This window comes from Xyrauchen texanus, chromosome 39 (assembly GCF_025860055.1).
Source record: "Xyrauchen texanus isolate HMW12.3.18 chromosome 39, RBS_HiC_50CHRs, whole genome shotgun sequence".
In the NCBI taxonomy this organism is placed as follows: domain Eukaryota; kingdom Metazoa; phylum Chordata; class Actinopteri; order Cypriniformes; family Catostomidae; genus Xyrauchen; species Xyrauchen texanus.
Genome location: NC_068314.1, coordinates 20,989,831 through 21,102,332, shown reverse-complemented (window position 1 = coordinate 21,102,332; position 112,502 = coordinate 20,989,831). Strand labels below are relative to the sequence as shown.

Genomic DNA, 112,502 nt, shown 5'->3' with positions numbered 1-112,502 from the left:
GTATATATTTTTTAAAAGATAAACAAGATCAATGAATATAGGTTTAAAACTTGACATTCCAAGTAATTTTTAAGACATCTTGATATTTCCAGTAATGACAACTTCAGGGTTTACAGTGGATTGTCCAGGATTTTCTGAGACCATCATGTGTTTTGTTCATCTGTCATGGAAATGTTTTCATTTCATTTTCAGACAGCTCTCATTACTCAAAAGGTGTAAAAATATGGCACACAAACCTTTTGTTTGAGCTGTGACATGCCAGGTTTGAAAGGGTAAACAAGACTTGAGAGCTATGGAAATATCTCCAACTTTCCAATTGGTACCTTAGACAATGCTATCATGGTTTATGAAGACTTGGAATACAGTACAATTAATTTGAACCCCATTATTAAAAATGTGATTCTTTAAAGATTCAGGCATTGGCTTTCCAAGGATAGCTTAAAAGTAAACAAATTAGTTAGCTGATTTTCTAGTCATCAAAAAAAGATCAGCTATTTGTCTGCACATGAACCTTCCCAATCGAAAGTATTTGAGGTGCATAATAAGGTGCCATAAATTCTCAACCGTGCTTTTGCCTGTTTTGACCATGCTGCCACTCTTATGAGCTGAATTACTCCATGTTTTAGTGGTCACCACCTCTGAGTGGCTAATTTGTCATTAATGTTCTTTGGGATGATCATCCTGAGCTTTAAAACCTAAGGCAAGCTGCTCTGACTAATTAGGCTTGTTTGCTCATTTTCCCAGAAACCAAATCCGATGTTAACTCTTCTTAACCATCTGTCCTCACGTGCATACAAACTATCATACACCACAGTGCAAACACACATTTTTTTCTCAATAATGATTATTTTATTACAAACATTTATTAGAAGTTCATGACACAAAAGTACAATCGTTTAGATGTAAAAAATAAATAGTTTACAATTATTCACCCTGTTTTCATTACACGTGACTATAGATAATTGGCTTTTGAATGAGCATTTTAAACTGTCTCTCAGTAAACATTTCCCTCCCCCTTTAAGATCATGTTCTAGTGATGTGATCTGGTTCATGTTCTGACTGTTAACCCCAGTCTGTACAATCACCGAACAACAAAATCCCTAAATGCATGCCGGCATGCATTCACTTATGGACTTCCAGCTGAAGAGGCTACAAAATTGGGCACAAATCAGAGCCTATCCTTGTAGATAGAAGTATGTCCCTTGTAGAGTGAAAATGACAAATGTACTCAGCTGTACAAAACAGCTAATATTGAAGATAATATAATCAAAAGCCTAGAGATTGATCAACCAAAGTGTTCATTCAGTACTTCTTAATGGCACAATAGTAGAAATGTAGCTCCAAAGGAGGGGCTTGGATATCTGTAAGGCCACTGTCTGATGACTCAGACTTGACATATATTGTAGTAGACTGTGGGTCGTTCAAAAACAGTGTCCCCAACCACCTCGAATATGCAGTCTTTGCCGGCCAGCAGTGGTACTTCAGCCAAAGGCACATTCTCCATATTACGAGCAGTCTGAGCATCCTGGAAAGATTCATTCCCTTTGGCCTAAAGAAAGGAAAGTTACGTTGGATTCATAATCTTGTAGTATTTCAACATTTTGGGTTAATCACACAGTTGTTTCTGTACATCTGCGTAAGACCAGATGATCAAACATGAGCTCGAAAATGTAATTTACCCATATAGCATGGCTATGTAAATAATACTGTAAAAAATTATAATTTAAAATGGAGGAAACTCACTGTTCTGTCAGGTGGGAAGTCTTTCCGACACATGTGGCCAATGATTCCAGCCGCCAGAGCATCTCCTAGTACGTTGATCATTGTTCGAAAACGATCTCTTTAAAACAGAGATGTTGGAAGATTTAACATTTTATCCTATCATCTTTCAAAGCACTATGTTTGCCTCGTGCTTTGTGTATTACAGAATGGCTAATTACAACATATATTACTAGCATCTGTTGCCTTCTGTCAATGACCACAAAAAATAGCTTTGTACAATACTGAGTTGAAATTATTTTCTGTGGTAATCATGGTAAATATTTTTTGATAGTAACTTGAGCCCAGAATATTTATTTACTACAGTATTTACTCTTATTTTATCAAGACTCTTTTGATTCAATTAACAATTGTAATACAAGATTCCATTATGTCAGTGACTAGAGGTTATCACAAACTATATAGATACAGTATTTGGCAGTCATCTCAAACTTACAATATCCAATCAATGGCCACAATCAGCGTGATGTCATCTGGTGGCAGCCCTACCGATGTCAATACTATCACCATGGTTACAAGACCTGCCTGAGGGATTCCAGCAGCACCTATGCTGGCAGCGGTGGCTGTTATACTGGAGGAAACCAAAATGGTAACATTACAATGATCGTCCTTTCTTTCCCATAACTGATATGATCAGACAGAGCTGCCAACGTCAGAGATCATAAATCTGTAAATGTAGATTTCTGTGACTATTACAATCAACTGAATATTTAGAGTAGCTTTAGATCACTAGCTACTAGCTTTAGAAAGTTTCTGCTAATCTTGTTTCAATTAATTATTAAATCAGGCAGACTTGGCCTAAAGAGTTTTTCTGTAAGTACCTGATGGTGACCAGTTGTCCAAAATCCAGCTCGTACTCATTGACCTGGGCGATGAAAATAGCAGCCACTGCTTCATAAAGGGCAGTTCCATCCATATTAATGGTGGCACCCACCGGAAGTACAAACCGGGCAATCTGCCTGTCCACGTGGCAGTTCTCCAGCAAACATTTCATTGTAATGGGCAGCGTTGCTGAACTGTGACAGTGAGGTCATGGGGTCAATGCATGATTTTACTTTAACTATGTTTGGAAAAGGCATTTGCAAATTTTTTGAGTTTGATGAGAAGCTGCTCATACCTAGACGATGTGGCCAGAGCGATGACCATGGCTTGCAGAAGCCCTCTGATGAATGTGAAAGGATTTTTGCGTGTCAGAATGAAATAAAAAAAGGGAAGCAAAATGAGGCCATGTACAAACAAGCCTGCCAGAACCGTTATCCCGTACCAGCCCAGCTTCTTCCCAAGTGTGGATGGATCACTCATGTCCAGGATTTTACCAGCCACAAGAAAAATTATCCCAAAAGGAAAATACCTGGAGGAAAGGAAGAGATTTGTAATTTAAAGAGTCTTTCTGGAAGGTGAAGAAATTAGTAGTAGTATTTTTTTAAGAATGTGCTTCTTAAAAGGTCAATATTATTGATAGTAAAATGGAGATTTTCTGAAATCTTAACTGAGCAAAGACTTTTGAGTTTTGCCATATTTGGTCATGAGGAATAGAGCATCTGGTTCCAGAAATAAAAATTGTGTTCATTTTCTTCATTGATTTTGATTACATTTTTAACATTAATTATGAACCTTTAAATATAGACCTACCGTGAGCTTTTAAGGTTGTTAATTGATGGTGTATACTTCTGCTAAAGCCATCAGTCTGCATTAGGCCTAATTCAACTCTTTTTATTATTTATTTTTTATTGTGTTTAATAGAGAATTTTCTGGCTAAAAACTACACTACCCATGGTCCTGAAGAAATATAGCCACCAAAATCAGTGAATTGCAAACAAACCACAGCAAAAGAGCTATGCAGTGACAGCCCACACCCATGACGCACTATGAATGACACAATCAAGTCTCCCTTGACTCTCAAATTACTTCTATACAGTTCCTTGCAAAAGTATTCAGACCCCTGACCAATTATCTCATATTACTGAATTACAAATGGTGCATTGAAATTTCATACTGTTTTATATTTTATTTTAAAACACTGGAAATCAAGATAATTTATTGTTAGGTGACATGAAAAACCACTAGCTTTAAATCAAAGTTTGTAATGTTGTGATTCACCCCTGAGCTGGTTGGTTAGGTTCTTGGCTTAGAAATCTTTTATGGAGGATGAAAGAACTTCCGGAACTAAGATGTAAGACTGAAAATGTAAGTGGCCACTGTTGTGTCTGTTGTTGTCATTTTTGTTTTATATAATTATATATTCAGTACATATATAAGCTTTAGAGACAACATGAAATAGCATTCACAACCCATTTTATTTCAGTAATGTAATGTATTTCTGAGTAAAAATCTGGACATTTGACACAATTCATGCAGGGCTGAAGTGTGTGTGAGCTCTTGAGTACAGGTGATCTATAATCCCTGCACGTATCGCATGACTGCATGGCTTTAACACACCTCCATGCTGAAAGCTGTGTCTTACGTGCCGTCTGCATGCTTGAAACTTCCTCTCAGATCCTCAAGCTAATGGTATCTGAGCCCTCGAGCTTCTCAATGGCCAATCCTGATCATGTATTTAGTAAATACAACTTTTTTACCACAATTTCAATGGAATTGGTTCTGTGACCCTTTTAAAAGCCAAATGAATTGTTAAAAGATCACAGCTCTGACTGATGTATTTTCCCCAAAACATAATGAAACATCAAAGATGACTTTGCATATTTTTTAATGAGTTTATACCAGCATTGTTCTCTTACCATACAGCTGCATTAATGATCTTCATCACACACTCATTGATGCACTGGCAAACATTCACCAGGGGAGCTCCCCGTTCACCCATTTTACCTAGGAGGAGACCTAAAGAAAAAATCCTTTATTACACTCAAATGAAAATCTTTCATTAGGTGGAGGCCTAATGGAGTTTGAAGTGAGCAGATGCGTTACCCATTGTGGCTGAGAAAATGACAATGCCGAGTACGTTCATCTGCTGGCTGCTGCCCGGACGAGTCTTATGCTCAATGTCTGGAGGTGGCGTGAGCTCCAACAGCACATTTCGACCCTTTGGATTGTCGTCATCTGGCATCAGGTACACAACATTTGGGCGTCCCGTGTTCACTGGAGGTTTTAAAATAGGAATAACGTCGGTCTTATACTGAAAAGAGATAAAAATACAAAAATATCACTGAAGGAGATGAGAGAAGATGATAGTTTTTAGATAAGATAAGAATTGATATGTTAAAGTGTCCATTTACTCACCTGCTGAAATGTGGCTTCGATGAGATTGGAAGGGATCATATTTCTGTGAATGGAAATGGTTGGGAATAAATGGCCATGTGTCTTAAGTATTTGAAGCACAATTGTATCTTTATAAATATACTGTAAAGCACAATCCATCTATACCCTGTCATCCATGCTGTGGACCCATTAATTAACCCAATTAATTAATAAATTAAGTATTAAGCATAGTAGCACGAGTCTGACAGCAGGTCGCTGTGACCTGCACAAGCAAAAGGGGGTTGGGAGAGTCCTACATTCCTTACATGGCCCTTTGTATGGATTACTAAAAATATCCTAATCACCCCTCTGCTTTAATAGGATTGCACTGTAACAGCCTAAACTCCACAGCATGGCCAACCCATGAATGACGGTGGCAGGGTGTTTCTGAGATATATTGTCACTCCTTTTTTTGGAAAGTTTGGAAAGATGGAGAGGATGGATTAAGATGGCTTCCCCAGATTAAAAGAATGAGGTGAAATTTATCCCAAAAGCCTTAATATTTTGTAGCAGGGAAGGTTGATATTAAGGTGACCACGAGTTTGCAGAGTAGGACACGTTCCCAGACCGACATCTTTTGTTGGTCCTGTAACAACATTACTGAAACAAACATAGCCCTAACCCTAAACCTATCCAAACACTTACCATTAACTACCCTTAAAGTCAATGGGACATTATTGGTTGATTATGATGTTGTTCAAACTCCTAATTCCAGCTCTAAGCCAAATCCTAAACCATACCTTTAAATCTGATTTAGTTTATTGGAATATTGCTCTAGGACTAACAAGGATGTTGATCCAGGAACATGTCCTATCAGTTTCACAGAGTTCATTCTCGACAGTCATACCTGACCAGATCCAGCAGTGCATCTGCAGATGTGATGACCTGTCCACCCCCTAGCCTATGGCTCTCCATGTCTGTTCCATAGCCAGGCTTGATGATCAGAACAAGTATAATGCCGACCACTACAGCGATGAACGTGGTCCAAAGGTAGTAGGTGACAGTCAGTACCCCCATCCTGCAGCAGGCCTTTGACTCCATTGAAGACAGTCCAGACATCAAACTACAGGTAAACAGTAAGAGCTGATATGAGAAAATGTCTTCAGAGTATTTATTTAGAAGGGAAAAAAAGCTTTTTGTATGCTATTGAATTTAGAAAATATGCAGAGTGAGTAAAAGTGTCACCTGGAGGTGATTAGAGGGAGAATCAGCATTTTAAGTATTCTCATGAGCAACTCTCCAGGGAAGGAGAAATAGATTTTTGCCTGGTTTGAAAAAAAAAAAAACATCTTTATTTTAGAGGTTTCAAATACTTGATTAAATCTGCTTTATCTGTATATAGATTAAAAGGAATGAAGGTTAAGGATGTAACAGGTTGAAGAGGTACAATATTAACAATATTAATATAGTTATTAATATATTAATATATTAATAAAAAACCCTGCCAGAGATGTTATATTGTCATTTCTTTTTGATAAAATGTCTACCTGTGTTATTGTAACTACAATATGTACGGTTAATGATTCATTTTTCATATTAAATGGCTTTCTGGAATACTTGATTCTAATTGGTTGAATGAAATATTCTGCTGTCAAATGCTTTTGTATAATAACCCTAAACCGCATTTGACTGTTGTCCCAGTTCACTGATTTCCTACGAAGCTTGCTAGTTTCATGTCATCATTCCCCTGTCTGTTTCTACTCATATACAAACCCCAAATCAATATTTAATGTCCATTTATTTATTTATTTTCTATGTAGATATGTTATGTAATAAGTAAGATATTGTACACTTTTTTTCCTGCTAAATAAACCCTCTTAAGGATGATAGAGTATAAGACACTTTTGTTTCAGAGTTTATTTTGTGATAATGACTGGCTGTCAATACAATTTTCTTTCATATGCCTTCACTATTTTAAAAGCTATTTAGTTTCTTGGTACACTGGACCAAGTAGGGGCTCATAAGCTGATAGCTTTCAATGTCCTAGTCCCCCCACCCCACCCCCCACCCCACACACACACACACACACACACACACACACACACACACACACAGCCCCTCTGTGCTAATTCCCTATTAGCATGTTTCTCCTGACTGTTGACATTAACAGGTTCATGCGTCATGCTCGGTGTGACTGTCTCTCACACGACATCCTCTGTTTGTCTTGGCACTTGGCAGACTGCTCTCTGTCTGGGATTAGGTTACTTGAGCATAGAATTGCCTTAAGTACTTCCTAACATTCACCCCCACATGCCTCCACCCAAAACAACTAAGATCAATAATATCGTTATAATTTCATATTTGAAGTTATGTCATATATAGTGAAAATTGACAAACAAAACCGATACATGATGACTGAATTCAAAGTATGTCTCTTAAAATCTGATTAAGTGAATGATTGCTGGTCTCAAATCACTATAATAGACATTACTATGGTTTTTAAAGATCTATAAGATTGAGTAGGATATAGAAACTAAATATTCCCTTGTTAAAGACACATATAGACTGTTTGAGCAATCCCTTCCACTATAAATTCCCACTATGACATTTGTTTGAAGCATGATAACAGTTTAAGGTTGGAGAGGTAGGCTGCAACAAATGGGAGAAATGCAATACTTATTAAATTATTTCAAGTATTATAACTTCATCATTATAAATTTACTTAATTCAAATCTGAGTGAAATACCTGTGTGGAGAGGGCCAAACTCCTCAGCATGAAGCCCAGGATGCATCCTGTGATCACAGCCAGCACTGAGAGCGTCAGCAGCCCGTTTCGTCTGATGTACTCCTTCACATACTCCCTGACATTGACTGTGAAGGTGCTTTTCATGCAGTCCTTCATTCTCTCCAGCGGACTTTTAGCTGGTCCAGCTGGAGAGAAGTTGGCAGGCTCGGGGGGCGCCTCCTCTGCATCTGTGGGTATCAGTAGCTCCTCCATGGCGAGACGTTGTGAGTAACGCAGGAAGCCAAAGCAGTGGTAACCTTTTCTAACGAGGGATTAAGCCATCATGCATCCATCAAGCAACTCAAGACCATGGTCAAGAGGAATTAGGAGGATAATAGGATTACGACACAGTAATAAAATCTATCACTTCTCTGTTGACAGTGGCCCGGTGCCCTACTGTTGGATTTCTGGCATGAAGCGAACTGATGTCAAATAACCCCGGTTTCTGCGTATTTACTACCATTGGCAGAGGGTCAAATGGAAGGGACAGGCATTGCGTTGTATATGAGCCTAATCCATAGTGAGGAAAGGTATATGACCTGTGTGTCCCTAAAGCCACAGGGAAAGTCAGCACGTGCCTTAACGTGATCTTGTTACGACTGGTGCCCATTATGCTCAAATCTCATGGAAATAAATTCAACATGAAGTTAAACTTTGCTCTTGATATAGCACATGTCCTGTCATGGTTTTAAAGAGATTTCCACACAGTAAAAAAAAATCCATAAAATGTACGGTAAATTACTGGAAGCTGTGGTTGCCAGAGATTTACAGTTAAAAATACAGTTACTACATTTCAGGCTTTACAAGATGTAATTTTGATGCCCGTATATTTTACAGTGCATTACCGTTTATATTATTCATCCATCCATCCATCGTCAACCGCTTATCCTGTGTACAGGGTCGCGGGGGGCTGGAGCCTATCCCAGCTAACATTGGGCGAAAGGCGGGGGACACCCTCCGTTTATATTATTAAATGATAAATGTGGTATATTAACCTTCTGAAACTGTAAAAATCTGCTTTTCACTTATAATGTATTTTTATTCACCATAGAAATTACAGAAGGGCACATAATGACATGAAGTTAAATAGTGGCCCTTCCAAGAGCAATAATCAATAAACATGTAGAGACCGTGCACAGTTTCACTCACACAAACACTAAACACCGTCAGGGTAACACATGTGAAATAAAAATAATGAAATAAACAAACTAAATTACATCAAATATAACACAGAACACCCTAAAGTACATAACTGACATTAAATATAAGAAACTTAACTATTCCCATAAAATATAATGAAATGTAAATGGGTCATGCATGGAATTCTGGGAACACCTGATTATAGGTTTTTTTTTACCATAATTGTAACTATAATTTACTGAAAAAAATTGCATGTACTCTTTTATTAATATAATATCAAATTTTACAGTTAATTATATGGGAAAATCATACTTTTTACAGCTAAACAATTTAACTACCCAATAACCAATTACTCTCTTTTACTGTTAAAATTACGGATATTTTGAACAGTGCACAGTATAACTCCAGCCTAACTAACAATTTCTATGATCACCTTTCTGATCTAAACTAAAATTTACAGTAAAATATTTTACAGCGCACAATGCACACAAACACTGCACATAAAAAGTGCTATCAGGAGAACACATGTAACACTAAAATAATGCAATAGACATTTACTAAACTACATAAAATAACATAGAACACCCTAATGGATATTGCTGATATCAAAAAATAATGAAATGTGTTTTTTTTTTTTACTGAAACATTTTCACATTCTTTTTCCATTAAAAATATGTAAATGTTTTACAGTGACCCCAAAAGATATTTGAGCTGCTGAGAGAGTGACAGTAAATTTGGCACCTTACTCCATTTTACTGTCGTAATCCACTGCTCTCTATTTTTTTCCTCTTCTGGAAAGTCATTCAAACATAATAGGGGATTTTTTTCTTTTGGTCTTGGAGCAAATGGGTAAGTGAAAATAATAAAAAAAATCTCCCATTCACTGCTGTTGAAGTTTACCCTGCAAACGTTTACTTCCACGTTCCAAACCCCGGAGTGTGAAAAAGGTCTAAATTTAAATGAATCAGGCTAAATGGGAAAATGTATTATTTTGTAAATGCATAAACAGCAGAAGTGTTTATTTGGCCCATTAGAAGGCCCAAATGAAACCAGTTGACTTTTACATTTAAACATTGTAAAATGTGTTTAATGGAGCTAGGCGTACTATTCTCTCATTGGCAGCTGAAAGCATACCCAAATAAGCCAACATATTTAATAAATTAACATTTAGTGGTGGGGGATGTGGGGGACTTTTGTGAACAACAAATGTTGCAATCTGCAGTTCTGTGCATGCAGATTCTGTCTGGGCCTTAAGCATATTACCAAGTGACAGATGAACTTGAGCCAAAAAACATAATTGTTTGATTGGAAGCACAGCCTATAACGACAACTATATGGGAAGCATTTTCTCCTCCCTTGTAAAAGATAAGCCTGTCGTACACAGTCCTTCACACAATCACACGGTTAGTAGCATTTTATAGTATTGTTTTTTCCCTCCTTTCCATTACCCACCCTGTCATCACAGACCAGCAACCAATTTTGGGTCATGACACCAGTTAAGAACCACTGATCTAGATCAAATAAAAAGACAACAAATAAATCTTAGTATTCTGATTGCTGAAATACAAACACAATAAATAGAATCATATATATATAATATATATATATAACAATGGGAACCTATAGACAAACTATTTCTCTTATATCTAATATATCTCTTTTACTACCTGTGGCTTGATTTATTACAGGAAAACTTGGAAGACTCTTACATGGCTTTTAAAAATGTTTTCATTAAGGTTTATAAAGCTGTAAAGGAAACAAAAATTACAAAGAAAAAGATTAATATTAATATAACAGTCAAAAGTTGTTTAAACACATGGGGAACAAAGGTAGTTCAATTTCCCTGAAAGTTACTTTGGGGAATGTATTTGGAGTCATTTTCAAAACAATGTTTTCATGAACTCACTGCTGATATACTTCCTGCCATACAGCACAATTTAAACCTCTAAAGTCTAAAAGTATGGAGGCTAGTAACTTAAAAAAAAAAATAAAATAGATCAAATACAGCCTTAATGAGACTATCAACAAAGTGAATTGAGACTGAAAGGTGTCCTTAAAGAGAAAATCAAAATACTATAATGGCCTAATCAATTCAGCATTTGGGTAATGCATTTACAAATAAAAGCTCAGTGTATTTACACATTTCTATTTCATCTAAATAGCATTTGCCCTTATGAAAATTGTTATGTGTTTATTTTTACAGTTTTAACTGTGGTACTTTTACAACAAGACCAAAGCACATGGAATGTATCTTCTTCACTATGGTGGTTAAATGTAACATGATTTCTATCAAACAACTTATGGCATTTTTTTTTATTACAAACAGTAAACCTACTCTAAAAACACATGTAAAAGCAATAAATACAAAATGTAAACATTTAAAAGTTGTACGAAAATGTATTATATTCCCTTACTACCCTTATGTAGCCTATGACAAATAGAGCTGAAGTAGTGATATGATAATAAAGTATGTATTATGGATATATTTCTGCCTAAAGTACAGTTAATATTACTTTAATAAATTCAAGGGTGGTCATGCAGAATTATGAGCCAAATTAAAATGGTTTCCGCATCTCACACCTTGCTTCTCACAAAGCTGCAATGATCAGGTGCGCACGTTAAAGACAAAAACACACCTGCTCTGTCCATTGAGCCGTATCACCTACAGAGCAATACAGATGCAATAGTGGAAGTTGTCTATTTGACACTGTTAAACCAGACAGTTCAGATGTGTGGTCATGTCAGTTTCCTGTGTTCAGCGTGGAAATCAGGTGAAGATGGATGCTGAGCAGACAGACACTGAACTGGTGGTCAGAAAAATAACACAGAAACACAGATCACAGCTTGGCGATATATCTTTATTTCATCAATAATTAAAGTTAATATAATACGGGAGCGTGCCATGTAAATAAACTCGATGCAGTCAGAGCCCGCATCAACCAGTCGCGGAAGAGACCCAATCTGAATGAGTCGAAACCGGGAGAGATTTAAAGTTCCGCCGGCTGATGCGCACTCTAACACGAGACACTCGTCTCTCAATCTCACAATGTGTGTATGTATATATACACACAACAACAACAACAACAACAGTTTTAGTGGTTTGAGTGAACCACACTTTATATTCAGTTTCCTTTTCAAAAGAGTTTATACAAAGTACATGTTCATCCTGCTTAAATGTCCCTGTTTGTTTGGACAATCTTATTTTCGTGAAAATTTGTATGTTCTTATTTATTGATCTTTTTTATTTAGGTGTAATATTTAGAAAATAACAAGTGTGCAGTAATGCAAAGATATTATTTAATTTTGTAAAAATATTTTAATTTGAAAACACTGCATTTATAGTTGTTGTTGTTGATGCTAGTTTGTATGTTTGAGTTGAGAAATACACATTTCAGCATTATCAGTTATCTATTTGTGCATTTTCCTTGATAACCAAGCAAGTTGACTCATGTTACCATATCGCAATCGAGTATCGCAATATTAACCTCAATAATCGCATTATGACATTTTCTCCAAATCGTGCAGCCCTACTTTGTAGCATAATGATGATTACCAAAAAATTATTCTTTAAAGCAAAAATTGCTGTTAGACTGAGGCACTTACAATGGAAGTAAATGGGGAAAATGAAAGTGAATGTGGCCAATTTTTGGAGGGTTTAAACAGAAATGAGAAGCTTATAATTTTATAAAAGCAATTACATTAATTCTTCTGTTAAAACTCATGTAATATGAGTTATGTTGTTTAAATTATAATTTTTCAAGTGGTTTTAGGGTTGTTGACGTTACATTGTCAAGATAACGAAGTTGTAATATTGGCTATAACTTTACACAGAAAAGGTCTGTGATTTTATCAACATGCATATCATTCATGACTTGTGTCTATACTTTTGAAATGGTGAGTACTTTAAGGTTAAAAAATTGGCCACATTCACTTCCATTGTACAGTGGTGCCTCACAGTCAACTTTTTATAAAAGGAGGAATGAGCTGAAATGTATTCTTTTGGTAATCAATATTATGCCACAAATGCTGTCGCTTGAGCTTAACTTGTATTGAACCAGGAATATTCCTTTAAAAAGTTAGCCATTTCAAATTTCATTAAAAAATTTTTTCCCCCACAGTACACTATTGTGTCAGGTAACTCCAATCTCTGGCAGTTGGACTGAATTCTGAGGACTTATCAAAACTGAACTCAATGCAAATCTAGCCAACTTCAACACAAAGTTCTCAACAACATTTATCCAATCTGGCTGCATGATATTTTTTTAGATTCTTGCTTACTCATAATACATTTACATTCAGTTAACAGTATCTAAAAGAAAATCATTAAAAATAAAACATTTACATAAAAGATGGGTAACAAAAAATTACCGGAGTGGAAACAAGTTCTGGGTACATCTGGGTCTCATACCATCAAGTTCATAAGACACGCAGATGACGTTTATACAGTGGTTATCCATAAATAATGTGCGCCATTTCTGTTAAATGTAATTAAAAAAAAAATAATGTTTATCAAAATGTTCAATCTGTTAAAATACAACAGCAGTTATATCTAATGTAAAACAGAGTTTTGCCATAGAGAATATTAGTAATTTTACAGTAGACTTACCGAACCTGTTGTTTATAATGGTTGGCATGTTTAATGAAATTCTGAACACCTTCACCATTTGATAAAGATGAGACCTGCTAGAATACCGTAGCCCACAATAAGAAACAGCACCTTCAGTAGTCTATCATGTTTATCCTCCAGCTCTCGTGAAAGGATCTCAAAGAACGTTATGAAGAGGAATGTGCCGGCTGCCAGACCCTGGAGCACAACAGAGATAATACTTCCTGCCAAGTTCTGGGCCGTCTCAATACCCATGCCAATACCGATGCCCAGAGGGATCATTAGGCTTACTGTTATGCCCAGCTTACTGGCATCCCGTAGGGGCACTCCTGCCTTTGCTACACTAACCCCTAGTGCCACAGCAGCCAGCGTCTCATGGATGGCCACTCCAATGAAGAGGCTTCCGAGCTTAGCACCATCTTCCTGAAGGCCCAGAGCGAGACCCTCAAAAACAGAATGAGCGGAAAGCGCCAGCACCAGACTACCCAACCTCAATGGCCCAGCGCGTGTCAGTTCTGTAGGGCTTAAGTGCCCATGGTTATGTGAATGGTGCTGGTGGGCTCCAGCTGTACCACGAGGGGCAGCAATGAAAGGAGTATCGTACTCTGAGTCGCTCCCTGCCTCCGAGCCACCAGCGTTAAATGTCTCCAAGTCAATAAATGAGGGCTTCTCTTTGCGTAAAGTCAGTACGGCCTGTTCGACGAATACTGTTAGGAAAAACCCAAGCATCATCATTGTCTCTGCCAGTGGGTAGTCTGTGGAGACGTTTACCATTTTCAGGACTTCCTCAACCTGAAAGCAAATGAAGAATAAACTTGAGTCAGAGAAGGCCACATGCATAGAAAGTAATGTAACTCCTTAAGAGCCCAGGTAACTTCCTGAAAGTAATTAAAAAAAAAGGAGTGGTGGTGGCATAGTCGGCTAAAGAACTGCACTGCTAAGCAGAAGGTTGTTGGTTCGAGCACCACAGCCACCACCATTGTGTCCTTGAGCAAGGCACTTAACTCCAGGTTGCTCCAGGGGGATTGTCCCTGTAGTAACCGTGCGTTCACACCAGAAGCGGCGAGAGCGTCAAAATTCGCTCTTGCTGCCCTGCCTGCAACACTCAAGGACGCTAGTGGACGCTCTGACGTAGTTGAAATAGGTGGCAACGTTTGTTCTGAATGCTTTGTTTTGTGAAATATATTTAAAGGGGAAGCAATTTAAACATCCAGACATGTCGACCATTTACTTTTTGCCGACCTATCACAAGAATTCTTTAAAATGTGAAAATAAGAAATCGATCGATGGCATAGTTGTTTGTTATCAAAATAAAATACATTTGTAATAATAAAGGTGGTCTTGGTTGTTTTATATCCCTGTAAGCAAAAAGGGACAGATCATATATTAATGGGAAACCCGCCACAGCAATAATTCGTTTCTCCTCCATTTTATCTTCGGAACTAATGTTTGGTGTGAACCAAAGTTTACACTGTCGTGTTCTCTAGACTTCGCTAAAGCGCAGCACTTCTATACTCCGAACCGCGTCACAGCTCATTACCATAATGTTGACTGCACTTGAACTTTCATCTGACGCCCACCCAGCCAAAGACTCGACGCGCCGCTTCTCGTTGCCGAGAGACACTGGCTGTCATTGAAAATGAATGACTTCCGGTCGATTTGACGCTCTCGCCCCCTCTGGTGTGAACGCATGGTAAGGGCACTGTAAGTCGCTTTGGATAAAAGTGTCTGCCAAATGCATAAATGTAAAAGTAATTCTTGTTGTACAACTGATCTCCATTTTATATATATATACATATATATATATATATATATATATATATAAAATACAAATACCTTTCCTGCACAGTGGTAATCTAATTATGTAATATAAAGGATTCGGTATAAATAAACACAATTTTTAATACTGTTTGTAAGAACCAAATTCGAGATTCATAGCGTACCTTATCTCTAACCGCTGGTAGAAGGGCATTGAAGCAGGTAGCTAGGAATACACCTCCTCCAAAAGAATTGCTGAGTGCAACCACTTTTCTGTACCTTGTGACTTTATCAAACGCTGTCTGCATCATCCGTACAGGAATAAGGATCCCCCCCAACATGAGGGCAAAGACCCCCAGCAGGCAGAAGATTTTGGCTACAGCTAGCCCCATGCTGAGAAGATGGGCTGTGATCCCAGATCAGTTCAGCACACCATGTACAGCACACCTGTATATCTGAAATAATCAGTGAAGCATGGCTTGAATCCAGACCTCCTTCCTTTTTACTGAAGCACAGGCAGTCTGAGATAACGTTATGTACAGCATCCCTAGAACAGCCTGTAAGAATTTTACAAATATAAGTCCATTCATGGTTTAAACCTACAGTGCCACATTGCAATAATTTATATCTAGGAAGTTATGTTTATGCTAGGTAACCAAAAAGGGCATTGAACATTAGGAAATACAAGAAAACTTCCAAAGAGCAAGAAAACAAACACTAACATGGCAACTGTTGTCATGCATGTAAATTAATTTGCTAACCATTTAACTTCTATGGCGTTATATTGCTCATATTTTGTTTATCTAAACAAATGGTGTCACTGGATTGATCCGCATTGACATTAGCATGCTAACTCTGATAAGCAGTAGATAAAACCCCTTGTATGGTGCATTGATAAAAAAACAACACCATATTTATCAACCACAAAACGTCAAATTTAACAAAAATACGTTAAGACTGAAATATGACTACTGGCGTCGTTTGCTAAAAAACATATTTCTTGGCTCAAATGCCAAGCTATCAAACACTTCACTCGCATTATACACGCGTTCACAAATGACTCAAAAGCGCGTTTTGGAAGCTTAAACAAATACCGAAATGTAAGCGTATAGTAATTTGGACAGGTTTTGCATGAAAAGAAGTGTTTTACCGAGATTTTATGTCGAGACTTCCTTCAGCTGAAGGTTGAAGCACCCAGTGTTGACAAATCGCTAAAGGCTCGCTTATATGTCACTAAAAGTAGCCAAAATCACGTGATGACGTCATTTATTACGTAAGTCGTCAAATGTACATATGTAAATGAATTGGCGTGAGGCGCTATGGCAATTCTTTAAAACGTGTAGAACGTCTCGGTTACGTACATAACCTCGATTCCCTGAGACAAAGGGAACGAGACATTGCGTTTATTAACGCATATGGGGAGTGCCTTCATACAAGACCTATTTGGAACCTCTCTACAATAATGCTAATATTCTAATATTGGCTATGGTGTTTGAGCCCCCCTCCCTGTTTTGGAGCGAAACTGACCACTATAAAAACAGGTGCATATAGACACAATTTCCTCAGAATTTCTGACTGAGAACAAGGAGTGCATCGCTCATGCCTCAAGAACTCTGAGTCTTGTAGTACAGCTAGCATTCGCAATGTCTCGTTCTCTTCGAAGGTTATGTATGTACCCGAGACGTTCCCTTATGACTCAGTCCACCTGACATTGCTTTATTAACTCATATGGAGAACAGAATCCCATCACGCTGCACTACACGACTTAAAGGGAGGGTATAAGTATCTATTTGTCCAATTAATAGCAAGTGCTCTAAACAGAGAGGACTTGTGAAGAAAGAGACGTTACGTCTAGGTTGTAAAACCTTGCAAATATGTTTTGAGAGGATCATCCTGCTGCAAAACATATGTCTTGTAAGGACACACCATTCATCCATGCCCATGAGGAGGCCATGCATCTAGTTGAGTGTGCTTTAACACCAATTGGGCAAGTCTGACCCTGCAACTCATAAGCCAGGTAATTGCATTGGCAATCCAGTGAGAAAGTCTTTGCTTGGAGATGGACATTTCTTTTGTGCATCCTCCATAGCATACAAAGAGCTGATCAGACAGTCTAAACTGGTGTCTACACTCATCATATGTGTGTAGCGCCCGCACAGGGCATAACAAATGCAATGATTGTTCCTAATCAAGCATTCTTTGGAGCACCAGAGGGAATCACGGGCTCCGTTTTCCAATTCAAAGCGTTGTGCCCGTCAGCAGCGCTGCCGCTGCATGGGAGAGTTCCTTCCGTCGGCGTGAGGTGGTCGCTGGTACGGTTGCTTCCATCTGGACCACAACTTGCGTGGCCTCACCGATGGCTCGGCGGGGGCAGGTGCTGGCAAAGAGTTAGCTGGCATGGGTCTTTTAGCCGGGCGCTGGCATGAGACAGAGCAGGGGCGATCCGTCTGCACTATGCTCCGTGTCTTATAGCTTGTGACTGCTGCTGAGTTTCGACGTAACGCTCAGCAAACTTACTCACTGCGCCGCAAAGAGGCCGGCTGGAGACACTGGAGCATTCAACAGAGATGTTTTCTCTCTGTCACTCATCTCCATGAGGGTCAGCCATATATGGCGCTCCAGAATAACCAGGTTGCCCATGGAGTTGCCGATGGCATGTGCCGTGACTTTCGTGGCACGTAGCGCTAGGTCTGTAGTGTTTCCGTAGCTTTTTGAAAGTGTCTGGATCTAAGTCTTGCTTGCCATTTGTAACCAAAGTGCTGTACAATTTTTACAAACATTAATAACAGAATTAAATAGAACTTAAAAATGTTAAAAAGAACAAATTAATAAAACGTTATACAATCTACACAAAAAACTGTTATAATTCTCAACTAACATTACAGGCTAATAGAGAAAAAATTTGTCTTCAGTCTAGATTTAAATATAGGCTAGGCAATGAGGAAGAAGACCCAACGACAAATGGGAGTGCATTCCACAACCTGGGGGCCGCAACCACAAATGCCCGATCACCTTTGGTTTTCAAACAGGATCGAGGAACAGAGAGGAGTAACTGATTTGATGATCGAAGAGACCTAGGTGTCGAATGTAGATGAAGTGGCATTGCCATTGCGCGGAGTGCTGATCCAGCTTGTCCTGCCACCGAGTAGGCTTTTCCCACCAGTATGGACATCCGTCTACACAGCTTAGAAGGATGTACAGGGCTAATTTCCACGCTCTGTTACTCGTAAGACAGAGATGTGGCGCTACCGACTCCTCCACAGGGGGTAGCTGGGCATAGCCATTCTTTTCCCCGTAGTCCATGTTCGTGAGAACAGCATCACTGCGCATGTGCACTGAGAAGGGCACGTGACAGGTCTTAGATAGTTCGCTATGCGCTTCGGGGGAAAATGGGGCAGATCTGCGGGTAATGGCCGTTTGACGGCGTACGGACAGCAAGACCCACTCATCAAGGCGAGACTGCCCAGGTTCCTTTGGGGGAGACCACTCGAGGTTGAGTTCTTCGACCGCCCTTGCAAGGACGCAAAGCATTTCCCTGTCAGTGGCACATACATGGTCCTCCCCCTCTCCTCGCTATTGCCGTTATTGTAGAGAGGTTTCAAATGCGTATGAAGGCATTCCCCGTATGCGTTAATAAACGCAATGTCAAGTGGACTGAGTCATAAGGGAACCATTTTTTTTTTTATTGAACTAATGATTTAACAATTTATATTTTCCTACTAATCCTTTAGCTATCACTGATTGAACTTGTCAAAGCACTCAGACAGTGGTGGAATTCTATGTATTTTATTTTTTAATTAAACTGCATTATTGAACAATGTCAGAGTCCAAAAATTACCCTAGCAATAACAATCATGAGTAGGCAACGTTGTAGTGTAGTGTTTTTTAATATTACGAGGATCTATATGCCTTTTACAGTGCCTCACGTGGAGCTGTTTTGGAGATATATCTTTTTTTATTATATATATATATATATAATATCTGTTGTGTGATGCTGAATCATCAGTGTGTATTACTAGTAACAGTGTTACTGTATCACAATTACTTTTTGACAGTGACACCTTATCTGTTCATATCACTTTATTAAAGATCAGGGGTTCATATCCATTCTCTCTCCCGCCCAGCTAGATCATTTCTCAAAGCTCTTCTTTACCTGTAGGCTGACTTTTCTTTTCTAAACTGCACATGAATTTATGGAATGATATTCCGGACATTATTCAAAAGGAATTGCAAATTGTATTTGCATTTGCGTTTTCAATTTGTGGACGCATAAAATGTGACATAATCCAAACGCAATTGCAAATTGCGCATTACGGTTTGCATTTTCGTTTAAGCGAACGCACAGTGACTGCCAAATTTCACATGGAAAAGCAAAGTCCGTTTGCAACTGTGTTTCCCATATCTTACGAGTTTTGGTCCTGTCATATTTAAATAGCAATTTCAATTACCACGTCTGCTTTTTCACTTTCTCAGCGTCGCGTATGTAGCCAGCCAAAACTCAAATGGAATACTAATTCCCTTTGTATTTCCATTTCCGATGCCTTACACAGAAACCTGTCAATCAGGGTCAAGGGTGGGATTATGCTATGGGGCGTGTTTGTCTTGGGAAGTGACATCACTCACAGTCTATCAGGATCAATAATTAGCACTGCACTTTATTCATCTATAATCTCACACTGGCTGTCAACATATTCTCCTCAATATACTACTTCATATATATATATATATATATATATATATATATATATATATATATATATATATATATATATTTTTTTTTTTCATATACTCCTACTTATTGTATTGTATATTGTGTGTATTGTTTACTGTACATTGTATATAATTATTGTGTTGTGTAAGTATGTGCACATTTGATTTGTAAATTGTTTTGTGTAAGTATGTTGTTTACTGTAATTGGTATATGTCTCGTCACTGTCATGACTGCTATGTTGCTCAGAACTGCACACAAGAATTTCACCTGTTGCACTTGCGTACATGGTAGTGTGACAATAAAGTGATTTGATTTGATTTGATAAACCGGCATCTGTTCAGGGCATCACCTCTTGACCGTCGACTGTGAGTGACGTCACTTCTCAAGACAAACACGCCCCATAGCATAATCCCACCCTTGACCCTGATTGACAGGTTTCTGTGTAAGGCATCGGAAATGGAAATACTAAGGGAATTAGTATTCCATTTGAGTATTAGAAAATCAGTTATTTTGAATTCTTATAATAAAGGTGGCTTAAATTTCATTGATTTTGATTCTCTTAACAATACCTTAAAAATTAATTGGCTTAAACGTTTCCTTCACAGTCAATCTTCTATTTGGAGTATAATCCCAAGATATATTTTTTCTCAATTAGGAGGTATACATTTTCTTTTAATGTGCAATTATTCAATTAGTAAACTTCCTGTCAAACTTTCCAATTATCATCAGCAGATGCTTATGGCTTGGAAACTTATTTACAAGCATAATTTCTCACCACACAATTTTTTAATTTGGAACATGTAGTATCTTCAGAAATGTAGGATACCACAGAACAACTGTAATATTCTTCATAAGAGGAAATCTTTATTTCTTGAAAACTGGTTCAATAATGGGGTGATATTAGTAAACCAGCTATTTGATAGTGAAGGTAATTTATTTAATTATTCGATTTTGTTTCAGGATACCAATTCCCAGTATCTAGTAAAGAATTTAATATAGTTTTCAAGGCCATCTCTTTGGAAATCTGTATGCTGTTTAGAAACAATAATAGTGCAACAGTGACTTCTGTTTCTCCCCTAGCCCTGAATCTACTGTGGTTGGTTCTATTTGTTTTTCAATACATAAATCCAATTATAAAATTAAGTCATTATTTTTGGACCCTGTTACTTCAATTCCTTCCTCCATTTCTTATTGGAATAACCTTTTTGATGATATTAAATGGTCATATGTTTGGTTACTTCCTCAGAAATTCTTTCTAACTAATAAAGTTAAAGAAATATCCTATAAAATTATTCATAGATTTTATCCAGTTAAATACTTTTTTAAGAAATTTAGAAATGATATTGATACTTCCTGCTCTTTTTGTGAAGCCTCCTCTGAAACGGTTGATCATTTGTTTTGGGAATGTCTTTTTCCTCGGTCTTTCTGGAACTATATTGATGCTCTGATTGTCCAAAAGGTTTTATGTAACTTTTCTTTATCATATAGACACATTCTTTTTGGATTTTATGTTAAAGATAAGAATCTAATTAATGCATGTTTTTGTATAAACCTTCTTTTATATATTGGAAAGTTTCATATCCATAAATGTAAATATATAAAAAGTAAACCCCACTTTAGCTTTTTCAAAGAAGACTTGAAGATGTATTTAAATACAATTTCAACTTCTGTTAACAAGAAAGCAATGAAAACATCCAGAATTAGTGCCATGTTTAATATTCTCTCTTATGTTTTTTTCTTTTTCTTTCTTCTCTTACTCTCTTTTCTTTTTAGACTGTTGTTGAATATATTTAAATTTCTTTCACATTTCCTCTCTTAATGTATTCTGAACCATAATTTCTCTTTTGTTTTGAAAGATTGTTTATATTTCTTGTATGTATCGTCTTGTTCTGTTTGTTAATATTGCAAAAAAAAAAAAAAAAGTAGTATTCCATTTGAGTTTTGGCTGGCTACATACGCGACGCTAAGAAAGTGAAAAAGCAGACGTGGTAATTGAAATTGCTATTTAAATATGACAGGGCCAAAACTCGTAAGATATGGGAAACACAGTTGCAAACGGACTTTGCTTTTCCATGTGAAATCTGGCAGTCACTGTGCGTTCGCTTAAACGAAAATGCAAACCGTAATGCGCGATTTGAAATTGCGTTTGGATTATGTCACATTTTATGCGTCCACAAATTGAAAACGCAAATACAATTTGCAATTCCTTTTGAATAATGTCCGGAATATCATTCCATATGAATTGAGGTTGAGAGTGTCGCAACAAATACCAACAGCACGTCAGCTCGATTTATAGAACATCTTTATGCATATATCCAACTACGAGAAAACACGAGACACGAGAAAAATTAGACCTCATTCACGATAGAGCTGATGTTTTTTATATCACCAAATGTCGGGAAATGTCGCTAAAGCGGAGTAAAAAAAGTTTCTAAAATTGTCGCTAGATGGCTCTTTTATAATAGTGTGAGCGGCAGGGGCGTCGGACTGGGGGGGTAAAGGGTACCGAGTACCCAGGGCCCGAGGCAGGGGGGGCCCCTTAGAAGTCAGTTTTCTATACATACATATTTGGTACGGGGGCCCAGCAAGATGGTTTGTACCCAGGGCCCAAAATTTGGTGCTACGCCCCTGGTGAGCGGCCTAACTAGACAGTGCCGTCTGCACTATTTTTAAACGTTGTTATACGTAAATATCAATAATTGGAATTTACAGTGTGGCGCGAATGTGAGTGTTAAGTTTTCAAGACGACTTTCTCGACATCCCAGTGTTGTTCCCTTCCGTCAAGCCGATGCCAACAATGCTGACTCGGTAGAGAGTTTGGGACAACTCTTGTGTCCGATGGTCTGTCAGAATACAATCCCTCTGATATACCTCGACAAACATAACAACACAGTCCTCCAAACCAACACTATATAATGGAAAAACATTCTCTTCATTTAATCCAATTCATCACAACATAATACGAATCAGTTATGAACAAGTTATACGTGACAATTTTAACACATTTGATTGGTTTTACAGCTGAAAGCATGACAGGGGAGCAGTTCTAAAACTTGAGATGCAAAGAAAATAATAACATAAATCCTATTTGAAATCTGATATTAAATGTTCATGTTGAGATTGCACGTTCATTTGTCAACCCCAATCAGTTCTGACAAAAAGTTGTTGGACAGGTGAATCACTGAGGTGTTAACACAGCAAATCTGCATTATGTCCATGTGGCAGTGATTTGTTTACAATCCCAATCCAGTAAAGTGGATTATTACAAGGGAATATAATGTTAATCCAGTTTGATGTTTTAGTACATTTTAACAGTTTTTTTGAGTCCAGTGCCCATTTATGTTGTGTACATTTGAACTGACAACCTTTCCCAACAGGTAGAACAATGTGGGGCAGTGGGCACACATACAGTTTTTATTGTGATGAAAAAACCTGGTCTCATCCCTGGAATTGTAGGAACGAGATGTATCTTAAATTAAAACATAGCCCATCTTCCATAGGTCCACAAGGTAATGGTTAAATTCTACAGCAAAAGAGAGAAGGAAGACGAAATACAAGTTCAAAACATAGTATGCATTTGTAATTGGGTAAACTAACAGTCCCTGCCAACCTAAACCACTTATTTTAAGTGCATTTCAAAAGTAAAAACAATACTTCTCCTTAAATTAAATCTTTTAGATATGTACCAGATATTCAAATTCAGACAAATAATTTCCTCAGGGTTCCTCGTTGCCAGCACTACTTGGAGGTCGACTGCGCATTTGACTCCTTAGCTGCTCAATAAGCTCTGGGTTCTGCTGCTGCATTTGCTGTGCAAACTGTTGACCACTGTCACAGAAAATCACAAGATAAACACTGATAATCCCCCTCTCGCAAATATACTTGAAAGTCTGAGTTAGCGACTAGTTAGAGGATAGTTGTGTTGAAAGTGTGTGAACTTACGCCTGTATGAGGCCAGAAAGGTCATTGGCACCTCCACCCGCTCCAGCTGGTGCTCCTGGGGAGGTGGCAGCCCCCATAGGACTATATGCTCCAGACATCATACCTGACATCCTACAGGGACACAGACACATTTAATCAATGTCTGCTGCTGCTAAGTATAACCTGCTTTAACCTTTCATTTCAAAACTGTTTGGTCATTTGTGACCAAAATAATATTCAGATGTAATAAAAATTGTTTTGTTTATCTGAGCCATACAAGATTAGAGACTTTTCCTCCACTTGCCATTTGGACACACAAAAAAATCTGGACTTGATTCAAAAGTCTAAATGCTCATTTAAAAAAATTTAAATAAAAATATAAAAAATAACAAAAACACCCCTTTGCTGTTCAGTGGTCAAAACTGACCGTCCATGTGAAATTAATAGGAAGGACTAAAAAAAAACTGAGCTTTATTATTATTATTATTATAAAACATGCAGAGTGCAAAACATACACACACAAATTACACTGTAACAGAGAGCATTTTTATTTGTTTTGTAAAATAAAATCTATAAATCAGCCAAAATGCAGAACACACAAATGAGGGGGTAAGACCATGACACACCCACAATGCAGCACACACACAAAAAGAAATAAATGGGTGAGACTAACACAGACATAAGGTAGAACATATCACACACAAACACACGCACGCACGCACACACACACACACACACACACACACACACACACACGCAAAACAGAACAAAGTCTGAGTCTCCTGTTTTATACACTAATTTAATTTTCAGTCTATTGATGTTCATTTCGGGTGATTACTGTTCATTTTCTTGACATAATTATTTATTTACTTTAAGCTATTACATTTTTATGTTTAAAAATTAAATGATTGGTAATAAATTGTTACGTCTTCTCTTTGTAACACCAGGTCAGGTTTCACTGTAAGCATAATGTGACATAATTAAAAACTAAAACTTTAAATCTAACTAAACTGCTAAACTTCAAATAATAGTTAGATAATGTATAAATATATATCTAAGTGCATAACATGTGATAACATTTAGAACTACTACACAGCCATCTACTGGCTATTTTGAGAAGGGTATAGCTGCAAGCATTGTTCCAAAAAGGGGTGGTTGCTCCAAATCACCATTGAAGATATAGGGAGCCCCTTACCTAACATTAACCATGAGTGAAAGTGAAACCCCCGTTTGGAGCTTGCGCAACCCCCTTTTGGAGTAACACACCCATTTGGAGGTCTCCGGCCTGCAGCTATACCTACTTGGCTTTTTTGTCATAACAATTTTCACATCATGTTATTTTTCTTTTTTCACCAAATGGCACCAATCTGCCCCCAATACATGACACATCTTTATGTTTCAATTTATAGTAGGTTCTTACTGTTTTGAAGAGGTCAACTGATATACCAGTTTTGCCAATTAATTGGCACCGATAACAGATTTCTAAAGCTATTGGCAAAAATCTATACCCCATTGCGTCCGGTGATGGAGCGGCCTCTAGTATCACTTAACTGATGCTTTGTGGTGTTGTTTTGACATGTGAGACTACAATCTGCATGGAGCGGAACACAACAGAAGCGGATGTAAAACATCAACAATGAAAAGGTATGTACACTACAGTACACTTTGTCATATCATTATAAAAATAATACATTTGTTGACTAGATGCTGCATTAGTAGAAAACAGCATTTGTTTGTCAACAAGGCTGAGAGGACACTAACATTAAAGCTAACCTCAAGCTGTTCGAACAATGTGACAAAAATACATGCAAGTCCTACTCAAATGTTTAAATGTCATGATTGTTATTAGCATTAGTTTATATCCAGCTGGTCATGTTTATGCATTCATTAGCCACCTAAGTTGCATATTTAATGCTAGTGAAGTGAGAAAGCAAATTAATACCTTCATGCAGCCGAGAGACACGTATAAACAATTCAGAAACGCATCTGATTTCAATACAAAAAAAGGTATCCTCACTTTAATACGATGACTTCCGATCTATCACATTCTTGCACTAAAAAAGGCTAGACACAACGCAACAAATACAGTTTAACAGAAAGCAGGTGTTTCAATATGCTTTTAAAGTTCTTTTTAATTACACACATCATCTAAAAAACAGCGCTCCTGCATGAGACGCTGAATAAACAAAAGAAAACAAACACATTCGTCTAGCACGTGTTTACACAGAAAAACATATGCATGGTGTGAACAGCCCCTAATAGCATGAGCCGCTTCACCACAGAGTTCTGATAAATACCACTGCTATCTGTGAATATTGTTACTCTACATACAACTTTATTATTTTATGTATTTTGCTGTTATTATGAAGCTTGAGTCTGGAGTAGTAGGAATCAGTGCAAGTGCAACACCATGTGGACTGTTTATTGAAGCGTTTCCCCCCCATTTTACTTTTGACTAAACATTTGAGAAAATGGACCAACTAAATCTTATTTATTTATTTTATGCACATTAGTTGAAAATGAAATGCAAATTTTTAACATAGGATAGGAATGTTCTATGCAATGATATAATGGTGCTGAATGGTTTATGTATTTATTTCGCCCTCTCGTGGACTAAGGAAACAATGTCAATTTAAAATTAGCTGACTTCAAAATTCTAATATATTTGATTTTACATATTTTTATAGTACATTTTTTATGGTTCAGTCAGTACTATTTTGTAATAAAGTTCAGCACTATTTTACTTTGAGTGTTATCGTCATTCAGAACCTGAAACTATCTGTTGATTAATCCGTTATCGGTAGGTACTGCCCAACTTAGTTATTGGTATCAGAAAAAATACACTATCGGCCACCCTCTAATTTTGAAGTTACATACATTTGCATATGTAAATAAATGGAGAAATGTATATGTAAATTAGATACAACAAAAAATCCCCAAAAGTGCATCACTTTATTGTTTTTACTTCAGGGAAGAAAAAATTAAGTTGCACCAGTACTGTGTCCGGTCAAAAATGACCACTAACAGCAAAGTAAGCAGCCCAACATGATCAGAATAGGAGGGTTAAACAGCTACATGTCTACAGAGATTACGCAGTGATCCATTAAAAGGGTTTTATGGCAAAAATAAATATATTAAAACTGTGCTTTATTAAAGTAAATTGAGCAATTACACCTCAAAACATACATAACAAACAAATAGGTTTATTATATGTATAGGTGTGCAAAAAATGATGTGTTTAAACCACGTCTACTCACAGTTGCTGCACTTGTGGGTTGTTCATTAAATTAGATGCCTAAAGAGAGTGACAGTGAGTTGGCACTGTTGATATACGTTATGACTGAATGTATGAAGAGGATCTTTGGTTTATTTCTTGCTCTCTCACTCACCATATTCATGAAACCAGGATTACTCAGCAAACCGGCCAAGTCAACTCCACCCATACCTCCTGCCTTAAAAGATAAACAGAAGAGCCTCAACACTAGAACTTTTTATTTTTATTTTCATAATGACAATAAAAAATACAAAAACTGACTGTTATCAGGGGGGTGCTGTGCACTCACTGGGCTGGACTGCGTTTCCTTCATCTTCAGTTCTGCTATTTGCAAGTTGGTTTTGTAAGTGTCGTTGTCGGGGTCCAACTCCAATGCTTTGTTGTAGTAGCTCACAGCCTCAGTGTATTTGTTCAAACTTGAAAGAGCAAGCCTTGTTTGAAAAAATTGTAAAAAGTCAAGGTGAAGTCAGCACCACTTTTAAATGACAGGAAGATCATCAATGAGGTGGAAAGGTCTCTGAATTTCCACTGACATGCCCTTGACTTAAAAGTTAATTTAGTGAGAGTTGAGTCAACTGGCTTTAAAGAAATATTCCAGGTTCAATACAAGTTAAGCTCAATCAACAGCATTTTTGCCATAATGTTGATAACCACAAAAAAATAATTTTGACTTGTCCCTCCTTTTCTTTAAAAAAAAAGAAATAATCGAGGTTTGTTAGTTTGGTGTTTATTGCTAAATCAGCTACAATGGCCATTTTATGGCAAATACAGATGGCAATCAAACAATTATTACAACACACCTCGCAAAAACAATACATAGAAAAAGGAAGATTACAGTACAGTAAATCAATTCTATAAAAGGTCCTTTAGTTCAAAATCGAGGTTACAGTGAAACACGAAATGGTAGTGAAAGCAGAAATGTTAATCATTTTATAAAAGCATTTGCATTAATTCTTCTGTTAAAACTCATGTATTATTTGAGCTGTAAAGTTGTTTCAATTGCCATTTACGGTCGTTTTAGAGTTTTCTGACATTAAATCGTCATGGCAACATAGCTGTAAAATTGGCTATAACGTTAGCAGAAATGTAAGCAAGCAATTTTATTGCACTAATCAATCATACTAAATCATGTTTACATACATATTGTTTGTCTTTTGAAAAAGTATTTCAACATTCAAAAATTGTTGCCTCACTTTTTTTTTTAAGCGACAAGTCAAAAAAATGTTTGTGGTAATCAATATAATGCTGCAAATGCTGTCGATTGAGCTTAACTTATATTGAACCCCAAAATATTCCTTTAAACAATTTTGTAAAAACTACAGTGACATTGTAACAGATAAATCCTTTATTATGTATTTTAATAGATTTACCAGGGTAAAAATATAGCATGAGATTCACCTGAATAACATTATGCTTAACTTGCACTCAGGACACATTATTATCATGGTTGGTGTTAAATTTACCCCATCCGTCCATATGCTTTACTGTAGTTTGGATCAATTCCAATGGCACATTCACAGTCTTGAACAGCTCCAGCATAGTTACCAAGTTTGCTGTAAGCTGCAGCTCTAAGAGCAATAAAGCAATATGATTTTTAACCATGAAATAAAACAGAGCCTTCAGCCATTAATGATTCTGATAACAACTCTAAAAGAATAGTGCTTTCCATACTTGGCTGGGTTTAAGATGTTTTCAAGTCAGTGAGATCGTGTAATTACCTGTTGCAATAGTAGACTGCATTTTGAGGATTAAGTTGGATTGCTTTAGAGTAGAACTCCACAGCTGCACTAAAGTTCTCTACCTTCATATGATCATTGCCTGTGGAAACACATATGCACATCTATGATCAAGAGGATCATGTGAACACTGAATGTCAAATGTGCTGAGGTGCCATAGTCATACCATCGGTTTTAAGACGTTCTGCCTCCGCCAGCTGCTCCTCTGTCGGTGAACCACTACATGATTTGGTCTTATCTTGTGCTGCACCTTCCTGTTTCACATAACAATGCCATAATTAACACTTACTCAAAACTGTGAAACATTTTTTAAAGACAACATTAAATACAGGTTGACGAAAGAAATGAGGACAAACATGGTTTGTGCAACCATAATGTGTTTTATCCTGTGTATAACTGGTTGCAGAGAGCATGAAAACATAGAAATTCAAGACACATTTAGAAACCAAACATTAAAAACAAAGCAAAACTGTGAAGTAAATGTTCCTAATCAGCTTATGTCATGTTAATCGTTTTTTATACTGTTGCCTTAGCAGTTCTTGGTAATATTAATTGATTTTAAAGATTTTTTTATTTTTATTTTTTTTACTTATATATGACACACAATCTTAGTACTGTGTTGTGTCACCAACACAGTCCTGGGGCCAGTTGCACCAACTACTAACCAAGTTAAAACTTAGCCTAGTTGTGCAGACAAGGTTTGAACATCAACTGTAACAAGATCAAATTGAAGTTCATGGCTTTTTAACACTTCTGTGTATAAATTTGAAGGCTGCTAATTGGATCAATCTTATCATGATGATCTCATCAATGATGCAACTTGTTGCGATCGGCAGACAGCAGGGGTGAGAGAAGAGCGTCTCCATGTTAGAGTGTGCATCAGACAGCAGAGCTTTAAATCTCTCCCAGTCTCGACTCCCACTAAGATCGGGTCACTCAGTGCCTCAGACCGCACAGGGAATGACAGTTTTGGAGTTTGTGCTTATTTACATGTCATGCTCCCGTATTATATGAACTTCAAGTAAGGATGAAATAAAGATAAATCGCCAAGCTGTAACCTGTGTTTCTATCAGACACTCGAGCTGCAGCGCTCCTCTCGTCTCGTGTTTTATATGATCTCATGTTACGTTAAATGACATCAAGCAACTTTTTTTATTATTATTGCTGAGATTTGCAGTTACATATGACAATCCACGAGAGTAATGCTTGTTAGAGTTTTCCATGAAGACACCCACCAGATTTTTGTAGACAGCCGGAGGCAGAACGAAATTTGATGGAGGCGGCTGCCTAGTAATTCTCTATGCAGGTAAAAACCCTGTCTTATGACCTACTAGTTAAGTCTTGCCTTAAGAACAGGTGGTGCAACCAAATTAAGCACTGACTTAGTTACAAACTAACTAGTAGTTACTAAACCCTTAGTGTGAACTTTACGTCCCAACTTCCGTGAGAACTTATGCACAGCTGGTGCAACCATACCCTGAAGAGAAACAAACAAACACTTGAACCACTGATTTAGGGGTCCAATCTGGACAAAAAGACACCTGAAAAAAAAGAAACTGTATTTACCAGCTTTGTTGCAGATGCAAATATTTCTGGCAGAGTTTGACTGACTGCTAAGCTCTTGTTACCCATAGACACGCCAAATGCTGTCTCCAGACACTGGATGGCAACTAGAAAAGGGTTAGGTTATGACCTGTTATTAACTACAAATCAATAATGCAATAGTGCCAAACAATGATTCTAGCACAACGGAATTACCTTCTAAACTTTCTTGAGCGTCTGTTGACAGACCCCCAGAGGAGAGCTGGTCATGGAGAAACTGGACGATGGAGAACGCAAGACGCTTTGTGTCTGCCATTTTGACTTGAGGCTTAAACCTCACCAAATTAATATGTCAAGGAAACCTAAGAGACAGACATGTTATTATTATCCAATCCAGCATTATTATAGCTATTAGCATAACAATAGTTTGCAAATCAAAAAATGGAAACCTCACTTTGACACGTTAGAGCATTAGATTCCTTAAGCTATTTTTTTTATACTGTACAAAACACATTTCCCATATGTTTTCTGCAAAACGTTCTCTATTTATTTACCAACTATTGACACAGAAGAGCTTTAAGAGCTGCATTGTTAGACACTTAAACATATATTTTTAATACAGCAATGTAAGCAGTGTTGTGGGTTAGTCAGAAAATCGTGTGAAAGAAATGTGCTTACAGTTGTATATGTTAAAAGAGTCAAAAGAAAGTTACTCAAGAGTGACGGAATATTCTAGCACGAACTAGCTGTTAGCTCATGCTAACAGTCTCCATTGGTTTACAGTGTGCTAATTCAGTTAGCACTAGGTTCAGTTCGCTCATCTGATTTAACATCAAAACAACAAAAACGACTGAAAGCGTATTCAGTAATGTTATTTGGATTTCCCTTCACACTCACCAGTTGTCTTCCTCAGTGATCTCCAGCCAGCATAGTGTGGCGACTCGTGCGCGTTCACGCGCGTGACGTAAAGGGCTTGACGTCACGAGTTGAGTAAACTCGGTCAAAATGACATTGGGCACTTTTTTTTGAATCTTCAATAAAAAAAAAAAAAAAAATATATATATATATATATATATATATATATATATATATATATATATATATATATATATATATATGAAAAAACTATTCCTTAAATAAAGAGAGCAATTTGAACGTAAAAAATAAAATAAAAATGACATTGGGCACTGGGTCTGGGCCTTGTTTCTCAATAGCATCGTTAGCCAGTAGTCAAGTATAATCAATCTTACGAAACGTCTTTGTTTTGCGGCCCGTTTTCCAAAAGCATCGTAACATGCAGGGGCAATATGTAACATTGTATCAAATGTGTTAAATGGGTACTGCAGGATATTGGATTACCAATATTGGAGAGCGTTGTCTACCCCGCCCCCTCCTACCCAGACTAGAAGCTCACGCGGGTTGCCAGGTTGAGGACACGCAACAGGAATTAGCAAACTGACAATTGTAAGCGACCAGCCTTACTTACACTGTAAAGCAAGGGTCTTCAACCTGAGGTCCATGGCGGTACTGCAGGGGGTTCGCCAATTAATGTTTGATCACAAATATATGTAGTTAAAAAATGTAAATATGGGTACAAAAAACAACCCAAAGTTATACCAGGCCAGTGGTGGCTCAGCGGTTAATAATAATAATAATAATAAGTTTTATTTATATAGCGCCTTTCCAGAGCTCAAGGACGCTTTACAATAGACAAGCAACAATAAAGGCAGAGGACAAAGACAGCAGACAAAACAACAGCAGGTAGATAACAGTGAAGGTACAGAAAATGAGAAGGTTAGGTAGATGGGACAGCACCCAGCGGAGGAAAAAAAAAAAAAAAACAGTACAACTTAAGAGTTATAACATTCAGCAAATAAGTGAGTTTTGAGCATGGATTTGAATTCAGAGATAGTGTTAACAGAACAGAGTGATCGGGGTAGAGAGTTCCATATTTTGGGTGCTACAACACTGAATGATCTGCCCCCATCGAAACAAGGCGATGCCGAGGGACGACGAGAAGGCTAGAGTCGGAGGATCGTAGAGAGCGAAGTTGGTGCGTAGGGGTGAAGCAGATTACAGAGATAGGAGGGAGCCAAGCCGTGCAGAGATTTAAAAGTGAGAAGGAGAATTTTGAATTTGATACGGTAAACCACAGGAAGCCAGTGAAGATCATGCAAAATTGGGGTGATATGTGCAGAACGCTTGGTGTGGGTGAGTATTCTGGCAGCAGAGTTTTGAATGTATTGCAATTTGGAAATGGAGCTAGCAGGAAGGCCAATAAAAAGTGCATTGCAATAATCGAGACGTGATGTGATAAATGCATGGATGACAGTTTCAGCGTCTGAGATACTGATGAAGGGACGGAGCTGAGCGATGCGACGTAGATGAAAGAATGCTGATTTAGTGATAGAATTAATGTGAGAATGGAAAGATAGAGAGGAGTCAAAGATTACACCAAGACTTTTAACAGTACTAGATGGTTTGATGTGAGAGCCAGCAAACTCGCAGGTGAAGTTAGTAGGAATTTTGTTAGTGAGTGACGGAGGTCCGGTAAAATAATCTCAGTTTTGTCCATGTTAAGTTTTAAAAAATTTGAATGAAGCCAATCTTTTATTTCATGCACACAAGCAGAGATTTTGTCAGTTGTGATAGATAGAGTCGATGTACAGGTAGTATATAATTGAATGTCGTCAGCGTAAAAATGATAATTAAAACCATGACGGCGAAGGATCTGACCAAGAGGTATTATATAAATTATGAATAGTAATGGCCCTAAAACGGATCCCTGTGGGACACCTTGCTTCAGGGGGACAGTAGGTGAGTGAAAATCTTGAACTGAAATGTAGAACTGTCTATCAGAGAGATAGGAAGAAAACCAAGAAAGAGCAGCACCAGAAATACCCACATCCAAAAGACGAGAAATGAGTAGTTGATGGGAGACAGTATCGAAGGCAGAGCTGAGGTCCATCAGCAGGAGCATAGACAGAGAACCAGAGTCACCAGAGAGAAGCAAATCATTGAGTACCTTAACTAGTGCAGTTTCAGTACTATGTAGAGGGCGAAAACCAGATTGAAGAGGATCAAAAAGATTATTTTCGACTAGAAAAGACTGAAGCTGGAAGGCAACAGTACTTTCTAGTAATTTAGCTATGAAGGGTAGATGCTCTGGGTTACTGACCAGGCAGGGGTTCAAGCCCCAGCTCCACCAAGATACCACTGTTGGGCCCTTGAGCAAGGCCCTTGACCCTATCTGCTCCAAGGGTGCTTGTGAAGCTTTTCCACTAAGGAAGACACGAAACAGCGTTGACTTCAAAGGTAGGATTCTTTTTAATTTTACTTGGTATCAACCAGTAACTATATACAGTGTAACTTTTCTCTTGTGTTGGCGTCGGGTTCTCTCTCCCTGAGGCTCGGTTGCTGCTGCTTTTTATCCAGCTCTCCTCACACTACTGCAATTAGACACAGGTGTTAGACATAATTTAGCTCAGGTGTGAGCGCCCTTACCGCTTTTCTCTCCCGGACGGGCGCTTGACCACGCCCCCGCTGCCACAGTGCTGTTTCATGGCTGACCCTGCACAGCACCCTTAGTTGGGATATGCAAAATTTCATTGGCTCTGTACTCTGCACAATGACAATAAAGTTTAATCTTATCTTATTTAAATATAATATTTGATTAAAAAGATAATTACATTGACAGTTACATAAAAAAATATTTTGATTACTGTAGGGATTACTTTGTATTTTATTGTCATTTGTTTCATTTAATATTTAGTCCTTTCAAATGGAAAATATTTGTACATATAAATGATGCTATCCAAAGTGCATTTGAGCAGCGGTGAAACACTTTCTTATGATGTGTTACATTCATACGAGCAGACAGAGAAGTACGTTTGAAGAAAGTTTGGAGCAGAAGAAATAGAACAGGGGTGCCCACACATTTTTGTGTGATGATCTACTTTTAAATGACCAACTCAATAAGATCTACCAACTAAAAAAACACAGTTTCATTTAAAATAAGAAAATACTTGTTGGGACTACTGCATGTATCCCTAAATGGAATTCATCTTCTAATTAATACAAAAATATATAATAATGTTCAGTGTTGATATCATTCAGTTTTAAAACTAAACCCAAAACACCTACAGCACAATACAGTATATTACAATAGCCAGGGCATTTACCTTATTCTGATGACTTGCACTGAATGGAATCAGACAGTTTTGCCTAATCCGGGCAGTAGCATAGCAATTTCGCGCTCTGTTCTCAGAAGTCCTTAGAAGGCGCGTATGCGCAAACCTAGTTGTCATGGCAACTGAATAAGCAAAACCTGGCCTGGTCAATATTTCTGGTCAACTGCAAGTCAGACAGAAACTAAAAGAAGGAAAGACATTATATTTATTTGTATTAAAATTTAACGAAAGTACATTTACATTTTGTGCGATCTACCAGCATTGCCTTTGCGATCGACTGGTAGATCACGATCTACGTATTGGGCACCCCTGAAATAGAAATTGTCAGCTTTACGCTAAGCTAAAATGCTATTTCTAGGCATTATCATATTTTTTTTTTAAAGAAAATTCAAGTTGGATCATAATTAATTTTTTTTCTAGTAAGAACTTTGATATTAGGGCAAAAAAAAATTGTATAGTTTTCCTGTAAAAATATTTCAAAATAATTAAAACAGATAGAAAGATAGATTTGATTTATCTTGTTTTGGAATCAACACTGCATAAGATATTTAGTTTTTTCAGAGAATGTATTTTTAATAGGGCTGTCAATCGATTACAAATTTTAATCAAATTAATTATATGGTGTCCCGATTAATTAATCGCGATTAATCGCATATACAAATATTTGCTGAGAAAGCCCCTCATATAACAATAATTAAAAATATAAAGATTACACATATTAATATCAATTATATAATTATACATAGTTATCTTTAAATATTTAAAATGTATAATATATATATATATATATATATATATATATATATATATATATATATATATATATATATATATATATATATAATAAAAATTATTCAGATAATTAAAATGCATCACATTCTTGTGGCAGAAGAGTTAATCATTGATAAGACGTTACAAAAAGCGGCTTAAGAATACAATGTATTGTTTACTACCATATTATTGATATTGGGGGCGCGAGTAGGCTACGATGGAAGGGGAAACAAAATGGAAAAAAAAAATTTTTGGCCACATTTTTTTTTATCACTAAACTACTGTCATAAAAAGTTATAGTTTTGTATATACATAACTCCTGAATAAAAATTAAAATGTGTTTGGACTGATTTAAAAAAAAAATGTTTTGAACAAATTTGATTGGTTTGTCGATAGTGAGAGCAAATGCAGGTGATAAGCATAAGCGGTTTCATTAAGCGAGTCGTTCAAACGGCCGATTCAGCAAGAATGAGACAGATGTTTGTGAATGGGTCATTGAATCTTTGACTCAACCGATTCGTTCACAACACTGAATCATTCAAAACACGATTGAGTATTGCTGTGAGATGCGCTATGGCTCTGCTGTGATCTTTGTTTGGATTCATCGGATCTATTTTCGCTGCTAAAATAGACCAAAACAGTCATTATTTCGTCTAAAATGTAAGTGACTTAATATTATTAACTTGTTTGTTGAACTGTCATATGAAATCAGTGTCACATTTTCAATCGTGAGGTGATGGTAAATTAAGTGATGGTCAATTGTCAGCTCTCTTGGTCGGCAGGTCGTGTGATGTATGTTGCTGAACTGTATTCAAATGTTATAAATATAAAAACACCACATTTTGAAATTTAACTGCAGTATGTCAATTTAATTTATTTGTGTGTGCTGCGCTCATAGACTTTAGAAAACGGCGCTCATTTGTTTGATTTCAACCTGTCTTTGCAAGGCCGCGAAACTCATATTTTGCTCCTTGCAGACAAAGTGCACGCCTTCACACAAAAACTAGACCTCTGGCATGGCCGCATCAGTCGAGGGAACTGCGACATGTTCCCCAGCCTTGCAGACTTTAGGCTTGTTCGACTTAATGCAGCTCTGCGCAGACCGATCGGCGGCTGACTTGAAGCAGTGCATGCCGTTTAGAAATTTTGTCCGACTTGTTCCAGCGCCGACGCCATGTGACTGTGACGTATGCCATCAAAGTACCGCGAGAGCGATTCGAGAGTAGCCGGAGGACTCAGCCAGCGCAGCTTCTCAAGAGCAGCTGCACAGGTTCTGATGACGACACAACTGATCCACGATTGGCCGGATTCACTGACAACACCGATGACGTGCGTTTCAAGTTTATTGCGACTTTTAAAACAGTTCAATACCTTTTTATGTCGTCTTTATCTTAAAAATCATATTTATTAGATATTGTTTTACTGTATTTACTTTATTGTTAATAAAGGGTTTGTGTATGTTTATTTTGCATGACTTTCTTTTTCATACAGACCTTTTACAGTATTCAGCTGCATAACCTATTCAAATGAGCATTTTTAATAACTCAAATGTTAATCTTAAAAACATACAATCTAATGTGGTCATAAATGTATGCTCCTGTACAAATGATGCATAATACATTGTTCTTCCATTTGTTCATAGTTTATTTTGCTGTGGTCATAATTCACCTGCATGTGGTTAACAAACTGCTAACAACTTGCTATGCTAACAACTTGCTATATCTTCAACTTAACAACAGTACAACATTCTGTTCACTTTCAAAGAGTTGGTCTAAATCACAATATAAATCCAACAGAATTGTGCTTTTCTGTATATGAAAATGAATGGTGTTTTGTCTCAAATGTTAAAAAGAGCTCATCTGGAGGGTACTGTAAATCCTGTTGCTGAAACCTTTTTTTTATAGGTTACTTATGATTTTGTATTAGCAGAAACACCAATGTCAAACTGCTAAAGTATATATCCAATATGTTATCTTGTTTTGGAAGACCCCCTTCCAAAACACCACTTATACACACACACACACACACACATCTCAAAAGTGTGTTAATACCATGGTCCATGGTTAATACATAAAGTTACTTAATCACTAAATCATGAAAACAATGGAAATCACTGCTAATTAATGTTGAGCCAAAACTGAAAGTTGACTTAAAAGGGTAATTGCATTTGTTGCCAACTATTAGTAATAATGAATGGAACTGGTGTTGGCTATGGTCCCATGGTTCCTTAGGATATATAAAGAACCTGCACTACCCTGTGTAACACACAACAACATGGACAACGTAACCATTAATGTGTTAGACAGCAAAGGTAATGTTGTCATGCTAACAGTTTCCAATGACATCGCTGAAAGGATGAAGAATGGTAAGGAAACCGCATAACTGTGAAATAATTACAAGGCACCAATGATTTGTGCAAGTGTTTTATTTATCATTTATTCCCCCAGATCAAATGTTCCTTTCTTCTGTCATGGAGCAAGTATCAGCTGTTGAAACAAAAGGTACACATTTACTTAATGACCAAGAATATACTGGAAATATTTCTTGAGTGACACTGACCACATCTACAATCTTCTCTCCAACCAGCTCTCCTCAGTTGCCCAGCTTGTGCTGCAAACTCCTCCAACCTCCTATTCCATGTCTCACTACCTCCACTAGGTCGCCGGTACCCCTAAACCTCAGTTTTGTGAAACCACCATCAACCAGCCAGTGCCCCAATACTACAACTAGGCCCTCTGTACCACCTCCACCATCAACCAGCCAGTACCCGATTACTACCACTAGGCCCCCTGTACCACCTCCACCATCAACCAGCCAGTACCCGATTACTACCACTAGGCCCCCTGTACTACTTACCTCCACTGTCAAGGACCCACTGCCTGCCACTCTGCAACCTGGTGCAGTGTGTGGAAACCCTTCAGCTGTGTGGAAACCCTTCAGCATCCATTCAACCTTCATCCCCCTCCTTCCAGTCAGACAGGCATGAATCTCAAGGTATTATATCAAATACTGTAAGGAAGATAAATGTCAATACTGTGGTTAAATTACATTTTCTTTGTTTTGTAGTGTTAATCTATTTCTCTCCTTATCCCCTCCATTTTACAGAAATAACACATCAAATGACACTATTTCTACTGGACCTTACAAAAACTCACCAGCAACTTTATTTTAGGAACAAAATGGCGTTCTATAAAAAAATACAAAACTCATTCTCACAAAAGGGCTACAACTTGTCAAGTGAAAAAATTTGAAAAAAACTAGCAAAAATGTTAACCACTTATAAGAGAGTAAAAGACAGGCGCCGTGCAACTGGGGAGGGGAAGATCACCTGGGAGTACTATACAGTAAGTTGAAGACTGCTTTACTTTATGTTTCTGAAATAACATTGTCATGTCTTACATTGGCCATTTTCATTTTACATTTGAAATCCACCCCTACCAGCTAATGGATGAGTTATTTGGGTCGTCGGGGATCGGTACTGCACCACTTGGCACCATTCACTCCACACCTCTAGGTTTGGAAGAGACCTCCACCCAAAGCATGCCCACAACGTCTTCTCTTCAAGACCAGCCAGCAGGTGCTAGTATGGATGAACAGCCAGGAACCTCTACCATACCAAATACAAACGTCACAAGCAGGCAAAGACGACCACATCCCTTACAATTTCTGGAGGCTTACGAAGAGCATGCAGAGAGAAGGACTGCTGTGCTTGAGTCCCTGGTAAGGCCAGATCTGGAGAGATGGTGGCGACTTAATCTCTTTGATTTACACCTTTCCCCAAAATGTCTACTATGTATTTTTTTTTTTTATGTTCCCAAAGAACACAATTTCTAATGACAAACTAATTTTGTTCAATAAACTAAATTTCTTTATTTCAACACAAAATCTGTTTTTTATCATTTGTTGAATATTTCTGTACATTCAAATCTTTACTTTTGTATGTTTAGTATACACATACAAGTTAGATCTGGCCACAAATCTGGTCTCTATAATGACATGCATTAATGTTGTGGGGTTGCTGGGGGTGTGGATCATCATCAACACCATCATCTACCACAACAACTTGATCACTGGGCTCTAAACAAAGATTATGCAAAATGCAGCAGGCTGAGACTGCTGAACTGATATTGGAAATGCTTCTCATTTGCAGGCAATGGAGCCTCCTAAACTTAGATTTTAGAATGCCAAATGCATGCTCAATGACCACGCGAGCTGCATTGAGCTTTCTGTTAAAGTATCTTTGCCTAGCAGACAAGTGGCCATTGTCTCTATAAGGCCTCATAAGTTGAGGCAACAAAGGGTAGGCAGAATCCCCATTTATGTGCATTCCTTGTGGAACAAGGGAATGAGGATCTTCTTCAAGAACACGACAAACTTCTGTGAAGCGAAATGCTCTGGCATCATGCCAACTCCCAGGGTAACCCACACTGGTGTGACAGAAGCGCCGCTGACTGTCACAAAACCCAGTTAAATTTACAGAATAAAACTGTTTCCTATTCATGTATGCTAGGGGATTATCACAGTGGGGTCTCAGTATAGGAATGTGACACCCATCCACTGCACATACAGTGTTGGGGAAACCTGCTGCGTCAAACCCTAACCTTGACATCTCCAGTCTTTGACCTCTGGGCCAGGAAATGTGGTGGGCCATGTATGTGTTCACATTGCAACAAAACTCAAGAGTGGATTTTGACATGTTGAATCTATCTGCCACCCCACGATATGTCTCCTGATTCGCCAATGTCCAAAGGCAGGCAAGAACACTGTTTGTGAGTGGAAGTTTGGTCTGTTGTAAATTCATATAAACAGGACCAAGGGTAGTAATGACATCCTGCAAAGGTAGAAAAATAGGTTATCAAGACAACATGCTAACACTTGTAATAGTTCAATTAATTTTATATTAACCAGTACAAACCTCCACTTGTTCTTTGGAAAGCCTGAAATGACCTCTAAATTCTGAGAGACTGTAGAGAGGGACAACATCCTCCACAAAATTGTCTATTTTTGGAACCATTCTAAATTAGAACAAGAGGAATTGTACTCACTATATACATGTAGCCTAACTGAACACACATGTAGTCAAACATTTATTTTCAGTGTTTTATGTTGAATTGGATTTTTAATCAAATAATTAGTGTATACAGAAGTGTTGAAATTGGAGTAAAACTCCATTATTTCTTTGTCAGAATGAGTAATTCTCTATTTAAACCAAAATAATAATAATTATTATTAAAAGGCAAGCAACAGTAGCTATTGATTACAAAAGCCACCCATTACATCAGTAGTACATTGCAAAGACTTTACACTTTCGATACAGTATTTTTATTCAACATATAATTTGCAGATTCTAGGTATATTAACTTTAAAACTAAATTGATAATGTGTAATTTGTTTAAATAGATACTTCTTACATTTAACCATTTAACTCACCTTCGTTGCTCATTGTGCCCAATGTCATGCAAAAATAATGGAATTTCTATCGCTTCCAGCTAGTCTGCGATAAAGCAAGCAAACACCACGTGATCTGCCATGACTGACGTAATTGCAGCAAACTTCGAGAGCCACAACGTGTCCGGCTTCATATCTCCGTTTGTAGATCCTCCCCGCCTGTACGCGGCAACTCTCGCAGATCGGTTACATCCAGCAGCAGCCGATGTCGAACACACCTTTTATCACTGATGCAGGCACGTCACACGATTTCTCCTCCCTATTTCAATCAGCGTCTGAGCACCTGTCAGCAATGAGAAAACAATTTGCGACATACGTCAAAGAGGATTATCGCTCTTTTGCGTGGGTTCGAGATCCGTTTGTGTGCACAGCAAACGAGCTATCAGTTGATATGCAGGAACAGCTTATTGAGCTGAAGAGTGACAGTAGACTGAAGGAACTCTTTAGCTCCTGACCTCTTTCGTCATTCTGGGCAGCATTGATGCAGGAATACCCTGAACTCTGTGACATCGCCTTGAAGATTCTCCTTCCTTTCACGTCGACATATTTGTGTGAGGCAGGATTCTCAAAAATGACTGCACTCAAAACGAAATACCGCAATCGTGCACAAATCGAGGATGATTTGAGGCTATGTTTATCAAACATTGAGCCAAGAATTGAGGATCTTTGCAAGGCAAAGCAGGCTCAGGTCTCACATTAACATCACCTACCAGCAAGCTTCTGTAAAAAATGCAGATGATGCCTACTATTAGGCCTAGTAATAATAACAATAATAAAGCATAAATTAATATCAGAGGTCTGGTGCCAATTCCCAATTATAGCAATAGCCTAGTAATGATAATAGGCCTACTGATGATGATAATAATTATAATAACAACAATAAAGCATGTAACCTCATATAATTATATAGCAATAGCCTAGTAATGATGATGGGCCTACTACTACTCATAATAATAATAATAATAATAATAATAATGCCTGCAAGCTCACATTAGAAGTCTGGTGCTACTGCCAATAATAATAATAATAATAATAATAACAACAATAAAGCATGGGGCGGGGGGCACTGGGGCCCCAACTGCAATGAACCAGATTTGGGGGGGCCCAGCTTGCAAAAGGTTGAGAACCCCTGCATTAGCAGGACCATACACAGTGTCTCCACTGTCTTAACTGATACTAGTAGCTTTAATTTCGACCCACAGAGCAAATTTTAAAAACGAAATATTAAAATGCACACCTGATGAACAAAGCTGTGATTGTGTAAAATAATTAGATTGTTCTGCACTAAACGATTGCAAAACAAAATGCAATTATCTAGTGAATTAAGTAACACATTTAAGAAAATAAGTGCAGCTTTGGGAAACGCACATAAAAAAAATTATTTGTTAGTACTTTCTTGCAAATAATAAATGATGCAAGTCACAGTTGCAATAGAATGTGTTGATCATTTGGACAGACATACAGTGAATTATGAGTTCTGGGGTGAAGTTTAACATTCAAACAGAAGAGATTGAAAACTTCATTGCCCAAAACAATCATTATGGATTTGTCAGCCCCTAAAGCAATGGACTTAAAAAACGAAACACACTCATACTTTGTTAAAGCAAAAATGGCGGTGAATGTGAATCATCTCATCTCCAAATACTCCATCCAAAACATTACCCCCACCAAGAAGCTGAAATGGAAGATATAAGGTTAAGTCAGGTACAGCAAAGCATCATCCAAATTATAAGACAGTCATCTGATGAGATGAAACGTATGGCGAAAGAAAATTTGACCAGCATCAACCTGTTGTAAGAAGCTCTTGAAGTGGTACATACTGAAACATTTGACATTCGGAAAGAGATTGAAGTTTTTAAAATAAAAAATAAAAATGAAGCGATGGTGAAGCGAGTTTCTGAATTGGAGGACAGAATATTCTATCAAGATCAATACTGACGCAGATGGAATCTTCACTTGGAGGGGCTGTCCGAGTGTACCTAAGATAATGTGAAGACACGGGTGATGGGGATCTGTAAAGCGGTGGTTACCAAGAAAGAACATTATTTCGTGACACACAATGTGGACACTGCTCATCTCCTTGGAAGACCCAGAACAGAAAGCAGCGAAGGAAAGAAACCGAGACCAGTGATAATAAGATTCACCTAGAACAGTACGGGATCTTACATGGAAAAGAGCCAAGGGAAATTACTTCCTCAAGAAAAACAAGATGTACTTCAAAGAAGACCACTCAGTGAAAGACAGAGCTACACCTAATCTTTTGTGGCCAGCGGTTGACAAAGCAAGAAGAGAGGGAAAAATATGGAGTTAGAATTGATATGTCCCAAGTCCAGATAAATGAAAGAACTAATAAGAAGATAAAAAAATTTAAAAAACCCTGACCTGCAGGCAGTAGTTTGCCCTGGTCTGCAATTGAGGGTGCTCTAAAGTTCGTTTGAGGGTGCTTAGTACCTCCTAAAACATTCACACAAAATCTCCATCACCCGAGTCTTCACATTATCCTCCGTACACACGGACAGCCCCTCCAAGTGAACATTCCATCTGCGACAGTACCGATCTTGATAGTTTATTCTGTCCACCAATTCAGAAACTTGCTTCACCATAGCTTCATTCTTCATTTTACCTTCCGAATGTCAAATATTTCAGTATGTACCACTTCAAGAGCTTCTTACAACAGGTTGATGCTGGTTGAATTTTCTATCACCATATGATTCATCTCATCAGATGACTGTCTTATAATTTGGATGATGCTTTGCTGTACCTGACTTAATGGTATATCTTCCGTTTCAGCTTCTTGGTGGGGGTAATGTTTTGGATGGAGTATTTGGAGATGAGATGATTCACTTTCACCTCCCTTTTTGCTTTGACAAGAGTAGGAGTGTGTTTTGTCTGATAAGTCTTTTTTGTTTTTTGGGTCCATCACTTTAGGGGCTGACAAATCCAAAAATACAATGTCCTGAACAAAAGGGACTTTTTTTTTTTGCAGAGTTCACTTTCATGTTGGATGCCCAGACCATGGAATTGTGTTAAGATTAATGCTAGTCTGAATGGATTTCAAAACCGATGGCTCCATTTAAGAGCTGTATAATGCTGGCCAATCAGAACAGTGGACTTTTACATTGAGGTCTTAAGGGAGGAGACAAAAACCCTAGTATAGTTCAAGGGCCAGACACAGGGTTTAAGAATATAATTTAAAGACTTGACACTTATAGACCCCTTTAAGACAGACTACCAATAAACAAGTCAAGTGGTGCTCCGCGATTGCAAGTCAACAGAAGACACAAATGCCGTAATGAAGTCTCATGAAGCTTTATTAGGCTTACACAAGTCTCCTCAGGGATCAATGAAGTAATTTTTTGTACAGTCACACCTGCTCCTTTATATTTAAGCCAACATCTGGGAGACCTGTAGGACCAAGCAAAGACTTTGGGCTGCGAGGAGCAAACTGGGACATAAAGGGGTATTTAATAAAAGGCATAAATGGTTTAGGGGGTTTAAGGCCATGAAACATGGGCAACTGGAATATTTGGGGATAACCGGAGTACAACTCCAGCAGAGTAGCCATGGTGACAGGGGTATTTGTGGGTGCAGTAGTAGTTGGGCTCAATATAAAAGGAAACATTGGGTGCCAGCCTGGCTGTTGTGCACCACCATGATAACCATGATGGAAGTAATATTGATCAAACATTGGCATGGGATAAAGAGTAGTTGTAGTGGTAGTTGTGGGAGGTGCTTGGGTAGTAGGCACAGATTCGGGAATGTAAGGTGGAAAATGCCACCATGGTTTTCCATGTGGGAAAGGGTAATATGGATATTCAGGGGTGTCAACTGGGTCTTGGATGGTTACTGGGGCTGTAGGGGCAGCAGTTGCAGGTTCTGGATGGTAAGGTGGAAAATCCCACCATGGTTTTCCATTTGGGAAAGGGTAATATGGAGATTCAGGGGTGCCAACTGGGTCTTGGACAGTTACTGGGGCTGTAGGGGCAGCAGTTGCAGGTTCTGGATGGTAAGGTGGAAAATCCCACCATGGTTTTCCATGTGGGAAAGGGTAATATGGAGATTCAGGGGTGCCAACTGGGTCTTGGACAGTTACTGGGGCTGTAGGGGCAGCAGTTGCAGGTTCTGGATGGTAAGGTGGAAAATCCCACCATGGTTTTCCATGTGGGAAAGGGTAATATGGAGATTCAGGGGTGCCAACTGGGTCTTGGACAGTTACTGGGGCTGTAGGGGCAGCAGTTGCAGGTTCTGGATGGTAAGGTGGAAAATCCCACCATGGTTTTCCATGTGGGAAAGGGTAATATGGAGATTTAGGGGTGCCAACTGGGTATGTAGGAGCAACATCAGTTGTGGTGGGAAGAGGTGCAGGAATAGGAGCAGTTGTTGGTGGTGTCAAAGGACAAGAAAGAGTTGATTCCCGGTCACCATACCGTATAGGGAGTTGCCAGTCAACATCCTGGAGGAAGACATGAAAATTGAAATGAGGCTTGCATAATGTAGCTTTAAAGCATAGTATTGCATGACAATTATATTCAGGAAGGTTGACAGGAGGGCTCTCAATTGAGTGAGGGTACCTTAATTTCCCAACAGCTTCCTGTGAACGGTGCGGTGACAACCAGTGCGCCACCAGTAGTGTCCAAAGTGAACCCACATTTAGAGTATGTCAGAAGCAGAGGCTGCCATGATCCATCAACTAAATTGGAAAAAAAGAGGTTGACTATGGACTTTAGTAAACTACAATGAACTCACTCAAGATCCAAGTGGCTTACCTTTAATTTGAACAGTATCTGGCCTTGCGCCAAGTGAGATAACCATGCCAGTGGGAAAGCAAGAAACTGTAGGGAGGGGAGGAGTCACAGGGCAAGCGATCTGAACTGGTACCCCCATAATAATCAGTGGCAGAACAAAACTTCCACCCTGTCAGAGATTGGGAGGTGTTCTTGAGAACTTAATGCAAGGCCAATTTGCAAAACATAGTTGGAGGCAAGCTACAGTGTGATTTAGCCACCTACACACTCACCTGTTGTTGGACATTACAGCCACGGTATGGAGCAACAAATGAAACATCTCTGCGTACCCGCTTCACTGAGAAACCACAACCAGCTGGCATCTCAGACAATGGCACAGGAGGCCCCGCTCCTGAGCAGAAGGCACAAGTTAAAGCAATGTCACATTTAAAAATATTGCTTGGTTGTCTGAGGAAGATCAGCATTAATAAGCTGAATGTTTTCTCACCTCTAGAAACCATCAAGGGTGGTGTTCTTGGTCCCGGAACAAGCAAGGTCATAGCATCATCACCACAGTGCACAGAGGGAGCCATTTGTCTCAACTTGGTCTCAGCAAGGTGGAATCGTGCTTTAAACAAAATCACCCATTTAGTAAACATTAAGATAGCATCTCAATGCAAGCAGTTTAATAAGACCAATATCCAAATGATACTTTTCTTGGGTCTCATCCCAACTGTCTTTGTATTAAACATTGTACCTTGGGAACCATTGCCAATTGTAAGCCTGCCAAATCTGACTGTTTTATTCAAGATGACTCCAGAAAGAACGCCTTCGTTTGAAAAAGTGTCAAGACCAGTCATCAAAGGAAAGCTCAAAGTTGTCAACACCATTGTGAAGAGTATGATGTCTTTCTCCCACCACATGGCAAGTGGAGTTATTATAGTCACACAAGCATAAAATCACAACTATAATGAAAACCTAAACCACACAGGTCTATGAACTTGTTGATGCATGTGCTGCATTACTTATTCTCACTTTTGATTTGGTTAAATATATTGTTTGACCAATCGAATGTAAGTTCATCATTCAGCTTGTTGTTTTCACCTGTGTATCATTAGGCTAGGAGTCTACAGGAGTGGTGCCAAATGGCATAAACTTTTGTGAATTATGGGTAAGCATCAATATTGGTTGCTTGATTAGTGTCTTTTTCCAGAACTGTAGAGCATGCTTTTTGTTTGTAGTAAGTATAATGTACATCAAAGTAGTTTGTTTAGTAGTAGTTGTATAAAAAGTAGACTAGTTAGGGCTGTGGATATTTGGGGAAATGGTGTGAGGTATACACATTTATATAGGGAACGATTACATTTTTACATGATACAGTATTAGGGTGTAGAATATGATGTGAGTTGGATGTGATGCTTTGCCCTAAAAGGGGGAGTGGTGGACTATGGCGTCCTAGCAAAAATCATTGCAGATGCATTACCCATGCAGGATGTATATTGTACAGTAGGTGGCAGTATTACTCCCTAGGAGTGAATGGCTATTTAAGAAGAAGAATTTTTGTGTCTTTATGATAGAAATCAACCTTGTATATTATCTCTTTTTAGCCTGTTGGCTGGTTTTAGGGGGCACTTTTTAGTTGAAGTTTTACAATAAATTTAAACATGAAATCATGACAACTCGCACATGAGTCCATTATAGTTACCTAATAAAATCAGTTTTATTCTACTTGGGGAGTCCCCTCCTGGTGGCTGCCATATTAGGAGCACAGACCAGCCACATACTAAATTTCAGCAACCACCCAATTATTGGACACTTTTACACATGGATTAAAACCATGACTGACTTAATTTAATTTCAACAATGTCATCCATAATTGAAGACTTCTTGGAAAGAAGCAGCATGGCATCTATACCCATTGGTATCGATGTCCAAGACTACATAGAGTTTGTGTTGTTACCGAGCTCTCCTGAAATAAACCAACTCATGGATGTGTATAATGCCACTGGCCTTGCCTACAAGTTTGTCCTAATTCTGCCAGTTGAGGCATGTGTGACAAGTTTTTCAACTCTTAATTTAAACAAATTTGTAACTATTGGATTTTAAATGGATAAAATTTCCACATACAATCATCTCCGCAAATTCCGAGGGATGGTACTCCCGGAGATGGTGCTTAAGGTTTGAAGTGTTTCCCGCCTGAGCCGATAATGTTTGCAGCAAACTTTACAGACTGGGTAGCCATCAACATTGATGGTGCTTCGTGGGTATTTTACATCACAGACAGTGGAAATAAAGGTTCAGGCTTGCCCGGACATGTCTGTATATGTTGCGCTCGTGCTGGACTTCTGATGTGCTCGTGATGCGCAGCGCTCGCGACACCTGCATGTCACCTTTAAAATTGAGTGACAGTCAAATGTAACATGAGGAAGGCGCAATTTAAAGATTTATTTTATCTAGCCAAGTTTATATGATAATGTGTAAATGTCGCTGATTCTGTCTTAATTAAACTGATTAGGATTTAAAAACTGTCTTTATCTTCATGCAATACCGTCAATGAGAAGATTTCAACGGTATAATAACCATCCATTTTAAAACCGAGGTATATTGTGGAACCTTGAAACAGTTACATCCCTACTGCCTACAAAATTGCGATGTTTATTTTTGTAATTAGGTAGCTAGTGAGTTATTTTGACTCTCTAATCAGTCCCTGCTGCACAATGCACATCGTGTGTGTTCCACACATCTGATTGGCCAGGTGTTTCGACCCACACCATTTACACTATAACAGCAGCGGGATGGGGATCAGAATCAGATGACAAGGTGAAATGTGTTTTAATGTTAACAATTAATGTATTTATCATGTAAATACATATACACTCTATTTTCGGTGATATAAGTCAGTAAGTAAATTATTGTACTTGATCCCATTAAGGGTCAACCATAGACATTTGCATGGGCCCCCCTGGGCATTGGGCCCGGGGTCATCTGTACCCTTTGGCCCCCCTGAAGGCAGGCCTGCCCTGACCAGGATTATCATCCCAGACAACTGATACGACACCATGACACGGCAATGAGGATGTTCATGTACAACAAACTCGATCAAAATTTTAGCACTCCAGTTGTAATGTTCAGTTCCAGTGTTTGTGTGTAAAATACTTGTACTCAAATCTATTGTATTTTGCAGTTACATGTATGACAACAAGTTAAAGTGTTAAAACTCAAAAGTAGATGTCAGGAATTATGATAGGGACTGACAGCCTCGCTTTTATTTCAGCCTCATTAGCATCAACATTTTACAATATATTCTAATTTTCCACAGAAGAAACTAAATGGTAAAAAGGTTTTAAAAAACATGAGGGTCAGTAAATGACAGAATATTCCTTTTTAAGTAAGTCAACCCAAAGACAATGTTACGGTTTATTTATTTATGCATTTCACTTTCATTTCAAGACATGACATTATAACTTAAAAGAAATCTGACATAACAGAAAGATAAAGAATCTCATATTACACATTTTAAAAGGTGTCTTGTATTGGAGCTGGGACCACTGGGTTTTGGAGCAGGTGAGTCAAGTGCTCAAAGTTGATGGACAGGGGAAATATCTGAAAAAGATGGCAATAACCAATGAGTCAATTATCACTGTCAGAACATGATGCTGTATTTTATGATGAGACAAATTAATAGCGCCTGCTAAAACATTCACACAAAAATGGAAAATTATAATAAATATTACCTTACATCTGCTTTTAGTAAATACATTAACATAATGTGAAACCAAATTATTGCCATAGAAGATCTTGTGCACTGTGTAATATAGGGTATACATTTGTGGTTTGTGCTCCTAAGATCATCTAATATGATTCATGTTTTATAAAGGCACTATCTGTACTACTGATCTTTTGTAGTGTCCAGTTGTGTGTCTGTTTTAATCTGCCATGTAGCATTTAGAGTAAAGGATTTGATGACACATTTCAGTCAAGAAACTTGGTTAAAATTAAACAAGCAGACTCATACAATCAGCCAGGTTAGCTATAAAGCTAATGATCCAGATAATCTGCAAATGGGCAATTTTCGACATTTAACAAGACACTATACATTTATAACAGAGAAAATGATACAAACCTTAAGTCACAGTGTTCCTCTGATAGCATCCGTTTCATTAAATGTTTGCAGCCTTGGAGCTTATCTGTAAATGCTTGATTCCATGCTCATGAGAGCTGTGACTCTGGTCCCGCCCTGATAGTAAAACGAAACGTGATTGGTTGAAGATAGAACGTGCTATGATTGTATTGTGACAGTTATCTGATTAGTTTGAGTAGATGATGGATGGAGTCCACCTTCTTGTGGATTGCCTACATCTCTGTCAAAAGAAATGTTTCAGAATTCACAAACGTGAAAATGTTTTTTTATTATTATTTATCATTTCACTACATATGTGGACATACAGAAGACCCCACCGGGTACCACTCATCTCCACTACAAATAGGAAAAAGAGGCTACAATTTGTAAGAGCTCACCAAAATTGGACAGTTGAAGACTGGAAAAATGTTGCCTGGTCTTATGAGTCTCGATTTCTGTTGAGACATTCAGATGGTAGAGTCAGAATTTGGCATAAACAAAATGAGAACATGGATCCATCATGTCTTGTTACCACTGTGCAGGCTGGTGGTGGTGGTGTAATGGTGTGGGGGATGTTTTCTTGGCACACTTTAGACCCCTTAGTGCCAATTGGGCATCGTTAAAATGCCACGGCCTACCTGACCATGTCCATCCCTTTATGGCCACCATGTACCCATCCTCTGATGGCTACTTCCAGCAGGATAATGCACCATGTCACAAAGCTCAAATCATTTCAAATTGGTTTCTTGAACATGACAATGAGTTCACTGTACTAAAATGGCCCCCACAGTCACCAGATCTCAACCCAATAGAGCATGTTTGGGATGTGGTGGAACGGGAGCTTCGTGCCCTGGATGTGCATCCCACAAATCTCCATCAACTGCAAGATGCTATCCTATCAATAGGGGCCAACATTTCTAAAGAATGCTTTCAGCACCTTGTTGAATCAATGCCACGTAGAATTAAAGCAGTTCTGAAGGCGAAAGGGGGTCAAACACAGTATTAGTATGGTGTTCCTAATAATCCTTTAGGTGAGTGTATATAGTACAGTTTGTTCCAGTCCTCTAATCTGATTGGACGAGAGACATTCCATGAGCACTGATGGTCTGACACCATCAGAACTCCGACGCTTCACTTTGTATGTATCACTCCGCGTGTGTTCGTGCCATTCTAAACTAAAGTGTAAGAGTCATAGCAGTGCTAATGTAGGGCCATATCACACTCTTGCTCGTGTGATATTAGAAGGAAGGAGGGAAGACAGGCAGGCAGACAGGCAGGCAGGCAGGCAGGCAGGCAGGCAGGCAGGCAGGCAGGCAGAACATTAAAACCACTTGCCTAATATTGTGTAGGCCCCCCTCATGCAGATGAGTAAATTCTAGAGACTGTTGTGTGTGAAAATCCCTAGAGATCAGCAGTTACAGAAATACTAAAATCAGCCTGTCTGGCACCAACAATCATGCCACAGTTGAAATAATTGAGATTTTTCCCCCATTCCAGCTCCTGACCCGTATCTGAATGATTTTATACACTGCACTGCTGCCACATGATTGGTTGATTAGCGCTGTTTAGGCGGCACGAGGGGAACTACACAATATTAGCATGTCGTTTTATTGTTGTGTTAAGACAAAATAAAGCTGGTAAGTGATTCATTTTGACCAAAATTTGGTGATATATTGTGCATGTTCTACAGCCAAAAAACTTAGGAAGTAAGTTACTACTGAGGGACCACACTTAAGTCCACAATTTTAAGATGAACTAAACTGAGAACTTTTTCACTTCAGCCACAAACAAATAAATAAAACAGTGAAAAAAAAAAATCACAATCTTCTTCGTATTGTACCTGTCCACTGCGTACCTGTTTTTGTACACTTTGTGACAGGGTCTCAGCCCACTTTTTATCATTATGTTTTGGAACCCATTCAACTTGAATATTAGGGATGCTCAGATTAGGATTTTAACAGCTGATAGTGATCACCGATCATCTTTTCATCTGATCGGCCAATGCAGATCATTTCACTTTTTATCAGCAGCTCTGTCAAAACTGGTTATAAAACTAGTTATACAAATTTATTCCAAGATCATCATATTAGTAAACTATAGTTTTGGCAAGTAATTTAGGACATCTACTTTGTGCATGACACAAGTAATTTTTCCAACAATTGTTTACAGACAGATTGTTTCACTTTAAATCGACTATTTCACATACACTAAGTTAACTGTACCTTTAACCAGCTTGGAAAATTCCAGAAAATTATGTCAACCCTTTAGGCAATTCTGGTAGGCTAATTAGCTAATTGGAGGTGTACCTGTGGATGTATTTTAAGGCCTAACTTCAGACTCAGTGTCTCTTTGATTGCCATCATGGGAAAATAAAACAAAATCAGCCAAGACATCCTTCATCCTTGGGAGCAATTTCCAAACACCTAAAGGTACCAGGTTCATCTGTACAAACAATAGTACGCAAGTATAAATACCATGGGACCATGCAGCCATCATACAGCTCAGGAAGAAGATGCATTCTGTCTCCTAGAAATTAATGTAGTTTGGTGTGAAAAGTGCAAATCAATCCCAGAACAACAGCAAAGGATCTTGTGAAGATGCTGGAGGAAACAGGTAGACATGTATCTATATCCACAGCAAAACGAGTCCTATATCAACATAACCTGAAAAGACTGCTCAGCAAGGAAGAAGCCACTGCTCCAAAACTGCCATAAAACATCAGACTACAGTTTGCATGTGCACATGGGGATAAAGATCTTAAGGGAGAAATATCCTCTGTTCTGATGAACAAAAATTGAACTGTTTGGCCTGTATGTTTAGAAGAAAAATGGTGAGGCTTGCAAGACGAAGAACACAATCCCATCCATGAAGGATGGGGGTGGCAGCATCATTTTGTGGGGGTGCTTTGCTGCAGGAGGGACTGGTGCACTTCACAAAATAGATGGCATCATGAGAAAGGAAAATTATGTGGATATATTGACACAACATCTCAAGACAGCAGCAAGGACGCCTTTTGGAATAGAGCAGATTGAGAGTATGTTAGTTTGACAGAAAATGCTGAGAGCTGTTGTGAAACCAATAAATAATCCACATGTATTTTCTCACCTTCAGGTTCATTGAACCACATAGTTTCATACTTTATGTTGTCATGACCCTCATACCATGAAGTGCAATGGAAATTAGGTTTTTCAACTTCAACTTTTTTTTTTTTTTATCTGAAAAGCAGAAATCCAGAGCAGGTCTTCATAATGTATTGTCTACATCAGTTTTATGCTTGGATCGTAAGTTAGTTGACAACTATGGGCCCAGGGGTTGAGGAGCCATTGGCCCTGGGGGTAATGGCCCCTATTTGGAAAGTCCCTTGCCCAATGGCCCTTTTCGCCACACACACATAGAATTCATCTGGGCCTTCTTGTCTCCCAGCTCTTGCTGCTGTCCACAGCCTCTACTTCTAGCCAATGACTTGGTTCCAAACTTCTAAATTATATACTGGACATTCCCTAGTTTCTGCTGTTTTTCAATGGCTTTCTTTTTAGCATTTGTTTTTTACTCCTATAGCCTGCGCTTCCAATCCGATACGATAACTTTACGCCCTTTTACAATTCTTGAAGTAGGCCATTAACAAAATTATGTTTTAAGACCCCTGAATTGTCTGTGCCAGCCAGAAGGCACACTCATCGACAACAGTCTTTAGATATGCATGGAATTCGTCTCCAGTCTCACCTTTCAGTTGCTATTGGTAATGGCTTTCCAGCCTGTGTGTAAAGGGTAAGCCAGTTTCACCCTCCCGCTCATCGTGTCATATGTTAGTAGCGCTTTCACTTCTACGTCATAATTTCGGGTGGTGACTGGAGTGCTGGGCCAGTTGCACCACCACAACTACTGACTTCCTCCTCCTTTCGGAGTGGGGCCAAGTACTCAAGTGCTTCCTCAAATGCTGCTGCTCAGTCTGGAGGGGGGCTTCCTCTTTTGTGTTTTCACAGCAACAAGGGCAAGCGTTGCTTCTTCACCATCCCTTTGTTCTGCTTCTCTTTCCCATTTGTTACACAGCATCCAATCGATCCATTTCTGTTTCTTTGGAGGCAGGAAATCCAGTATCTGTCTGGTTGTTTCTAGGGTTAAAACACTGAGAGAACCACATGAGTCAAAGTGCCCTTTTGTAAATTTAGACCATTAGTGTACTTGCATAATCTGTTCTCGAATTTTCTAACCATATCTTTCGAAGGCCGCCGAATCTCAGGGTATTTGATGGTTTTGTAACCACAGTTCCACATTTTAGTATAGCAAGTTCTTTGCTGCAGAAATAATTTCAGTGGTCCAATTTAATTTGCAGGATAAACATCTGTTGAATATCTCCCAAGCATTTAATAGTTTAATATCTTGAGTTGTAAAAACATATTTTAACCCCAATTCCCTGGTTTCCCTAATTACAAAGTCTCCAAGTCAATCTAGTAATAATATAATATCTGCCCTATCAATTCACCTGTGGGATTGCTGAGGTAATAATCACTGGACCTCAACCTAGATTTGCTGTATCCTATCCTTAAAAATGCTGGGTCATCAAATAATATTTATTAAACCTGGTCACCTGTTCTGACACTTTATTTAAGTTAACCTTGTTCAATCAATCCAATACACTTGTGAGTTGTAATTCTCAAAATATCCCCTGTGGATAATGGGATATACTGTTTAAATTGGCTAGCCAGTGTAATGGTTCCTAACTTCATATCTGCGTTGTGTGTAATAATAGAGACCACCAACACCATCTCACGCCTTGGGTGGATTATTTATTTCTGTTAAAACACATTCAAATGTGGTGATCAGTTTCACAGCATTCTTAAAGGTTCCACCACAAACACTCTCTTGACTGGCACGAAAATTAATCGTCTGAACATTTTCAGCGAATATATACAAAACGATATGCAAAATACAGAAGTATATAGTATAACCTGTACCTGTTAAAACACATTCAAATGTGGTGATCAGTTTCACAGCATTCTTAAAGGTTCTGTAATGAAGGGTGCACATTAACAATTACAATATGATTTGGCAGCAAGAAAGCCAAATACCTTCTCATACATGTAAAAATATAAGAACAGCAATAAAAATAAAATACATTTTCGCAGAGCACTCACCCACCACAAACACTCTCTTGACTGGCTCGAAAATTAATGACCTAACCGGAACCAGTTCTCAACAAGACACCAGCCAATGAACAGAGATAGTGCGGGTCGATTATAATTAAAGGCACATACACTTATAATAGACAAGGCAAGTGGAAACACCTTTTTAACCCTGTTACACCAGTTTTACATTTTAGACTCTTTCTCAGTATACAATTGAAATTTCCAATTTAAAATGTTACAGATTTTACAGATAAAAAAAATTAAAAAAACACAAACGCTTATTATTTCAATCTCGAAAAAGAAAATGGAGTCTGTCCTAACTTTCTTTGAGTTTCTGTGTTCCTAAATTGGGATGTTTTCCTCAGCCATGGGTCTTAAGTTGTAAAAATTATTGAAGAGTTGTGCTGGTGCGACTTCACAAAACCAGCAATGTACGTGGGAAAAACAAACAACTGATGAAAGGTAAAACCAGCAGCACTTTTGTACGTAAGTAAAATTTATTTCTAAAGCACACTCAAACACAGCAAAGCTGACCGAAGCGCTGTACAGATGAATATACAATACATTAAAATAAAACAAACGCATCAAGTACAGATGAATATACAATACATTTATAAAACAAACACGTCATAAAATAAATAAATAAAAAGACAATCTCATTTAATACTGCAAAACGCTAAAGAATAAAAATGCGTTTTAAGCCTACGTTTAAAAGTAGACAGTGATGAAGCTTGTCTAATGTCAAGCGGTAGCTGATTCCATAGCCTAGGGGCAGCAACTGCAAATGCTCTATCACCCTTGCGTATACAACGTGACCGAGGAATATGCAATAACATTTTGTCTTCAGATCTTAAAGACCTAGTTGGTAAGTATGGCTGTATGAAATCCCTAATATATGACGGGGCCTGGTTATTAAGAGCCTTAAAAACAAACAACAGTATTTTAAATTGAATCCTAAAATAAACAGGAAGCCAGTGCAGCGAGTCCAGGATTGGTGTAATATGATCCCTTTTTTTAGATGATGTCAAAAATCTGGCTGCAGCATTTTGAACCAGTTGAAGACGGAAAAGAGAGGATTGAGGAAGACCAACATAAAGAGAATTACAATAATCCAATCGAGAGGTGATAAAAGCATGAATAACAGTCTCCAGGTCTTGAAAAGATAAAACTGATTTAAAATTAGAAATCATTCGTAACTGATAAAAACTATTTTTCAATACTGAATTTATTTGTCGGACTAAGCCCAAGTCAGAATCTATAATGACACCAAGATTCCTCACATGCGAGTTCACATGGTGGAAGTGTTGGCCAAGCTTGTTAGCAAGAGCGCTTCTAGATTCAGCAGAACCAAAAATAATCATTTCAGTCTTATCACTGTTTAGCTGGAGAAAGTTACTCGATAACCACTTTATGTCTTCAATACATTCCAAGAGGTGTTGAACAGAATCACCTGATTTCAAAGGCAGATAAAGTTGTGTATCATCAGCGTAAAAATGAAACAAAATATTATGTCTCCTAATAATATTTCCAAGAGGGAGCATATACAAATTAAAAAGAATTGGCCCCAGAATGGATCCCTGAGGAACGCCAAGGCCTTCATCAGCAAAATAAAGGACAGTACTTCTACATGCCCTTCCGCAGTAAATTCAGAATGGACTTAAAAGATATCTAGTCATTTTACATTTCATTAAAAAAATAAACACTGGCCATCCACATCTACTCAATTTAATAATTTAAGCCATGGCTTGTATTAAACAAAGATAACTAATAACTCCCTTAGTGAACCTGGTTTCCCCAAGGCAATTTTCTCCATAAACTAACATCTTAAGTTGTATGTTCATTGCCACGGTCACCTCTGGCTTGCTCACTGGGGGCCAAACTATTATTTTTAAAGCATGCTTTTTCAATCTCATAATTATTTTGAACCACACAGACTTTCAGATATAACAGATACAATTCCTGTTACAGCATCATTTTCTATAAAGCTGCTTTGAAACGGTGTTGTGAAGAGCTATTCAAATAAAAATGACTTGAAAATGAAAAGACAAAACACTATGCGACAATGAGTAAATTTGTTTTTATTACTGCTAACTGTAGTTACCTCAATTACAAAATGTAATCTTGAATAAAAACCTTTTGTCATGTGACCCCTATGAACATCGAGCCTATAAAGCTGAGGTAGTGCACATTGAAAATGACCATATGCATTGAAACTTTTATTTGCCATATCAGATAAACATCAACTGTTGTCATTGTCATCATTTTAAACATTTTCAAAAACAATGTTTGTGTTTCAATGTCCTAGACCAAAACGCACATAAAACAAGCTTTAGAAAATTAACTTTGCATTGGAAGACTGTATTGGTTTTCAAAAAAAATATTTTAATATGGCCAAACAGTCGATTGAGGAATGTTTCCACATTTAAAAGTAAAAGAATAAAAAAAAAAAAAGGACATTATCAAAACCCATCTTCTATAAAGTACAATCAAGGAGTCTGAGGAACAATTCTTCAAGCCAAAAGTTCTTACAAATCCTGTTTGTTTAGCTTCAAATGAATTTCTTGTTGTAAATTAATTTAGCTTTAATTTCTAGTTATCTTCATCCTCTTCATCACTGAGCACTCTTTTATATCTGCGTTTGGCTGGAGCAGCAGGAGCCTTGCTGTCTGAATGGACACCACTTTCAGAGATAATCCTGGATGAAGAGTCTCCATCTGTAATATCTGTGAAAATTTTAATAAAAATAAAAATTGTGTAGCGTCACAAAAAAATAAATAACATTAAAATACTGATTGATTAATTTTTTGTACTTTACCCTTGTGTATCTCTACTCACATTTGTATTTGCACAAATTCATTACAAAACATGATACTCTTTGCATATGTTAAGAGGAATTTTGTATTGGATTATGTAGAGTTTAAGCTTTTTGGAGATTAGAAAATAAATAAATGTAATAACAATGAACATGTTAAACAATTGGATAGAACAACTATTAATTACCACAAATCTTCACAGATTAATTGAATTCCTCATGTGGCCAATTAAAGGTGTGGATTCCAATGGTACAGCAAAATTGTACAGAAATTGTAAGAACCATCATCTCGTTCATCTACAGTTTATTTGATTTAAATAAGTTTTGAAATAAGTTAATAAGAAAATAAATAAAATGCACCACTCATTTGAATGAGTAAAGTCGGGTCACACACCTGACGAGAAGCGCAACACTGCGTCGCGGCTAGGACATGGCACGGGTATCAATCACAGGGCACATCGATACGGTTCAGGTGTCAGACAGTACACACTAATGTTATCAAGGTTTTTCCCTTCTTCAAGAATGAACAACGCTAGAGTCAATAATCTATGTCAATCTTTGATAATGATTTGGGTCGAATTTAAAGGAAAACATGCGAATTCCGTTCCATGGCAGAAATTTTAGCAGCCTCCAGAGTCGTAGCTGGGTGCCACCGACAGACTTTGAGCAGAGGCAGTGTGCATGCCTTCATCGAAAACAGTTTTTCGAATTTTAGAATGAGCCATGTCGTCTGCCAGATGCGCCCGGTGTTCCGACCCTGCCTGCTTCGTTCAAATCATAATTTCTTACAGATCAAAACAACACTGAAATAACAACTGATCCTAAGGTTTTTTTATTGCTCTTAAAGTGCATATCAGAAAAGAGCTTTGACTAGCATTTGAGTTACTCATACACTGATGCGGAAAAAAAAAACCTTTAAACCATTCATTGCAACAGAAGAAAAATGTCTTGAGAAACTCAATTAGCTTTTGTGATGTTGTTCATTACCTCTGTGATCATCATCATCATCATCATCATCACTGTCCAATACTCTGCTTCTCTTCTTAGAGCTCTTGCCCTCAATCTGATCACTACCAAACAAAATCACATTTAGTGTAAGAAACTCTATGCAAACATGAATAAAGCAATAGTGTTCAATCAGTGCGGTCACTAACCTTTGCTCCACAGCATCAGAACTGCCCTCAAAGGATGCAGAACCTTATGAAAAGACACAATCATTCATGGGAAATAAATAACTCACAATGGCTAGTACAGTAAACCACAAGATCAAATAAAATTGCAACAGCAAAATAGTAACAAAGGGGGTATTTACACTTGGACACTCAATAAACCTTGCCTCAAAGCAAGGAGGCCATTCAGCTGCTTCATCATGACAAGGCTGCTCCCTCAAGATAATGCATGTGATATTATGGATGGAAACATGCACCGATTAGTATGAATTTTTAGAAATGTGCTTAAAAATGCTAAACATTTAGATGGAAACCCAGCTAATGTGTCTCCGCCAAACTGAGCTAATTTTATATCTAATGCCATTTTTGAACGGATTCAGAGATTTCGTCTGTGCTTTCTGCATCCCGATAATTATAGGGCTCTGCATGTGGTAACCGCAGTAAAAATAAACTCTGATCGTTGAATTATTGTAAATTGCATCCTGAGGTGTAAAGGTCGCACCACAACACTACCATCTTCATTATAAACTGTCATCATTTTTTAAAGTTTAGAAATTAAATATGTTTAATGTCATATATCAATACTTAAACTATTTTGTCGGAGCAAAGCAGAGATGACAGCAGGGGCCAGTCAATACCAGCCATGCGTAAGTTACAGCTTAGAGTAAAAGGGCACAAAGTAAAATGTACCCACTGCTAAATATTTGAACATTGGACCATTAAACTAGGGTGAAATCTAACCTAACGTCTAAACTAAATATTTACTGAAGCTGGACTAAAGGCTGGAATAAAAAAATAAAAACCTGATTGAATGAGCTAATTTTTTGCTCAACAGATTTCAATTCTTTAGATATATGCGATGTCAACATTTACACTCGTTTACATTTACAAGAGAACATTGTGTGACTTCTTGCCGGTTCTTCATAAGGAAACATCTAAGCAGTGTTTACTTATCTTAAACGTTGTCAACCATTGTTTTTCCACAATGCGCATTCACCAGCAGTGAAAAAACCCTACAAATCAGTGTAATTGACAACCATCCCAATCGCTACAATGTTTTTGTACATGTAAATCCTGGTTCACTTTGTACTATTTTCGTTATGATTCTGCCATCCGAGACAAATATCAGAAATCCTAAGGGATTCCTGTTTTTTGAAGGTCAAAATTGGCAATCTTACCTGAATCCCTAATTTGAATTGAGGTAGTAAAAAGGACGTAGAATTGCAATTTGAATTTAAGTAGAATTAAAATGGAATGACATTCACAATTTTTTCAGTGCAACATGAAACATGTTCTAATATCATATGAATAATAAATGGGGTATTTCCAGAAACATCGAAAGATTTACTTGATTATTTGTTTTTTGGGCTTAGCACCTTTAAGGATCGCAAGTAATGCGTCTCAATGCAGCTTTTCTATTACAACATACTTGGTCAAACCAACAAGCACAGCAGTGAGTTGGATTCATGTATTTATTTCAGTTCAAATTGGCCAAAATAAAATGTTTATATGGTTCAGTTCCTCTTCTCAGCATGCACTCGGCATAAATAATATGGTTGAATTGTTTGCCCGTTTGAATAGTTTTATTTACATTGTTGTTGATGATGATTTTATTGTCATGTGGGTAATTTGTTTTGCAATGTCAGGAATAGTTTATATCTCTAATAAAATTAGCAATTTACTGATTGTTAACCTTGTCATGTTTTATGTGTTGAGGTCTGTGCGTGCCATTTTTTCCCCCCTCATAAGTGTTCAAGTGATGAGTAAAAATGTGAAATGATTGGATTAAGACTGAAAGCACATTGCTCTCTATGAAATACATGTTCATAGAAATGTGCATGAGATGCAAAAAAATGTTTCTGCAAGTACAAAATAATCATAAAGGCATTCTTGGTAAAAAATGAATTTTTCAGAGTGACTGAATTTTTCAGAGTGACTGAAAGTGTCACTTTCTATCATTCCAATTCCAATACAACTTCCCGTGGGGCGTGGCCAATTCAATTGAAATTCAAACTCGTGAATGGAAAGGGAGTTCCTTCTGATATTCTGAATTTTGCACAACCCTGATACATATATGCAGCACAGCATATATGTCTTTCATGATGACTAATGCTAGGTAGTAAAATGTAAGTAAGATGTGGTTCATTATTTGATTCTAAATTACTTTGCCATACATGTGCACGCACTGTTTTTTTCTTCTCTGGGCTTGTCGCAGGCAAGATATGTTGTTGCATGTCCGGTGCATTTCAGTGTTTAAGCTATGTCTACATTAATCTGGATACATTTGAAAACTGCGTTTTTGTTTTCGAAACGCTCTCCATCCACACTGCCATTTTTAAGCATTTTCCAAAAGTTGGAATTGGTACTGCTTAAGAGTATGTTGCATATAATTGTGGTAACAATTCAATCTCGGATGGCTCCAACAAAAGCAAGCAGATGATTCTCGGCACCAGGGCTTGCGAAAATGTTGCAATCGGCAGACGCCAATTTTTTTTTAAACTACTTTAAATTTAGATTTATCGGTCAACCACTAGTGTAAATACCCCTTATCTAAACTGTATGGTGCTCACGGTTTGCATTAGCAGGGGTGTTTTTCCTGTGTCGTGACAGCAGAAGGGCTCTCAGTGCTTGAGCTCTCAGCTCTTGATTATCTTCATCCTCCAGCATCTCTACAGCTCCACTGTTCTCATTATCACATTCAGCTGATGTCTGCTCAACCAAGTCTAGAGATGCTGCTAGAGTCCTCAGCTGAGACACACTGAGACCAGACGGAATCCTCCAGAAAGACTCCTGATGAAGAGAAGACGCATCAGAGCACAATTTTACATCACTACAGATCATGCATCTTCAAACTCTTAACTTTGACTTCAGTGCTTCTGATAGATAAGAACATTTATAATATCATAAGAGTGTCTGAGAATAAGAGGCCCAAACAAACCTGCTCATCTGCTGGTGCTTGGACACCAACTTTACATAGAAGTTTTTGGAACGCCTTGTTTTCCATAGCGTCCTCGTTCTCCTCTGTCAGAGGAACCAGTGCCACAGGATGAGAAACACCTGGAGAAAGATAGATTTTATATTAAATTAGTAAGAAATTAAATATTTTATTATATTTTGGGATCTACAAGATAATGTAAGTTGTGCTTTCCAGTGCAAAACTCTGCGTGGTTGCCGTCACTATGGATTATTTTTGCAATCAAGTAATCTGATGATTATTTTGATGATTAATCTAGTAAACTTTGCATCATGTTTTCAACATGCAGTCACATTTGGCCAAGATGCATTTATTACCATACATTTTGATTGTACTCTTCATTTGTATGATAACAACAATACAAACTTCCATATAATATCTAAAGCAGATATGTGTAATATAAAATAAATCCAGCTGACAATCATTGGCTACTCGATCCATTTTAAAGCACAGCTTCAGCAGGCTCATGTTGAGTTTTGTATGCTTTCATCGACAAAAATCAAAGATCTGTGGTTCCTTATAGTAAAGTTATTTCTGGGTTCCCACATTGCGTTTTTCCTGTAATACTGACCATAAAATATAAAATGGTAATCAGCATGTGAACAAGGGTTGTTAACAGTTTAATCAGTTAACCGACATTAACAATTTGATCAATTAATGCTACCGGTAAAAAATATACGGCCAAGTTAAATACACTTGAGGGCACCATTTACCACATAAACCCATTGTGCACAGTGTTCTGCTCAGTGTAAAAGATCAGGAAACATGTAGCGTTCAAAAAGTGCAGTGTAGGACCATTTTGTCTGTGAAGACAACAATGTCCGATGCAAATTATGTTGTGTAACACTCAAATGTAGTATTAGCATGAGTACAAAGCAGTACCATCCGAACAACAAACATCTGCATGCCTTCACATATACGAGCATGTGTGTGTACAACCGCGCATTTCATCTATGTTGCAAGGGAGACAATGTGCTGTGTGTAAAATGATTGCTAAGAATAAGTTAACCATTAGTGCGGTGGAAGGCAATAGCTTCCATGAACTGCTTAAGTACATTGAACTGAATTATCAAATTACATTAAGGGGCACAATTACTAATCGCATTGAAGCACAATTTAGAAAGAAATCTGAAGAACTCAAAGTACGGCTGGCTACTGCTGTAAGCTTGCTATAAAAACAGATTACTGGACAACTCTTACTACAAAGAGCTATATAACGGTTAAGTCTCATTATATTGATGAAGAATGGCAGATAAATAAGCAGTTCTACACATAGCTTGTCTTGCAGACTCACTGCTGACAACCTCTCAGATAAACTATTCAATGCAGTAGATACTTGAGGACTGACTGTAAAAGTGATTGCATGTGTACACGATAACGCAAAGAAATATTGTGGCTGATAATGTGTCTAGTGCCATCTCTACTGGTATGTTTGTCCGGCACTTTAACCATGGCAATCCCACAAGCAAGGCATCGGAGGCCAAACAAGATCAATTGAGCTGCCCAAGCACCACCTCATACAATCATGCAAAACTAGACGGAATTCAGTAGGTGACATGTTTGAGAGACATTTGGAACAATGGTGGGTAGTCAGCTGTATTGTCTGATTGAAGAGTAACAAAACTACAAGATGCAATGACTCTTGAGATCCCAGATGAGTTTTGGCAAATTATGTAAGAAATCTTGCTTGTGCTCACTACTCTGAAATGTGCAACAACAGTCATGTCCACTGAAACGGAGGTGTTCAAATGTCTATCCAATCACATTCAGCCTTCTTCAGACAAACATTGTCAGTGCGGAGGATGACGGACAACAGACAAGTGGCAGAGTTTAATACAATGTAACAAAATTAACTTATGTAAACCCACAATATGCACTATATTTGATGGACTGAAGTATATTAGTTACAGGCTAATTTCATTTTGACAGGTTGATTGTGATTACTTGGTGTCCGTACCACCGATAGCCAGCATGCTTGACCCTCACCACAAACACCTTTGATTTCTTACTCGGACAAGATGGAAGGCAAGAATGAATCAAGGAGACATTTTAGCTGTGGCAGAGGAGATCAACCCACCTGCGGTTACAAGTGAGATTGCTAGTGTGGGCGTCATGAATATTCTGGGAGAAAACTACTCACACTGATAATTCAGAGAATGTGATTGACTGCTATTTCAACAACATTACATCAGAAATGCACACAAATCCCTTTCAGTGTTGGAAAACCAACAGTGCACGCACATTCCCACAGCTTGCAACTCTAGCAAGACGCTATGTGTGTATTCCTAGGACCTCCGTGCCTTCGGAACACATTTTCGGCTGCCAGTCTTACCGTTAACAGCCTAGTGGGATAAATTGAGTATAAAACATAAATCTTGCCTGCTTGTCTCAACCAGTAAAGAATTGTTGACAAAACCGGTTTAAACATTTGTCACATCTATTTATGAATGGGGTTTCGGTTAACGGATAATTATCTGTTAATGATGATGGTTAATCAGTTAAAGAGTTTGCCAAAATAACTATCCCTAATATGAACAACTACAAACTTAACTGTCATGAAGTTATTTACATGGAGGGTTGTATTTATATCCAAATGTTAATTATGTGCACAGAACAAAACCCAAACCAAAATTTGCAGAATAATAAGTACAACATCAATTCCAAAACATTTAGGACCGCATATGCAAAATGCCAATAAATCCAAAGTGATTTGTAAATTCTGTTCTTCCTGTGCTATATTGAAAGCACTACAGAAATTATAGTTAATGCTTATTTAATGCTTTGCCTTGTGAATTGATTTTATATATATATACACACACACACACTGGATGACACGATTAGTCGAAGTTATTGACAACAAAAAATTGTCAACAAAAATTTTCATTGTCGAATATTCGTTTGATCTCATTTAACATAACATGAGATCACATTAAACAGTAATGATGACGGGTGAGAGCAGCACTGCAGCTCACATCTGACTGAGGAGGGGGAGAATTACACAGTCAGCTCACAGTCCAGATGCACTCTAAAATTTCCAAACAGCTTCAGCTCATGTAGATCGCAAAGTACAAGGGAATTATACAAAAATACCCTAATAAGTAAATACAGAAGCACTATCGTTGTGGAATAAGTGGAGTCAGTGTTCTTTAAAGGAAACACCCTGATGTAACATCTTAAATGTAGTTTTAATGCCTTATAGCTTTATTAAATTTCAAATATTACAGAAGCAGGTCATATAATTAACTACAAACTCTGACTCTGGCATTTCTCTGTGCTGTCAGCGCCTCTTCTACGAGTTGCGCGACTGTCCAGATCTAAAGGGGAGAGACTCAAACTGCACCAGGCTGAGTCATACTATGTCGCGAGGACACTCATCACTCGAGCGCGCACTTCCTGGAGCTAGATTATAACGCGATGGCTCACAACTTATTGAATCATAATATATGTTACTGTGCATTTCTTATCCTGAAGAAAATTGGCAATATGCAGCTTTAATCATAAGAGAGAGTTTATTTTTTGTGAGTTAAAGCTGGATTGAAGTCAACAGAAAGGTGAGAGAGGTAGTCTTAGCCCCATCATACACTGCAACAAAATATATTTATGATTTGTTTTGGCTTGTTTTCCAAAAAAAAAAAAAAAAACTTTACATTTACTTTTTTCCGAGAATATTTAATATAATATTTAAAATATTTTAAAACATCTAAAAATCCTTTAAAAGATGCATTCACCTGAGCAGCAGCATATAAGATATTTATATTTGCTTTTAGAGAATAGATCTTGAATATAAGTATAGTTTGTCTTTACTGCACTCACATAAGTATAACTAGTGAAAAAATACATTTATATACAAAATACACTTACTGTATATTTAAGATACATTCTCTTAAAGCAAGTCTAAATATCTTATACTTTGCTTCTCAAGTAAAATGATCTTGGACTTTAAGACAATTTAAAAAGGAAAACAAGACAAAAACACTTGATAACGATCACTTTACAGAATTAAACTTAATAAAAAGCATTTTTTCCCTTTAATTCAGTGAATGTCATTAAGAGGTATTTTTAAATGATGATTTTGTCCTCTTTATTGTTAGTAAGCACGTTTAATACAACCCTTCAAGTCGGACACAAGCTGAATAATCGGCTAAGAGAAAATGATTAATCGTTACAATAATCGCCGAATAATCGTTAGATTAATAGGGTTTGAATATTTTTTTTTAATTAGTGTTGATCATCGTCATTGTCAAAGTTTACAACACAAATGCTTTTGTTAACACAACTGCAATGTTGGAACGAAAAAAAAAACAAAAAACTGAATTTGCATTTTATCAATACCAGTACTTCGTCAGAGCAAAGCAAAGATGACAGCAGATGTGCAGAGAATGTACCTGACAGAGCTTCATTCAAGACAATCAACTGATGATGTTGCTTCACAACACTCAGCCACCAGTAGTGACAAAGTGATACAAATTTGTGTATTTGACACCTATCCCAAATCCTGATCATTCCAATGTTTTTGCACATGTAACAAAAGGTTAGCGATACAGTAAAACTTGTTATACTAAAATATTTTCCAGGACAAATAATTATTTTCCAGGACTTTTCCATAACTGTAAAACTGCATTGCAAAATTCCAGGTTTTCCAGGACACATGGAAACCATGTGTATGGCTTCTCTTTTGCAAAAAAAAAAAAAAAAAGCCTTAAACTTGCATTTGTGGATGCAGCTGCGAATGGTGTTGACTGGCAAATGTTTACTCAAGTATTCCCGAGCCCATATCATGATATCATTACAGAAGAATTAAGGTTTTTAAGACAGTGACATCTGAGGGACAGAATTCCTTGAATATTTTAACTATATTGTGCAATGTAGAGGGTGAATTTCCCAAAATCCTTCCACTTTATCTCATTAGGGTTACATTAGGCACTTTTCCACTATTATGCCGAATGGTTCGGAGCACAATAAGGAACAGTTGCACTTTCACTTGAGCATGGTTCGGCATGGCACGATTACAAACCATTCTCGGCCAAGATTTCTCAGCATGGTTAGTAAACCATGCTCAACCGCACTGGTGGAATGGCTTTGGTGACAACCTATTGTCAATTTACCAATGCCAAGGTAACTAATTTGTTTCTAGGTAGCTGGCAAAATTTTGCTATGGTGAGGTTGATTAAATGTAATAATAAAAATAAAGTGTATGTAAGTCTCTACATACCTTTTTCGTCAGGGAGGTGATTAAGCTTGACAGCTCATTAAAAATAATTTAATATATTATTACATTACTCATATAATATTGCCAATAAATGTCCTTTTTAGCTTCTGAATACTATTACTTTGTATGTTTGTGTCAGGTGGCATGCACAATTCCACAGTAAATGATGGTAAACCTCTTTTGCCTTTTTCCCTTTGCTTTCTTTTTACTTTATGGGACATGTCTTACGCTTTCACAGAGTAAAAACCAGGGGGAAAAAACTGGAATACGCAATTATCCTCTATAGCGCACTCACTTCAATGTTTACCTCTCACGCTGTCGACAACTGATGTATATTAAGTATTTACAAGCACCACAGTGAAAAAAAAAACTGCCAACCGGCCTGGATCAGCACAGTAAAATGTTCAGCCCCAATGATGGAAAAGCAGCTATTATTCTCAAAGAGCTGGATTATTTGCTCACGTATCTTGGTAAGTATCGACCCATCCTTGCTCTTGAAGGACTCCGCTTTTGCTTCACATCAACTTATTTTAACTCATCAGATTCTTTGTAGTCTTTTTTTGGAATGTGTTACAGGCATCAATAATAATAATAATAATAATAATAATAAAACATCTTCATAAAGCAATGCTATCATGTAAACATTAAGTCCCTTGTCTCTATACTGTTTTTGTGTGAATACAAGTCAAAGTACATTTACAAATCACTCCTTTTTGATTTTATTGACATTTTGCATACTGTGCACACTTTTTTTAATTTGATTTGTACTTAAATAATCTGGATTCAGTCAGATATAATGATAGTGTTACTATGTCTACGGTGTACTGCACGTTTATCTTGCGTGAAGTATAACAGACATCTTTTTTGCAATGTTATTTTATGTTGTAAATGCAATTGCAGGATAATATGTCTTTTCATCTTAGAACAGCATATTTTAAGAATGTGGTCTAACATGTGGGCTATAGGAGTTCTATTAAATTTACTTATTACAGTTTCGTGTTATGATTATTTTACAACTCTTTTTTTTAAATCCAAGAACATGGTGTAGAAATGAGTTGTGTTAAGACTCAAGTGGTTTAATACAATAGGCTTTGACTTACCTGTTGCATTTGCTTTAAAAACAGTTTGATTTTGAGCCAGAATATTTCAAACTAGCACAAAATAATTTAAAACAGAATGAATGGCCAAATAAAGTAATTTTCTTTATGGTAACAATTATTTATTTTGATTTTCTTATCTTTATGTAACTTTTTGTGTTTTGAATGGTAAAATAATCTTTGCCGAAACTGCTATGGTTTACAATAAACAACTGTTATACTAAATTATGCTCAGGAGACATTAGGTTAAAAATGAACTTTTATGGGGACACGTATCGTGACCTCTGTATCGAGATGCATGTTGTATCGTTACGATGTTGGTGAGACCGTGCCCTAGTTATCACAACACACTACCAAGTAAACTGACAGTGTGTTGCATCCGGGTGGTCTGTGAAACCTGGGTGTCATCTTTCATGTGTGGTTGCATTGCTGAATTAAAGCTTTGGTATTGCAGGTAATTTTTTTTCAGTGTTAACAGACAACTACATAGTTTTTCAAATATAAGGTAGTGCTTCCACACAAATCAAGTAATCTTGACAGCCCTTATTGCTGGGCAGTCGCAGAGTTATTTTACTGCATTGCTAGTGAGTTCTGGGTTTTTGCATACTGGCCCAAGTCAAGAGTCAAAAAGGGATACTTTTTTTTTAGGGATACTTTATTCAGTTGTTTAATAATTGGTGATTTACTGCATGTTCCAACAAATCATAGATAATAATGATGTTCCCTAGAGCAGTTTTGGAGCTTGTAAAGGATAAATCTTATTTTTGAATGCATCTCTGCTGTGTGTGATGCTCTCATGGTGTTTACTGGTTGCCAGTATGTCACAAAGATTTTTGATTGTGATAAAAGAACCATTCTTAACAGTTTAATTCAAATAAATGTTAGCAATTCATAATTAATGTCAATGGAATATAATTTTAAAGTGTGGGGCATAAACATATAACTGCAGCATATAACTTGTAGAAGTATGGCAAGAGGCACTTTAAAAAAAGTGTCAAGTTTTTGACCAATCTATCAAATGAAAAGTCTGATCACTTTAAAAAAGTATCAGCACAACTCTCCTCAACTAACTGCATAATTTGAGGTATCATTTATGTCATTAGCACAAAAGGTGCAGGACAAATTTAAAAAGTTAGGGTTAGTGATTTGAACATCTGAATTTAAACCTCTTACACCAAGTATGAGCAATAGTACTAGTGACACTTTAATTCCTGATGTTTGTAATGATGTGCTCACCGTCCTCCTCACGATCATCAGCTGTTCTATTGAGTGAGTTCTGCAGCCACAGAACAGGTCCGGATAGACCTGTACACACACAGTTTATTAATGGTCATTTCAGTCTTTAATCAGAAACAACCTAAAAATCATGCCTGATCTCATACCCTGTTCTCGTAGAGACTGAGCCATGACACTCAGGTTGCGGTTTCTCTCTGGAGCACCAGCTCCATCTTTGCTCTTCTTTTCTTCTCTAGATAAGCCAGTGTGCACCTCACTGTCATCATCATCAGACTCATCGTCCTCTTCCTCATCTCTTTCCATGTCACCGTCCTGTGACTTTCTAGTCAGAGCAAAGAACTCATCCTCTGTCTAACATAAAAAAAGAACAGCGAACTCATATGTTGCATATTATTATCGGCTGAACAAGTTAACATCTTAGCGTTAGGTAGATTACAGACAAAAAAAACAAAACAAAACCTTGCCGCCTGTAAATTCTGTAAACGTGAGATTCCCAAGTAATGTATGATTGTGTGTATTTTTAATTGTAAATTTCTGATGAATTTATATTGCAACTGTGCCTCAGATTCAAATCCATTGCAGCTATGTTTGTTTAGATGTAACAGATTCATTGAGTATAATCTATTGGTTGGGTTATCCTCAGGAGGTTTCTGTGAGACCCCATTTGCTGAGTTCTTCTCAGGAGCATCATGTGGATGTCACCTGCTGTGTTCCTCTCAGGGGGTCCTGTGAGATATCCTGTATGTTTAGCTAGCACAACTGTGACTGGCATAAAGTATCTCTTGGGTTAAGATTCAGAAGAGCTATGCTACACAATCGTCCTCAATAAACTCTTTTCCCCACGAGCACTTGGTCTGGCTTACTCTTCTTTATGTATTAGAAGACGTCTAATACACTGGCGAGCCACCCGATATCTGGCCAGCCAAATACAAGATGATTAATTCTAAGGGATACTTTTTTTTTTTGTTCACACGACTTTCAAATTGTAAAAAGAAATTGATGTGCGCAAAACCACGCTGTGGTCAATACACGAGGTGCAAACGTACATTTAAGATGATGTCACGGCAGTAGAGGTGAGACATTTTTGACAAATAATCTCAAAGGGTTTGGAATGAAGATGACGGGTACACTCAAGTATGCTAATTGAATCCTTTCTGGTGGTTAAGGTTTATTGAATATCAGGATGTAAGTATCAGTTTAGATTATCTGATCCTCTCTCTTTTTTTTTTTTTTTTTTTGTAATTTCTTTAAAATTCATTACACCTTATTGTGTCATCTCTGATGCTATTTCATCCACATCCATATCCTACAGCTCTGTTTTGGATTACTCCTTTATTGCTATTTAGTGGTGGATGAAAATTGGCCTTAATTGGAACATTGGCCCACATATCAGCACACATCAAATTGTCAGCATGAATTTTCTCTGAACACTCCACCAGTATTTGTCCAATCTTTAGCTTCTTCACATCTTTCACTGTGCCTGCTATACCTGAAATGTTTTTCCAAATTGCAAAAGGAGACAGCTTTGTGAGCGGCATGTCCGGTATTACAGATTCTAAAAGATTGAACCTCAGCCTTTTCAATTTCTTGGGAGATGCAGAGTGGACTCAAGTGGATGCACAGAGCCGCAGATATCCTCCAGAAATGGACCAAGATGATATACTAGCACAAAGAGAACAACAGCTTCCATTTACTTAATTGACCGTAAGCCAAGCCCCTCCAGGGCATGTCTTGTTTTGGCCCTTTCAAACTCCTGTCTATGTGAAGTCAGAGCCAAAGCACTGTGTTGGACTTCAGGTAGCCGCAGCAAAACACATTCTTCAAGTACCAGAACCTCGTCCTCCACAGTTGTGGGTTGCAACTTATGGCAAACAAGTCACCCCATTTGTTGTAGGGGGTGCTGAGGACCTATCTTATCCCGGGTCCCCACAGGGGACCAATACACAATTCACAGATTCACTTGAGCCCCTGCATAAAAGTCACTGTGTCTTCTTTTTAGAATTGAAATTTTATGACCGCCAATGCACTGAAGTACAAATGTAAATGTATTTTGTGTAAAATTCCAAATTTGGCCTCATCCACAGATCCAATCGAAAGTCTAAATCTTTTTGTCAAAACCCAAAAGTTGTCAAACTTTTGGAAACGGGGTGTCACAACCCACCACACTGCAATTTGTAGTAATTTTCAGCTCAAATGAAGGGCAGCCAATAGGCCATCATGCTCACTGCTCCTAAGATTGCCAAACAGTGGCCACCACAGAAAAGTGGTCAGCACAGCCAATCCCTTCTCTATACTGCCCATTCAGCCCCACTACATTTAATTTAATCACACTCCCATAGACACTATTTCCACCTATTTTCTGTTGATATTTATTAAAATAAAGTGTCTGTCTGTCTTCGCTGACAGAAATAACCAAAGAATAGTGGAATCAAACTGAATCAAACTAGTGTCGCTCGCACTAAAAGGCAAATTTATAAATGTACTGCTCAATCATAGAATTTATATGTTGATAGACAGACCATTCCTGCACTCTTGCCAGGAGCCCTACGTCGTCTCTTCTTGTAAAGGTCCTTGCAGTCAGAAACCAGACCCATACTGAGGATCTTGTGTATTATACGAGCTCTTGATCGTTTGGCTGTGGTCCGCTTCAGAATATTCCCCAACACATCTACAGAAAGAACACAGAAACCAAAAATTAAGAATGTCTTTAAATGATTGTTCATCCAAAAATGAAAATTCAGTCATTGTTTCCTCACCACTGTGTTGTTATAATGGCATTTACATTTTTTGTTTCTTAACACAAAGACCTTTTGAAACATTTGTATGTTTGATGTCATACAATGGCAGTTTATGGTGACTGACTCTTCAAGCTTCAAAAGCAGGTAAAAGTATTAAGAAGTCTAATAAATTATTCCTTGAGACTCATGATTTTCTGAAAGCATATGTTAAGGTTTGGTAAGAAAAAAAAAAAACAGAAATCTAATGTATTATTTAGTGAAACTGATGAGACTGTTCAACTGTTCAAGCAGCCCCCTTGCGACATGGGCCGTTCAAGTGAAAACCTGTTTTGTTTATCTAAAAACAGGTCCATTGCAGCAAAACAGAACACAACACAGCTGCACACAAACCAGAGAACCGATATGTCTGATGAGTTTGTAGTCTGAGAATAGATGCATTTCTATTCCCAACCTCATTTGTTTGAAACAAATGAGGTTGGTTGAGTATTCAATCAATCAAAGAGAGATAGTGGAAGGGGGAACATCTGTCACCTCTTCTCCATTCCAAACTGATGAGTATTTGTGACAGACCTCCTACTGAAGAGAGCAACCCCTCGGCAAAAACTAGGGCTGCTAGCATCACCGCGACAACAGTGCCACCAGTGGTAATGCATGTGACGTTAACATATCAACTTACATAAGACTTAATGAAAACTTTAAATACATTCCTGAAATAATGTAATTTAATGAGTTAAATAAATTATTTGATCTTTAGTAACTGTGCTGTGGATTATTTATCATGATTATTAATCATTTTAATTTTAAATATTTTTTAGAGACTTCTTGATTTTGCGCTACAGAGTGCATTATGGTAAAGCTGTATTCAAAAGATACTTGTTTAGCATGCAACCCAAATATTAATATTAATATTTATATATATATATTAATATATATATATATATATATATATATATATATATATATATATATATATACACACACACACACACACACACACACACACACTGTTTAAAAATATAAGGCATGAAACGATACACAAATGTCACTATACGATGCAAAGCCTCAATATACGATATGGTTTAAAACACAGTGCCCACAAATGTTTTGCTCAAACATATTCAAGGATTCACCATTGGAAACAAAAAGTAGAGCTCTATAATAAATTAACTTAAACAGCACTGCATTCATTTAGTTTGTAATGTGAAAAACTGTGAACTCACAATTTTCATGATTTTCTTGAGAAAAATAATAATTGATTCAAAGCAGCTTTATAGAAAATCATGCCTTAATAGCTTAAAGCCCCCAGAGAGTGAGCTAAAGTTACTGTATCAAGGGAAAAACTCCTTTCAATGTTTTGTAGTGATGAAAACTAAAAGGAACTGGACCTCTGGTTTTACGATATACGTACATATTAAAACCAATCGGCACCTGTGTTTTTTTTACCCTCTTTTAATGGGTAACCTTTGTTCTGGAATCGATTTGCACCAAACTACATTTTCTCTAGGAGACAGAATGTGTCTCCTTCCTGAGCGGTATGATGGCTGTGTGGTTCCATGGTGTTTATACTTGCATACTATTTCTGTACAGATGATCGAGGTATCTTCAGGCATTTGGAAACTGCTAAGGATGAACCAGACTTGGAGGTCCACAATTTGTTTTCTGAGGTCTTGGCTGATTTCTTTTGATTTTCCCATGATGTCAAGCAAAAAGGCACGGAGTTTGAAGGTAAGCCTTAAAATACATCCACAGATACACCTCCAATTCAGTACACCTCCTATCAGAAGCTAATTGGCTAATAGCCTAAAGGCTTGAGATCATTTTCTGGAACTTTCCAAGCTGCTTAAAGGCAGTTAACTTTGTGTATGTACATTTCTGACCCACTGGAATTGTAGTACAAAGTGAAACAATCTGTTGTAAACAATTGTTAGAAAAATCTTGTCATGCACCAAGTAGATGTTCTAAGTGACTTGCCAAAACTAGAGTTTGCTCATATTAAATCTGTAGAGTGTTTAAAAAGTGTATGTAAACTTCTGACACACACACACACACACACATATATATATATATATATACACACACGCGTGTGTGTACATACATACATACACACACATCTATGTATATACATATTTATACAGTGTTTCCCCTATTTGTATTAAGCAGCTTGATTATGTTTGTTAAAACAATTTCAGTTAACATGTTTTTTTGCATCTAGGAGAGAATCATTATTATTTCTGTAAAAGTCCCAGGTAAACCAAAGAAATCATATTTGGGTCCTTGGCTGAGAAAATTATGAGAAGGGAGTCTGTGGTACAGTGTAAAGATGAATTAGTGTTGATAGTTATGTACATGTTCTGTTGTTAATGTCTATTTGTATTTCTGATTAACAAAAAGGTGCAAGTAATTTTCAGCATTGAGGCATTTCATTACTTGACAGTTATTACGACAGCTACCTTCTAGTGTCAAAAGCTCCCAGTAAATAATAAAAACACATTTATGATAAGATGAACATGAATACCCCATATATAAAGGTCGTTTCTCTAATTATCCATCGATGTGTGCAAAAAAAAGGTCATCCCACAACAACACTGCTGGAAAAATATTCTAGGGGAAACACTATGTATGTATGTATGTGTGTGTGTGTGTGTGTGTGTGTGTGCACGCTGATGCCATTGAAAATAGGTGATTATAAAAGCGCTTTACCAGGGATCGGCACTTTCATTTCACAACACTCAGCTCAAACGAAAAAAAATAAATAAAAAATAATAATCCTCAAAATACTAAAACTGGTTAATCTGAATAAACAAGATTTTGCTTCGAACACATTGTCAGTGCATTGGTAATATCTTGCGGTGTTTCCTATTTCTCATCATATTTTCATCAAGTAAAAGTATCTATTAACCTGTAAAATTGCTAAAATGATCCTCATAATCCCATTTTTGCAAACTGAATCAAATAACTCAAACATTTTGTGTGTAATTTGTTGATGAGATTAGCACCACATTCTGGATGTGTATTCAGTGTGGCTGGAAATATCATAACTCGCAAAAAACATGATTTTTTTAACCAGCTAGTGAGATGCTGGGATCAGTATACGGTTACGAGAAAGATTTTGGACCGGTGCCAGTTCACAGCAGACAGGATTACCCGTTTTGGTGCCGAAAAAAGAAACCAAGCGATCGACAGAACGTCCCATCGCCTTTCACGGCTGGTTAGGACAAAACATCTCATTAACATAGAAAATATAAAATGTATCACATGTCATTTGCCACCAGGAAAGTACACAGTGCGACTGTGGCTGCCTTCACTGTCTATATCTCTGTTTGAGTACACTATTTCAAATAAATAAGGCTGGGCATAGAAATTAATCTCTTCGACTACAAACTCTTCATGTTTACCAAGTTTGGATCTCGGTTTGTGTACTGCTGTGTTGTGTTCTGTTGTTTCTATCGCTGTGGTGGACCTGTTTTTACAATGGGGCAAGCGGACTTGTGCCCCATTTCACAAGCCGAGGCTGTCTGAACTTGCTCTAGTTCAGTCTCATTAATGAGCAGAGAGCAACGGTCGGTCAACAGTTTCACTAAATTATACATTAGATTTTGGTTTGTTTCTTACCAAACCTCACATGGAGATTGTCATTGTCATGGAGTTTCATGTAATAATTTATTAGATGTCTGAATTATACTTTTGTGCACTTTTAAATCTAGAAGAGGAGGTCACCATATACTGCCATTTTATGACATCACTGAGCACAATATTGTTTACACAATTTCTCCCTTTGTGTTTAGAAAGAGAGAGAAAGTCATATTGGGTTATAACACAGGGGTGAGTAAACAATGACTGAATTTCAATTTGTGGGTGAAATAAGCCTTTAAGTACAGCAATCAAAAGTCAAGACAAAAACTTATGCAAGATGTGTAGCATATTTTCCATAAGTCGCACCTGCTCAAAATCGCATTTAGAAAAAAACCCCAGATAATTTGCATTGGCAGAGGTTGCATGCAACAGGCATTAGTACCTGGGAGCAGCTGCCGATTTCCCTTTAGCCTCTCTACATGTCTCTTTGACTGATGTTTTCACCTATTTTTGTGTAAGTATATGTGTTTTGGGGTGCAGCGTGTTTGACCAGCCAACATCAGTTACGTTTACAATATTTATGTAAGTCGCTTCGGACTACAAGTTGCAGGACCTTAAAGACGATGAAAAAAAATAAAAAAAAATGACTTGTGTTCCAGAACATATGGTAATTTTTTTTTTTTATAGTAGCAGCATTTTTACTTGACTCGGGTTTGCCACACCTTTAGACCAATGAATTTCCATGACTTTTCCATTATGCTTTAGTTTACAACTTCCACAACTTTTGAGGGTTTGGTGGAAAATCACATGATATTATCAATGGTTCTATGACTGTGTTAACCTTGTTGACCAGGAAACAATCTAATAAAATATGAATACAACTAACCATCAGAATGTCTGAACTCCTCAAAGAGCATCTGAAGTTCCTGCTCCTGTTCTTCAGTCCAGAGAACGATCCGAGTGCCTTTTCTGATAACATAACAGACATAAAAAAAGGCAATGAGACAGACTTAATATCAGTCTCAATTTTCTAATTGATATTACAGTCTACGGCTCATATTATCGATTTAACAGTGCACTCATACCTCTCTTTTTTTAAATCCTTCACACTGTCCACCAAACCCATGGACACCATGTGAGACACGACCTCACGTCTTGTACGACTGTTGCTCAGCAACGGTATCAACGTCTCAACAATATCAGGCACTGAAGAGTACAAAAATAATTTTATTCAAAACACACAAAACAAAAACAATAATAAAAAAAACGCTGTGAACAAGTGTAGCCTCGCCTTCAGAGTCCTTGTGCTCTTCATACAAGCGCTGAAGCTCTTCCTCTTCCTCAGGTGTCCATTTGGCTTTTTTCTTGGAGCCCACACTAAATAAACATGTCGACATGAATAAAATATTCATCATTAACTCTGTAATGTTCACTGACCTTAGCTCTGAGTCGATATGAAATATGTAACAACACTCGTGTGCAGTCAGAGTCTTACCCATCTTTAGTGTACCCTTCTGTCATCTCTCTCACAGCAGCCACATTTTTCCAGAACAACAGCTCCACAAATGCTTTGTTGTTTTTAGAAGCGAACACAAAGAACCGATTCATAACAAACTTTGCAAAAGTAACAAGCTCCTGTCAGGAAAATTTACAAAAGGAGAAATGTGAAGGAGTTAGTAAATGTTAACACTTAAAAAAAAATATATTTTTTAAAAACTGAATTAAATTATAGTTGTTTAACAGTTCTGGAACCTGCTTTTCTAGACAAAAAAAAGCAGAAAGTAGATAATGTTTATAGTTAATTTAAAATGTGCAGAGCTTTCAGAATCCATCATGGTTCTTGAGGTGCATAAAGTTTCAAATTACTAAAGTATTCAATGTACACTACTACAGAAGAAATAAAGTATAGATAAAAAGTAAAATATAAATTAATATACACTAATATGAGGTAAATATTTGATTTGACTACTGTAAACGGGAGTTGATCAATGACTTGATTTGAGATTAAAGATCACATTTTTAATTAGTTATTAATTGTGGTTTGGACTTGATTTAGACTGATTCACTGACAATCATTGACCGATTTGTGAACCACTTCGACCAATTAACCGAAAAGAACCTATTCAAAGTTAAGGATTCACTCAAAAATCTGACATCACTATGGCTTGTGCACAAGTTCTACTCTACACAAACTTTAACAAAGAGTAATTAAGGTAATTATATATTTAGTTACTATAGAAACTTCCATGTCTTTTAAGATTTTGTTCATTTTCATGAGTTTTCCAGGCCTGGAAAACACCATTTAAAATTCACTGATATTAATTCACTTGTATATAGTGCCCAACTATGCATTGACTACTTTGATGTCTGTTTTGTCCTTTTTGAAGCTTGACAGCCCAGAGTAACCAGTTACTTTCATTATATTCCCTCAAGAGTTCACTGCAAATTTGTCACAAACGTGCTGTAATTTTTTTTTACTTTTGCGACAACTGGCCAAAAGATTGCTGCAAGTTCACCACTACGGTGAAGAGATACAAACTTATGGCTAACATTTTTGCAGCAAATCTCATTTGCATGTGAAAATAAAGTGTCAAGTTTGCAGCTAATTCGCCAGAACTCTAGATTTTCTGTAAGGGTTGTAAAACGCTGTGTGAAAATTCTCCAAGAGTCACCTTTTGTGTTCAACAGAAAAAAAAGTTATATGGGTTTGGAACGTCATTCGGAAGAGTAAATAATTGCATATTTTTAATATTTGGGGGAACGACTCATTAAATGGAGTTTATTAAAAGTACTGTAAGCAGTACAGTATTTATTTATTTTTTGAATAGCATAATTCCCTAATACTAGACATATGCAAGTAAAATAGGTGTTGGAAAAAATGACACCCAACTCTGTGACAGCTTTTGTGTTTTAGACAATCACAAATTCTCTGCTTGTCAAACATTTTGGACGTTCAGGTCATCTGACATATCTTCAAAGGGATGGGCATGTGGATAAAGTTATCAAAGCACTGAAATGGCTTACAGCAACTTTAATGTGGAGTATGAATGTGTGTGTTGTGTTACCTGATAAGTGGTTGCTGCGGGATCTGTCAGGATCTTGTTAAACAGACAGAATGCAGACAGCTGATACAGTAATGCCTCCATCTTCAGATCCACAGCTATTCTGTGCAGCATGCGTGCAATGCAGTGATTAGTGTGAGCTGAGTTCTGAGTGTACGTACGCAGCAGGATGATGTAAGGACGCACAATGTTTGGGCTGGCAAACCTGTCAAACAAAAATTTTGAAAACTGAAACATTAATCAAAGTAAATTCTTTAAAGAAATGCTTCTTACATCATCAAATAAAATAAAATAAATGTGATATGTCCAAACACAGATAATAGCATGTAGGGGTGTAAAGAATTATCGTTCCATGATAGCTCACCATACAAATATACAATTCGCAACGTGGGTTTAAAAAAAGAAAAAGTAGTCATGCTGTAACATATCATTCAGCTGAACACAAATTAAGATTTTTGGGATAATATTTTAGCTCTGTAGGTCCATACAATGCAAGTGAATAGTAATCAGATCTTTGAAGTACCAAACATCAAATAAAGGTTAGGGATGCACCGAAATTTCGGCCGCCGAAAATTTTCGGACGAAAATGGCACTTTCAGCACTTTCGGTTTTCGGCCGAAAGAGAAAAAAGGCCGAAAATATGAGCCGAAAATATATACCTCCTCGCCCCGCCCCTCAGTGCTCAGATTTCAATCTGGATCGATCTAGCCCTTAACACAGCGCTACCAAACAAAGGCCGATCATGTCAGCGGTGTGGAAATTCTTCAAAGTTTCTGATAAGGACATCACATTTGCGATCTGCAGTGTTTATTCAGCAGAACTTTCAAGATATATATATACAGAGTACAGCAAGAGATTCTACAGGAAAATGTCACAACTAGCGCAGCTACAACACAACTTGAGCTAGCTGAACTACGCCAGAAGCGACAATCCCCTTGACTACGGTCGCATAAACAAAGACCGCTTTCCTTTGCTTGCGCGGATTGCGCACAGGTATTTATCTGCCCAAGCACCAGCACAGATAGTGAGAGACTGTTCAGTGCAGCATCTCATGTTCTTGATGAGCTTTCTGACAGGAGAGACTGTCAGAACGTTTAGCAACTTTTGTTCTTGAAGAGAAACCTGTCACTTGTAGTTAAATAGAAAGCGGTCATATGATGTGTATAGCAATTACATTACACTTGTTCTTCACTTGAGGATACATTTGTCGTTTACAGTTGAGGTTGGATTTAGTTCAATTACTGCTGTTTTGCACTGTTGTTTTGCACAATCATTTTCACTTAAAGTGTACATACGTTTACATAAACAGAATAGAGCACTGATCTATATATATAATTATATATTATAGTTATATATAGATCAGTGGAATAGAGGCCCTCTGCCATTCTGGGTTCTGCCTGTTGTTTCAATTAAAATTACTGTTGCATATTTAAACTTTTTGAAAGATGTTAGCCAAGTTCATTTCTTGACTCTTGTTTTGCATATAATAGTTTTCTAAAACTTTACATTATTTGGATAATTGTTAATAAAATCTGTAAAATTAGATTTTTACAGAACTGAATGAAGAATAATATTTAATAATGTTTTAATATATTTTTTTGTCCAATATTGGTGTGTTACTTTCAATAAAAGTGTGATTTATTTTATTGGTTTGTAGTTTTTCAATTCAGATTCATTAAATTCATGAAATTAATGAAAAAGTATAAAATTACTACAATTATACACAACATTTATTTTTTTTTTTTTTTAAATAGGTAAAAATTTCGGTTTCGGTTTTCGGCCAAGTGCATCCCGGATTTTCGATTTCAGTCCAGAATTTTCATTTCGGTGCATCCCTAATAAAGGTAGCATAAAAGTAATCCATCAGACTTCAGTGGTTTAATTAATGTCATCTGATGCGGTTTTTGGTGAGAACAGACCAAAAATTCATTCCTTTTTCACTATAAATCTTGAAACCAGCCGTCTCATTGGTGATAGTGATTTAAGTGTAATCGAGCTTGAAAACATGGTGCCTAGAGACTGCAATGGCAAGATGTACAGCGAAAAGGAGTTATATCTTGGTTTCTTCTCACCCAAAACAAACTGGTTTACTTCAGTGACTCACAGGAGTCTGATGGATTACTTTTACTCTGCCTTCCCAATGGCACATGTACCATGCCTTCCACTGGCTGAAGCAAACACTTACAAGCAACATATTTTAGATTCTAATAATTAGATGATTGAAGAAAATGACAATTATCAACTCATAGCATATTTAATAAAACCAGTTAGCCTGTTCAACATTAAATTAATTAAATACAACATATCAGCTAATGTGTTCATTTATAGTTAACAAACCGCAAACTTGATTAACCTCTTAAACCGATAATAAGATAATCTCTGATCTCAGGTATGTGGGTGGGTATGGTGGGAAGGGACGATGTGTAGAGACCAAGGCCACTGTTTTACAGATTGGATTGGACTTATCACTTAGATTGACAGGTCTTGATTTACCATCCACACAACTAAAACAGTGCTGGATCTTATTACTTGTTACTTATTATATGTAATTATGTTTCTGATTTATTGTGGCATTTACAAATTCAAGTAGTTCTTAGGTTGAGTAAAACCTCCAGATCTCTTGTTTGGAGAGTTTTTTGGACTTTTGATTAAAAAAAGGCTACCTTGGTTCCAAATGCCATAACTTGCTTTGAGAAAACAATACAAAATGTTGCTCAAATACAGTTGACAAGATTGTAGTCATCATGTCATGCATGAATTATTAACAAAATGAATAAATAAACTGCATCACTTTCTCAGCAGTGTTGTAACATAAGAGCCTCCGAATATGAGATGTACATTTTTGCATTTTTGAGAAAATCAAGATTCTGGGTGGTTAGTATTTTTTAAGTCATTGAAATAAGGCCATGAAACACATAATAGATTTTGTAGACTGTATTGGATCACGCTTTTCTCCTGAGGTAAATTCACAGTGTCTTCTTCAAAAAACGCTAATGAGCTCAAACGGGAAAGACTGTCGCCTTCGCCAGTTTCATATGGATTGCACAATCAGAGAATATTTGTTTTCGCATCCTGTATGTTTTCGTTATTTTACAAATCCACAATGTTTTGCTGTTATATTGAGTGTACACAAATAAAAGTAAACCTTTTATAGTTTTCGAATGATGTCTTACCAAAAACTATGGAGTATTTAATTCTGCTGTTATCAGGGAAAAAGTCAGGTGATCACGCCAGCGCATTCGGTGACCACAGAGGATTGACTATGTGAAGCTATCAATATAAAAATAAACAACTCAAATAGGAGCAATTCAGATATTGAATTCATTACTCCCCTAATAGCAGGTACAAGAAAAGACCAGGGGAAATTAATATGCATCAGAACATTATCAGTATTTAAAAGAGCTTAGAAGTTAGAAGGTGAGTTAGATGAAAAATGAACTCTATTGGTGTCAGCTGTGTTGCATTTAAGTGTAAATATTTCTTCTTGTACCTCTTGATGAAGTCAAGGAAGCTGAACTCCGTCTCAGACAGAGCAACAGACTCCAGCTCCTCCTCCTCTTCTAACTCAACTCCATCCTCTTCTTCCACCACAGTAGAATCTACAGGCACTGACCCTTCACAACACAAAGTCTATAAGACTCCATTCTGCTCCAGCATCACGTATTGTATAGTGTAGCATTCTCATGATTAGTATAGGGTGTAGTAGTATCGTGTTGTTAGCACTGATATCAGGCACAGTAGAAGAGTATTGTCAGAGATTGTTTAAGTCCAGCAGTGTACTTATGTAGTATTGTGATCTTACTGGGTAGTTTAGAGAACAGTATCTGCTTTAGTAGTTCTAGATCCTCCTCTGGTTCGACCTCCACAGATCCAAATGTGTCTTCTTCAGGCCAAACAGCCCTGATTTAACATATAACGAATAAACAGATAACGAGTACATAACTGTGCCTCCACAATAAAGAAAACAAAGACAGAGCTAAGGATATAGATAAAATGACTGAAATACATAAATTACTGCTGAACATGATGGTCACTTTTATCAAAGCATGACTGTCTAATGACAAATGTGATTTTAGTTGGTTAATGAAGTATGCTAAAAAGTTTTTGGTTAAAATTTGGCAAGATATGATTTCCTTTTTAAAATAATGATCACCTCATGCCATTACAACAATGTCGTCAACGATCAAAACAAAACAGCTAAGACAAACAAAAAATTATATTACAGTGAATCCTCATAATGACAAAATATAATGCCTAATGTTCTGTGTTCCCTTTGTTTTTCGTGCTTTAAAACATGGCCTATAATAAAAAATACTGTATGCGAGAATAGTAAAAAATAGTAACGAACATTAACCAACAAATAAAATATAGTGCTGACTTCTTAAACAGATTCTTAGAAAGTCTTAAATAGGTTGAAAACTTCCATAAAAACTGCAATTTTACAGAGTAGCAAAAAGTACATAAATAAGACAAACTCCAGATATAGACCTGCTAACCTTGGAATTTTTTTTTTTGAGTACCATCAGTGTGACGGGGCACAGGGTTTGATAACATACCATGTTTTGCTCATCAGGACATTGTTCTGTGCACACCGCGAGTGAAAGAGAGAAGCATGAAATCATCCTCCAGATAAACGCTTATTAAATAATTGTGTTAATAATTTTTTAAGTAATGATAAAAAAAATAAAAATAACGCAATGTGTAAATAAATTTTGTATGTGAATTTAATATTAACAGACTAGTCGACTATTATTTCCAATGCCGACTAGCAGCAGCTGTACCATTTAGTTGACTAGTCTCACACATCCCTAATTTACATATGTAAAACAAATTATTATAATAATTAAAAACAATTATGTTGTGATGTAAAACACTGTCAATGAGATATGAGTAAAACCCAAGTCTGAGTTCAGGATTTACATTTTGTTTAAAAACTAAATCAGCTATATTAGTCAACATCCTAAAATATGCCAAATTAAAAATGTACCCTATTCAATTAGAAATGTAGGCCTTCCTAGATAGCCAAATTATTACCTGAAGATGGCTAATGTCAAAACATGAGTTCATTGATGTTATTAAATGAGTCTGCTTTTTTATTCCATCAGTTACTTCTTGTCGTAGGCCTCCGTAAATATTTAGTTTATATGTAGGGTCCTACCTAAGTTTAGTAGCGTGTAAATTGTGACTTAGTGCCCATTTACGCCACAACTAGGCTAAGTTGTACAGTATCTCACAAAAGTGAGTACACCCCTCACATTTTTGTAAATACTTTTTATGCGACAACACTGAAGAAATTACACTTTGCTACAATGTAAAGTAGTGAGTGTACAGCTTATATAACAGTGTACATTTGCTGTCCCCTCAAAATAACTCAACACACAGCCATTAATGTTTAAACCGCTGGCAACAAAAGTGAGTACACCCCTAAGTGAAAATGTCCAACTTGGGCCCAATTAGCCATTTTCCCTCCCCGGTGTCATGTGACTCGTTAGAGTTACAAGGTCTCAGGTGTGAATGGGGAGCAGGTGTGTTAAATTTGGTGTCATCGCTCTCAACACTCCCTCAAACTGGACACTGGAAGTTCAACATGGCACCTCATGGCACAAAAATCTCTGAGGATCTGAAAAAAAAGAATTGTTGCTATACATAAAGATGGCCTTTATGTTGCCAAGATCCTGACAATGAGCTGTAGCACGGTCAGGACCATACAGCGGTTTAACAGTACATGTTCCACTCAGAACAGCCCTTGCCATGGTTGACCAATGAAGTGGAGTGCATGTGCTCAGCGTCATATCCAGAGGTTGTCTTTGGGAAATAGACTTATGAGTGCTGCCAGCATTGCTGCAGAGGTTGAAGGGGTGGGGGTCAGCCTGTCAGTGCTCAGACCATACGCCGCACACGGCATCAAATTGGTCTGTATGGCTGTCGTCCCAGAAGGAAGCCTCTTCTAAAGATGATGCACAATAAAGCTCGCAAAATGTTTGCTGAAGACAAGCAGACTAAGGACATGGATTACTGGAACCATCTGCCAACATGTACTCTGACATACTGAAGCAAAGCATGATCCCCTCTCTTCGGAGACTGGGCCGCAGGGCAGCATTCCAGCATGATAACGACCCCAAACACACCTCCAAGATGACCACTGCATTGCTAAAGAAGCTGAGGGTGAAGGTGATGGACTGGCCAAGCATGTCTCCAGACCTAAACCCTATTGAGCATCTGTGGGGCATCCTCAAACGGAAGGTGGTGGAGCACAAGGTCTCTAACATCCACCAGCTCCATGATGTCGTCATGGAGGAGTGGAAGAGGACTCCAGTGGCAACCTGTGAAGCTCTGGTGAACTCCATGCCCAAGAGAGTTAAAGCAGTGCTGGAAAATAATGGTGGCCACACAAACTATTGACACTTTGGGCCCAATTTGGACATTTTCACTTAGGGGTGTACTCACTTTTGTTGCCAGAGGTTTAGACAATAATGGCTGTGTGGAGTTCCAGTTTCAAAATAACTCTTCACTCTGGAACATTTCTGGAAATATTTAAATCACAGCTCTTGCATAATCAGTAAGCCATATAGCGATTTAAATTTTATTTAGATTTATTGTTCAGCATTACTTGAGCATTTTATAATTTGCATGGCTGAATTGTGTCTACCACTTATCTGAGTGACCATGAATGACGGAGTATTTTAAATTAATCCATGCGATCACATCGACTCCAGAGGATTAAGTTAACTCAATTCAATATTTCAACTTTCCACATCCACCCCAACCCGTTTACCTTAAGGAGTTAGAAGTACAGTGACTACTGTACTGTCCTCGCTTAAGAAATCGTAAGTAAGACGGCAGGAGTGGAAGGGGGATCGAGCAGAATTTTGTGTTGCTATCGATTTGCAGTCTCTTATTAATGATAGGCGCATTTGTCAATCATACCCGATTGCTATTTGGGGAATGAACCCAAACTCAAACTCTTCTTTAGCTGTAGCTTGATTTGATTACTGCACATGCACAGAGGCATCACCAGTTTTCGAATAGTTTAGAGTGACAAATTGTACCAGAGTACTTTGAGGTCAAAATGCGTACCCGCTACGCAAAATACATACAGGTTGGCAGGTCTGCAGATATAGAGAACAGGTGTGTATGATTTGTTACCGTGCAGCACGCAGTAAACTCAGAGCTTCAGGTGCAGCTCGAGACATCAGGCAGTCCTGAATCCTGATCAGAGCTTCAGTTCTCTGCTTAGTCACCGGAGTATCAGACGCTGCATCAAAAGGCACAGCGCCCTCCCTCAGACTCTCTGATAACTGCAACGAGACAAAAACATCACACTAGATATAACAAAGAAAACATCTCATCCAGCATATTAGGGATGCACCAAAAGTTAACCAATTGCTTTTTTTGGGAAATTTTTGGACAAAAAATAAATAAAAAGGCCATAAATCTCAGGTGAGAATTTGAACAGAAACCTCTACTTTAACATGCAATAACTGAAAAAACTGATACTAAAAACCAATGTGCATTTAATATTAGGGATGCACTGAAATTTCGTCCACCAAAGATCTTAACGAAAACTTTAAAATCAAGTAAGAGACACTGACATTAAGAAAATGCAGTGTTTTATGTTAGTTTTTGCGTTACCTATTTAAGTCTACATTCCCAAAATGAACCAATCGCTCTCTTGAATATCAGCACATTAATAGCGTTTTTCTATGCGTATCCAGAGGCTGTGAGGCCGTTTAGTTTGACCCACCATCACATATCATATATTGTCGGCCTAGCCGATAATTCGATCTGATATTAATATTTTTTCTAATGATCAGATTCTTTATTTTGTCTGATCTGATTGCTGATAAATGTTAATTTATTTTGTTGCTCTTATGCCACTGCCTCTCTCTGAAATGTTACTGCTTGCAGTCTGGCTCAATGTCCCACCCAGAGTACTATCAGATTGGTTATATATGTCATATATGTCCAGGTCCGGAGCCCAGATTTGTTCCATCCGGATTACGAGACATCATGACAATAGTTGCCCCATCTTACAGTTTCTACACTTTAGGTTAGCAGCGTGACAGAGCAACGGAGCTGTGTACACCTCAAGCGCTCCAGGGCGTAGATAGCACTGATAGACAGAGCTGTATTCTTGAATATTTTTCTCTAGCACCAAACAAGCTTCATTAATGCATTTTCACGCTACGCAGGCATTACCTCTCTCCCCCGGCCCAAGACATAACGTGCCGCATAGTAAAGCTACAGATGCTGTTATTTTAATGACAGTACACCGTAGCGCAGAAATATAGTGAGCAGCAATACAGATGGCCGGCAGAGATAAAAACTGATTTAAAGGAGTACTCGCCCATGTGAGTTGGTGTTTTTACATGTTATAGCTGATGATTGCATTGATAGTGGTAGCTGGTTTCTAAATCTCACGGTTAAATTAACCATGAATGTTTTACAATCGTGGTTAATAGTAAAACCATATAATCAAGACATCCCTAGTCCCAAATATCGGTAATCAGTCTCCTTGATTATTAATAAACGTTATCGGTATTGAAAAAACTATATCGGCCAGACTGGTTCAAACTGGCAATGTCTACGGTAACTCAAGATCACTGCTCCGTACTACTGTGGTGAGAAGAATAGCATCTCAGGATGCTATTCTGAGATACGGGTTGGTGCTGTTTTGGCAGCACAAGGGGGACCTACACAATATTAGTCAGGTGGTTTAAATGTTGTGGCAGGTAGATAGTTAGTGTGCATATATATATTTTCAGTTTTTGGCCCAGTGTCTCCGGTTTTGGCCAAAATATTTAATTTCGGTGAATCACTATTTGATATGTTGGATGATATATGGATGGAAAAAAGATGGTGATTACAGTTGACACACGCACACATCACAAAAGGCACAACAGTATTTCATGTATAAACATTGCGAAAACAGGATTTGAGCAGTTATTCTTTAACTGATGTGTTTATAATATATTTTTATCGTGAGACGTGATATTTTCAAATGTGTCACCTGAAATCCAGTGGCTCGGAGTTCTTCAGAAACAATCTGCCATGTGTTCTCCAGATCTTCAGGGGTGGTCTCTGGATGAGGGGTCTTATGACTCCGTTTCCTTCGTTTTACATGCTTTTTCTACAGGTTAAAAGACAATAATTTTCAGGTCATTGCTAAGAAAATGTTTAAACCATAGTTTTAGTTTTTCCCATCAGAAAGTGTTTCCCAAAACAAACTCCACAGACTTACAGTACATATAAAAGCTTGAGTTATTCACATACTGACATCTGCCCATCATGCAATGCACAAGATGCTCAGTGGGGACCAGAGTACATGAGAGGAGAGGCATGATTTTGTCTGGATAGTGGGATTTTTAAAATTCGGAGCGTCATTGATTTCTCTCACTCCAAAAACACGTCATCACGAGCACAACACCTGTTAACGGCCCATAATGCAGCAAGAATTCACCATGTGTTAAGCAGCGTTAAACACTATTAGCATAAAGGAAAGATGGAATTTCTGATATTATACAAAAGACTGGGATCAAAAAATAATGAACTGCCAGTACTGAGTAGAGGCACTTGGTTATTGGACATCCTGCGTGAGTGTTACTTTCACTCTCTTAATTCTGTGTTCACACTCCCTCTGTATTATTGAGTAAAGCTTGCTTGAACTACATGCTCATTAGGGCTGTTCAGGTGGCAATCGTTTAGAGCAGGGGTTTTCAAATTGGGTGAAACTGAGCCTCCCCCTAGAGAACTTGAAAACTTTTCATCGCTCTACATAATTGGGAACAATTACTTTTTGATGCGCACATTCATAGCCTTTCGAGAGAGGTAGGGAAACTCAGTCCTATACGTAAAGCAATGCGATATGATGCTTCAGTCGCCTTAGTATTAACAGAGCTAAAAGTCTGGATTTCTCTTTTGTATTTGTAATTTTTCGATGGTTGATGTGAACATTGACCCATATCTGGATGCTTTTATGCACTGCACGGCTGCCACACAATTGGCTGATTAGATAATCACATGGATGAATGTTGGTGCCAGATGGGCTGGTTTGAGTATTTCTGTAACTGCTGATCTTCTGGGATTTCACACACAACAGTCTCTAGAATTTCCTCTGAATGGTGCCAAAAACAAAAAACATCCAGTGAGCGGCAGTTCTGCGTATGAAAACACCTTGTTGATGAGAGAGCTCAACAAAGAATGGCCAGACTGGTTTAAACTGACAAAGTCTACGGTAATTCAGATAACCGCTCTGTACAATTGTGGTGAGAAGAATAGAATCTCCGAAGGCTATTCTGAGATGTGGGTTGACACTGTTTTAGCAGCAGGAGGGGGACCTACACAATATTAGGCAGGTGGTTTTTAATGTTGTGGCTGATCGGTGAATATATGCGTTTAAAAAGAAAATGGGTGATTCTAAAAGTGCTTCACTGAGGATCAGCTCTTTCACCACAAAAATAATCCTCAAAAAACCTATTTTCAAACATATCTTTTATATATAGCCTATATATGAGCTTAAAGGGTTAGTTCAACAAAAAATGAAAATGATCCCATAATTTACACAAGCCATCCTTGTTGAATTTGACTTTTTCTTTCAGCCAAACACAAAGTTATATTAAAAAATATCCTGGCTCTTCCAATCTTTATAATTGGAGTGAATGGTACCTTAAATTTTGAAGCCCAAAAAAGCACATCCATCCATCAAAAAAGTAATCACTGGCTTCTGTTAATGGCCATCGGCACGTTCATACTTCCTCTATACTTTCACGTTGGTCACTACTCAGCGGAGCTTAAAATACGCCTATATCATATGCCGGAACTCGACTCGCTCGTGAACACACCGGACGGCCGGTCCACATTTGCGGTCACTGTCCCAGACACGTATAAAGAACACTGTGATGTTATCAAGCGCATAACCTGACATTAACTGTATATGCTTTATCTTCTTTTTAGATATCCTATTGCTCATCCAGTGATTTAGGCATCAATTCTCACCTGAACCACCAGATTATTTCGTCCCTTACAGAATCTCTCAAGCATCCGGAGAAACAGATGCGTGGACTCCACCAGATCTCTGAGAAAAGAGCGTGGCTGCACCTGCTCATTAAATTTACGCAACAGAGTCAGAAAAATCTCCCTGAACTCCATCATATAGAAGATATTACCTGCACAAAAGACAAACAGGAGCATATCCTTATCAAAGAGAAGAAACAACCATGGTAAGGTCAAAGGAAATGTTTAAAACTTTGAACTAGCCTGACAATCATTTATCAGGGACAGAAAAAAAGGCACACACTCTTGATGACATTGGCGCTGTGGCGGATGTTTTCATCTTTTGAGCGGTCCATCTCATTCACTGTCAGCAGCAGCTCCTGATACGCCTTCAGAGCCAAGTGCATTCTGGTAAATAAATAAATAAATAAAAAACAAGCAGATACCTGATCCTTATTAACTGGGATTTACTTCTCTATACTTACATGTACATATTTAAGCAATATCACAGGAGCAAGAGTGCAATATGGCCCTACATCAGCACTGCTGTGATTCGGCTGCAGGCAGGAGTGCCTTAGGTCATTTGCTTTGCTATGGATTTGTGTGTGGCTATTTTGAGATCTTCCTGCCAGGTTTTGATTCACATTTTTTATTTTTTTAAAGAAGTCCTCTTTAGCCAATCAGATTCAGCTTTTAATCCACCAATCATAACAAGCCTCCCTGAACTCTGGTGGATATCGCCTCGGTGCATTCAATCACGGTTTAGCGTGGGAGTATTCGATTCCCCATTACCATAGTTACTCATTCATTCTGACGTAAAAATAAATTGGAAGAAATTTCCAATAGATTGGATTGATTATTTTAACAACGAAAAACATGACAAAAAGTTGTAGTGTAGTTTTTTGCACTTCAGACAAAGCCAAAAAAATCTAAATCCTTCCAATCCAAAAAATATAGAGGCCTAAAGACGACCACTGTGGATGCAGTCGACCATATGTTGGATTCGTGATTTAGTGTGTTTTTGAATCATCCGAGCAGATTCAAGCCTAAATCCATCATCATATCACAACAGTGGTTCAAGCAAAAAAAAACTTGACATGATCAGAGTGGAGCGCTGCTTATACTGGTTTTCATGCTTTAATGAATCAAACTTCTAAGGAGATATTGTGCTTACCGTTTGGTTTGGCAAATAGTTGAATTAATAAGGTAAAGCTGCTGCAAAATGTTTAGGTACACAGTACTTGGAAAGAATGTATACTCCTCTCCATTAGCACTGCCTTTACTAACACACAAGTAATTAAAAAGAAACAATGATAAAAACTGCTTATGATTGTATGCTTAATTGTTGTTACATTACTGCATCTTTCTTGTTCAATAAAAATGTAATCCCCATCATAATTGAATTCACCTTGAGTTTTTTTGTTTATATTTTTATTCTATGTGTACTATTTTAATCTTAGCAAAGTTTAAGCCTTCTTCCATTGTCTGCTGAGGCTGTAAATTGTACTATAAAAATAATTAAAGGTCTTCCATTGAAATCACATCAGCGATCACAGGGTTCACCTCTTAAATATTTGAATAATTTAAAAACATGATTAATGTTTTGACAAAACACTTTAATAATCATGTTAAAAGATATATATAAATAAATGTGTTGTTGATGTAAACAAAGCAGAGGCCTATACCATGAACCTGGTTTTGGTGGCTAGCCAGTTAAATTTTAGTTTTGTTTGCGTCAACCCTGGGTTTTATGTACCATGAAGGTTGGCTGGCTTTTAACAGTGTTCATCGCCATAGTAACTTCTGCTGCATGGCTAACCTGCTCTGTAGCAGGTTTTGCTCTGGGCAACAGATCCCTAACAGATGCTGAACCGATCAGCTGCGAGTAGTGACATCTCGCTTGCAATGAAGTCAATCCCCCATATCTGGAAAAATTTTTGGTGCCAGATGGGCTGGTTTGAGTATCTCTGTAACTGCTGATCTCTTGGGATTTTCACAGACAACAGTCTCTAGAATTTACTCAGACACAATATTAGGAAGGTGGTTAATGTTTTGGCTGATCATGTATATATGCGATTCATTCTGATTAATTTCCTAACCACACCATATCAATTTCATAATAGCACCACCTATTGGTTAAGAATTATAAGCAATTTAATTGACATTTTATGTAATAAAAAGCTTCTGGCTTTTCAACCACCTTGAATACATCATCAAAATATAACTGACATTTTTGGGCAGTTATATTTTATTTAAATTCTTCTTGTTGCTGTGCTAAGCCCTGTAATTGCTGCTAGCACCTTTATTATTATTAATACAACTAATACCACCTTATGCATGCGAGTTGCGCCACAACATCTTTTGAGGTCTGTTTAGAAAACGTAACATTATTACAGTGAAAAAAGGTCAGCATTGTCTAATATACAAATACAGCACACTTCCCATTACCAAAGCTCTGAATTATGAACATAGGATCATTAGCCTGGGCGTTAGTGTCTGGAAGTCAATCTGAAACCAGTTTCTTTATGATAACTTTATACACAAAATGCTGCCTAGGAGGTCATTGACTGATTGGGCAGTGAAACAGCTAGGTTTAGGGTTCAGACACAGACTATTTGTAATGTCTGATGGAAAGAAAGAAATAGCAGAAAATCTTTAAATGTTTGTTAAATTGTTAATATGGAAGAGCCACAGTTCAGGATAAATGAAAATTACAATATTTAACCAAAGCTAAATTCCAACAGTACAAGTTACTGCAATTGAACAATTAAAACGGTATCTTTCACAAATAGCATTCACTAGTAGCAAGGTTGTAGACTGACCTGCGAGACCAGGATGTGGCTTCTTTGCGGTCAGTGAGGATCATTTCATAATAGTTGGTGATATTCTTCTCAATGAAATGAAAGGTGCGGATAGACATGGTCTCAGACACCAGATCTGGTCTGAAGTTCTGACCACGGTTGAAAGCCATGAAGAAGGTCAAAGCCCACAGATAATATGTCTCATCATGCTGTTGAGCCCGCTCACGAACCAAACCCTCCTGAACAGACAACAACCCACATGAACAAGAAATACTGACAGATGGGGGCTCTTTGAAAAAACTACTTTGCCAATCGGATCTGTATTGGCTGATTGCAGTGTCTAAACATCAGTATCAACCTTTAGATTTCAGTTTCAGTGATGTGGATGTTGTGCTGCTCACCTTCACCAGATACATGAGTCGATTGTAGCAGTTCTCCAGGAAGTCAATGCAGAATTCACGCAGAAAGAGACGCACGTTTAACGAGGAGCGCCGCTGACCCTCGGAATCCTGCGCAATCAGTTTGCGTTTGGGTACACGTCTCAGAGCCTTACCCACGTCATGAGAATAATACTTAAACTTAAAAGACAAAACACAAAAGCGTTAATTATTAGGCATTTTCTTTTAAACGTAAAAAGGACAACATTTACATGAGGATAGACATGATAATTTGTCATTGAATTGCTGTAAAGTGACATACGTTGTGAAGTCCCTGATGAAAAATCACATCTTTCTCTCCAATGGCCTTCAGTCCTTGAATGACATACGAGCCACGGAAGCGAGAGTGTCTTTAAAAGAAAGAGATATCACTGATTTGTTGTTTTATTTTATGATATTTTATATCAGTAATGGAATTAGTGAACTAGTACTAGTGAAAGACCCAGTTCTTGATATCAGTAGTTACATTTGCATTAGTAAAAACATTCATTCTTGACACACAAACACACACTACTCTGCAAAAAAAATTTGTCTTAAGATGGTTATTTATATTTTCAGCTTTAGTGTGTCAATAGGAAATATAAATGTTACACTCAGAAACATTAATTTTGCAAATAAAAAAGATTAGAATAGAAAAACAAGGAGCCCTGTAACAGATGTCATGGCCCCCATAGAACATCGTGTCAGTCTGAGATTACATAAAGAGACTTAAGAACTGTGGCGAATTCTCCAAGAAGCTTGGTACATTCTATCTGCCAAAAAACAATTGTGTCCAGGTGTACCTAGGACAATTGGAGCTGTTTTAAAGGCAAAGCTGGTCACACCGAATATTGATTTAGATTTTTATCTTTATTGGACTTCAAGTGATAAATAAACTATTTATGTCATTATTTTTGAAGACATCCTCACTATGCAACATTTTTCACAAGTGCCTAAAACATTTGCACAGTACTGTATATATATATATATATATATATATATATATATATATATATATATATATATATATATATATAGCATCATTACTCACTGAAATACTTATTCTTGAAATAAAAAATGAAATCAAAATACATTTTAGACATCGAGTAATTGCATTGAACTAAAAGCATAACTGGAACAAGTTTAATTATCTTTTCTTTTTTAATGTGTCTCTACAATTCTTCTAATAGGCTTTGAGTGTTTAGCCCTTATGAGGGCAAGACCATAAAGAAACCTCAGAAAATGTATTTATTATTCTGACAATTTAGGGTCCAAATAATACAATATCATGTTTTCTCCAAAATATTGCTTGTATTTTAAATTGCACGGTTTGTATCCACCAGGATACGCAGCCCCTTTAGGGTACACACACACACACGGTTTTTCCTAGCTCAAAATGAAGTGGAAGCATACTGATAAAAAAAGTAACGTTAGAAACACGTAAACATTGGCTTTGCGTTAATACACTCCTAATGACATGGCAACTGAATAATAGTGTTCATTTTGTCAGCCGTTTTTTTTTTTTTATTATTTAGTCTTAATCTGGTGTCAAATGTCCTTTTTAGTTATCATCATATTTAGTCAACCTTATCCTATTTGTATTTTTTTTGGTCAAGTTTTAGTTGACAAAGTCTGGGCTTTTTAATGTAGTTTAGTCAATGAAAACTGTAAACATTTTAGCCATAAGATTATTATTGATAAGCATTTGTCAATCTTGTCTATCCAAAACCAATAATATATATAAAAAAAAAAATATATATATATATATATATATATATATATATATATATACATACATACATACATACATACATGCATACACATATTCTATTGTTGTTGTCATTTTAGTGTTATTTTTCACATAAGATTGATCTTATCATGATGATGTTGCGAGCTGCAGACAGTGGGGGTGAGAGACGAGCGTCTCCGTGAGTGCGCATCAGCCGTTGGAACTTTAAATCTCTCCCGGTCTTAACTTGCGCTCAGATTGTGTCTCTTCCGTGACTGGTTGAAGCAGCTCTGACTGCACAGAGAATGACAGTTTTGGAGTTTGTGCTTATTTACATGTCACGTTCCCATATTATTTTAATTTAAATTAAGAATAAAACAAAGATATATCGCCAATCTGTGATCTGTGTTTCTATCAGACACTTGAGCTGCAGCGTTCCTCTTGTCTCGTGTCATCATAATAGTTTCGTATGATCTCAAGTTCATTGTCAAATGACAATCCAAGGAGTGCAACGTTTGTTAGTGTTTTTCCATGAAGACACCCACCAGAGTTTTGTTAAAAGGCGGCACAAAATCTGACAGAGGCGGCCACCTAATAATTCTCTATTATCTGGGCTAATTAGCAGAGGAGAGGGATAAATGCGGCAGTTCTGGAGAGAGATGGCCACTTGCAGCTGCCATGTGTGTTTGTTTTTTTGTGTCTTTTTATTTGCATTAAACATTATTTTGACTGTTCAGCCGGTTTCCACCTCCTTTTCCCACGTCAACCTTGTTACATTGTGCTGAAGCCCAGCGAGGAGGAGGGGTGCGCTGTTGTGGAGTCTTCGCCAATGCCATCAAAACAAAGTTGCAGCTGCGGCCATCTGCCAGGGGACAGAGTTGCTGCTGCTGGCCTCCTGGCCGCGGAGGAACGGTCACAGTCTGCGAGGGGAGCTCGCTGCCTGGAACGGTGGAGCCACTGCCAGGGGTCGGAGGACTGGCTTCGGTCTGCCCAGTGAGGAGCGGCTGTCGTCCGCCAGAGGGTACAGGAGTGATCGAGGACCAGGCGACGGCGTGTCTGGGAACCAGCGAGCAAGTTTTTTCTCTCTCTCTCTCATTGTCGCTCTGCCTTGCCCTTTCCCTCTCTTCATTTTTTTTTTTTGCTAAGCTATACATATTTCCAACAGTCTATTTTCATATGGCACATCGACTCGTCCACTCACAGCCTCCTCATGAGGCTCATTTTTATTTATATCTATTAACAGCAAGAATATTCTTACCAAAGTTGTATTTTACTACATAAAAACATTTGATTGGTTGTGAATAAAATCACCTATGACTGGTCAATGACAAGCGGCTGCTGATCAAATATTTTTTAGTCGTACATGGTTACTGCGTACCATGATTGTTGTTACCATGAATTTCTGTGTGCAACTCATCAAACATACCAAACGGTTCTGAGCATAAATCTGAGCTTTTTTCCAAACAAGATATCACCATCAGCCTGCGTTTACATTGTTTGTTTGTTTTTAACACCATGCCAGCTTCTATGGCTATGTCCATGGCTGCGTTTAACATTATATATGATTAAACCTGGATTATTTCACGTGCATGCCATTTGTTTTTTTTTTAGAAAATTTGGTTAGAATTTGATTTTCAATCAAACATTTCAGTGATTGAAACTTTGGTGTATTCCTGATATTCCCACCTGGTTCCTCTCTGTATCGCATGGCTGCGTTTTTCTGCCAGCTCTTTCTGTCGCAGTAACTCCAACTCCACCATGTCTTTCTGTTTCTCCAGTGCTGAACGCATCTGTCCGGCACTGACCAACAGCTCAGCTGTCTACAAGAGACACAACAGATCATCAGATTAACAAGACCAAAAGACTCCCAGAAGCCCTGTTTCCATAATACCATATACTGTAGTAGGGCTGAAACGATTAGTCGACATTATCGACAATAAAAATAATTGTCAACAGAAATGTTCATTGTCGAATAGTCGTCTGATTTCATTTAAAACAATATGAGATCTTTTGAAACGCTAATGATGACGCGGGAGAACAGCACTTCAGCTCGTACTTGATTGAGGAGAGTATTATAATACAAAAAACCTAAATAAGTAAATACAGGAGCAGTGCCGTCATGAAATAATTTTTGGTTTGTTTTCCAATATAAATATCTAAAACTCCTTATGTACATTTACTTTAGCAGCTATACCACAGAAGAAACATTTGTTAACTGAGAATTTTGAATATAATATTTAATTAATTTTAATATTTAAATATTTTAAAATATCAAAAAATCCTTAAAACAAGATACATTTTCCTGAGAAGCAACATATAAGATATTTAGACTTGCTTTTAGAGCATTTATGTTGAGTATATTTTTTCTTTACTGCACTGGCAGAAGTATGAACAGTTATCAAAATACATTATCTTAAAGCAAGTCTAAATATCTTACATGTTGCTTCTCAAGTAAATGTGTCTTGTTAAGGATTTTTAAATGTTAAATGGAAAACAAGACAAAAACAGTGTGGTTTTTGCAGTGAAATTTTTAATTAAACAATAAAAATAAAAAAGTAGGGAAAAGTAGTTTTCCCCCTTTAATTCAGTGAATGTCATTTAGAGGTATTTTTAAAAGATGATTTTGTCCTCTTTATTGTTTGTAAGCACGTTTAATACAACCTTTTAAATCAGGCACAAGCTGAATAGTCAGTTAAGAGCTAATGATTAATGGTTGCAATAATTATAAAAATAATCGTTAGTTGCAGCCCTATACTCTTAATGTGTCTTTTCACAGTTAAACTTTATTGTTGTCATGGTAGAGCATATAATTCATAATTTAGTTTCATATTCATATATATTTGAGCAGCATCAAAAATTCTGTTAATACACCTAAATGCCACTAAAGATGCAGCTTCTGTGCCACCTCTGCAGCGCAAAGATGGCTTAAGAACGATGACTGAGTGACTAAAACCCCCGATATAGATAGCTTTCGCTGCAGATGAGTGAATGAGCTCTTGAGAGTATTTGAATAGATTTGATTCCCTTTGTAGAACAATTAAACAAACGAAAAAAATTGCATGACATGTTCTTATAAAATGTCTACGTGAAGCATCGTATAGCTCGCAAATAACTCTACACACCAGTATGTTCATGTTGATACATTTTGACTGACTGAAGAACATAAACAGAATTAACTATCGGCCTCAAGGAAGGTGGAGCTCTAGGTCACACCTACCAATGATGTGGACCAATAACAGTTAGAAGGTGTTTAGCAGCCGGTCAGAAGTATTCCTAAAAGTTTGCCCCAGCAAGCTATTACGAACCACCAAAACAAACTCAAAAACACCTTTTTGGACAGATTTATTTGTAAATGACATCACACCAGTTTGTTCTTCGATTCTGTATCAAGTACATCGTGGCCTTAAGGCTACATCCACACGTATCTGATTTTGTTTGAAAACTCAGTTACGCTTATTAGCATTATCGGTTCCTAAAGTAAAAGGTTATGGAGTGCTTTTTCAAAGTCTCCATTTTCGGTGGATGAAAACACCATTCCAATGTGAAAGGCGTAAATGGAGCAAACGCGATGCCTTTTTAAATTAAAATCGATATATGTGGATGTGGCCTAAATTAATAGTTTATTCAAAACTAAATTCTTGTATCTGTAATTCACCCTTATTTCATCCCAAACCCATATGATAAGAAAATTCCTCATATAATGACACTGAGTGGGGACAGGGCTGTCAAAAAGATAATAAGTGAATAACTTCAATTACGGTCTGTTGTTCAAACAAAGCTTTTGTATGGATTCAGAAGGCTTGGAATACAATGCACAAATCATATGGACCACTTTTATGTTTTTTGAGTTTGCCAGACCCAGTCCACATTCCCATCAATTAGGAAAAGAGCAGTCAGGATAACTTCAATAATTCTAATTTTCTACAGAAGCAATGAAGTCATTACAGGTTCATAACAAAATGAATGTAGGTAAATGACAACAGAACTTTCACTTGATCTCCCGGATATGTGCTTATAATATTTAATGATAATGAGGTCACCTGATCTCTGAACATGAGTGAGATGATTTCCAGGATGTGGAAGCTCCACTGCTGTTCACTCTGAGCACACGCCAGAAACTTGAGCAAATCATCCAGTCCACTCATGTGAATGGCCCACAGCAGTTTATCATGAATACTAGCATCATCATCCACATGCTGCACAAAAACACAAGACAGAAAATAACACTGACACGTTCTCTTTATATACAAGCAGCTCCAGAATGAATGATGCTTTAATTGCATCTATCATGTAAACGTCAATAACAATTTGGCATTTTGCAGATTAATTTACACAAATAAGTTCTAACATATGTTTCAAGGAATCAATTCAAAACAAATGTTGGTTTATCTTTCAACCTGCTTTGTAATGCAATACAACAGTAATAATTCTGTATACTATGATCAAATCTTCAGCAATTTTCGTGATATGGTAATATGATGTCGGCACATGCCTACTGTGGCCATCCATAAAAACCAACAAAATGAACCCTACAGAAAAATATAAATAAATAGTACAACAATATGTTGGTATAATATTTAAGATTATTCTTAGCAGTTTTTAAGAATACATTTGCACGTGATAACTGTAAATCGGATAAGCAAGCAACTACTGTGTTTTATATAAAGTTTAAAATGTTGACATTTATATTTTCAACATAATTCAATATCATTTGTATTTCTATTCTGACTTGCATGTAAATTAATATCTTGGTTATGTGTTGCAGTTTAAAACAGTATATGTCAGTGAGCATGTTAAAGTCTATAAACACTTACCTTTTCCTCACATGGGTCAGCAGGAACATGCAACACATTTCTGACGAGCAGCAAAATTCTCTCAATTAGTAGATTATCTTCTTCGTTTCTTTGCTCCCAGTCCTCACAGAAAAACATCAGGAATTATGAAAAACATCCTCAATCTCATGTACAGTATATATGATGATAGATTTGATTCTCACCAGCTGCAGAAGACTGTAGAGTGTTTCACTTAGTACTGTAAACACCTTCTCGTCAGCAAACGCCTGCACACACAGCAGATCATTTCAATAACTTTGATCAATAAAAAAAACAGATGATGTCTTCAGACTGACTCTTATTTGTTTTACCTCTTTATAAGCTTGAAGATATGAAGTCACTTGCAGGAAGTGATGTCGGAAGGCCGGATCATCAGGAACTTTTTCAAAGCAAAGCAGCGCTGGCTGAGTCAAGTTTACCATCAACCTGAGAATAATTTTACAGTTACAGCTCTTTTTTTTTTTTTTACACACATGTGCAAATCTACATAAAATCAACTAGTCAGTGGGTTGCCTGAATGACTGTGGACTAGAGGTCGACCTATATATATGCTTCACCACTTAATCTGACCTACAGATTTCTTCTTGGCAGATCCATCACGTACGTTCATGGTTTTTATAGGGATATTGTTTCTCACCACAAGCGAACCTATCCAGAGTTCATTTGCAATCAGACCGATTGCTTTGGTGCAGATAAGAGTGCGATTGCCGTGTTCATAAATGCCTATACAAACTGAAATAAGGGAGAAAACACACCAGGCTCCGAGACAAATGCTCCAAATGAGCCAGGTGTGCATCACCATGGATTACAATTAGTGTTTGTAATGGTATGTAGCAGAGTTCGATGAAACCATTCAGATCAGCTTGACCATTAGTTCTTCATAAAAAGCTCACTGGTCACATGACGAGAACACAAGATTTTTTTCTAACAGTTTAAGACAATTTTTTCTAACAGTTTTAATGTGCCTTTCTATTGCTGGAACCACCAACACCAACCACCAAGCATGGAGTGCCAACGGTCAAGTGATTAACGACCTCCTGCTGAGAGACACTAATGCACACTTCGTCTCCCTTCACTTGGTCAGCGATTAAGTTAATGAAGCTCACACTTGAAAATCAATGGAAAAATCGGCTAGTGTGGGGCCGGCATTAATGGGACACGTTGACTAGTCATTTGTTGGACAACTAGTTGATTCCACAAAGTAGTGGATAAATTCTATTGATTTAATAGATGAATCATTACAAATATTAAGTTCAAACCTAATGGAGGCATCAAAGAGTGGTTTGTCCTGTGTGTGTTGGGTGATGATGGGTAAGAGGTCATTCTGAAGAATCTGTCCTGCTCCCAGCTGCTGTCTGATGTCTCTCGTGTCATCCTCATGTCTCAGATAACGAATCAGATCCTTCACACTTTCTGAGCACAAGAATCACAGGACAAACGACAAACAATGCATACTATGAAAAAATACACTCACTGCAGCACACTAGAAGCACAAAGCTTTTCCAGAACTTCTTGCAGTAAAACACATTTTGTTCCATGCATTTTTAAGGGTATGTAAAGGTGTGAGCGTTACCAAGGCAGTCTGGTTCTTTGTGGTAGGTGTTTCCCTCCAGAAAACCGAGTGCACTACATGTGGCCAATAACTCACAGTTCATCATGTAAAAGTCCATACAGTAGTCCAGAGAAATAAGGCTCTAAATCTGCCGAGAATATCAATCACACACACAGTGTTATTAAAGAATTGCATATTTTTTTTATATACATCACAACACTGTGGAAATTAAATTGTTTGGTCTTGAAGTCTGATTTGACAGCTTTGAATTCTCTACATGGTCTTTCTTCACAACACAAAGAAAACAATGCACTTCAGGCCGCTATCATGGAATCTCAGTCAGACAATTTTCTTTCATGGAAATACATCAGTCGCAATTCAAGACGCTGTCGATCTATTGAACAGAGAGGACCAAGATGTAGTGACAATTCCAGAGGGTCACACACGATTAATCAGCCATCTATGCGAACCTCACATATTAAAAGGAGACACATTATACTCAAACTACCCTTCGGGGCATGGCTCTGCTGCTGACCCAGTGCTTCACCTGTCACCTAGTTTGTCTGTTCGTTTGTTTTAATACATTTTTTGCCCTCATTTAAATGAAAGATTCAATATGAAATTGAGATGTCTTATCTAGGTGGCTGCATATCTAGCAATATTCCTAACATCAGCTGGTTCAGGTTTTTTTATTTTATTTACGGACTTACACAATTTACATGTGTGTGTGTTTTTTTTTTAAATGCAGGGTTGTGATTAATTAGCAGATTAATGCAAAAAAAAAATCACAACCCTGCACTGATTTTAGGATTTAAGAATCAATATATTCCTTCCATTGGAAAATCTATATTTTTACTGATTTTCTTTCAAGTAACTTGGAGTGCATTGCAAATATTATAGTAAATTATTTTAATGATTGTTATTTAATACCAAAAAGGGATATTTCACCCAAAAATGAAAATTCTCTCATCATGTACTCACCCTCCTGGCATCCCAGATGTGCATGATTGTCTTTCTTCTGTAGAACACAAATGAAGATTTTTAGAAGAATATTTCAGCTCTGTAGGCCCATACAACACAAGTGAATGGTGACCAGAACTCAAAAGGTCCCAAAAGACAAAAGCAGCATAAAAGTAATTCATATGACTCCAGTGGTTAAATCCATATTTTATCAAGTGAAATAAGTGTGGGTGAGAAACTGATTAATATTTCAGTCATTTTTTTTATACTATAAATCTCCACCTTTGACCGGCCCCAACCAGCAGGTAGCTTAATGTGAACGTTACTTCAACACCAGAATGTGGAAGGGAAAGTGAAAATTTGGATTTGCAGACAAAAAGGTCTCTTCAATGGGCTGTACTGCAGTTTAAAGTGTTTTTGGATCGTTCCACGGACAAAACCTTGATAAAATATCTGTCCAAGAACATTCAACATACAAAAAAACTCCAGACAGCATAAGTTGTGGAAAATCAGATGTTAACTAAGAGCTTTTGACTTCGATTCCATTCCCGTTAAAAATCAAAGATGGCGCTAGCGTGAATAAACCGCCTAAACGCATAGTTACAATATTAGCATACTGTAGTAAAAACCCACGGTTAATTTTATTGCGCGGAACCGTGAACCTATTTCAAAATAAATCTCCATGTTCTCGAAGTATGTGCCTTGTTAAATATTGCAATGACATTCGGGCAATTTAAAGTATCATTAAGAGTCCAAACAGATTGGGCCACTATAAACTTCATTCCACTCTAGTCTCATGTGCATGTTTTTGCAGATGCTGCCACATTAAACTTTCGAACATACTATAAAACACACTATTATGCAAAGATCTTTCAAAACACATCAACCCAAGTTTTAACAAACTGTTGCTATCAATACGAACAGTCTCTCACAGTGAGCGTAACATATATGTTTCATGACGAATAACAATCAATAAGTGTATCGCGATGCTATGTATTTAATGACTATATATCATAATAAATAACAATATTACATACCAGATTTGATCAAATCTTGATATGATCGCCAATATTAAAGTCTGTCGCTCCGCTCTAAGAGAGAACTCTACTATGACTCAAAGCGCATGCATAAAATTAGTTAATGTATTTAATTACTCTCGTTATTAATGACAAACCAAAAATCATGAGCGCGAAATACATTCCGCGGGTAATGTACAGCGCGCGCTCATCAGACCGGAAATGACTTTTCTTATTTTTTTTTATGGCGATTGGCATATAACGAAAGGTCTTTACCGCCACCTGCTGGTTGGGAGTGTGGGTCAGGCTCACAGTACGCCATTCTACAAATGCACTGTCTCTCCTCCTGACTGACCTATATTCTTTTATTTAACTCTGTTGCTTTCAGATATAGCGTAATTTTTTTTTAAAACATTCGTTCCATGAATTTCTTCCTAGAATGCCTGTCAACTCAAAAATCATCTTAATTTTCTTAAGAGATCAATATATTTCTTTCATTACTATACCTCGAACAGATCATGGTAAGTCAAGTCAAGTAATTTTTATTTGTATAGCACCTTTCACAACAGCTTTACAGAAGATCAGGTATTAACAGAAGATAAAACTGAAATTTCTATAATGTCTATGAGTCATAATTGTGTAATTTGATAAAATACAATTGTGAATTGTGTTTAAAAATAAGTAATTAAATAATAATTATATTTATAACCCCAGTGAGCAAGCCAAAAAAACACAAAACTCCATATGATGTTGGTTAATGGAGAAAAATAACCTTGGGAGAAACCAGACACATTGTGGGAGCCAGTTCCCCTCTGGTTAACATCATGAATAAATGACAATATTACTTATACAGTGCAAGTCAAAATTATTAAACTAAGTAAGTGTTAAGGGACAGTCTTTAAACAAATATTTAGTATGAACTGTAAGATTAATGACTAATGTCTTTGAAGTCCATCCTGGATTAACTGCAGTAGTTCACATAGATGCAGCTGTCCTTGTTAGTTGGCTTATGAAGGCTTTTGTTGGCAATTGTTAGTCTATGTATTCCATTTCAAGATCGTAGTCCATCAATAGACCGAGGTGATGCAGGCAGAGATCATTGAGGTGCATCGCAGTTCAACCTGGCTTGTAATTTCGGTGAGGTCCAGTGGGGTCCATCCTTCAAAGGTTACAAGGTTCAGACAAAGGCATATGAAGTATCCCATTTCTTATGGTTGGAGTTGGCATCAGTTCATCCTCTGAAGTCCATCGTAATAGACTGAAGTGATGTTTGGCTGGCACCAGCTGCTATTAGTCATCAACACAGCGACACGTAGCAGTGAAGTCCAACACAAAGCAGCAATGGAGCTGGATCCAGCCAGTTATGGTGACCTCAGGATAGGAGTCCCGAGGTTGAGACAGGGAAACAAATAGAATAATATTAGAATAGATGCTAATCAATTTATTGGAGAGTTATAGATCGTGACGTGATCAATGTTTCTGGTTTCTGGTTCTGGCTGACTAAACTAATGCAGACTAATTGTGGGTTGAAGGATAAATTAGGTGTATGCTTGAATAAATAGATGAGTCTTTAGTCTAGACTTAAACTGAGGGAGTATGTCTGCATCTCAAACAGTGTTTGGGAGACTATTCCATAGTTTACTAGCCAAATATGAAAAGGATCTTCCTCCTTTTGTGGATTTTGATAAACAAATTAAAAGTAATTTTAAAATGTACATGAAATTTAACAGGTAGCCAATGTAACAACAATAAAATGGGGCTAATATGATCATATTTCTTGGTTCTCATTAGCACTCTGGCTGCTGCATTTTGAACCAATTGAAGTTTATTTATATATTGCTGGACATCCTCCCAGTAATGCATTACAATTATTTAGTCTAGAGGTCATGAATGCATAAATTAGTTTTTCCCGCAACAGAGAGCATGTGTCGTAATTTAGAAATATTTCTTAGGAGGAAGAATGCTGTTCTACAAACATTGGTAATTAGATTTTCAAAGGACAGATTGGTATCAAATATAACACCTAAGTCCTTCGTTGTTGAAGATGATGTAACAGTATCCATCGAGAGTCAAATTATGCTTTAGCGGCTTGTTTTTAGAGGTTTTTGGTCAAATAATTAGTACCTCTGTTTTGTCAGAATTGAGTAGAAGGAAATCATTATGTCATTGATACACTTTGCTAATTTGGAGAATTGCAAAGAACAGGTTTTGAAGAAATATGAAGTTTGGTATCATTGGTATAACAGTGGAAACTTATTCCATGATTCCTGATAATAACTCCCAGGGGAAGCATATACAAGGAGAAAAGGAGAGGCCCTAAAACTGATCCCTGTGGCACTCCATGCTTTTAATTTGTTTGGTTTGACAATTCCTCATTCACATAGACAAAGTGGTGGTGGTCTGCTAAAAAGGACCTAAACCATGCTAATGCAACTCCACAAATGCCAACATAATTCTCTAGCCTATTCAAGAAAATGTCGTGATCTATCGTGTCGAATGCAGCACTAAGATCTAAAAGCACTAGAAGAGAAATGCAGCCACGATCAGATGATAAGAGCAAGTCATTTGTAACTGATAAGTGCAGTTTCTGTGCTGTGATGAGGTGTAAATCCTGACTGAAATTGTTCATATATACTATTTCTCTGTAGAAATGAACATATTTGGGAGGACACTTCCTTTTTTAGTATTTTCAACACAAATGGGAGATTTGAAATCTGTCTATAATGAGCCAATTCTCCAGGATCAAGTTGTGGCTTCTTAATAAGCAGTTTGATAACTGCCGTTTTTAAGTTTCTTGGGACATGAAGGATAGTGAGTTAATAATATTAAGAAGAGGTTCTGAAATTACAGGAAATACCACTTTTAAGAGCTTAGTTGGGATTAGGTCTAACAAACGTTTTGTGGCTTTTGATGATTCGATACGTTTTGTTAGCTCATCATGACCTATGATAGCGAAAGATTGAATTTACATGTGAGGGAAATGAGACACTTTTCTGAGGTGCTATGACAGATGATTGCATAATTCCAATTTTATTTCTGATTATTTCAATTTTATCAGTAAAGAAATTCATGAAGCCATTACTCTTGTGCTGTGATGTAATATCTGTTTCTGTTGAGGCTTTATTCCTAACCAATTTAGCCACAGTACTGAATAAAAACTTAGGATTGTTGTGGTTATTTTCTATGAGTTTACTAAAATAAGCTGACCTGGCAGCTTTTAGTGCCTGTCTGTAGCTACAGATACCATCCTTCCATACACCACGAAATACCTCTAATTTATATTCTTCCACATGCGCTCCATTTTCGAGCTGCTTTCTTGAGAGCATGAGTGTGATCATTGTACCATGGTGCAGGGCTTATGTCTTTAATTTTCTTTAATCAAAGTGTGTCGACACTATCAAGAGTGCTAGAGAAGACTGCATTTATATTCTTTTGTTATTTCTTCAAGTTCTTCTGGGCTTTGGGGTTTCTCATACACTTGGGGTTTACTGATTGTATGAGATAGATCTGGAAGATTCTTAGTGAAGCTATCTTTAGTGGTCGAAAGAATAGTTCTACCTGAACGATAGTGTGGTGTAGATTGAGTAATATTAGTTGATCACAACAAACAAGAGACGAGATAATGATCTGAGATGTCATCGCTCTGCTGCAGAATTTCTATATTATCAATATCAACTCCATATGACAGAATTCAATCTAGAGTATGATTATGGTGATGAGTTGGTCCTTTTACATTTTGTCTGACTCCAAGAGAGTTGATAATATTGATAAATGCTAATAATTTTCATTATCTATGTGAATGTTGAAGTCACCAACAATTAAAGCTCTATCTACAGTAACTACAAGATCTGATAAAAAGAAATGAACAGTTTCACCAAGAAAATCAGAATAAGGCTGCAGTGTGATCCATTGTAGCAAGTGTAAAATATGACATCGTTTTTTTTATTTATATCTGACGGTATCACATTAAGTATTATTAGTTCAAAAGACTTAAACTTATATGCTATCCTCTGAGTAACACCAACAATTTCACGATAAATTGTAGCAACACCTCCTGATCGACCCTTTAGACGAAGCTTATCTTTATAAGAATAACCTTTGGGAGTAGACTAATTTAAACTAATATATTCATCTGGTTTAAGCCAGGTTTCAGTCAAACAGTGCACATCCAAACTATGATCTGTAATAATTTCATTCACAATTAGTGCTTTGGGGAAAGAGATCTAATGTTTAGTAGCCCTGGTCTTTTAAAGTTACAGCAAGTTAAATGGTACTGTAAATATGAATACAGTATTTTTACTGTAAGTTTAATTTACAGTAAGTTACTGGCAAACAGCTGCCAGTAAGTTACTGTAATTTCTACAGGAATTTTTTTTACAGTGTATCTTTATATGATGTTTATCTTTAATTTGTTTGTTTTGTTCAAGTTTGACCTTAATAAACATGTTTTCTAAATTATTTTAGTGAGGGTTTTGTGTTTGGTAGTTTGGGGAACAGACACAGTCTCTATGAGATATCTAGGTGATACAGTCTCTATGTGTTGTAGTTTATGTGACCTGTGTGATGTCTCAAGGCAGCTAGCACGCTCTACTGTTTCTTCCTGATTGCAAACTGCACATTTGCATGAATCATGGTTCCCTATTCTTTACGGTGACAGGGCGGAGGGCAGGGCCGGGTTGTGATTCAGAACACCCGGCCCCTAATCAGGCTAATCAAGCCTCAGAGAGGGATAAAGGCCGACTGGAAGCTTACCTGGGTAAGTGAAAATAATATTTGCTGTGATCTCCCATTCACTCCCATTCCCCACTGTCGAAGTTAACCCTGCAAACGTTTACGTCGGCGTTCCAAAACCTGGAGTGTGAAAAAGGTCTATAAATTGTTGGAATGGTTGATCATGGAGCTGTTGGAATAATGGGAGTCTTATTTATTTCCATATCTTCTGTTATCTTTGAATTTCCGACTTTTATTTTTCCCAACATGTTTGTGTTGAGTGTTCTTGATTGTGACCTTGTATATTGACCCAATAATTTAATGACAGTTGTATTCTTCTCAGTTCTAAAGGCATTTCTCCCATTTCAATCAGTAATGCTGTGATTGGTGTGATTGTGTTGATCTAATAGCCCCTGTATATATCCTTAATGCTTGAAATTGAATTTTGTCTAATTCTTTCAGCATACTATTGGCTGCAGATTGAAACACTATACACCCATAATCCAAAACGGATTGTATTAAACTTAAAGCACGAAACTCGTTCCACCTCTTGACCATTTAATTTCAATTTTAACTCCTTGCTAACCTTCATTTTTGAAAAAACAAATACTGCTTTTGTTTTATCAACAGAAAATCTAAACCCCCATACAGCCATTTTTCTACTTTTGTAATTGCTTGTATTTTCGACATAATTTCCTCATTTCCAAATCGCTCCATTGTCTGCAGAAAGAGAGAACCCTATTCCTTCTTTAATATTTAAAAACATATAATTAATCATAATATAAAATAATAAAGGACTGATTAAACATCACATTGTATGCTTTCTTAATATCAAAAAACACTGCCACTACACTTTCCCTATTTATCTGTGCTCTCCATTGTAGGCCTACTTCAACCTTTTCTAAATCCACTTTGATAATTTAAGATGTTAACATCTGAATGATAATTTTCTCCATCACTTTACATATTACTTAATGTTACATTCATGTAACATTAAGAGTGAAGGATTTGACAACGCATTTCAGTGAAGAAACTTGGTTAAAATAAAACTAGCAGACTCATACAGTCAGGCATGTTAGCTATAAATCTAATGATCTGGACACTTTACAAATGTGCAATTTTCAGCTTGACATTTAACAAGACACTACACATGTTTATAACTGAGAGAAAATTATGCGGACCTTAAGTCACAGTATTCCTCTGATGAAGTCTGTTTCTTTAAAAGTTTGCGGCCTTGGAGTTTATCTGTATGTGCTTGATTCCATGCTCATGAGAGCTGTGACTCTGGTCCCGCCCTGATGGTAAAATGAAGCATGATTGGTTGAAGACAGAACGTGCAACGATTGGTCCGAATAATGTGGCCATCGTCTGACTGGCTTGAGTAGACGATGGGTGATCTTGATGCTAAATTTGTTTCAGAATCGACAAATACGTGTAACGATCCGCAAATGCACAGTAAGCAATCCACAAATAAATGTGTGTGATTCACAAATGAATGCTGGACAGAGTTGTGTTTGTGAGTTAAAAAAAATATTTGTAAATAATATATTTATTTGCAAATCTCATTTTATTTATTTGAAAATTCACTTTATTTTTGTGAAACTCCTAAAATATATTCATAAATCTCATTCTTTTTATTTGTGAATTAATTTCATTTTTGTGAAACTCTTTACATTTATTTGTGTATCTAATTCAATTTAGTTGTGAACCAACTTTCTATTTGAGAATCTCCATTTGTATGTTGATGTTCTGACATTTGGTTTTCTTTTGCTTCAAATAGAACAGAAGGTGTCACTGTTTTATGGGATACGTTTGCTGGTCAGATGTAAAAAAAAAACAGATGTAAAAAAAACAGATACTCAAGGTCCTTGGATCATTTTTCTAAGTGAGATAAATCAAGTTAAATTAATCCTCAAATATAGATGCCACCAAAAATAAAAGAATCAATGGGAGACTTTTTCAAAATCTATCAATTACATTCTAAATTTCCCTCTGTTAAAGTAATTTGGGGTGGTGACTACAACACAGATTTAGATGAAAAATGTGAAAGAACTAAGCATTGTATGTTTACAATTGGACATTCTAGACATTTTGAGATATAAAACCCTGCAATTATGCATACATGGAGCAATGGGAACAAATCCCTGCACTCATGTATTGATTTCTGGCTCGTTTCAGAATATATGAAAGATAGAGTTGAATCTGTTATTACTGAACCATCAGTTCTAAATGACCACAAAGGCATAACCATTATGATTAATAATTCAAGTAGTCAATTGAGTAGATTGAAAAGAGGTTACTGGAAATGTAATAGCAATTTATTGAACTGTAATAAATTTACAAAAGATATTGAGAATATAATTGATACATTCTGGCAATAGGCCTCTATTGTGTAGCGGTTGTGTATTGTGTAAATAGTGAAATCATTTCCATTACATGCAAATATTATCAAGATATTTCAAACAACGATTTACTTAAATTAAAATCTTTACAAAACCAGCTAGATATCATTTATCAAGAGAAAGCTAGATGCACCTTTGTGAGGTCAAGGCGGAAATTGATTAAAGCAGGTGAAAAAAATACCAAATATTTTTGAACCCCCCCTATAGATCAGCACCAATCATTCACATCTCAGACTGAAAAAAGACTCTTCAGAACATGTGAACATGTGTAAAAATGTGGGAGGGAATTGACTGAAAGGGGTGGGAAGTGGGAGAACGAGAGGGGGTCAAGAGCTACTTCCAATATGAGACCACATTAATCAATAGAAATGTATTCTTACAAAAAGTGTTTGGGCTTTAATACAAGTTAACCTTGAAGGCATTTGTTGCATAGTGTTGAGATTACCACGGAAAATAATAATTTCTAAAGACAAAATCGTGTGCAGTCAAGCACATAAAATAAAAGTAAACAGGTCCAATACATAAAACATTAAATACACAGTTTTTCAAGCATAATGCATCCTCATGCTTGAATTTCCATGAATCATGGTTCCCTATTCTATACTGTGACAGGACGGAGGGCAGGGCCGGGTCGTGATTCAGCACACCCGGCCTCAATGTGATAAAATTGTGTACTAACCTTGTCTTTAAAGTTACCCAATGTTATCCAGTGCTGCCACCATCCAGCAGGGGCCAAGTCATAGCAACAACCTCTCAAACCAAACCTACACTCAGACAAAAAGAAGAAGTTGAAGTGAATGGCTTGAAATGTTTTTGGGGTATATGTCAAATGCTAAACAACTGAAGAAGAATATAGATATGTGTTTTACTGGAAGATGATAAAGAAGGCATCTATGCAGAATAGTTCTTCTGTCTTAGAAAAATCTCCTTTGGCTTTATATGAACACAAACATATTTTATATTATGATGAATGTGATGATATTATATAGATTTCGGGCCTACAGTTTACATGTTGTAGCTAGCATACATGCTAGTTTACAAAGGTAACTCTAGAGGGCAGCTCAGTTTGATACTTTCATTAGAAGTATCACAAACTAAATGATCAAAACGAACAGTTTTTGATTTAAGTGTTTTATATACCGTATTTCATGGTTTTGTCACAATTAATAATTTTTTTATCTTGTGTTTTTTATGATATTGCTCCAGCATTCGTCTTCACTCTATTGGCCTTTATCTAACACTTCCACAGAAATGTATTATGGAAGATTGATATCAACTTGCCAGCAACTTGATATCCCCCTCAGTACATTCTCACAATGTCTTTCATTCAATTTAATTCTTTAATCATCTGATTCATAATCATTTGACAACTATGATTGTCTCAGAGAGAGGTGCAAGTGCACTTAATGAGCATCAAAATGTTAAACAGCAATTAACATGCTAAACCATAATGGGTGACACACTTGATTGCAAATTATAATTTTTTCATGAATATCACATTTTGTAAAAAAAAATATGAAACAAACCAAAGCAACCACACAATTTGCCGTAAACAAGCCTTTATTTTACTTTCTTTTTTTCTTTCTTTTTTCCATTTTCAAATTAAGATGAATAGATTAATATGGCAGTGTGTTATACACAATCTGCAATTAATAATTGAGACTAAGATCATAACCACATAAATGTTTGTGTTTAAGTATAGAAACATTAACAGTCTTGTCTCTATGTTCTTACATAACACATCATAAGTCTTCTCATTGCTCAGTCATGTGCACCCTTTTCTGAGGTCGTTCATTTGTTTTGTGATTGCTCAGTTTACTGAAAAAGGGAAAGGCCGATCTTCTATCACTTGTCAGCCATTTCCATGCAGGGAGAACTGACACAAACAAATAGAACTTCATAAACAATGTAGATTGTAATGAAATTTAAAGGAACAGATCACCCAGAAAATGACAAATCTGACATCATTTACTCACCTTCATGTTATTCCTCACCAGTATGCAATCTTTCTTCTGTGGACCAGAAAATGTCTTTTGCAGATTGTCCAAGCTGCTCCAAAATGTACAAAAAGAACAATAAATGTAGTCAATACGAACTGTGCACTATACAATATGATTTTGTGTGGAACAGACCAGAAATTGAAGTTGCTAATCTTGCTTTCTGCCCTATCTCTCAAATCTCCTTCAACTTCTACACACGCAAGCAAGTTGCCTCACGAGACATGTAAGAACCAGTGATGTTTATTTGTGCGTCTTGTCTTCTTCACTGTTAACCCTATGTTGTCTTTACTGGAAAAAATATAAAGTTGTCTTAATTAAACTTGACTTCAAATGTCAAGTTTTGGGCTTATAACTCAAAGTTCCTGAAATCCACAGATTTAAGATTTTAGGTGTAAC

General features: G+C 37.2%; 3 protein-coding genes, 2 long non-coding RNA genes and 1 pseudogene across 8 annotated transcripts; 1 reads left to right on the top strand and 5 right to left on the bottom strand.

Moving 5' to 3' along the window:
* Positions 1 to 1,072: 1,072 nt before the first annotated feature.
* On the bottom strand, positions 1,073 to 8,048 carry LOC127632606 (excitatory amino acid transporter 5-like; annotated as a pseudogene).
* Positions 8,049 to 11,747: 3,699 nt separating this feature from the next.
* Positions 11,748 to 16,601, bottom strand: LOC127632721 (zinc transporter ZIP3-like). 3 transcript variants are annotated; one of them, XR_007969131.1, is made up of 4 exons: positions 16,414 to 16,601; positions 15,449 to 15,718; positions 13,506 to 14,297; positions 11,748 to 13,374 (listed from the first exon to the last, which is right to left on the bottom strand). XR_007969131.1 is itself a non-coding variant. In XM_052111458.1 (3 exons), the coding sequence occupies exons 2-3, from the start codon at positions 15,653 to 15,655 to the stop codon at positions 13,557 to 13,559; spliced, it is 948 nt and encodes a 315-aa protein (XP_051967418.1). In that variant the 5' UTR covers positions 15,656 to 15,820; positions 16,414 to 16,600; the 3' UTR covers positions 11,748 to 13,556. The 3 variants fall into 3 exon arrangements, 2 of the variants coding, with proteins under 2 accessions (XP_051967418.1, XP_051967417.1); XM_052111458.1 differs by having other exon boundaries at positions 11,748 to 14,297; positions 15,449 to 15,820; positions 16,414 to 16,600; XM_052111457.1 differs by having other exon boundaries at positions 11,748 to 14,297; positions 16,414 to 16,600.
* A 6,286-nt stretch (positions 16,602 to 22,887) lies between these two features.
* Positions 22,888 to 31,423, bottom strand: LOC127633042 (small glutamine-rich tetratricopeptide repeat-containing protein alpha-like). Its single transcript, XM_052111906.1, has 12 exons — positions 31,345 to 31,423; positions 30,664 to 30,809; positions 30,472 to 30,575; positions 29,072 to 29,159; positions 28,888 to 28,987; positions 28,633 to 28,737; positions 27,459 to 27,600; positions 27,285 to 27,347; positions 27,153 to 27,190; positions 23,917 to 24,027; positions 23,661 to 23,802; positions 22,888 to 23,497 (listed from the first exon to the last, which is right to left on the bottom strand). Exons 2-11 carry the CDS (start codon positions 30,761 to 30,763, stop codon positions 23,691 to 23,693), a joined length of 963 nt encoding a protein of 320 aa, XP_051967866.1. The 5' UTR covers positions 30,764 to 30,809; positions 31,345 to 31,423; the 3' UTR covers positions 22,888 to 23,497; positions 23,661 to 23,690.
* A 4,544-nt stretch (positions 31,424 to 35,967) lies between these two features.
* Positions 35,968 to 38,986, top strand: LOC127632991 (uncharacterized). The gene is made up of 4 exons (XR_007969157.1): positions 35,968 to 36,068; positions 37,856 to 37,909; positions 37,995 to 38,752; positions 38,850 to 38,986. It is a non-coding gene; the product is annotated as an uncharacterized LOC127632991 (long non-coding RNA).
* A 1,148-nt stretch (positions 38,987 to 40,134) lies between these two features.
* On the bottom strand, positions 40,135 to 40,897 carry LOC127632388 (uncharacterized). The gene is made up of 3 exons (XR_007969095.1): positions 40,839 to 40,897; positions 40,324 to 40,423; positions 40,135 to 40,239 (listed from the first exon to the last, which is right to left on the bottom strand). It is a non-coding gene; the product is annotated as an uncharacterized LOC127632388 (long non-coding RNA).
* A 13,695-nt stretch (positions 40,898 to 54,592) lies between these two features.
* timeless (timeless circadian clock) lies at positions 54,593 to 112,264 on the bottom strand. 2 transcript variants are annotated; one of them, XM_052111560.1, is made up of 32 exons: positions 112,083 to 112,264; positions 110,786 to 110,870; positions 102,000 to 102,036; positions 101,040 to 101,166; positions 100,726 to 100,879; positions 99,778 to 99,892; positions 99,631 to 99,693; positions 99,449 to 99,550; positions 98,675 to 98,830; positions 96,321 to 96,454; positions 93,189 to 93,276; positions 92,891 to 93,067; positions 92,511 to 92,728; positions 89,993 to 90,096; positions 89,692 to 89,861; positions 87,707 to 87,826; positions 85,843 to 85,994; positions 82,499 to 82,596; positions 82,187 to 82,310; positions 78,700 to 78,901; positions 77,130 to 77,269; positions 76,926 to 77,011; positions 76,720 to 76,840; positions 76,521 to 76,603; positions 71,843 to 71,991; positions 69,470 to 69,674; positions 69,324 to 69,392; positions 61,746 to 61,864; positions 61,378 to 61,597; positions 58,793 to 58,835; positions 58,626 to 58,708; positions 54,593 to 57,549 (listed from the first exon to the last, which is right to left on the bottom strand). In XM_052111560.1, exons 4-32 carry the CDS (start codon positions 101,134 to 101,136, stop codon positions 57,416 to 57,418), a joined length of 3,726 nt encoding a protein of 1,241 aa, XP_051967520.1. In that variant the 5' UTR covers positions 101,137 to 101,166; positions 102,000 to 102,036; positions 110,786 to 110,870; positions 112,083 to 112,264; the 3' UTR covers positions 54,593 to 57,415. The 2 variants fall into 2 exon arrangements, with proteins under 2 accessions (XP_051967520.1, XP_051967519.1); XM_052111559.1 differs by lacking the exons at positions 110,786 to 110,870; positions 112,083 to 112,264 and adding an exon at positions 103,016 to 103,199.
* Between the last annotated feature and the right edge of the window lie 238 nt (positions 112,265 to 112,502).

Excerpts from the sequence above, each read along its gene's own strand:
- LOC127632721 (XM_052111458.1), bottom strand. The coding sequence starts at position 15,655 with ATGGGGCTAGCTGTAGCCAAAATCTTCTGCCTGCTGGGGGTCTTTGCC. Across the intron at positions 14,298-15,448 it reads TACCAGCGGTTAGAGATAAG|GTTGAGGAAGTCCTGAAAAT; the intron begins GTACGCTATGAA and ends ATTTGCTTTCAG.
- LOC127633042 (XM_052111906.1), bottom strand. The coding sequence starts at position 30,763 with ATGGCAGACACAAAGCGTCTTGCGTTCTCCATCGTCCAGTTTCTCCAT. Across the intron at positions 27,601-28,632 it reads AAAGCATATGGACGGATGGG|GCTTGCTCTTTCAAGTTTGA; the intron begins GTAAATTTAACA and ends TTTTCAAACAAG. Across the intron at positions 23,803-23,916 it reads CTTTCTGGCCTCATACAGGC|TGGTCAACAGTTTGCACAGC; the intron begins GTAAGTTCACAC and ends TTTCTGTGACAG.
- timeless (XM_052111560.1), bottom strand. The coding sequence starts at position 101,136 with ATGGACTTTTACATGATGAACTGTGAGTTATTGGCCACATGTAGTGCA. Across the intron at positions 99,551-99,630 it reads TCTACAGTCTTCTGCAGCTG|GACTGGGAGCAAAGAAACGA; the intron begins GTGAGAATCAAA and ends TTTTTCTGTGAG. Across the intron at positions 89,862-89,992 it reads CAGCGCCAATGTCATCAAGA|GTAATATCTTCTATATGATG; the intron begins GTGTGTGCCTTT and ends TCTTTTGTGCAG.